Source organism: Carlito syrichta, unplaced genomic scaffold, assembly GCF_000164805.1.
Source record: "Carlito syrichta isolate Samal-C Ts95f unplaced genomic scaffold, Tarsius_syrichta-2.0.1 Scaffold308235, whole genome shotgun sequence".
NCBI classification, from domain to species: domain Eukaryota; kingdom Metazoa; phylum Chordata; class Mammalia; order Primates; family Tarsiidae; genus Carlito; species Carlito syrichta.
In genome coordinates, this window is record NW_007252331.1 from 37,109 (window position 1) to 181,287 (window position 144,179).

Sequence of the window (144,179 nt, forward strand, 5' to 3'; positions counted from 1 at the left end):
AAATCTCAATTGCTAATTTTATAACTAGAAAATATATTCTTCAAAAATGAATATAAAACTAAGATTTTCATGGATAAACAAAAGCAGAGGGAATACATTACCAGTAGACCAGTTCTACAAGAAATGTTAAAGAAAGTCTTCCAAGTTTAAACAAAAGGACAGTAGACAGTGATTTTAAGATGTATAAAAAATATTTCCAGTACAAAAGTAAGTATACAAGTAAAGTTTTAAAACATGTATTATACATTTTTGGCATGCAACTTTGTTTTTTATGTCCTAAATAATTTCAGAAACAAACTCATATAATTATAAATCTATGCTACACACAATTTATATTGATGTAATCTGTGACTATAACATCATAAAGAATTAGAATGAAACTTTGTAGGAGAAAAGTTTTTGTATAATACTGAAGTTAAGTTGGTAATAATTTAAGTAAAGATTAGACCCAAAACAAGTCTGAATAAATTTAAAACGCTCAAATCATACAAAAGACATCCCCAACCTCAATGAAATGAACCTCAAAATCAATAACTGCAGAAAAACTGAAAAATTCTAAAAAAATGTAAAAATCAAATAGCATATGATAAAATAACCAATGAAAGAAAAGAAAAATGACAAAGCTGACTAGAAATTACTTAAAAGTAATAAAAAAGTCAATCTGCATACCACAACATATGCAATGCAGCAAAGGTAGTGCTCAGATGAAAATATAGACCAAATAACTACATTTTAAAACATGGGAGATTTCAAATCAACTACCTAATATTACACCTTAAGAAACTAGTAAAGAGCAAACTAAATGCAAGGCAAGTAGAGAAAAAGAAATAATAAAGTCAAGTAGAGATAAATAAAATAAAAATTTAAAAACAGTACAGAGAATCAATAAAACTATGATTTATTTTCAATATGGTTTTTTGAAAGTTCAATGAAATTGACAAATCTTTAGCTAAATAGCAAAAAGCAAAAACAAAAATGTCAGACACATAAGTAAAATCAGAGGTAAAAGTGGAGACATTACTACTGGCCTTAAATAAATAAAAAGGATTATAAGAGCATATTATGGGTGTATACATCAACAAATTAGATAAGTTAAATGAAATTGACTAGTTCTTAATTCAAATGGAAAACCTTATCAGACCTATAACAAGTAAAGTGATCAAATCTTTAACAAACAACTTTCTGAATAAGGAAAATCTAGGACCAGATGGCTTCACTGGTAAGTTCTACTAAGCATTTAAAGAAAAATTAATATCAATACATGCCAAACTTTTCTAAAAGATAGGATAAACTTTCTGACTCATTTTATGAGGATAACATTACCATAATAAAGTCAGATAGAAATATAATATGAAAAAAAATTACAAGCCAATATTCATTATTAATATAGAAACATAATCCTCAACAAAAGACTAGCATATTGAATCCGATAACATGCTAAAAGGATCATACAACATGACAAGTGAGAGCTATTCCAAGAATGGAAGGATGTTTCAAGATCAGAAAATAAGTGAAGTAAATACACCACATTAGTAGAATAGACTTTTTAAAAATATGATTATGTCAATTGATAAAAACTTCAAAATTCAATACTCTTTCATGATAAAAGCACTCAGAAAATTAGTAATAAAAATGAACTTGCAAGTCACCAGGGCTCTCCTGGTGAAGTGGCTGGTGCTGCAGTTGCTCTGCTTGGACCCTAGTACTTCCCAAAATACAGAAACTGAGCACCATTCTAAAAAAATAAACAAAGTTCTTCCCAGGAAGAAGCTGCTGAGAGTGACTGCCAGCTCCAATCTCTGCCTCATCACCACAGCAGCTGACCAGACACTGGCAGTGAGGACCATGGAGGGAGTGCAGTGAGGGAGCCCAAGGCAGAGTCCCACTGCAGAAGACGAAACAGGCCCCATCTTGAAAACTGGGCAGAAAAGTGTTCCAGTGCTCCCATCAAGAAGAAGCAGACACACTCTCTGAGCAATGGGCAACTCCTCTGGAGTCAATCATGATCCAGAGGTAATATTCTGAAAAACACAAACGTTGTAGGGAAAGTATGAGTGCAGATTATCAGGTGCCTTACCCCTACCCTAATTCAGCCATGGGACAAAGGGTGCCACCAGAAAAGGATGAAGTAGACTCCCTAAGATTTCAGCATCCTGTTTCAAAAATAGAACAAATTCAGAGCACTGATCAGGGATGAATAGATAACTAAGCAAACATCAGAAATGAAAGCCACAGCCACTGAATAACAGAACTAAGGAGAAAAGAAAAAGATCTATCACAAAGGAGGAAACATCAATGGGAAAATACAGGTAATTCCCAGTGTGCCAAAGAGAAAATTCCTGAAAAATCAGACCTCAGAGCCCAAACAATGGAAATCACCAATGACTGACCCCAGAATACAATAAGGATTAAGAAATAGATGGAAAGAGTGAATAAGACTCAAGAGAAACAAGATGCAACACTGAAAGAACTTGCAAGATCGATTTTGGCCATAAAAAAAACTTTATCTAGGAAATAAATAGCAAAATGACAAGTACGGAAAGAAAAATTAATCAAGCAGAAAAAAGACTCTCAGAGTTTGAAGACCAAAACATGGAATTACTCTGATCTGTAAAAAACATAGAAAACTCAGAAAAAAAGAACAATGCCTCCAAGAGATGTGTAATTATATCAAGAGGTCAAACTTATACTTGATTAGTATCCCAGAAGAAGAAAGGGAAGCAGACAACAGCTTTGAATAAGTATTCCCAAAGATGTCCAAGAAAACTTTCCCCATCTCTGCAAAGTCATGACCATTTAAAACAAGAGATACAAAGAAGCCCTGGATACAAATGAGAAGACATACCTCTAGACACATAGAAATTTACTTACACAAAGTAGGTACAATAGACAAAATCCAAAAGGCAACAAGAGGGAAAGGTCAGACTACCCACCAGAGAAGACTAATCAGAATAGCAGTAGAAACAGTATGAGCTAGAAGGGCTGGAGACAATTTTCAAATCCTCAAAAGTAAACAATTTCAACCACGAAATTCCTACCCAGTCAAGCTCAGCTTTATCAACAAAGGAGAATTAAAATCCTTCCAAGATATCTAATCCCTAAGAGAATATGCAGCTTCCAACCAGCTCTACTGGAGACACTTAAAAAGATAATAAGCACAGAAGAAAGAAAAAAAAGATTGTGCACTTTCCAAAAGAACAGGAGAACACAGAATCAAAAGAGAAAACATCACGACTGCAAACTTGAAAACACACATATACATCAACTCAAAAGTTAAAATAAAACAAAGAAAAAAACTATAAGAACCTCATGACAGGGATAAACACTCATATTTCAGTAATAAGCCTGAACATGAGTGGACTAAATGCACCACTGAAAAGACATAGAATGGCAAACTGGATAAAAACCACAATTCAATAATTTGCTGTATCCATAAAACATATCTTCACATAAGGGATGCCCACAGACTCAAAGTTAGAGGATGGAAAATAAATTTCCATGCAAATGGATCACAAAAGAAGGCAGGAGTCATGATCTTAGTATGAGAAAAAACAACCTTTAAGCTATCAAAAAATTTAAAAAGATATGGAAGGACATTACATAATGATATTAGGTTCAACCCATAAAAAAAAAAAACCTATCTATCCTAAACATATATGCACCCAACACAGGAGCACCAGTGTTTATAAAACATTTACTAAGTAAGCTAGGAAATGATACTGACTCTAACACTATCATAGGTGGGCACTTCAATACCCTACTAACAACCCTAGATAGATCATCCAGGCGCAAATCAACAAAGAGATCTGGAACCAAAACTTGACACTTGCCAAATGGGCTTAATACATACTTACAGAACACTCCACCCAACAATCACAAGATATACATTCTACTCATCACCTCATGAAACTTACTCCAAGATAAATCACATCCTTGGCCATAAACAAGCATAAACAAATTTCATAAGATTGAAATGTTTTAGTACACCTTCTCAGACCACAGTGGAACAAAAATGAATATCAACACCAACAAAATACCCCCCAAGCCCACAAAGACATGGAAACAAAACAGCATGGAGCTGAACAACTCCTAGGACAACACAGAAATCAAAACAGAAATTAAAGGATTCCTGGAAGTAAATGAAAACAAAGAAACATCTAACCAAAACCTCTGAGATGCCATGAAAATTTATATCTCTATGAACACAAAACAAGAAACTAGAAAGATCACATGTTAATACCTGACAAATCCTCTAAGGGAGCTGGAAAGGAAAGACCACCAAAACCCTAACTACAGCAGAATAATCCAGATCATCAAAGTGATCTATGGCCCAAATACAGCACAGAGAAGACAAACATATAGAAAACCTCAACAAAATAAAAAGCTGGTTCTTTGAAAGGGTAAAGAAGATTGATACACTCCTAGCCAGAGTGACCAAGAAAAAAGAGAGAAAAGGCTTAAATAAACATAATCATAAAAATAAAAAGTCAAATGACAACTGACCCTGAGGAAAAACAAAAGATGATCAGAGATTACTATGCACACTTGTATTGAAACAAACTCGATAACTTAAATGAAATAGAAAACTTTCAGACATCACAAATCTCCCAATGTTGAAACAAGAAGGCATTGAGACACTAAATAGGCCAGGAACAACCCAGAATATTGACTTTATCATGAGAAAACTACCTACAAATAAAAACCCCTGAGATGGCTTCCCAGTGAAATTCTATAAAACATACAAGGAGAAGCTGATACCAATCCTACTGAAAGTACCCCAGACAATTAAAAAAGTAGAATTCTTCCCAAATCATTTTATGAAACCAATATCACATTGATACCCCAGATGAGTAAAGATCCAACAACAACAAAAAAGAGATCTGCAGGTCAATATTCTTGCTGAACGTTGATGCAAAAATTCTCAACAAGAGTCTAACAAATCAGATTCAACAATACATCTCAAAAATAATCCACATGACCAAGCAGGCTTCATCCTCAGGATACAGAAGTGGTTCTATATCTGCAAGGCCATAAATGTAATTAAATACATCAATAGATGTAAACACAAGAACCATATGAATATATTGTTAGATACAGAAAAAGTTTTGAAATCCAACATCCCTTCATGATACAAAACCTTGAATACTTGCGCAGAGAAGGAACATACCTCAAAATAGTAAGAACCATCTCTGATAAATGCACTGCCAACATATTGCTAAATTGATGAAAATTGAAAGTATTTCCTCTGAAAACCGCAAGGCTGTCCACTGTTGCCCCACCTGTTCAACATAGTGTTGGAAGTCCTAGCTAGAGAAATCCCACAAAAGAAGAAAATCAAGGGCATCAAAATTGTCATCCCTCTTTGCTGACAATATGATCCTATACCCAAAAATCCAAGAGAATCTATCAAAACCTGCTTGAACTGATTAAAAAAAAAAAGTTGGTAAAGTCTCAAGGTACAAAATAAACATGCAAATGACATATACACCTACAAGAAACAGGCAGAGAACTCAATAGAAATCACAATTCCATTCACAATAGCCTCCAAAAAAATGAAAAACCTTGGCATCTTCCTAAACAGAGAAGTGAAAGACCTTTACAATGAAAACTACAAAACATTTTTCAAAGAAATCAAAGATGACTCAAGCAAATGGAAAAATGTTCCATGCTCATGGATAGAAAGAATCAACATTGTTAAGATGTTCATCCTAGGCCAGGCTCAGTGGCTCAGCCTGTAATCCCAGCGCTTTGGGAGGCTGAGGTGAGTGCATTACCTGAGCCCGTGGGTTCGAGACCCGCCTGGACAACTTGGCGAGACCTCATCTCTACAATAAATCAGAAAAATAGCCAGGTGTGGTAGCGCACGCCTGTAGTTCCAGCAACTTGGAAGGCTGAGTGGAAGGATCACCGGAGCACAGCAGGTAAGGCTGCAGTGGCCAAGAGTAGCCACTGCACTCCAGTCTGAGCAACAGAGTGAGACTCCAACTCAAAAAAAAAAAAGAAAAAGAAATTATCCTACCTAAGATAATCTATAGATTCAACACAATTCTCATTAAATTATCATCATCATTCTTCTCAGACTTGGAAATGACAATACAGAAACTTATGTGGGAACGTAAACGACAACATATAGCCAAAACAGTCTTCAGTAAAGTAACAAGGTGGGAGGTATCACACTTCCAGACATTAAACATTACTATCAGGCTATGATAATCAAAACAGCCTGGTATTTGTACAAGAACAAGCATATGGACCAATGGAACAGGATAGACTCCAGAGAAGCAAAACCTCAATTTCTCAACCAAATCATCTTTGACAAAGCCTCCAACAACAACCACTGGGTAGAGGAGAACCTATTCAGTAAATGGTGCTGGGAAAACTGGCTGACCACGTGCAGAAGAATGAAACAGGACCCCCACCTATCAGCATACACAAAAGTCAACTTAACTTGTGTCAAAGACCTATATGTAAAACCCCAAACTTTAAGAATCTTAGAAAATGCAGGAGACACCCTTACAGAAATCAGAATAGGCAACCAATTTCTGATCAAAACCCCAAAGCCCATGCCATAGAGATAAGATAGACAAGTGGGTCCTCATCAAACTGAAAAGTTTCTGCAAAGCAAAAGAAATCAAGAGAGCAGGGAGACAGCCCACAAAATGGGAACAAAAATTTGCTGGCTGTATATCTGACAAAGGCCTAACATCTAGGATCTATAAGTGACTCAAACCTGCCAAAAGGAAAAAAACAAAAACAAAAAAACCAAACAGCCTCATTAAAAAGTGGGCAAAAGACATGTGTAGACACTTCTCAGAAGAAGATATCTGGGCAGCCAACAGACACATGAAAAAGTGCTCATCCTCACTAATCATCAGAGAAATGCAAATCAAAACCACATTGAAATACCACCAAACCCCAGTAAGAATAATAAAGCAAAAAACAACAGATGCTGGAGAGGATGCAGAAAAAAGGGAATGCTTCTACACTGGAAATTGGAGTACAAACTTATGGAAAACAGTGTGGTGATGTCTAAAAGAACTAGCATTCCTTGTACTGGGAATAAACCTGGAGACACTCAAAGCATTCTACAAAAAAGATACCTGCACATGCATGTTTATTGACTTTTCCTATCCATGAGCATGGAACATTTTTCCATTTGCTTGAGTCATCTTTGATTTCTTTGAAAAATGTTCTGTAGTTTTCATTGTAAAGGTCTTTCACTTCTCTGCTTAGGAAGATGCCAAGGATTTTGATCAGAAACCAGAATAGTATACCTGCTTCTACCACTATTATTCAACATCATACAGAAATTCCCGCCAAAATTAATAATTTAAGCATTCAAATTGGAAAGGAAGAAATTAAACTATCTCTATTTACATTTGGTTCGATATAAGAAAATTGCTAATAATCCATATAAAAAGGCTACTAGAGCTTCTAAACAAAATCAGTACAGTTGCATGATATAAGGAAAACAGGCAATAGTCAATCATATTTCTATATATTAGCAAGAAACAATCTAAAAGGTAAATGAAAAAAATTCTATTTTTAATAGTTTTCAAAAGAATAAACTATACCTATTAATTAAAATATATCTATTAATTCAAATGTTAGAACAAAAGCAAATCTGAATACATTTAAAAGAACAAAATCATAAGAAATATATTGTCCAACTACAGTGGGATGAAGCTAGGTATGAAATACTGAGGACTAAATTCAATTAAAGAGGTGTAAGATTTGTATGCTGAAAATTATAAATCATTGCTAAAAGAAATTTAAAGATATCCAAACAAGTTGAAAGGTATTCCTTTTTCATAAACTGGGAGATTCAATATTGTTCAGATGGCAACACTAGTCAAGGTGATCAACAGATTCAATGAAAGCAAGTATCAAAATTCCAATGATCATTTTAAAAAGAAATGTAAAAGCTAATTCTCAAATTCATATGAAATGTAAATGGGCCCAAAGAACCAAAACAATATTTTTAAAAAAGAACTCATAGTTCCTGGTTTTAAACATTAGAAAACTGCAGTAATCAAAGTAGTATAGTTCAAGCACAAGAATAGACAGATACTAATAAAAGCAGAATTGAGAATCAGTCAATATGTCAATATATCTATGACTAGTTGATTTTTAAGAAGGTGAAGAAAGAAGAGTCTCTTCAACAGATGACGCTAGGACAACTGAATTCCATATACAAAAGAATAAAGCTGGTAAAATACTATTAAGCCATATGAAAAAAAAATCATGTACAACAACATGGATGAGCCTGGAAAACAGCGTTAAATGAAATAAACCAGGCACAAAAAGGTAAACAGTGCATGTTTTCACTTATGTAGGAGAACAAGAACAACAAAAATGAGTTCCTAAAGGTAGAGTAGAATAGAGGTTAGTATTGTTTGTAGACGCTAGGAAGGGAAGGGAGAAGGAAGAGTAGAAAGAGGTTGGTTAATAGATGCAAAGTTACAGCTAGATAAAAGATATACATTCTAGTATTCTGTAGCACTATTGGTTAAATATCACTAACAATAATTTTTTGTATATTTTTAAAAAGCTAGAAAAGAGGATTTTTCATGTTCAGAACACAAAGGAATAATAAATGTTTGTGATAATAGATGTGCAAATTATCCTGATTTGGTCATTTCACACTGTATGCATGTATTAAAATATCACTTTATATCTCAAAAATGTGTACAATTGTTGGATATCAACTAAAAATAAAAGAAAAAAAACTTTTAAAAAGTCAAGTAAATCAATTCTGAACACTTGCTTAAAAGTGTCAAAAATATTATATTTTATTAGTCATACAAATCTAAATAATTTTATATGCAACCTTAATGACAACTGCTCAATGCAATAAAACCTTATTTCTCACTAAAAAAAAAAAAATAAATAAAGACAAGAAAAAGAATGAAGTTTTTAGGGGTAATTTCCAAAGAATTTAAAACAGGCACTGAAATGGGTATATGCACATACTTGTTCATAGTAGCACTATTCACAATAGCCAAAAGGTGGAAACAGTCCAAATGTCCATCAATCCATGAGTAGATAAATGTATACATAGAGATAATGAAATATTACTGAACCTTAAAAAGGCATGAAGTACTGACAGAATGATTATGGAATGAAGGTTTTTGCAAAAATACATATATATTAAGCAAAAAAAAAAAAAAAGCCAGACACAGAAGGACAGATATTATATGATTATATTTACATGAACTCTCCAGAACAGATAAATTCATAGAGACAAAACACAGAGTGGTAGTTGCCAGAGGCAGAGGAATAGGTGTAAAGTAAGTGCTTCATGACTAAGAGAGTTGACAGAGAATGGAATGTTTTGGAACTAGATAGAGGTAGTTGAAAAACATTATGAATATACTAAATAACATTGAATTGTTCAATTTAGAATGTTCAATTTTATATTACGTGAATTTCACTGCAATAAAACATTTTTAAAATACATGGAGAAAAACATTGATAATATAAAAATCATATAAGGAAACTATAAAGAAATCAGCATTTGCAATAATTCATAGACTATTCCAAAAATCATTAAGGATAGAGATGTGAAAAAGTATATCAGCAGTAACAACAAACTTTCAACCAACTTGACTGAATTGACATTTAGAGAACATTGCACTCCTACACTGAAGAATACATATTAATTCCAAGTGAACATGCAACATTCATTAAGATAAACAATGTGCTGAACTTAATGAATAGTATATGGTCTAAATAAGCAAAGCATATTTTATGACCAAAATTATATTTAGTTAAGGATCAATAACAATAAGATCATGAAACAAATCTTCAAATATTGAGAAATTAAACAACACATTTTTAAATAACTCATGGGGAAAATGAAAATAAAAAGAGAAATTAGAAAATATTTCCAACTAAATGATACTGAAATCACAGACTATCAAAAGCTATAAAATGCAACTAAGCTTTAATTATAATAAATTATAAAGCTCTAAATGCCTATATTCTAAAATAAAGAAATTTTAAAATTAATAATCTAATATTCTAGTGTATAAAAGTACCAGATGGAGGATAAACTAAGTCCAAAGTAAAAAGACTGTAGTAATAACAAGTATAAAAGCGAAGAAGAATATAATAGTAAATGGACAAATTTTGTTTCTTCCTGTAGTTAATTGTTAAAAATCCAAGATGACTAAACAAGGAACAAAAGACCAAACTTAAATTATCAACATAGGAATGCAAGAATAAAACATCAATATAGATACTACAAACATTAATATGATAGCAAGAAGATATTAAAAGAAACTTTATGGTAATAAATCTCACACTTTATTTGAAATTAATGAATTGATTAAAAATAGCTTATGTAAATAGAAATTGAGAGTAATAACAACTATGAATAATTAAATCATAATGAGAAACACTGCCATAAAGATATCTCTTAGCATGGAAGATGTCACCCATACATTTTATCAAACATTTAAGGGAGGATAAGTCTGATGCTATACAAGACTTTTCAAGAAATAGCTGAGGAATTGGTTTTATAGGGCCAGCATAATTCTAACACTGAAAAGAAATTTTAAAAAATAATTACTGATGAACATCTCTTGTAATATAGATGCAACATTTTAAAATTAATATTAGCAAACTAAAACTAGGAATACATAATAAAACTAATATATTTTAACCAAGTAGGGCTTATCTAAAGAAGGTAAAATTGATTTAATTTTTAAAAAATGTAATGTGATCCACTACATATACTTACAGAATAATGGTGAAAACATATAATTATTCTAATAAAAGTAGAAAAAGTGTTTGACAAAATCCAACACCAATTTATAATTTTAAAAAATACTTTAGTAAACTAGAAATCTAGAAAAAATGAAAAAATTTTTCAATATTCATATAGTCTATCTATGAAAAATACACTTAACATCATACTTCATAATTCCAAATTGGTAGACTCTTTTAAGTGAAGAATGAGAAAAATACTGCATTCTCATCACTTCTATTAAATATGGTACTATAAAAGTGTTATGAAAGTTACAAATGTGATAAAGAATTAAAATTGTTATTCTTCAAAGATAACTTATTTTGTAGCATGAAACATGAAATCTATAAAAAAGATAATAGACTGAATAATTAATTTAGCAAGATAACAAGATGCAAGACCCGTGCACATAATTTTATTATATCGCCGTGTATAATCAACAAAAAATTAAAAAGATTATATATTGGCTACTATCTACAATATTATAAAAAAACACTTAAAAACCTAGCAATAAATCTAATGAAAGGTATATAAGACCTCTACATTGAAAACTACTAAACACTGGTGACAGAAGTAGAAAATCTAAATAAATTAAGAAATATGTCATGTTTATGGATCAAAAGATTGAGTATTGTCAAGATGTCAATTCTCATAAAATTTTGTTGGAATATCACAAAAATGCAATTAAAGCCCCACCAGATTTTTGTTGTTGTTGAAGAAATAGACAAGTTGATTATAAAATTCATATAAAAATGAATATTATCTATAATAATCAAAATTATCTTGACAGAAAAAATCAGAGGACGTATACAACCAGATTTCTAGATTTAATATAAATCTCTATTCATAAACACAGTGTGGCATTGATGTAAGATAAATGACAGAAAGTCCACAAATCACTCATAAATGCTAAGTTAATTGATTTTTGTGCAATGAAGACTCAATTAAACAGGAAAAACCCTTAGTAAAATGAGTGTTGGAATAACAATAATTTCATTTATAAAAAATAAAAGTTTAATTCTACTTCATGCCAAACACAAAAAATTAAGATGAATAGTAGATTGACAGAGTCTAAAAACATAAAGGCTGGTGGGGCGGGAAACAAAACATCTATAAGGGTACATGATCTTAACTCAGGCAAAGTGGAGACTAAAGGGAGGCCCAAACTTTACTTGTATGCTGTCCACTTGTATAACTAATCCTGAATTGTACCACATATCTCTAAAATAAAATATAAATAAAAAAGGAAAAAAACCCAAAAAAGCATAAATGCTAGAATAATAAAGCTATTGAAAAAAGTTCCAGAAAATATCTTCAAGACATTGTATAAGAAACATTTCTTAAACAGAAAACAAACCAGAAAAGCACAGAACATAAAAGAAAAAAAGAAAAAATAGAAATGTATTGAAATTAAAATTATTTTTCATCAAAGATAGCATTGAAAAAATAAAAAAATAAGCTACAACATATTGAAGCAAATATTTACAAATGTCTATTTTTAAAAATACCTTGTATATAAAGTGTTACATGTCAACAATAAAAGAAGATAATTCAATATAATTAAAAAAAAACAGGATATTTGAATAGATATTCCAGAAATGAAGACATAAAAATGGCCAATATGGCCAGGCATGGTGGCTCAGCCTATAGTCCCAGCACTTTGGGAGGCCAAGGCGAGTGGACTGCCTGAGCCCGGGGGTTTGAGATCAGGCTAGGCAACTTGGTGAGACCTCATCTCTACAATAAATCAAAAAATCAGCCGGGTGTGGTAGCACCCACCTGTAGTTTCAGTTACTTGGAAGACCGAGGCAGGAGGATCGCCTGAGCCCAGCAAGCCGAGGCTGTGGTGACTGTCAGCATACCACTGCACTTCAGTCTGGACAATAGAGTGAGTCTCCAACTCAAAAAAAAAAAAAAAAGGGCCAATAAACATGAAACGGGGATCAGTCATCAGGGAATGAAATTGCAGTCATCGTAAGATATTTTCCACATCCCAAAGAGAGGCTAAAATATGAGAAAGATAGGCAATATCAAATGTTGACAAGAATGTATAGCAACTGGAGACCCATCACCTTGCTTCCAGGTGTATAAAATGTTATAACCATTTTGGAAAACTGTATAGCAGATTCTCATAAAAACAAACATGCACATACCCTAACCCTATGCCCTAGGTTAGTCTAATCTTTGCTATTTCCCCAAGATACACAAAAGCATATGTGTATCTGTGTGTGCATGCACACATATACTCACGTGAATAAGGAAGAGTCATTCGTAGTCATATTCCAAATGGCTCATTACTAGAGACAATACAAATGGTAGGAAGTGTATAAACAAATGTGATATCCTCGTATAGAGATACTTGTCAGTAATGAAAAGGAATGAATTAGTGATTATTGCAACAACATGAATGATTAGAAAACATTATGCTGGGTCAAAGAAAAAGTTGATTAAAAGAAAGCAGAATGTGTCATGATGGACACATTTTAAATGTTGTTTTGGATGGTAGTTAATGCATGTATAAAATTGTCAAAAATTATAGAACTGAACTTTAAAGATCTACATATATTATTATTTAAAAATTATATTCAAGTAAAATATTACTCTATCAACAAAGAAAATGGCGTATGAAGATATGAAGATAAATATTAAGACGGTAGTCTGTCATCACTTACCTTGAACCTTTTGGCAAAATTGTTTCCTAAAGTGGGGAGGGAAGAGAGTAGAGATCACAAGGTCTTCTTTGACCAAAATTTCAGATAACATTTCAAATAACTACTATTGGTCATATATTATAATAGTAAATGGAATACTTCATTTAACATTTAACCTTTTCCTTTTTATATAGAAGAAAATTTAACAACCACAATAGAAGTTTAAATAACTTGCTGAATATTACATAGCTAGTAAATAAAGGATCCAGGAATTGAACCTCTGTGTGACTCCAGAATCTCTACCTTGACCATCATTCTAGTTTTTCTTCACTGAACATATTGTTCCTAACTTGAGAAAAATGGGCAACAACAACTCATAGAAATGTAAGCTAAAATACATGAAATTTCTCCAACAAATAAATAAAATTAAATTGAAAAAACACAATTAAACAACAATGAAACTTCAGGCAACACTCACCAGAATGGCAAAATTGGGAAGGCACTATGATACCAAGTATTGGTAAAGTTGTGTTCGGACAAGGACTCTAACACATTGATTAAGTCAATACCGTCAGCCATTTTGGAAACTATTTTGGTGGCACTTCATGTTATTAAGTGAGCATATGCCTTATAATTAATTGTTTCTATTCCTGAGCACATATCACAGATATGTTTTATAAGGGGACCTATACAGTTAGTTGAAGTGTGTGTGTATGTATGTGTATGTGTGTGTTTGGTATAAGCAATGAGTTAAAGTATAACCAGTAAGGGAATCGATAAGTAATATGCTATAAAGCTAGTGGAATATGTTATGGAAGAAAGAAACTAGATGTAAAAGGCTGCAACATGAATATATTTAAAATGTAATTCTGAAGATTAAAACAAGAAATAAAATGATTTTAAAGCATAATATGTATGCAAGTTCAAACTCTATATACCAAATAATACTAACTAGTATGTAAATATGTATATTGGTGGACAAATATACTTTTAGAGTAGAGATCTTGATGCGGAAGAGGCATACAAAGGAATATCCAGAACAGAAGGAAATGAAAAAATATTAAGCAAGGGCTTTCTCTGATCAATAATAATAGAGTTAACATATATCATATCATATATCATAAACTGGATTTCAGTTTTTGAGATACAAAAATAAATTACTTTTAGGATTAAGAAAAGTCATTGATCTCATTCTAGCAAACAACTTTTAAAAAATCTAATCTTGTGCAATTACATGAAGAGCAGCTTCAGAGAGTGAATCACAACTCAATAGAGTGACTTCTGGAGTTTGTATGTTTAGTATATATACGTGTGCTATGTATGTGCGTTTCTTGAGGAAGCTGTACTGTGAAGCAGAGTGGAAAGGAACATAGAAATACTTGCTGCTGGACTGGAATTTTTTTCTCACTTAGTCTCTGGGGACTTTAGTAACTAGAGTGTCCATATCTCTGCAGAGACGACAAGATTTCTTTTTACTTCTTTTTCTTTTTCTTTCGAGTCAGAGTCTCACTCTGTCACCCAGGCTGGAGTGCAGTAGGCTACTGCAGCCTCGATCTGCTGGACTCAGGTGATCCTTCGGCCTCAGCCAAGATTTCATTTAGTTTACTTGCTGAAGGTCATCAGTGATATTCCATGGAAATACCAATGTAGAGAAGGGAGTTAAGTGTAAGTCATACTTCCTTCATTACCTAAAATGTTGAAGTGCAAAAATCAGTTTCCCTAAAAGACCCTGGCCTGTGACTGAGAGAAGTGACTGTGCCTGCCTCCTGATCCCTCCCAAACTGATGAATGACCTGCAAATAACATTCTCAGCTTTTTACAACAAAAGAAGCAAAACCATCACACATTTAGAGCCCGGAATATCCTCCTCCAAATTAGATATGGCACTTCTCAATATTGACTGAACTTAAGCTTGAGGTTATTTCAGATTTCTGTTATAATTTGTGCCTTCTCGTGACCACTATCCATTTAAGGACAAATAAATGGCAGCCTATCAAATGAATGAATAAATGGTAACACACAATATGAATTGCATGCCCAAATTTATGACACATATAAAACACAACAGGTCCTTTTCGCTTACAGAACACCTAAAACAGTAGAAACTAGAAAGCACAAAAAAAAAGAAGCATCAGTAGAAGTTAGTAATCTAAAAACTGGGTAGATGAGAAAACAGTACCTCTGGCAAGTTTTGAAATAAGAAAGTGCTAAATCATTGCCTAAAAACTCCAACTGAAAGCAATGACAGGTTCTCATCAAGAGGAGTACTAACTACTTTGAAGTGGCATTAGAGAGATTGTTTCTCATGTGTTATCACTGTAGGTTCATATTGATTCACTCACTGTAGTTGAATTATCTTTAAAAAATTTATGGTGCATTTTTATGGCAGTAGCCAATCATGCATATCATTAGTGTGCATAGCAAGGAGTTTAAGACAAGAGGAGACTGATGGTTTCTCAATTATTGATGTAAATGAATTGCCAAGTGTAGTCAGTTTAAGAAATGCAATAAAGAGCAAAAGTCAAATCTTCTGGTTCTGTGCGCACACACACAACCACACTAAACAAACTCATTTTATCTTAGCAGTAAGTGAAGACAGCAATTGAGTTACTTAAAATTTCAGACACTACTGGAATTTTATATCAAGAAATAAAATATTTTTTAAAAACATTGGATTGGCATTTAGAGGAGAGATGCTCAGAATTTCAAGTTTAAAAGTGCTTCAAAGTGATCAAATTCAACCTTGCTCTTGGCAGAATCTTTGCCAATACCTTTAGACTGGTGTCACTGGTCTTTGCTTAGACACTGATTTTGACTAGAGATTGGTGGACTGTGCTGCTCACAAAATAGATGTAATATTATGAAGAAAGAAAGCTTAATAAACTTAAGAAATGGGTTATTTATCTAATATAATGTGGCCTCGTGGCTAACTTTGTGGGTTTTATCCACTGACTTTCCGAATTTCCCTGAACAAATTACTTATCCTCTCCCCAAATATAATTTTTTTCATTTCTGAAATGGAAATGATAGTAGTAGTGCTCAATTAGGGTGTTTTAGGTAGTTAAACAATAGCATATATTACAAAATCTTTGGGTTCAGGTTATAGCTCTTTGACACATTATGCTGTTTACATCACTATTTTAGTATCATGACTATAAACTGGGATAAATCATATCTGGGAAAAATATCACTTTCTATCATCCTAAAGCACCACATGAGTTCTTATTCTCCACGCTCAGTTCAGCCTTTCACAACAATTAACAACTCATTTTCTTGCCATTAATTGTTTTTCATTGCTTTAAGTGTCATTGTTTTCATTGCTTCTTTACGTGCTATTCCAAAATTCAGCACTGTCCTCATATCCAGTAGATACTATTATTTATTATACCATCAAAGAGTTGGTATGACCTATCCCAACTTCTCACATGTCCATTCACTGCAAATATATTTATATCCTTTACATGCTTGCCGTTTTTCCCCCCAGTCTTATTAGGACACCAATGATCTTATGTATGCTCTTTGTATCTCTTCCCCAAATCCAAAACCAAATCTTGAGTTCAAATATCCAGTGTGTTCTTCAGAACTATGTATCTAAATATTTACTGGGCATTCCCACATGAGTGTTGCACAGAAATCTCATATTCAGCATGTCTCAAATGGAAACTCAATTTCCATTTCCAATCAAGAGTTTTGTTTTTACATAGTGAATCTATCTAGTTACTCCAGTTGTATACCTTTATATCATTCTTTATGTCTCATTTTTCATATGCCTGGAATCTAATTGCAAGGTTACATCAGTTTTCCCTTTTAAACTATTTCTTGAATCCATTTGCTTACCTCCAACCTAACAGCTAACTCTTATTCAGTCCATTTCTCTCATAAGAACTACTATAATAGCCTTCTGGCTGGTCTTGACTCCTGTCTTGCTTTTCAAATTCTAATCTCCATGCCATCCTGAGAGTTACAGTTCTAAAATACTTATCTGACATCATTAAAAGTGTAAGCTTTTTATGATCTGGCCCTGCTTACCTCTTAAGTCACGTTTCTCTGCATTACCCTCTCATCCACTATGCTGCTGTCAGGCTAAGCTTCATGCAGTTTCACTCTGTTGTCATTGGTGATTTTGCACCATTAGTCTTCCTATTTCCTTGGCTGGCTCCTATTAGTCATCCCTGATATGTCAGCCCGGAGTCTTCCTGACACTCCAAACTGTGTTGGATACCCCTCTTCTGTCTTTTATATCATTCTGAACTATAGTTTTCTCTTTATTTCTGTACTGAAGTATGCAATTGGAGATAAACTCATAGCATTTTCTAAAAAGGATAGGTCTACAAATATATGATTATTTAAAATATAAGCATATTTATGTGTAATGAAGTATGGATCTGGATTCAATGCTCCACAGGATGACAAGACAGCAACAGACAGGACTCTACGGAACTGCTTACTACTTAGTTTCTTTTGTATGAGACAAAGGCCATAAAAAGAAAAAAAAAAGGAAGAAAAAGCCATTTCTAAGTGCGTTTGAGATTTCAAGACAATGGAAAAGTTACAAACACAAATGAAGATGGGGGCAAGGCAAAGGGATTTTAATGTCTGGAAGTACTCTTACATTTCTAAAACTATACCTAATCTATAAAGAGAATTATCTGCCTGCAGTTAATAAGGATGACAAAATTTGAGCAGCAAAATCAAGGACATTGAAGTTTACTGTGAAGTTCAGGCTACACAAATACAGAAGCATCCTATTAGGGTGAATTTGTATTGTGAAGAAAGTGACTGTAAAAAACAAAACAAAATTGCCCATTAAGACAAAGAAAGTAACATGTAATTAATAAGATTTACAAAATACACAAATGATGAAATTGACCCTTTTACAACACTTTTGTATCAGATAAAATTGGACTGAATAATCACAGTGTATAAAGTATAACTGTTACTTTTATTTATTTTTTATTGTCAGCTCCACCTCTTACCAAAGCCTTGATATTCTTTGATTCATTAATGCCATTGGGTTTATTCTTATACAGGTTGAATTACCTGTTGTTAGAATGTGGTTCTGGGTCATGAAACAGTGAATTTTAATAAATTAAACCTGCTGTCCTTTTCAAAAACAACACATGGGTCAACAACTATGATTAAGTTGTCTATATTAATAAGTAGTTATCTCTAGAATAATTACAGTTTCCTCTAAATGATTTGTATGAATGGAAAATGTTTTAAAATAGTTTTGAAACTATGTATAACCTCACCTTTCATATGTGCTGTATGTGCTCAGATATCTTTATATGGGATCCCAGGGGCTTTAATGTTAATTTCAATGTAATATCTTGAGTTACTTTTTTTTAATAAGGGAGAAGCATAGCATGCTAGTTAAGGACACTGTAAGTAGAATAATCTCTCTGGGTTGAAATCTCAGCTCTATAACTAGATCTTTTACCTTGGGCATGTTGTTAACCTTTCTATCAGTTGCTCATTTGTAAACAGGAGATAATGATAGTAACTACACATTAATATTATTCTAAATATTAAATGACAATACATTGATGAAGGGCTATAAAATATCTTATGAAGTGCTTAAAACAGGGTCTGGTACAGAATAAGCACTTAATAATTTATTACAATTTCAATTATTTTAGTCCTTTCTTTTTCATTGAACAGCATTGCTTGCTTTTTGTTCCACATATATTTCCTCCTTAACAAGAAGGTAACTAGGCAGTGAGGAGGAAGGTAAAATGGAAAATATAAAATACAGAAAAAAAGGTATAAACTGTAATATATAACATATAATGCAGTACTATAATACTAGTACTTATTATTTGCTTCAAATTCAGATGAAACATAGCCTTGCAACTGTGATAGTCTCTATTTCAATTTCTGAATTTTTATTTTTGATAAAGATACATTATCTTTTTAGTTGTTGATTCTGCAGGCAATCCAAAAAGTGTTGAGAAAATAGGGGAAAAATCTGTTTGACAGGCTCTGAAAGACAATGCCCAGTTGCAATGACTTAAGGAGATGTTCACTGCAGCCTGAGTCACATACTTTGGGCTTTGTGAAATATCACGTCCTCAAGAATGTTGCCATCTATAAGCTAGTGACAAAGCTGAATATTGTTCATATGATCTCTTTGGTGTATTTCCTAATGTGATACATGCCCACTTACTTTTCCAGATATATCTCAGTGCTGATAATTACCAAAAAGTTTCTAGATGATAAAATACAAAGATAATCAACAAGTGGATGTCTTTGCCCCCTTTTTTGTTTTTCCAATTACAGAAGAAAAGGACATAGAGCTACATGCAGAGTTGCGATGTATAAAAATACAATGCCAAAAGTAGACAAGATTGAGGGGCTTTGTGCAAAATGCTTTGAAAGCACACGAAGTGAATGATTAAATTTATTGTGTGAAGAGGGGTCACAAGAGGACAGAGAAGTGTATTAGTACAAAACTTCACCTATTTAGTGATAGCAGCATAAAAAACCATTAGGTCATATGAGGAGCATGCAGAGAGTGAGGTCTGAAGTTAGCAGAGATCAGAAGACACCTAGGCGCCCACTTCAAACCTGGTTGTTAAGTGTCCACACTAATAGGACTGAGAGAGATGTACTTTGTCCTGTAATACATGACTCCTAATACAATTGAGAATTGGAATAATGTGATACATTTTAATCTTAACGAAAAGAATATAAAAGGAAGCAAGAGGATGAATCTAGAAACTTTGAGAGAGGAAGACAGTTTCAGGGTCAAGGAAAACCTTTCTCTACACTCTTTGAAGATTTGCTGAAAGTCAACTGACAAAAGGCAGATTAATAGACTAAAAAGCATACACAATTTATTTTAACATGAATAGCACAGGAGTATCACAGGAGAATGATTACCTAAGAACTGAATGGAGTACACGGGTTTATATACATTTCCTCATTGGGCAAAGGAAAATGTGGCAATTTGAGAGAGATGATAAATGGTGTTTAGAGATAAATGAATGAACTTGGAGAATATACAATAGCCTAGGAATAAATCTGTTAGACCCGCAGAGCAGAAAATGGCTGGTACTTAATGGGACCCAAAGACAATGGTTTATGGATAGAGTCGTCCAGATGTGTTAATAGATTTCTATCTTCATTTGTATGATTTGCTTTAAGTTAATGAAAACTTAGGGAAGGGACCAGAGCTAATTTTTTTTTTTCCTGTGGTAGGTCTAGGTTTTAGGGAGTTAACTGAACTTTGGTGAACAGTGTCATCTTGTACGTTGGGAGACACAGAGGACTGAGAGACAGGGCTGGGGTGAGGAAGGCCAGAGAGAGCTTGAGGCTGCTTCTTTAGTTCAGCTTGTCAAAGTGCCATATTCTGATATATCATTACTAAGCCCCAACAAGAGCCTAAACCAGAGCAGTGTCAGCAGGAATGGTAAAAACGGGAAAATTGGGCAAATCTATAATTGGCAAAAATCAAGAAAATTCAGCAATCGATTCAATGAAAACTTTAAGCATAATGAAATCACTAGGATAACTGCATGGTTTCTAGTTGAATGGCTGAATTACATGTTTAGTGTAGAGGTAAAAGTTACAAGTATTTGAGGAATTAAAAAAAGATGATTTTGCTTGTGGTCCCAGTGCATATGAAGAGGGTGTGGAATATCTAAGGGCAGATGTTCATGGATTGTGGAAATGTTCTAAAATACAGAAAAATTGTGGGCTGCAGGTAGAGGCTCAGAACATGGGCATATAAGTGATACTTAAATCCGTTAAAAATATGTCAGTAGGGAAAAGAAGTGAGAACTTATGAAATCTAAAATTTAAGATATAAAAATAAGATACAAAGAGATGTATAAGGAAATTGAAAAGGAGTGGCCAAAGGGAGAAGAGGGATTGTTGACTCGTAAGCCAAGAAAGTCATTTAAAGACAGATTAGGCCTTGTTATGGTATCACATTGTCTAGAGAGGTCAAGTGAGATGAAGTTTGAAAAGAAGCCATTAGACTTAACATTTAATCAGTTTCAGTGAATTAATGTGTTGTGTTTAGATGTAAGTTAGAGGTTAAAAAATGGAGATGGGATTTAAATTAAAGATTTGGCTAAATCAAGGAAAAAGAGGGGTGTTTTGTTTAGAAGGAAGATATAAACTCATATGTGAAAGTGTGCAATAAATTATAAACACTCTACATAAATATAATGGACTATAAATATAAGCTCAGGACTATAGCAACTTTACTGAGCCCACTCACCCCTGTATATGGTAGCTGGTAAAAGACTCCAAAAAACATGCCTTTTATTCAACTTTATGTATGTCGTAATCTGCCCTCTAGTTTTTCAGATTTACCTCCATGTCCAGCTCCTCCATAACACTTCCCCTAAGTATATAAGCCTCTAAAGAGTCAGACAGCTCAGCTCTAGTATTTACAACTCTCCCTCCCCTCAGCATTTCTTTCCAATGGATAAAAGTCCCAAGGAAAGTTTCTAGCTTGTTTGTTTGTTTGTGTTCCACATGGGCTCCTGCTTAATAAGGACTGCTTTTCTTGTCTAAATTCTAAAGTTTGGATCTTGTTGAAAACAAAGGGAACAGAAAATAAGCAATACTGAGTGCTGGCAAATCCCTTGAGGCATGCAGTTCTCTTGTTCTTTAAAAGCTCTCAGTAGCCTTTGTGGAATTACCAAGGTTCATTCTAGAGACAAAAAGCATAGTTCTATAGTAACAATTCCATTCACCTTTAAAGAAAAAAAATCAAGAAAACAAGAATAACTTAAAAGTCTAAATGTTTGGTTCCAGGCAATATTTTACTTAACATTCCCTCCAATCAATCTTGAAAACCTATTTTAACTTTTAAAGTAAGATATCTAAAGAAACAACCCTCACCTAAAACATAGTCTAATCATTGAAAACACGGTCTTAGAATATTGAGAATTCTGTGCCTGTGGTTTGTACGAAAGAAAAAATCAATTTCATCGAGATTGCCTATTTTTATTGTTTGCATAATTCTGTTTGGATGCTATGCAAACTGATTTCTTATAAAGTGTCCTAGTTTTTATATTAAGAAAAAAATAGGAACTGATTTTATGTAATTTAGAGACAAACATATTCCCAACTAAAGCTTATGTAGGCATTCTGATCCCAAATTGACCAATGTACTGCGGATATGTCCCTGAGGCTTTCAGAGACAATTTTTATCCCCATCCTCTTCAGACAAATCAAGTTTCAGTTTTGTGGAGTATGTACAAATCTATCCTCAGCATTTAGTGTGCATATGACTCCAGAATTTTGTGCATATCTTGTTCAGCTGTGCCTCCCTTTCGCATTCTCTTTTGTTGGTTGGCTTACACATTGAAAATGTGTGTAAAGTTAACCATGCTGAATTGAATGCCTCAGCTGCTTATACTCCCAAAGGAATTTCTAAATTCAAATCTAAGGTAACAAAAACAACAACAAAAATGAGAAAAATACAAATGTATTTACAATATTCATTCATCGTCTTCAAAAATGTGAAATAGTTGTCTATTTATTTACCACCTCCCTTTCAGTTTCTTAATAGTTTTATTTACAACTCAAGCTTTTATAGGTATAATACTATCTAAATGTTTTAAGGTTTTGTCTACTATTCAAAAATGGCATTTCACTCGCTGATTGTCTATTGGAGTTTCAAAAAAGCTGTTAGTTTTAAAAATAAGTTTTTTATTTTAAACACATTTAGATTTACGGAAAAATTAAGGTAATACAGAGAATTTCCATATACTCTGCAACCAGTTTCCATTATTATTAGCATCATAAATTAGTATGGTACATTCGTTACAAATAATGGGTACTTAGATAGATTATTAACTAAAGTTGATAATTTACTGAGATTTTTAAATTTTTTACTTTATATCCTTTTTCTATTCCCAGTACTATCACATTACACTTAGTCGTCATGTCTTAAGTTCTTCTTGACTGTGACTATTTCTCAGACTTTCCTTGTGTTTGATGACCTTGACAGTTTGGAGGAATACAGATCATGTATTTTGTAGATTGTCCTTTGATTTACCACAATAAAGTGATGTTAACCTAGATTACCTGGCTAAGGCAGTGTTTTCCAGAATTCTCCCTCTTTCAATATTGTACTTTCTAGAAGAAAGTTACTATGCTGAGTTCATTCTTAAGAAATGTGGAGTTATATTTTACTTTTTTTGTTTTTTTTAAGTCAGAGTTCTGCTCTGTTGCCCAGGCTGGAGTGTGGTGGCATTCTCACAACCATCACAACCTCGACCTGCAGGGCTTAAGTGATCATTCTGCCTCAACCTTCCAAGTTGCTGGAACCACAGGTGCATGCCACTATGTCTGATTATTTTTTTAATTATTATTTTTATTGTAGAGACAAGGTCTTGCCAAGTTGTTCAGACTGACCTTGAACTCCTGGGCTCAGGCAATCCTCTCACCTCTGCCCCCCAAAATACTGAGATTACAGGCATGAGGCACCACACATGCTATATTTAGTTTCTTTAACAAAGAATATCTACAAATAATTTGGAAATTTTGTCACAGGTGATTTAACTCTTTTCACTTATTTTAATTTATTCAATTATTTATTTATATAATAAAGAATACTTATTTTATACTTTAGCTTGTAAGTCAATGCTGCTTCACTTATTTAGTTTTTTTTCTCCAGAATTTGTCATTGGAAACTCTTTAAGTTGCTCCGATGCCCCTTTGATATACTCCCATCACTTTTATTTTACTTACTTTTTTGTTTGCTTTTGAGCACTATTTTGTTTCTAGTTCTACATTTCTAGCTCTACATGATATATACACGTATGTTTCTAGTTCTACATGATGGCAGAGTACACACACACACACACACACACACACACACACACACAGACACATGTCTTGTCTCAGTACGAGAATCAGCCAATTCTCTAAGAATCTCTGATTTCTTTTATTGGAGAATGTTATAAGAAACCAAGATCTGGGCACTTACGTTGCTCTTGCCTATTGGGGTATCATTGGTTTTAGGTACTATCAGTGGCAAGAACAAAAACGTGTATATGTGTATATTATATTGTATTTACACATATCTATAAATACTGTTATATGAAATAATCTCTAAACATAAGTTTATATTGCCGTCTCCAATGCTAATTCATTACTACCTGGATTATTCTAGACTCCATTCTTGATTATCTGTAACTACCAATTCTAATAGTGAGAAATCTAGCTTCTACCTTCTGCATCTAGTTACTTAATTGTTAAATTCAAGTACACATGTATAGCAGTGCTCTAGTTGCTAACCTATACTCATGTGGGAAACTATTTAGTAACTAAAGTATAATGCTTAAGTGCAGTTTTTTTTCCTGTAGCCTTACAGATTTTATTCATTTTCAAAGCTTATGTCAGCACTTATTTCCTCTATCCTCTTCAGTTAAATTTTTTTATATTTGTAATACAACAACTACAGTTTGGATATGGTTGTTTTTTCCCACCGAAACTCATGTTGAAATCCGATCCCCAATGTGGTAGTGTTGGGAGATGGAGCCTAGCAGAAGGTGTTTAGTTCAAGCCTTATCAATGGCTTGGTGCCATTCTCATGACAGTGAGTGAGTTATTGCTCTTGCTAGACTGGATTAGTTATCATGGGAACGGATTAGTTCTGAGAGAGTAGGTTTTTAAAAAGCCAAAGATGCCCTTAGGTTTAGCCTCTTCACATCTATCCACTTCCCCTTAGACTTTTTCTGCTATTATGATGCAGTAAAAAAGCCTTCACCAGAAATCAGAGTCATGACCTTGCACTTTGCAACCTACTGATTCATGAGCTAAATAAACCTCTCTTCTTTATAAATTACCCAGTCACATGTATTCTAACAACACAAAACAGACTAAGACAACAGGTAAAATTTTTTTTACATTTATTATTCTGTTCTGAGGTCTTTTGACTTCATAAATATCTTTTTCAGTTTGCATACATTAAGGTTCATTATTTTTATGTAAAGTATTATGGGTTAGGAAATTCATGGTGGCATGTATCCAACACTAGAGTATTGTACAGGATAGGAACACTGCCCTAAAAAAACTGCCTTTCCTTCATCAACTTAAACTTCCACTATATGCACTAAAGCCCTACAATCACTGATATTCTAACTATATTATAGTTTTTCAATTTTCAGAAAAGATGAAATCCTACCACATGTAGCCATTTTAGACTAGCTACTTCAGAACTGAACAATTTTCATTTAAGATTCATCCATGTCTTTTCATGACTTGACAGTTCTTTTATTCTTATTATTGAATGATATTTTATTGAATGGATATACCATAATTTGCTTGTCTATTCACCTATTGCAGAGACCATCTGTTGCTTCTAGCTGATAATTTATGGATGAATTGCTATAAACACTTGCATGCAGGTTTTTGTGTGAATGTAAGTTTTCAACTCATATAAATACCTAAAATCAGAATTGCTGGGTGTTATAGTGAGACTATGTTTGGCTTTGTAAGAAACAGCCAGTGTCTTCCAAAGATGTTTTCCTGATTTGAATTCGCACCAGCAATCAGAGTTACTGTTGCTCTATATCTTTGCAAAATGATAGTCTGTCGGTTTGTTTGATTTTTACTAATTCTAATAAATATGCAGTAGAATCTCATTGTTCTAAATTTGAATTTGGTAATGAGTAATCACATTGAGTATCTTTTTATATTTTTGTATACCATTTGATTATCTATTTTGGTAACGTATCTTTACAGATGTTTACCCAGGTTTGTTTTCTGGTTGAGTTTTAAGAGTTTTTTGTATATTTTGAATACAAACCTTTTATCAGATATGTGTCTTGGAAATATTTTCTCTCAGTTTGTTGCTTGTCTTTTCATTCGTTTAACATTACATTTTGCCCAAGAGTTTTTAATTTTAATACAGTCCAACTTATTAATATTTTTATAGTCATACTCTTGATGTTATATCTAAAATATATATATAACAACCCCAACGTATGCACATTTTATTATATGTTTTCTTCTACAGATTTTATGGTTTTTAATTTTATGGTTCGATCCAAAATCTATTTTGAATTATTTTTTGAGAAACTTGTGAAGTCTGAGACCAGATTCATCCTTTATTTACTTTTCCTCCCTCCCTTCCTCCTTCCCTCCCTTTCTCCCTCCCTTCCTCCCTCCATTCCTCCCTCCCTCCCTTCTTTCCTTCCTTCCTATTTTTTCTTCTTTTTTTAAATTTTAGAATCATGGGGTACATATGAGAATTTGTTACATATTGCGAGAAGGTGAAATTTGGGTTTCTGACTATCACCCCCTCAGTGGTGAGTATAATACACAGTGGGTACTTTTGTATCCCTTATCTTCCCCCCACACCTACCTTCCTTTAGCAGTTCCCAGTGTCTGTAGTTCTCATTCGTATGCTCTTATGTCCCCAGTGTTTAGTACCCACTAATGAATGAGAACATGAGATAATCAGTTTTTTTTTGTTTCTGTGATAATTCACTTAGAGTGATGGTCACCGAATGCATCCATGCTGCTGCAAAGGACATGGTATTGTTCTTTTTTGATGGTTGTGTAGTATTACATAGTATATATGTACCAAATTCTCTCTATACCATTGATGGGCATATGGGTTGGTTCCATGTGTGCCAAAAGTGAATAATACTGCAATAAACGTACAAGTGCAGATGTCTTTTTGGTAGAATACTTTATATTCCTTCGGGTATATTCCCAAAAGTGGAAATGCAGGGTAGAATGGTAACTCTATTATTAATTATTTGAAAAATATCCAAACTGCTTTTCACAGGGGTTGAACTAGTTTATATTCCCACCAAGAATACAAGCATTCCCTTTTCTTTGCAACTTTGACAATATCTGTTGTTTTTGTGATGTTCTAATTACAGCCAACCTGATCATTGTGAAATGGTATCTCATTGTAGTTTTGATTTGTTTTTCTCATGATTAGTGATGCTGAGCAATTTTTTTTTTGTATGTTTCTTGGGTGCTTGTGTGTCTTCATTTGAGAAGTGTCTGTTCATGTCTTTTGCCTACTTTTTAATGAGGTTATTTGCTTTTTCCTGTAAATTTTTTTGAGTTCCTTAATTCTAGATATTAGACCTTTGCCAGATGTATAGTTTGCAAAAATTTTCACTTATTCTTTTGGTTGTTTCTTTACTCCCTGGGTGATTTCTTTTTCTATACAGAAACTTTAAAGCCCAATAAAGTCTCATCAGCTAATTTTAGTTTTTGCTGCATTTGCTTTTGAGGACTTGGCCATGAGTTCAATGTCTAGGCTGATGTCCAGGAAGGTGTTCCCTAGGTTTTCTTCTAAGATTTTTATAGTTTGATGTTTCATGCTTAAGACCTTGATCCACTCTGAGCTAATTTTTGTATATGGTGACAGGTAGGGGTCCAGTTTCATTCTTCTGCATGTGATTAGCTAATATTCCCAGAACTATTTGCTAAATAGGATTTCCTTTCCTCGGTGTATTTTTTCTTTTTGTCAAAGATGATTTGGTAAGTCTGTGGTTTTATTTCTGGATTCTATAACCTCTTCCATTCATCTATGTGTCTATTTTTGTGCTAGTACCCTTCTGTTTTGGTTATCATAACCTTAGAGTAAAGTTTGAAGTTTGGGATTGTGGTGCCACAATCTATGTTCTTTTTGCTGAGGATTACTTTAGCTACTCAGGCTCTTTTTTGCTTCCATGTGAATTTAAGTATTATCTTTTCTAGTTCTGTGAAAAATGTTACTGGTTGATTTATAGGGATTGTGTTAAATCTGTAGATTGCCTCAGGTAGAATGGACATCTTAACTATATTGACTCTTCCAATCCATATGAGCATGGAATGTTCTTCCATTTGTTTGTGTCACCTTTGATTTCTTTGCGCAGTGTTTTGTGGTTCTAATTGTAAAGATTGTTTACCTCTTTGGTTAGATGAATATCCATGTATTTTATTATTATTATTTGAGGTTATTGTGAATGGGGTTTTGTTTTTGATTTGGTTTTCAACCTGCTTGCTATTTGTGTATAGAAATGCAGTTGATATTTTGTATCCTGAGACTTTACCAAAGTCATTTATCAATGCTAAGATTTTTTTTGATGAAATCAATAAGGTTTTTTAAATATAAAATCATATTATCTATGAAGAGATAAAGTTTGACTCCTTTTCCTATTTGGGTTCCAGTAATTTATTTATTTTGCCTGGTTGCTTTAGCTAGGACTTCCAGTAATATGGTAAATGGTAGTGGTGGGAGTGGCCTTTCTTTTCTTGTTTCAGTGATTTGTGGAACTACATTCAGCTTCTACATATTAAATATGCTAGCTGAGGGTTTGTCATAGATAGCTCTTATTATTTTTTGTTTACTAGAAATCTTTTTATTTCTGTCTTGATTTTCGTGTTAACCCAAAAGTCAGGAACATGTTATTTAATTACCATGTATTTTGATTATAATTATACTGCTTCTAAGTTCATGTTGAGAAAAACTGAAATAATAAAAAATATTGTGTTTTTCAATCCATAAACATAAAATGTTTCTGTATTTATTTAGATCTTATTTGATTTTTTTTGAGTAGTGTAGTTTTCAGCATACATGTATATATGTATATTTCAGCATACATGTATATATTTTGTAAGAGTAATACCTAAGTTTTTTCTTTTTTTTTGTTTCTATTGTAAATGGTATTTATTTTATTTTAAATTCCAATTTCCACTGATAGTACATAGGAAAACAATTGTCTTTTGTACATTAAACTTGTATGCAGTGATCTTGCTATACTCATTTAATATATCCAGTCTATTCTTTGAGATTTTCTACATAGACAATCATGTCATCTGCAAACACACAAGCCTGTGTTTCTTCTTTGACAATCTGCTTACCTTTTATATATTTCTCTCCTCTTATTGAACTACCTAGGATTAAATTCAATGGAATTCAAGTATAGATTAGTTTACTGTATTACCTAGGAAAGTACAGTGTTGAAAAAAATATCCCCTTGCCGTTTCTCAATATTAGGGGAAATTGACTTTTTTAAGCCATTAAGTATAATATTGGCTGTAGGATTTTGTAGATGTCCTTTATCAATTTGGGAAGATTCTCCATTGTTACAAGTTGCTGAGAATTGTATCATATAAATGTGTTAAATTGTGTCTAATAATTTTTCTGTATCCATTGATATAATCATGTAATTTTGTTGTTGTTGTTCTTCAGCCTTTGATATAGTGGATTATATTGCTTGACTTTCAACAAAATCAAAAACTGGTTCTTTAGAATGATCAATACAATTACAAAACCCTAACCAGGCTAAAAACAAACAAGCAAACAAGAGCGAAGACACAGTTTACTAATATCTGATAAGGAAGTGGCAACATTGCTAGTCATCACTTGGACATTGAAAGGATAATAAAATAATACTTTTTAAAAAACTATGCTTACAACTGTGATAACCTATATAAAATGGTTCAACTTATTGAAAGACACAAACTATCAAACTCACACAGAAGTATAAAAGAGATGGAATACAATATAAACAAACTTTCCATAAAAGCAACAGATCTAAAAGATTTCAATAGTAAATTCTCTCAAACATGGAAAAAAATAAATGCTACTAATTCTTTACCATTTTTTTCAGAATATGGAAACAGAACAGCGAAATTCACTGTACAAGGCCAACATTACCCTAATTCTATAGACAAATAAAAATTAAATTACAATAAAGGAAAACTATAAGCCAATGTCCGTGTGAGCATAGATACAAATATTCTCAACAAAATATTACAAAATCATATCCAAAATGTATTAAAAAGTACACACTGGGAAACCCTCAAGTCCCCTCCTGCTCTGGGAGCTTGTCTGTCCTCTTAATAAATCCCTATTTCTCAACTAAAACAAACAAACAAAAAACAAAACAAAACAAAACAAAAATACAGCCATATGGAGTCTATTTCAGATACGCAAGATTTGTTCAATATTTGAGAATATGATACCATTTATTTTTTTAAATTATAAAAGTCATGTTATCTTTTTGCCTGGAAGCACTACAAATTTTTCCTTTATTATTGAAGGCTAAATATTTTACATGCAAAGCAGTAATGAAACAGGATTTTGTTAGAAACTTGTAGCAAGAATAATAATTTTAACTACTGGATTTAGGGATAGGCTATTAATGGATAATAGGTCTTTGATGTATGCAATATTGTTGGTCATACTCTGAGTAAGTCCTAACTTTTCATTTGCTTACAAAAAGAGAGCTGTATGATAATCAGAGATACTATGGTTGGCTATTAAAGAGATATATTGAGATCAATGATAGCCTTTTAGTTTCTGAGTTCTATGGAACTGGTGCTCCAATATTTGATTTAGTAAGATAAAAAAGAGGCCTTATAGTTCAGATATGTTTGGTACGCACTTTTATAATGTATATGTGGTCTACCTTAAATAATTTTAGAGAATATGTGATCTTTCTTTACTCTTCTGTAAATGAAATACGCTTCTGTGAATGAAATAAGACTGAGCTGATAAGCTGTACTATAATATAATTGGAGTTTTTTTTAAAAAAATTAAAAGATCCATTAGACAATAAAAACACATTATATCTGTCAATTTTCTTTAATTTAAAAAAGAAACTCTGTGCCCCATATCAGTGAGTAGATAGATCAATACTAAATTGTCCAAATCAATGAAACGTTTTAAAAATTCATCAATATTTTATATCAGAGCATTTAAAGGTTTAGTATAAGACTTGAGAGAAATAGGATAGAACTTTGTAAATTCCAGGAACATACAGGTGCAGGTAAGAAGTTGACTTTTCTTCCAAGGGAAAATAAATAATTATTGCTTATACTTATCAACAGAAACCTTAACAAAAGTTTAGCATAAATCTATTGTAGTAAAGAATTTGGCCACATATGGAACCAAAATCTATGTTTAGGTTTGAAGAAGCAAATTATACAAATTTGTTAGTTGTTCTGCATATCTTTGATAGATCTATAACCTTGAACATTTGATTATTCTTATATTTAATATAATTTAGCATATTGCAGGGTCTGGTGCAAGGAATATATAGATTTTTTTTTCTTGTACATTCCTAGATTTTTCTTCTGGTTATGTTATAATGGTAAGTCCCCTACATATGAACAAGTTCTGATCAAACAACATGTTCAAAAGTCCAATTTATTTGTAAATCCAACAAAGTTAGTTTAGGTATCCAACTAACAAAATTGGCTATATAATACTGTACTGTAATACAGAGATCTCCAGCCCCTGGTACTAGTCCATGGTCCATGTTAGAAACCAGGCTACACCTGGTGCGTGGCAGGTGGGCAAGCAAACGAAGCTTCTTCTGTATTTCCAGCTGTTCCCCATTCCTTGTATTACCACCTGAGTTGTACCTCCTGTTAGATTCTCATAGCAATGTGAAGTCTAGTGTGAACTGCACATGCGAAGGATCTGGTTTGCGTGCTCCTTTTGAGAATCTAATACCTGATGATCTGAGGTGGTGACGCTAGCACTGGGGAGCAGCTGCAAATACAGATTAACATTAGCGGTGAGGTTTGACTGCACAAAGATCATAATAAATCAACTGCTTGCAGACATATATCAAAGTCCTAACAGAGAATGGCAAGTGAGTTGAAGTATTTCAATTCTACAGTTGCATCTGGTGGCAGGTTTTACATCTGACAACTATTTTAGTCCACATGTGGCCCACCTGTGATTTTATTTACCACTTACATCTGCACCTCCTTTTTGTATGTTGAGTGGCATAATTATTTCATTAAATATTATATATTACAATGTAATAATACTAGAAATAAAGTGTACAATAAATGTTGTGTGCTTTACTCATCCCAAAATCATCCTCCCACCCCATACCTCACCCCCATCTGCAGAAAAATAATCTTTCACAAAACTGGTCCCTGATGCCAAAAAGGTTGAAGACCACTGCTGTAATAGCTTTATAATACTTTTCACACAAATAACACATTAAAAAAATGAAGCCATTTTTAACCTTTAGTACAATACCTTCAAAAGCACAGCAATAGAGTACAGTTCAGCAGCCAGTATACAGAGGTTGGCATCCAGCAAACAGGCAAGAAAAGTTACTGACTGAAGGAGGGAGGGAAGGTGGGAAATGGCAGAGCAGATGGATTGTCAGCAATAGGAGACAGAGGGCAAGCTTCAATTTCTCTCATGCCTGACATTGATGGCACAGGTTCTGGTTCCTTGCTGAATTCAATTCTACCTACCCTCTTGAAAAAACAGTTCAGTGCTGTCTGGGTAGTAGCTCTTTTTTTCTTATCATAGATGACATGGCAGCACTGGATTGCATTCTGAATGGCTGCTGCAACCTTCATGTACCATTCTATGTTTGAGTCTTGTGCCTCAAAAACCCACAGTATCTCCTTAAATAGAGAGAATTCCCTTGCCATTTTCTGTGTTGTAAATCTCTTCAGTTTTTCGGTTACTTCCTCTTGTCTCTCTTTGTCCTTTTCTTAGGGTCTCCAGTTCCATGAAGGTCTTCATTAGCAAGCTCCTTGCGTTCCACAGCCAGAAATTCAGTGACATCTTCCTCTTGCAGATCTAGCTACAGCTTCTCATTGAGGGTCACTAAGTTGTGGAAGACCTCTTTGGACGCCTCATCTACCTTCTCAAATCCACAAACATCATGAACATACTGCAGGCAAAGGCTCTTCCAAACTCCATTCATGATGCCAGCTGCAATCTCACGCCAAGCAATGTCAATTTTTTTTATGGTCTTGTACATGTTATAGTTCTTCTAAAATTGTTGTAAAGGCATTCCAGATTCATCCCTTGCGTTTACTGCCTAATGAAAAGTGTGATGTAAATGATATTACTTGAAATACCTCTCTGATCTATAGGTTGGATGAACAAAGTAGTATTTGATGACAAATGCACAGCTTTGACATTGGCATGGAAGTTGTCCATGAATGGGGCATGTCCCTGAGCATTATCAAGCAGCAAAAGAATGTTAAATGCAATGTTCTTCTTCAAGCAATATTTCTCTACTTCCAGGAAAATGTGGTGGAAAAATCAGTCCTTGAAAATGGCCTGTGTAACCCAGGCTTTAGGATTACCCTTCCACGCAACAAGAAGAGAGTCCTTTTCTATGTTTGTAAGGGCTCTTGGATTCTCTGAATGATAAATTAAGAGAGGTTTCAGCTTCATATCACCAGAAGCATTGCCACAAAACAACAGCATTAGCCTATCCTTTGCTATTTTGCTATTTTGTAGCCTGACATCAACGTTTTGTCCTTACTGTTGTAACTTAAGTCTAACATCTTCTTCCAGTACAGTCCTGTCTCATTCACATTAAAAACCTGCCAGGGTAAATACATACCCTTATCAATAATTTCTCAAGTTGTTTCAGGAAATTCTTGGCAGCTACCATATCTGCACTCGCTTCTTCACCAATTACTTTTACATTGTGAAGGTTGACTCTAGTCTTGAACTGATAAAAACAGACATGGCTGGCATTAAAAGTTGTGCCCTCTGATTCTTTTTTTGGTTTTTTGGGTTTTTTTTTTTTTTCTGAGTTGGAGTCTTACTCTGTCACCCAGACTGGAGTGCAGTGACCGCTCCCGGCCACCGCAGCTTCGACCTGCTGGGCTCCGGTGATCCTTCCGCCTCAACCTTCCAAGTAGCTAGAACTACAGGTGTGCGCTACCATGCCCAGCTAATTTTTGTTTTTGATTTAATTATAGAGAAGAGGTCTCGCCAAGTTGCCCAGGTGGGTCTCAAACCCTCAGGCTCAGTCAATCCACTCACCTCAGCCTCTCAAAGGCGCAGGATTACAGGCTGAGCCACCGAGCCCTCTGATTCTTCACTGTGTTTCTTCAGGTCCTCATAAAGGTTTTTAGCTTTCTCTTGATCTGTTTAATCTTTCTGTTGAATAAACTGAGTGGTACTGGACTCTGATGTTGATCCTACATCCACACATTGAGAACTTTTTCTATGTCCCATAAATTCTCCATGTTTCTTCAATATTATTGTCAATATCATTGGCACAGCAGACTTCACATATTCCATGATCGTATTCTTGTTCTTTAGAATCATGTCAATGGTTGACAATTCGTGTTCTAAGAATGAGTGACATCTATCACCTTTTTGCCTCACTCCACTCTCTCAATTATTTTCACTTTTGTTTCCATTGTTAAAGCTTGGGACGTCTTAGCAGTACCAGTTACATCACTGCTGCTTTTATGCTTGCTTCTGGACATCCTGGACTTGAAATAAAGATACTGTACTACTGTACTATACAGTAAAGCACAAAAATACTCAACCACTTGTAGAAGAGGCATTCACGTGACAATATGTGCCAGATATATGAACTAACCTACGTGAGTGGATGTGCAAATGCATGTTCACATCTTTGAAAGTTTGCAACTTGAAGGTTCATAGGTAGGGGATTGACAGTAATCATCTGAATACCTTACTTGGTTTCAGTTTTAAAATAATTTTAATAAAATTTATCTAGAAGCTTAAAATATTAAATTGGGCTCATAAGGGCTCACACTCCAATTATTTTGCCTATGTCTTAGACTGTTTTGCTTGCAGGAATTCTGGGACCATAGCTAATTCTTTTATTATTTCTCAAATTACATATAGTATAGGTCTACTGACTTCCAGATCAGCTATAACTTGATCATATGCTGAAACATTTTTTGGGACTTATGAAAATAGTTCTTCTTCAGTACATTTTTATCTGGCAGTTCCATTTGCAAAGAAGTTCTTTATCTATTGAATTTGCCAGTTTTGTTGTTGTTTTTTTTGTTTTTTTTTAATCTAAAAGAACTGTTTTCCAATAAAAGTCCCAAAGTAAAAGTCTCAGGTTGAGACATGGAAAAGTGTTTAGGATAGTTAGGATTCTCCTTACTTGAATACTTGAATGAATTTAAAAATCACAGAGGTATGCTGTTCTGTTAGTGGGTTTGGTGGTGGATACAGCAAATATCCATTTAAAGTAAGAAAAGTGTTTTGTTAGATTCTCATAAAAACGATATATCTGTCTTTTCTTTGTGGAATGCTCTCATAATTTTGAATGAACACAAGAAGAAAAAACATTCAAAATCAAAACAAAAATTACTTAAAAGCAAAGAAAACAACAGATAAACATATTAGTTGCAATAACATTCATCCTCATGGCAAATCTCTAAATAAATTGATCTGATTATAATTTAATTATAATAAAATTATACTTTTATAACAACTTATATGTATATATTTTAGAGTATTGAATTGATTGTTCCAGAAAACTGACACTTTTATTTATGTTTCCAAAATAAGTGATAAACTAGTCTGTGAGTATCTGAATAGTGAAACTATGAAAATGATTTGATTAAAATGGCATAAAAATAAAATACATAGGAATAAATTTAATAAATAATAAAATAAATAATAAATAAATGTGCAAAAGACAATTGCGTTTCTATACACCAATAATAAGCAAACAGAAACCCTAATTAAAAGCACAATTCCATCCACAGTAACCACAAAAATAATAAAATCCCTTGGCATCTTCCTAACCAGAGATGTGAAAGACCTTTACAATGAAAACTACAAAACACTGCTCAAAGAAATCAAAGACGACACAAACAAGTGGAAAGATATTCCATGCTCATAGCTTGGAAGAGTCAACATTGTTAAACCGTCCATTCTACCTAAGGCAATCTACAGATTTAATGCAATGCCCATCAAATTACCAGCAACAGTCTTCTCAGACCTAGAAACAACAATACAGGAATCCATATGGAAACATATTCATGACCATGAATAGCCAAAACAATCCTCAGTCAAAAAAACAAAGCAGGAGGTCTCACACACCCAGCCTTGAAACTTTATTATAAAGCTACAATAATCAAAACAGCCTGATATTGGTACAAGAACAAGCATATAGACCAATGGAATAGAATTGAGATTTCAGAAGCAAAAATCTCAATTTCTCAACCAACTCATCTTCAACAAAGCCTCCACCACCTACCACTGGGGAGACGAGAGCATATTCAGTAAATGATGCTGAGAAAACTGGCTAACCACCTATCCCCATACACAAAAATTAACTCTATATGGATCAGAGACCTAAACGTGAAACCTCAAACTATAAGAACCTTAGAAAATGCAGGAGACACTCTTACAGAATTTGGAACTGGCAACAAATTCCTGATCAAAGCCCGAAGTGCCCAAGCTGTAAGAGATAAGATAGACAGGTGGGACCTAATCAAACTGACAAGCTTCTGCAAGACCAAAAAACCATCAAGAGAGCAGGGAAAATGGGAAAAAAATATTTGTCAACTACATGTCTGACAAAGACCTAACATCTAGGATCTACAAGCAACTCAAACATGCTGAAAACAAAACAAAACAAAAAACCAGCTCTATCATAAAGTGGGCAAAATATATGAATAGATGGTTCTCAAAAGAAGACAAACTAGCAGCCAACAGATACTTGAAAAAATGTTCAGGCAGACTAGTCATCAAGGAGATGTAAATTGAAACTACACTGAGATACCACCTAACTCCAGTCAGAATGACCATCATCAATAACTCAAAAAATAACAGATGCTGGAGAGGGTGTGACAAAAATGGAACACTTCTATACTGTTGGTGGGAGTGTAAACTAGTACTGTCTTTGTGGAAAACAGTGTGGCAATTCCTAAAAGTTCTAAAAATCGACCTTCCATATGACTCCACAATCCACCTACTTGGAATATACCTGGAAAAACTCAAATAACTCTACAAAAAAGATTCCTGCACATGAATGTTTACCAAGCATTGTTCACATTAGCAAGAACATGGAACCAACCATGCTGCCCATCAAAAGAGGACTGGATAAAAAAAATTGTGGTACATATATACAATGAAATGTTACACAGCCATAAAGAATATCAAAATCATGAACTTTGCAGCAACCTGGATGGAATGAGAGTCTATAATATTGAGTGATTTTTCACAGAAACAAAGAACTAAGTATCACATGTTCTCACTCATAAGTGGACCTTGAACAACTGCTGTAATACTATAAGAAAAGGATTGACAGTAGTGGAAAATTGCAGGAGGAGTGGGGTAGAGGGGTAGGATTGACAGTATTTAAAATCTGCCTGGGGAAGGGGGGGGCACACCTCATCAACAAGGGTATTTATATACCTAACCCTCAATTGTACCCCACAATTAAAAAAAAAACCAGATAAACATATTATTTGCAACAGCATTCACCCTCATGGTGCATCTCTAAATAAACTGGTCTAATTATAATTTAATTATATAAAATTATACTTTTATAACAACCTATATGTATACATTTCAGAGTATTGAATTTTTTGTTCCAGAAAATTGACAGTTTTATTTATGTGTCCAAAATAAGTGATAACTAGTCTGTGTAATCTGAATAGTGAACCTATGAAAATGATTTGATTAAAATGGCACAAAAATAAAATACATAGGAATAAATTTAATAAAGGAAATATAAGATTTATAAACTAAAATCTATAAGATAACAAAAAATGGAATTATGGAAGATCTAAGTAAATAGACAGACTTTTTATTTTCATGAATTATAGGAACTACTATAATAAAAGGAGCAATTATTTTCACATTGTTTATAGATTTTATAACATTTTATTCTAAATCTTAGCAGCATTTTCTGCCATATTTGACAGGTTAATTTTAAAATTTATATAGAAGTGCAAAGGACTCAGAGTAGTCAAAAAAAATCTTTAAAAAGAATATAACTGTTGTATGACTTATACTACCTATTATAATACTTAGTCTAAACCCATAGTAATTAAAATAATATGACATTGGCCTATAAGTGGTCATACAGATGAATAGAACTAAATTGACAGTCTACAAATGAACTCTTAAATTTATGGTGAGTTAATTTTTTAAACAAAGTTTCCAAGATTACTTAATGGGAAAAAATAATTTTTTCAATCATGGTTCTGGAACAAATAGCTACCCATCTGCAAAACAACAACAACAAAAATACCTTACCTTACAATATACACAAGCATTAACTTGAAGTAGATCATAGCTATAAATAGTAGACACTATTAGTAAATACCCAAACTATAAACTTCTAAAAATAAAGTATAGGAGAACATTTTCTTGACCTTGAATTAGGCAAATAATTTTTAGATGCAACACCCAAAGAAAGAAGCATAAAATAATTTTAAAGTGATATATTGGGCTTCATTAAAATACAAATAAAATTGTACTTAAAATGACACTATTAGGAAAATGAAAATATAATTCATAGACTGAGGACTGAGAGAAAATATTTTGAAGTTGTATAACTGTTATAACTACAAAATATTATTCAAAAATAGTATTACTATTATCGAGTTGCAATACTGACTACTCAATTGAAAAAGGATAAAAATGTGAATGAATAGACCGGTCACAGTGACTCAGGCCTGTAGTCCCAGCACTTTGGGAGGCTGAGGCAAGAGGATTGCCTGTGTCCACAGGTTCGAGACCAGCCTTGGCAACTTGGGAAGACCTCATCTCTATAATATATCAAAAAATTAGTCAGGCATGGTAAGTGTTTGCCTGTTATTCTGGCTACTTGGACTGAGGCAGAAGGATCGCCTGAGTTCAGTGGGTCAATGCTGGGTTGGCCGTGAGCATGCCATACTCCAGCCTGGGTGACAGAGTGAGACTCTGACTCAAAAAAAATTTTTTGAATGAATTATACATGTAATAAGATGGAGATATGACTTATAAGTATGTAAAAGAGTACTTGCAATTATGAGATATTAGGGAAATGCAACTTATAGCCACAATGAGATGCTCCTGTAGTAAAATGACATTTTGACAGTTCTTACAAAGTTGTACATAAGTACACAGGAAAGCCAGCAATTTTACTTCTGATAACCTAATAAAGAATCTAACAAAAAGGAAAACATATATCCACACAAAGGCTTGTATGTAAATGCTCACAGCAACATTATCAATTGAAGCCAAAATTGAAAGCAATTCAAACATTTAGCAACTGGAAAACGCATAAAGAAAATGTGGTATACTGCCAGACGTAGTGGCACATCCTGTAGTCTCAGTCACTCGGTAAGCTGAGGCATGAGAATTGATTGAGCCCAAGAGTTCGAGACTGAAGTGAGCCATGAAATTCCAGAAAAGGCCCATTTATAATATGCAGAAAGCAGGTAATCAGTTGCTGGGGCTGAGCGGTTAGTAAGAATTGACTACCAATGAACTCACTGGAATTTGGGGAAGGGCAATGAAAATGTTCTAAAACTGAATTGTGTTAAGACAGTTTACTAAAACTCATTGAGCTATACTCATAAAATAGGTGGGTCAGTTTCATGTTATATAATTTTTCCCATAAAAATGTAAAATAACATTTTAAATATAATACTTCTTTCTTTTAATATAAACTATTTGTAGTTAGGTTACTTTCTTGATAACTAAGAAAGGAAAATGTATCACTTCTATATTCCAGATCAGTCTTGCCAAAATTTTCTCATTTTATTAGTATGTTCGAATAATAAATTTGGTTTTCTAAATTATCTCTATTGTGTTAGCTTGTATTTTATTTCATTTCATTAACTTAAAAATACCTATATGGAGATATTCACATGTCATAAAATTCACCTTTGTAATATACAGTTCAGTGTGTTTTAAGTATTAACACAATAATACAACCATCATTGTGATTTAAGTTTAAAACATTTTATCATCCCCCATTATTAGTCACTCTGCATTCTCTCCCTCTCCCTCTGAGGTCTAATTTACATTGTGTCTACAGATTTGCTTATTCTGTATAATTTGTGTAAATGGAGTTATACATTGTCATCTATTTTGACTGGCTTCTATCATTTAGCATGATGTATTAAGTTAAATCCAAGTTGCAATATGTATCAGTGGTTTTTTCTTATTTGTGGATAGTAACATTCACTTGTATGAGTATACACATTTTGCCTTCTTCTCATCAGTGGATGTAAATTTGGATTGTTTATGCATTTTAGCTATTATGGATAATACTGCTATGAACATTCATGTACAAGTTTTTGTAATAATTATGTTTTTTATTTCTCTTGGCTCTACACCTAAGAGTGAAATTGCTAGGTCAAATGGTAACTCTATGTTTAACTTTATGAGAAAGTGTCAAACTGTTTTTTTAAAGGAGACACACCATTTTCTATGCCCCAGCAATGTTTGAGGGTTTAAATCTTAACATCTTTGCCAACATTTGTTATAGGCCTATATTTTTATAGTAATCAACTTTAGGAATGTGAAGGGGTATCTTACTACGGCTTTGATTTGCATGCCCTTATTGACTAATGACTGAATGATTTTTATGTGATTATTAGCCATTTCTATTTGCTGTTTAAATAAATTTGTATTCAAATACTTTAGCCATTTTAAAAATTGAGTCTTTTGCTCTTGTTGAGTTTAAAAGTTCTCTATATATTCCACATACAAGTGTCTTATCAGTTATATAATTTATAGATTTTCTCACATTTTGCTAATTGTCTTTCACCTTATTATCTCCTTTCAAGCACAAGATTTTCTCACTTTGGTGTAATTCCATTTATCTATTCTTTTCTTATCACAATTGTGATTTTAGTGTCATATCTTTATTTTAAAAAGTAGTCTAAATCAATGTCATGAAGATGATATCTGCTTTTTTCTAACAGTTGTATTGTTTTATCTTTTATACTTAGGTCATTGGTCCTTTTAAAGCTAATTACTGTACATAGAATCCATGTTCTCAAATTCTGCATGTGGATATCTAATTGTCTCAACACCATTTGTTTTAAAAGATAATTCTTTCCCTTATTTAATTGCCTTTGCAGTCCTATTTAAGAATCAATTGATGATAAATGGGTGAGGCTATTTCTAGACTCTTCAGTTCTATTGAATTGATCTATATGTCTATCTCCATTCTATTTTAAGTATTTTAAACTTATTTTATTTCTCTTACTTTTAAACATTTATTCTATTGATTTTTTTTTCTAGCTTTTGGAGTACAATAGTTGCCTAATGCATTTTCAAATATGCATTTACTGCTATTAGTTTACTTCTAATTACCATTCTTACTAAATCTGAATAAATAAAAAGATTTTTTAAAAAGCTAAAATAAAACAAAACTTTTTTTCTTTTTTTCTTCTATTTTAACGATGTGGGATACAATTCAGGGTTAGGTATACAAATGTTCACTATGCAGGTACCCTCATTGATGAGATGTGTCCCTCCCTCCCTGGAAGTTTCCATCAACTGCCAATTCCACCCCCACTTCCCTGGCAGTTTCTCACTACTGCCAATCCCTTTCTTATAGTATTATGATAATTGTTCTAGGTCCACTTATGAGTGAGAACATATGGTGCTCTGTTCTTTGTTTCTGTTATAGATCACTGAGTGTGATAGACTCTAAATTCATCCAAGTTGCTGTGAAGTTCATATGTTTGTCCTTCTTTATGGCTGCATAATATTCCACTGTGTATATGTACCACATTTTTTTAATCCAGTCCATCTTCGATGGCAGCACGGTTGGTTCCATGGTTTTGCTATTGTGAACAGAGCTGCAACAACATGCATGTGTAGGTATCTTTTTTTGTAGAATGATTTGACAATATGGTGGTTTCTGAAAGAACTAGAAATTGACCTTCCATATGACTCAGCAATCCCCCTCTTGGGAATATACTTGAGGAACACAAATCATTCTATAAAGCAAACATTTTTACAATTTTTACTTTGATTTCTGTTTTAACCCATGAACTATGTAGAAGCCTGTTTTTATCATATTAACACATTTTTTAAAATTAGTTTATTGGGTTCGCAGGTTATTTCACTTTTACTGTTTGTTGATCATTGCTTTTATTTCATTCTGGTCTGAGATGTGTTATATAAAATCTTAATTAATTGGAATTTGTTGGAAGTACCTGTTACTTATAAAAGTGGTCTACCCTAAGAGTGAGTTTCTGATTACCTCTATGAAGGCCTTCTGAGGAACACTTACTCTGAAACAAATTGTAAAGTCTTTAGTTACTAAATTATCTTGCCATGTCTTCAAAAAATATTCCCAATACCAGAACCAAGTAATATTTTCCTAGGCACATGCTGAGGCTGGGCCCAACCTGATGTTCCTTAAGTGGATCCAGAGTTCTAGCATCCTACTGCACATGGGTATTCTGTTGATGATCCTTCGACATTTACTCTCCTGCTTCTAATGCTGGTGGCAGAATCCCCAGTGCAAAGCAGCTTTATCTTCCATTCCCCACTAAGTGCGTTCTTTCCATTTTTTTCATTCTAATTCTAAATGCTCATGTATTTTTTAATGTGTGTGTTTATACATTTTATATAACATTACTATGCATTTAGGAATGAAGGGGAGATTTAGGTCTGTGTTCAAACTGACCTTTTAACACAGAAAGCTACTGGATTATTTGTAAAATACATTACATTATTTGTAAAATACATTATGCAGATTGATCGACTAGGATTTTATAACTTTGCATGAAAATAGGTCTATGGTTCTGTTATCAAAGTGTTTAATAAAATTATATTTTGTACCTTAGAAAAAACATAATTCAGAATCTACTTAATGAATCCTCAATGTAATAATTAAAATTGATACAAATATTCACCATTGAACAAGCATACTGAAGCTTGAGGTATCTCCCTAATTGCAACCCAAAATGGATTTAGTTTTACATACCAGCACATGAAATAATTATTTATGATAATGTAAAACTTATAACAATATTATCTTTCTCATATTTCTGCAACTATACACCTCACTACACCTACTAGGGTCAACAAAAACTTTGAAATATTTTCTTTTCAGCTGAAAACAAGGGGAAAAAAATACATGCAGGTACATATATGTGCTGAAAGTAGGAATTAGAGGGATGTAATATTTAAATAATAATAATAATAAAAGCTTTCTCTCAGGTAGATAGATAGAAACAATCTTTATAGTATCATGTAAACTGAACAACATTTACTATTTAACTGGTCAGAATGTAAGCATAAATTGGTTTACAATATGTGCAAGATTACACAGCCTATTTGATTCAAATTTGATCTTACTTCATTTTTTTCATTATGCCAACTGCATTACCAATAAGAAATAACTAATTCCCTGGCTTCATAGTGTGATTAATCACTGTCACTACTGGCACTGTGACATCAATGAATGTGGGATTCCTTTGCTCCTTAATATAATCAATCTCTATGGTGACTAGATATTTGCTTTTCCTATCACTTCTAGAACCTTTAAGATGTACTGCTTAGTACTCTTATTGTGGGCTTGGTATATTAAGTTATTGTTCACCAAGTATTCATTACATTCTTTTTGACCTACATGGAAATAATATATCTCTGTGCTTCTTTGATATTGCTGAGAGACAAGTAATTATCTTTGACCAATGTGATACTAGTGATATAATGTAGACCAGAGTTTTGGAAAGGGTCTGTACAGATGTGTTTTTTTTCTTGGGCTTCTGTTATTGCCATAACAAGATAATGACATGATAGATCATTTAATGAACTTAAGTAGGCTATAACTAAATGGATGAGAAAATCATATCTCCTCAAAAATTGCAAGAGCAGCCTAAGTATATGGAATTGGTTTATATCAAATACATGGAACATTTACAGACATTTTGAAAAAGCTGCATTTGCAAATGCACCACCAACCTGAGCTAAAGAGTGCATGAACATTATAATCATGACACTATCTCTCAGCTTTCAACAGACAAGAAGGAGACTGAGAAATCTGCTAAACCACCAAGAAATGAATACTCTTCACTGTCTCTTCAACAAAGACCCAGTAGGATAATGGCAAAGAAGAATGTTCCTAACTAGTAGATTAAAGAGCCATAAAAATTTTTCAAAAGTAGACTGGTGAATTTCTCCCAAGAAACAGAAAGTAGAGTCAGTCAAATAAATTTTCTTACCCTTGAGGTAATGTACCTAACAAATATGCCAGTGAGATTTCAGAATTTTATGGATTAGTGCCTGCTATAAGTCTCAAATCTTTTTCTTTTCTAATGTGAGTGTTTATTGAGGTTACACTCTCCATATATCTCTATAATTTGATTTATATTAGATAACTATGAGTCAGATCTGGCACTAGAACTTAAATCTTTTGACATTATATATTTTAGAAACAACAGATACATACTGATTATAATAGCCATAGAAAAAACTTTACAGTGAATGATAAAGCACCTTTTTTATTACCAATTCAACTAGGAAACACACCTTTGCCACAGGGTTGGCTTGCCTTATTTAAATTTTCATAATACATATAATGTTCATTCCATTTTATTTGCATGACCTTAATTTACCCACTTAAATATAGTAAAAATGTTTAATTAGGTATTGATTTCTTAACCTTGTATCCCTTATGGTATAAGTCAGTGAACTATAGTTGCATAGATAGAATAAAGACAGAATATAAAAATTCAGTTAAATTTTCACTTTTCTAATTTTCAAACAATTTTAGATTTAGCTGTTTAAAAATCAGAACTAACATATTAAAAATCAAATAACAATCAAGTCACCAAAAGCTGTTTCACTTTTGTGAACTCTTGTCTCAGGAAAACAATTTTTAAGTACTGCTAATTTCTCATATTTAATCAATTTGCTTCACACCTAATGGTGTCAACCAGAGTGAAGCTATCTCTCCAGGATATAGTTTAATTCTGCAGGGTAATATATGAAGGAAACCCCTAAATATAATTCATTCACAAATAATTATGTGCTTATTCTCACGCTTAAACTTCAGTCAACTTTAAAATACTCTCCATTTGATGCAATATACCTATTAAGATGCTTTTTCCACTGCCCAAAAGAAATTTTTAACTTGTCCATTCTAATGCCTTTTAGTGCTTCTGCCATTTTTTCTTTCCCCTCTTCCACATCAGCAAAACGTTTCCCTTTGAGGACTTTGTTCACCTGGGAAAACAAATAAAAAGGTTGTTTAGGGTGATATAAGGTGAATAGGAAGCGTGGGGTACGGGGATCATACCATTTTGTGTCAAAAACTGCTGAACACTCAGCATGGTGTCAGCAGATGCATTGTCATGGTGGAAGAATCGGTCCCCTGTTTCCTACAACTCAGGATGTTTCTTCCACAAATCATGGTGTGACCTTCTCAAAACTTCTGAACAAAAACTTTGGTTGATTGATCCAAAGGAACAAATTCTGAGGGTACTACAAGGGGCCCAACCTCCAAAATGTAATTCCATTTTGGGGAGGGGTCTTCCCTTGTAAACATGCTTTTGAGGTAAGAGTTCTGACATACTTAGATTATCTATATTTTAAGTGTCAGGCAGGCAATGTTAGCACTCACAGAGATGGCTAAACATAGGCAGTTCTGCCAGGGACACCCTACAGCTTCTCCACAACCACAAAGGGTGAACAGGAGGACAGATTTAAAATTCAGAAGCTCCTCCCTTCCAAAAAACCTTCCCTTCTGTTGCCAGCTAAGAGAAGCAGCTCTTGGGTCACTCCTACAAGAAACTTGAAGTTTTGCAACTGCTGGAAGAGGGAACTCAAGAATTACATAGGTTTTGTTGTTGTTTTGTTTTTGTTTTTAATTTTTGTATCTGTGTGACTCTACCTATTTTCTTCTTCATATAGCTTGTTGGGAGTGGGCATTTTGTTCTGTTTTATCCCTTCTCCTACTTCTTTCTGTCCAATAAGGCTATATATGAATGCAAATATTTCTTCATATTATCAATTTTAGTTTCCTTGGTGTTTTGTTTGTTTTGTTATGTGCCGTTTGTTTTTTTCTTTTTTCTTTTTTTCATTTTGTTTTGGTTTTTTTTTTTACTGTTTTAGTTTGGTTTTCTCTCCCTCTTTATTTTTCTCTCTCTCTCTGCTTGTCTCCCTGTTTGCCAGTTTGTATCTTTTTCCATCTCTCCTTTGTTCTCTCTTTTGTCATCCCCTCCACATTCTTTCTTTATTAACTCCTTTCCCCTCCTTCATGTTATTTTGTGCCCAAGGGAGATACATACACTCCCACTGTATGGACATACTGTAAGGTAGTGGGAAGAAGACCCATGAGGGCCAACACACCAAATCAGCAAACACTGTAACCATCAGACAGCTTTTGAATCTTTAGCAGCCCCTAACATACCTCATTCAAATCTCAAATCTGCAAGGGAGTAACATAGCTCCCCTGTTCCAATTTGGCTCCCCAAATTGAACTAGTCCAGAGGCTTTACTCAAGGGAGAAGAGGAGGTTGAGTAAAAAGAAGTGAGAATTACTCCCTTTCTCACTGAGCAATGGAAGTAAAGAAAAAGAAAAAATCCACCACAAATGAAAAAAAAAAAATCAAAGAAACACAGGCAACATACAAAGTACAAAGAGGAGAATCCACAAGTATACAGACTTCAGAACTCAAACAATTGAAGAACATCCAGATTGACTGGTCTCAGACTACAAATGCAGAGATCAAGGAATGGATGGAAAAGATGATCAAGAGCCAAGAAAAGCAAGATGAAAACATGAAAGAACTAATGACTGAGATGCAAACTATAAAGAATACAGCAAATGAAATAAATAATAAGCTGACAAGCATGGAAAACAGAATTAACCAGGCAGAGAAAGAATCTCAGAACTAGAAGACCAAAATCTAGAAGTAACCCAATCTGTTAAAAACATAGAAAGGAAAATTTAAAAGACAGAACAAAGCCTTCAGGAGATGTGCAATTACATTAAGAGACTGAACCTAAGACTGATAGGTATCCCTGAAGCAGGTAAGGAGATTGAGAGCAGCCTGCCACAAACATTCCAAGAGATCATTCAAGATAACTTTCTGCATCTCATCAGAAAGATAGCAATCCTAATCCAAGTGATACAGAGAACCCCTTCAAGGCATCAAATAAGAAGACCAACTCCTAGACACATAGTAATTTGCTTACACAAAGTAAGTATAAAAGAAAAATCCTAAAGGCAGCAAGACAGAAAGGTCAGACAACCTACTGTTGAAAACCAATCAAAATAGCAGCAGACTTATCTACAGAAATACTGCAGGCTAGAAGAAAATGAAGCCCGATCTTCAAAACACTTAAAGATAAATAAATCTATCCAAAAATTTCCTTCCCAGCTAAGTTAAGCTTCATCTGTGATGGAGAATTAAAATCCTTCCCAGACATTCAATCCTTAAGAGTGTATGCTGCCTCCACACCAGTTCTTAAGAAGGTATTAAGCACCAAGAAAAGAAAAAAATGAACAATCACATTCCTTTCAAGAATGCAGGAAAACAAAGAACCAATAAAGTATGCATCATGACTGCAAGATTGAAAACACACACATAAAATAAACCCCCAAAATAAAAAGCAAACCAACAAAAAATTAGTAAACAAACAATAGCAAGTCTATAAAAGCCACATGACAGGGATAAACTCTCACATCTCAATATTCAGCCTGAATGTAAATGGACTAAATGCACCACTGAAAGGCATAAAATGGAAACATGGATAAAGAAACATACAGGCACTCAGCATTGGCCACTGTGCAGACCAGAATTTGCTCACCGGAAAGCCTCTCTCTGCTCCCTCCGAGACCATGTCTGACACACCCAATATGGCTGAGATCAAGAAATTCAATAAGTCGAAATTGAAGAAGACAGAAATGCAAGAGAAAAACCCACTGCCTTCCAAATAGATGGAGAAGCAAGCAGATGAATAGTAATGAGACCAGTGCTGCCAGTGTGCACTGTACATTCCACAAGCATTGCCTTCTTATTTACTTATTTTAGTTATTTAACTTTGTAAGATGCAAAGAGGTTGGATCAAGTTTAAATAACTGTGCTACCCCTTTTTACATCAAAGAACTACTGACAATGAAGGCTGTATCTGCCTCTCTCATTTGCCTGTCTGCCTGGCAGGGAAGAAAAAGAGCTTGCATGATGGTGAAGGAAGAAGTAGGGTGGGACAACAGTGAAATCTAGAGTAAATCAAGCTGGCCCAAGGTGTCCTGCAGGCTGTAAAATGCAGTATAATCAGAGTACCATTTTTTGTTCAAATGATTTTAATTATTGAAATGCACAATTTTTAAATATGCAAATAAAATGTTTTAAAACCAAAAAAAAAAAAAAAAGGAAACAAGAAACATGATGCAACAATGTACTGTCTTCAGGAGACACATCTCATCAGAAGAGATACTCATAGACTCAAAGTTAGAGGAAGGAAAACAAATTTTCAGATGAATGGAACAAAAAATAAAGCAGGACTAGCAATCTTAATAGCAGACAAAATAACCTTTAAGCTATCAAAAATTTAGAAAGAAGAAAAGGACACTACATAATGATAAAACATTCAATTCACCAATAAGAAATATCCATCCTAAACATATATGCACCAAACATAGGAGCACCAGCTTTTATAAAGCAGCCATTGAGTAAACTTTAAAAGGATATTGACTCTGACACTACCATAGCTGAGGACTTTAATATCCCACAATCTACCCTAGATAGATCAAGAAGCAAAAAATTAACAAGGAGATTCAGAATCTCAACCTGATGCTTGACCAAATGGACCTATTAGATACCTACAAAACACTCCATTCAACGTGGATTATACATACTACTCATCACCTCATGGCACATACTCCAAGATCAAACACATCCTTGGCCATAAATCAAGCATAAAAAAGTTCATAAGATTGAAATATTGCCATGCACCTTCTCAGATCACAGTGGAAAAAAATAAATATCAACACCAACAAAGTTCCCCCCAAGCCCACAAAGACATGGACACTAAACAGCATGATGCTGAACAACTCCTGGATCAACCTGGAGATCAAAGAAAAAATTAAAAGATCCCTGGAAACAAATGGAAATGAATAAACATCTTACCACAACCTCTGGGATGCCAAGAAAGCTGTACTCATAGGGGAATTCATATATCTACAAACATATATGAAGAAAATGGTAAGACCACAAGATTACAGTCTAATAAGTCACCTAAGGGAGCTGGAAAAACAAGACCACTAAAACCAAAATTTCATCAGAAGAATCCAGATTACCAAAATAAAAACCCAAATATGGGGCATAGAAGACAAAAATATCTTAGAAAAAAATCAATGAAACAAAAAGCTGGTTCTTTGAAAGGATAAACAAGATTGATGGACCCTTAGCAAGACTGACCAAGAAAAAAAGAGAAAAAGCCCAAATAAACCCAATTGGAAATGCAAAAAATGAAGTCACAACTGAACCTGAAGAAATTAAAAAAAAAAAAAAATCACAGAATACTATGAAAATTTGTACAAAACAAACTCAGAATCCTAAGTGAAATGGAGGAGCTTCTGATAGCACACAGCCTCCCAAGGTTGAAACAAGATGAAATTGAGATCCTAAATAGACCAATAACAGCCCAGGAAATTGATTTTGTTATAAGAAAGCTATCCACACAAAAGAAATCCTGGACCAGATGGTTTTCCATCAGAATTCTACAAAACATACAAAGAGGAGGTGAAACCAATCCTATTGAAAGCATTCCAGGCAATTGAAAAAGACAGAACTCTCCCCAAATCATTTTATGAAGTTAACATCACATTGAAACCAAAGCCAGGTAAAGATCCAACAAAGAAAGAAAACAACAGGCCAATATCCTTGATGAAAATAGATGCAAAAATTCTTAACAAGATTCTAGCAAACTGGATCCAACAACACATCTCAAAAATCATCAACAATGACCAAGTAGGCTTCATCCTCAGGATGCAGGGCTGGTTCAATATCCGCAAGACCATAAATGTAATTAAAAACACCAACAGATGTAAAAACAAGAATTGTATGATTACATTATTAGATACAGAAAAAACTTCTGATAGAATCCTGTATCCCTTCTTGACAAAAACCCTGGAGCACCTAGGCATAGATGGAACATACCTCAAAATAGTAAGAGTCATCTATGATAAACCCCCACCAACATACTGCTAAGTGGACAGAAATTGAAAACATTTCCCCTGAAAACTGGAACAAGACAAGACCTGCCCACTTTCACCTCTCCTGTCAACATTGCATTGGAAGTCCTAGCTGGAACAATTAGACAAGAGAAATAAATCAAGGGTATCAAAATAGGACAAGAGGAAGTTATGTTATCCCTCTTTGCGGTTGACATGATTCTATACCTAGAAAACCCAAAAGAATCTGTCAAAAACCTCCTTTATGCATTGATAAAGGACTTTGGCAAAGTTTCAGAGTATGAAATAAATGTGCAAAAGACAGTTGCATTCCTATGCACCAACAATAAACAGACAGAAATTCCAATAAATAGTGCAATCCCATTCACAATAACCACACACACACACACACACACACAAATGAAATGCCTTGGCATCTTCCTAACCAAAGAAGTGAAAGAGCTTCAATGAAAAATACAAACCACTGCTCAAAGAAATCCAAAAAGACATAAACAAATGGAAAAATAAACCATGCTCAAGGATTGGATAATTAACATTATTAAGATGTCCATCCTACCAAAGGCAATCTACAGATTTAACATAATACCTATTAAATTACCAGAATAATTCTTCTCTGACCTGGAAACGACAATACAGAAATTCATATGGAAACATAAAAAACTACAAATAGCCAAATCAACCCTTAGCAAATGAAACAAAGTGGGAGGTATTGCACTTCCAGACTTCAACCTCTACTATAAAGCTACAATAATCAATACAGCCTGGTATTAGTACTAGAACAGGCATATAGACCAATATAACAGAGTAGAGATTCCGGAAGCAAAACCTAAATTCCTCAACCAAATCATCTTCGACAAATATTCCACCAACAACCAATGGGGAGAGGAGAACCTATTCAGTAAATGGTGCTGGGACAACTGGCTGACTACATGCAGAAGACTAAAACAAGATCCCTACCTATCATCACACACAAAAATCAACTCTAAATGGATCAAAGACCTAAATGTAAAACCACAAACAAGAATCCTAGATGAAAATGTAGGAAATACTCTTACAGAAATTGGAATAGGCAACCAAGTTCTGATCAGCTCTCCAAAGGCAAATGCCATAAAAGATCAGATAGACAAGTGGGACTTCATCTAACCGAAAATCTGCAAAGCAAAAGAAATCATCAAGAGGCTATCTATCAGGAGACAGCCCATGGAATGAGAAAAAATATTTGTCAACTGTATATCTGACAAGGGCCTAACATCTAGGATATACAAGGAACTCAAACATGCCAAAAGGAAAAAAAACCAAACAATCCTATTAAAAAATGGGCAAAAGATATGAATAGACACTTCTCAGAAGAAGACATATAAGCAGTCAACAGATACATGAAAAAATGCTCAGCCTCACTAATCATCAGAGAAGTGCAAATTTAAACCACAGGGAGATACCACTTAACTCCAGTCAAGTTGGCCATCATCAATAACTCAAAAATTAACAGATGCTGGCAAGGATGTGGGGAAAAGGGAGCATTTTTACATTGTTGGTGGGAATGTAAACTAGTACAGCCTCTATGGTAAACAGTGTGGTGATTTCTAAAAAATCTGAAAATTGACCTTCCATATGACCCAACAATCCCCTTTCTGGGAATATACCCAGAGGAACTCAAATCACTCTATGAAAAAGATACCTGCACACACACATTTATTGCAGCATTAGTCACAATAGCAGAAACATGGAACCAACTATGCTGCCCATCGACAGTGAACTGGATAAAGAAAATGTGGTACATTTACACGACATAATATTATACAACCATACAGAAAAACTAATTATGAACTTTGCAGCAACCTGGATAGAATGAGATTCTATAATACTCAGTGATTTATCACAGAAACAAAGATCTGAGTACTACATGTACTCACTCATAAGTTTACCTTAAACATTTATCATAATACCATAAGAAAGGGATTGGCAGTAGTGGGACACTGCCAGGAGAGGTGAGGGCACACAACATCAATAAGGGTACCCTCACTTTACCTGATGATGACACATATGTGCCAAACCCTCATCTGTACCCCACATTTTTAAAATAAAATAAATTTTTAAAAAGTGCCTGAAGTTTACATATTTAAGAATAAATATACAATTTTTATAAATAAATTCTGGTTTTGGGGTGTCCCCCCCTTGTATATATACTTGTATATGCATGCATATATGCATACACAAATATATATGAAAATAAAAAATTAAAGTGTAGAAGTTAAAGAACAAATACTGTAATATATTGAAATAAAAGATAAGATGGATTTTTAGGATTAAAAAAACCACCTCATCATATTTTGGATGGGAAGATGTCATGTCACAAAATTGTCAATTACTCAAAAATTACCATGTACATATTTTTTCCAAGTAGGGTGAGTTTTAACTTAACATGAAAAAATAGGTTTAGAGATCACTCGATGAAAAGTTAAAAAAAAAAATCAACCTGTCAGTAATTGCTTTACCTTCATAGACACTATTCTAAACCAATACACTCATTTTGTATTGATGTAGAAGTAGATCAGGCTTCTCAGCTTCAGCACTATTTACATTTGGAAATAGAAAATTATTTTGGGTAGGGGCTACCTTGTTCATTATAAGATATTTAGCTGCAACTCAACTCTAGTAACTAGACACCACTAGTACCCACTCATTTGTAAAAAAAAAAAAAACTAAATTAAACCAAATTAAATTAAATTTCTCCAACATTGCCAAATATCTCCTGGAGGGAAAATCACCCCTTATTGATAATTATTAATCTAGATTTTTTAAAAAACATCTCACTCCTCAAAATTTATAAATAATTTATCAACACACTTCAAATCCAATGTCCTTACCATGTCTGCCATAAACCTACACAATCTAAATGCCAGGTACCTTTCCAACCTCACCTGCAATGACACTTCTCCATAATCATGGCCCTTCAGCCATCTTAGTCTTTACTGTTCTTGGAAAAGGTCAAATAAATCACCACTTGAAATCTTTAAACTTTATGTTTCCTTTCTCTGGAATGTTTTTTTTCCCCCAAGAAATTGATAGAACTTTTATTCTCACTTTGAGTTTTACCTCTTCACTCTATTAGTTTCTGTCACTCCAGTAGGATATTAACTTTTAAGACTATCTTTTTTTGCTGCTGTAAACTTATAACCTAAAACAGCGATATGCTTTGCACAGAGGAGGCATTCTATGCATTTCTTAAATACATTACTGGAAGAATAAATTTTTATAAATAAACTAAAAGTATGTACAAAGACAACTAATATATAAACAAATTATATGTACAATATACATAAGTAGACATTTACCTCAAAAATAATCAGAAAAGTAAAACTTTAAGGAAGCATATGTCATATTAAATCTATAAACTTGGCAAAAAAATCCAAAATAATTTTTTTTTAGATTGGGATAGCTTATTTAAAAAGTAGACACTAGAGAGATGAGATGAATTGACCTCTCCAAGATGGAGAAGGGGCCAGAGCTTAAAGAAAGCATGGCCCCCCCAATAATTTTTATAGACAAGAATAAATTTAAAGAAAAGAATCTTACTACATACAGGTATTATTGGTGTTCTATATTTTGAAATGTAATAATATAAAAATCTATTATTGAAAATGTAAATGCTTTATGACCTAACAATTCAGTGGAGATTTAGCTAGTTTAATTTACAGGTACATTATTCAGAGAAAATTTTGCACATAAAGATGTATTTAATAAGAAGCATTACTTAAATTTTGTAATTAAAAAAATCTAGAAAATGTAACAAAATTTGATCAATAAGAGAATGCGTGAATTAAATTAATAAATTTTATATTCAAATATCATTTGTCTCAAAATTGTTAAAGTAATTTATAGGATAATTTTCATTCTGTATATCTTACTATCTTATAACTAGGTAAAAATGATAAAAATAATATATGATGTTTATAAATACACACATATGTAGTATAACAGGAGCATTTATAAAAAAGGAATACTCATCACATCCTTGATAATAGTTGCATCTGAGAAAAATAAGAGATTATAACTGTGGATGGGAACATGAAGGACTTTAGTAATCTTACTTTCTTGCTCTTAAAAAACATGAAAACTTCTGAAGCAAATATCACTGTATCCATATCTATTACTTTGAATTAGGATATAAAGGTGTTGTACCATTTCATAACTTATTTTTATTTATATTTTGCATGAAAATAAAATAAATGCCACAAGTTTAGTTCAATGTTTATTAAACAATTATTTGCCAAGCAATGTGCTAGATGCTGAATCCTAGAAAGTAGCACCATCATTTTGCACAGAAAGAAAATTTGAGCTAGATATGAATAAGAGTTTATCATTAAAAAAATTAAGGTAACAAAAATAGAGAAAATATTACTAAGAGCAAAAACACGAAAATAAGATTTGAAGTGCTAAAGGATGAATACTGTCTTAGAATAGATAAAATATATTGCTGTATTGAGATTTGTTCAAAGAACTGTGAGAAATTCAGGTGACTTCAGATGGAAAGTCCTCAGCATCCCAGTTAACTTCATCACCACTTTGAATGTGATTTAAAAATATTGTAATATACAGTAAATAACTCATCCAAGTTCAGAATTTTGTTAAGTTGTATCTCTGGATGCACCAATGTGACACATTTCTTGCCAAAAAAGAAAGAACAAAGATTAGATGTACCCAGTGTTCTTCCATTCAAAGGGACTTTAGAAGGATGTCAAAAAGATCAAATTTGTTAAGGATAGGCAATAATTTTATAAATAAAAGCATTTAAAAATGTTCGTAAACACAATGCACAAAACAATTGATTCATTAATTGGATTTTATGGAGAAATGTTTCTGCAAATTATTATCTACATCCATTTGAAAATTATCTTTCTTTGATGCCAAATAGGGAAAGATGATTTACTTATTCTTCTAAATATTTCCATTGGTGTGCGATTAAAAAATGTAATGCAAAATAACATAGCAAATTGACATTCATTGTGAATTTTGTTGAGCACATAGCTGAATTGTTGTCACTGTTATTTTTCCTTGGCTATGGTATCCTTGTGTTTACCTCCTAGCTTAATTAATAGTAAAATATTTATCTCTGTTTTGCCAGAGTTGGTGAGTGAACTAGGGCAAATAACTTTAACTCTAACCTCTAAAACAAATATAATAGCATTTAAAAACTGGTTATTATTTCAATCTTCTAGAATGGACATGTTGGGATTCATTTTACTTACTATCACTTATTAGTATGGTGGATCGGCACTTTTTACTTAAGTGAATAAATGAATCTTATTGGAATCTGAATGGTGTAACAGAAGTACTCTATTCTAAGCATGTGTAGTATATAAGGCATGCAGTTTGTGAAAATTGATTAAATATTGTAATACTGATATCTAGTGCTTCACTGACCAGAATGTTAACTACTGAGGAATCAAAAGTTGGCAACCTTCAGAAAGAACTGCTGCCAAGAAAGAGTGAGACAACTGAAAAACATAAAGCATCAGTTGGAAGCAGGATATGAAAGAAAAAGAAAAGAGGAAGAAAATGGACAATTTTTTAAAAAAGAAAATTAGAAGGGATATCACCATCTCCCATTTCAAAGAGAAGTACCATCCAGTGAAGAAATAATTTCACTTTACTTAACAAACAAGAATGGACTGCATGAAAGAAATATGGTAAAGGAACAAAGTTCACTACCCTAGTTGGCATAGAGACATTTCCTAGAAAATGACATCATTACAAAGAAGAAAACAGAATATGAAAATTAAAACATTTCAGATCAAGAAAATATTACCTGAAGACACAACAAAGTAAAATAAAAATTAAAATTAAAAAGTAAGTGAAGACAAATGAGTATTCTTAGTCAAATCATTTAAAAATAAAAATAAATCAATAAGCTTATCAATAAGGAAAGAAATGAAAAAAGATGTCATATGACAATTTTATACACTCTGAAAGAAAGAGAAAAAATCAACAAGTAGTAAACTATACATTACAAGTTGACCAAATGAGAGTAGATTTCATAAAAATAAAAATCTACTCAGAGATTTTAAGAAGAATCATGACATGAATCAAGAAATAAAAGTAAAATAATACAAGAGGTAATATACATTAGGAAGTGATAGATATAAATAAAATTGCCCCAAAATTACCGAATCTGTCGAATTAAATGCACATCTAAGTTCATGGATCTTTTAAAAGTTCCGAATAGAGTAAATCCAAAGATATATACACAGAGATATAATCAAATTGTAAGAAGTTAAAGAAATAGATGAAGCACAGTGGCTCAAGCCTGTCATCCCAGCAATTTGGGAGGACGAAGTGGGGTATTGCCAGAGCCCACAGTTCTGAGAACAGCCTGGGCACTTGGTAAGACCTCATCTCTACAATAAATTTTTTTAAAAAAGAAAAAAATAAATAAACCAGGCGTGATAGTGCATGCATGTAATTCCGGCTATTTGGAAGGCTGAGGCGGAAAGATCCCCTGAGTCCAACAGGTCAACGCTGGGGTGGGCATGAGCGTGCCACTGCACTCCAGCCTGAGCAGCAGAGTGATACTCTGACTCAAAAAAAAAAAAAAAAAAAAAAAGAAAGAAAAAGAAAAAAAAGATGATGTTTAAAACAGTGAGAAAAGAGCAGTTTTACAAGTACAATGGAGCCCCCATAAGACTGCTGGTGAATTCTTACCAAAAATCTTTCAGGCCAGAATGGAGTCAGATGAAAAAAAAAAAAAGTGCTGGGAGAAAAAAACCAAAACCAAAACAAACAAACAACAAAAAAAAAAACATGCCAACTAAAATACTAAAGCTGGCAACCTGTTTCTCAAAAAGTAAGAAGTCATAAGACTTTCCAACCTAACTAAAATTGAGGAAATCTATTATCAATAGATCTGCATCACAACCAAAGCTTACAATATACTTCATGTTGAAATAAAAGGACACTAAATTGCAACATAAAGCTTATGGAAGTATATACCTCATTGGTAAAGGTAAAAACATAAACAATTCAAAATATTGTAAACCTATAATAATGGTGGGAAAATTACTTTAAATTTCGATGTAAAAGTAAAAAGACAAAAATATTAAGGATAACTTTAACTGTGCAAATGTGTTAATGGATTAAAAAATGAAAGTTATGCTGAGCTCAGTGACTCAGCCTGTAATCCCACGCCTTTGGGAGGCTGAGGTGAGTGGATTACCTGAGCCCACGGGTTTGAGACCCACCTGGGCAGCGAGATCTCATCTCTACAATAAATCAAAAAATCAGCTGGGTGTGATAGCGCATGCCTGTAATTCCGGCTACTCGGAAGGCTGAGGCAGAAGGATCGCCGGAGCCCAGCAGGTTGAGGCTGTGGTGGCCAGGAGCGGCCACTGCACTCCAGTCTGGGCGACAGAGTGAGACTCCAACTCAAAAAAAAAAAAAAAGTAATAATAAAAGGGTCAGTTAATTTTCAAGATGTAACAGTTATATATACAACCAACATCAACACACATAAATATAGAAATCAAACATTAAGAGAATTTTAAAAAGAAGTAGAAAGTAATACATTAAAGGTAGTTTACTTAATATCCCACTTTCAATAACAAATAAATCCTCCAGACAGCAAATCAACAAGGAAACACCACATGTATATATTATAGACCAAATGGACCTAACTGACATGTACAGATCACTCTAGCTAATAGCAGAATACACATTTTTCTCAAGTATACATGGGAAATTATCCAGAATAGATGAAATGTTAGATCACAAAACAAGTGTTAACACATTTTACGAAGATTTTGGTTATACCAACTATCTTTTCAGATCACAAATGTATAAAATTATAAATCAGTAATAGAAGGAACTAGAAAATTCATGGATATGTGAAAATAAAACAACACATTCCTAAACAGTCAATGGATCACACAAATCAAAAGGGAAATCATAAAATATCATTTTTTTAGATTTTAAAGATGTGGGAGTACAATTAAGAGTTAGTTATACAAATGGTCATTGTGTAGATAAAATTTGGGTCTCACATTGGTCCCCAGTTCATCTGATTTGAGATCAGGTACCCTTACTGAAGAGGTGTACCTCATTTCCTCCTCATAAAATGTCTTTTTTAAATTTTTTTGAGTTAGAGTCTCACTCTGTCGCCCAGACTGGAGTGCAGTGGCCGCTACCGGCCACCGCAGCCTCGACCTGCTGGGCTCCGGCGATCCTTCTGCCTCAGCCTTCCCAGTAGCCGGAATTATAGGCATGTTCTACCACGTCCAGCTGATTTTTTGATTTATTGTAGAGATGAGGTCTCGCTGCCCAGGCGGGTCCATAAAATGTCTTTATACAAATAAAAATTAGAACACAGTACACCAAATCATATGGGTTGCAGCAAAAGCAGTATTTAAAGGCACATATAGAATTAAATGCTGATATTAAAAAAAGAAGAAAGATTCCAAATAAATAACGTACATTTTTACTTTAGGGAACTAAAAAAAAAAACAAACAAAGCCTGAAAATAGCAGAGTGAAGGAAGTCATAAAGATTAGATCAGAAATAAATGAAATATAAACTAGAAAAACATAGAAAAAATCAACAAAACTAGTAACTGGTGTTTTGAAAAGATAAGCAAAATTGCCAATTCATAGCTAGAATAACTAAGAAAAAATACTCAAGTTTAGTAAAATACTATGCAAGAGGAGATATAATAACTGATACCACTGAAAAATAAAAAGATTATGTGACATTACTATGAATAAGTTTGTATCAACAAATGGAATAACCTAGATAAAAACTAGAAATATATAAAATTCTAAAAAATACAGTATATCAAGACTGACTCACAAAGAAACAGAAAATCTGAACAGACTAATAATGAGTAAAAATAACAAATCAGTACTAACTCCCAACAAAGAAAAGTCTAGGACCATATAGATTCATTAGTGAATTCTATGAAACATTTGAATAATTAATGCCAATTTTTCTTAAACTATTCTAAAAATTTGAACAAAAGGAAAACCTTTCAAACTTGTTTTATGAGGTCAGGATTACCCTGACACCAAAGGTAGACAAAGACAATTTAAAAAAATACAGGTTGCTATCTCTTTGGAACATTGATATGAAAATTGTCAGTAAAATACTGACACACCAAATTCAAAGCATATTAAAAGAACCATTCAATATAATTAGGTGGAATTTATCACTGAAATGCAAGGTTAGTTCAACATACACACATCAATAAGAATGATACACATTAATAACAGAATGGAGGCTTAAAAATTACATGGTCCAGCCGGGCTCGGTGGCTCAGCCTGTAATCCTGCGCCTTTGGGAGGTGTGGTGAGTGGATTGCCTGAGCCTGCGGGTTCGAGACCTCATCTCTACAATAAATAAAAAAAAATTAGCCGGACGTGGTAGCGTGCACCTGTAGTTCCAGATACTTGGAAGGCTGAGGCCGAAGTATTGCAGGAGCCCAGCAGGTCGAGGTTGCGGTGGCCAGGAGCAGCCACTACACTCCAGTCTGGGTGACAGAGTGAGACTACAACTCAAAAAAAAAAAGAAGAAAAAAAACATTACATGGTCGACCAGACTCGGTGGCTCAGCCTGTAATCCTAGCACATTGGGAGGCTGAGACCAGTGGATTGCCTGAGCCTGCAGGTTTGAGACCAGCCCAGACAACTTGGAAAGATCTCATTTCTATGATAAATCAAAACAATTAGCCAGGTATGGCAGTGCATGCCTGGCTACTTGGAAGACTTGAGGTGGAAGGATTGCCAGTCCCAGAATGTTAATGCTGGGGTGGCCATGAGCATGCCACTGCCCCCAGTTTGGGTGATGGAGTAAGAATCCAACTCACAAAAAAGAAAAAAAAAAAAAAGGTCATCTCAATAGATGCAGCGTCTGACACAATTTTATATACATTCATGATTGAAACAGTCAGCAAAGTAAATACAGAGAAAATGTACCCCAACACAATAAAGGCCGTATTTGACAAGCACACATATAACATCATATTCAACAGTGAAAACTGAAAATTTTTTCTACAATATCAGAGAAAAGGAATGACTGCTCATTTTCTCCATTTCTATTTAATATAGTACACTCAGCCCTCTGTATTCATGTGTTCTGCATCCACAGATTCAACCATCTGTGGATCAAAAATATTTGGAAGAAAAACAATAGAAATAGCAACACAATAATTAAAAATAATACAACATTTAAAAACATGGTATAACAGCTATTTACATAACATTTACATTGTTTTAGGTGTGATAAATAAGCTAGATGTAACTTAAAGGACATATACTTTAAGATGTATTTACATTATATGTAAATACTATACCATTTTACATAAGAAACTTGAACATTGTTGCTCAAAATACTCATATTCAGTATCTGTGGGAGCTCCTGGAACCAATAACCCAAACATACAAATGAATGACTCTACTGGAAATCATAGCCAGAGCAATTAGGTAAGAAAACAAAGAAACAGAATCCACATGAAATTGGAAGAAGTAAAATTATCTCTGCATATCGCACGATTCTACATGTATTAAACCATAAAGATTACACAGACAGAGACACACACACACAAATCCTGTCAGAACTTATAAATGAATTCAAAAAAGTTGCAGGAAATAAAATCAACAAACAAAATTAAGTTGTGTTTCTATACATTAATAATGAAACATCCAAAATAGATAGCAAGAAATCAGTTCCATTTACAATAACATCAAAAAATAAGATAGGATAAATGTTACCAAGGACATGAAAGATCTGTACACTGAAAACTGAAAAATATTGATAAACGATATTAAAAGATACACCAATAATTGTAAAGACATCATGTTTTAATGAATTGGAAGACTTAATATTACTAAAATGTGTGTACTACCAAAAGTGATCTACTATCCCCATCGAAATCTTAAAGATATATTTTTATTGAACTTAAAAAATATCCTACAGTTGATATGGAGTCACAAGGTCTATAATAGCCAACGCAATCTTAAGTAAGAAGAAAAACTCTGGAGGTGTCATACTACCTGATTTCAAATGATATTCCAAAGGTATTGAAATTAAAGCAGTATTTTTTTTCCAAGATGGCAGACAAGAGACTTTCAGTGTGCCTCATCCTCCTGAACATGGCAAAATAGTGCAGAAAGTTCAACTCAGTGAGCTTCAGTTCAAGAAGGAAAAGGTTATTCACAGGAACGGCAAAAGGCACCCCAGAATCCCAGGAAGAAGATGGGCAAATTGCCTCCATGAGGGTGCTCTGCTGGGAAAAGTGAGTGTAGTCCCCTAATGTGAGACATCGCAGAAAGTTTTCTTCTGAGATTTACCTGTCAACTAGGAATCTGCTAACCCAGAACATGGGAGAACAACTTGTTCTTCCAAACCCTGGAGCTGACTCGCAGTGAAGCCGTTAGTCAATGAGAAGGAAAGACACCTGGTAAAGCTGCAAGTATTCTCCTAAACCAGGGCCCATGAGGAGAATGTCATTTTTAATCCAGGATTAAACAAAGCCAGTCATTTACCGATGACTTGGCAACAGTGACCACCGCAGACACCTTAATTTCAGCCCAGAAAGTAGAGCTCTTGTTGTGGAGCATGGGAAGGACCCTCACAGCCAGAATAGGGCAGGGATTGTGGAAAGTACCGAGAATAAAAATTATCATATGCTTGGTTTTAAAGCAAGTTTCAATAAGTTCAAATTATTATTACTAAATTATTATTAAAATTATATCAAGCATCTTCTTAGACCACAGTGAAATCAAATTAGAAATTAATAATAGAATGAACCCTTAAAATTGCACTACTACCTGGAAACCAATCACTTTGCTCTTAAATGACCCTTAAAACAACATAATTAAGGCAGAAATTTTAAACAAACTGGAAAATCTAGAGGGCATAAATAAATTTCTAAAAACATACAACCTCTCAAGACTGAAACAAGAAGATATAGAAATCTTGAACAGACAAATAATGAAAGCTACAAAACAGTGATAAAAGAAATTGTAGATGTTACAAACAAAAAAACTCTTGTGCATTGTTGGTGGGAATACAACATGGTTCAGCAATTACGGAAAGCAGTATGGAAGTTACAAAAAAATTAAAATAGAATGACCATATAATCTGATAACCCACTTGTGGCTATATATTCCAAAGAATTGTGTCAGGATCTTGAAGAGATAATTGCGCACCATGGTCACTGCAGCTATTCAAATAGCCAAAATATGAAAAAAACTTGTGCCCATCAATAGATGAATGGATAAATAAAATGAGGTATGTATAGCCAATTGAATATTATTCAGCCTTAAATAAGAGGGAATCCTGCAATTTGTGACAAAATGTATGATCCTAGAGGGCATTATATTAAGTGAAATAAGTCAGTCACAGAAGGACATGACATGCATAATTCTGCATATATGAGGTACCTGTAATAGACTGTCTAGAAACAGAGATACAATAGTGATTGCCAGTAACTGGGGCATTAGGGAAATGAGAGTAGTTGATCAGTAGGTATACATTTCAATTATGGTAAATAAATAACTACGAGACATCTGCATTACAATAGGGTGTCTATAGCTAATAATACAATATTGTTAAAATTTCAAAAATATTAAGAGGGTAAATCTCATGTAATTTCTCTCACAGCATAAAAAAGTTAAAAATAAAAATATGCAAAAAGGAATACAATGACAATTTGGGAGTTATTGGATATGTTTATTATTTCAATGGTCATGTTTTCTTATGTCCAAAAACAAATTATAAACACTAAATACGTGCATTTTTTTGTATATCAAGCTAAAAATAAAGGTGTTTATTCACACAGAAAGTATAACACACAGAAAAACAGTGTAAAAGAATAAGATATAATTGAGACTGCCCATATCAAATATATCAACAAAGTTTCTTCTAAAATAAAAAAAAAATAAGAAATTCAGACTGGTTATAAAAATGATAAGAAAAAAATCACATAATACAATGTGATTCAAAGAAGTTAAAAGCAAACAAATGCGAAAAAGTCAAGTAAATATATAAAATGAAACAAGAGAAAAGAAAACCAGGCCAAATGTATTGAATTAGACCATAAAGGAACACATTGTAAAGGCCAGTATTTGAAATGTAGTTACCACTACTCTAAGTAAATCAACACTAAACAGCATAAATCTGAAATTACTAAGGTGCAAGGAAAAATGAGAACAAACCAGTAAGATATCGTAACATATTTTTTCCTAGTTCAAATAAACTTTATTGGACAATAAACAAATGAATAAGAATGCATGAAACAAAATTATAATAAATAAAATTGCACATATGCATCAAAATGTACTGTTAATACACCAAGTATATATGATTACAATGTACTATTTATTATGCTACAAAGAAAGCATTATCAATAAGTTCCAAAAATTATAATATACTTAACCAACTTAATCTTTGAAGTCAATGCAATAAAACTAAAAACCAGTAACAAAATAGTTAACATTGTTACTACATAGGTATGTTAAAATTATCATTATTCAATCTATTTGTTGAAAGTGGAAATAGAAATAATATTATAGAATTTAAGACCGGGCTCGGTGGTTCAGGCTGCAATCCCAGCATTTTGGGAGGCTGAGGCTAGTGGATTACCTGAGCCCACATGTTTGAGACCAGCCCGGGCAACTTGACAAGACCTCGTCTCTACAATAAGTCAAAAATTAGTCAGGTGTGGTAGCATGCACCTGTAGTTCCGGCTGCTTGGAAGACTGAGGCAGATGGATTGCTAGAGCCCAGCAGGTCGATACTGGGGTGACTGTAAGCATGCCACTGCACTCTAGTCTGGACAACAGAGTGAGACTCCGACTCTAAAAGAAAAAAAGAATTCAAAAATGGTGATGACATCTTATATATATAGGATACAAATTTTAAAATGTCTTACATTAACACATGAAAAATCAGGTCATATAAATTAAACTTTTAAAATAAAGGTATAGGAAAAGGACAGCATTAGGCAACAGCAAAGAGAGAACCTGAAATTCATTAGGTTAAAAAACAAATAAAAAAACAGTAAATATATTGAATTAACCAAAATACCTATTCTAGGATTTAAAAAGATAAAGTATGCATTTAGGGGAAAATGCAGTGTCCTTTGTTAGATCATTGTTGCCACTCTACAAAATCAATTGGGTCATTTTTGTTAAAAATAATATATTTTAAATACATCAAAATTATGAGAGCAATGAGAAAATGGTAAACTAGATTCTAGCGGAGAATAAATTTTCCAGTTTGAGCTGATAAAAATAAGGTATATTGCTCATCCACCACCTCCTAGAGTATTTGCAGACACAAGATAAAGCAAATAAAAAAATTATATCATTTCCGTAGATTCAGAACAAAGCATTGGACAAAATTAAAGACCTATTAAAATAAAAACAACAGCAATTTTTTTTTATCAAGCTAGAAGCAAAATTAGAAGTAAAAAAGAAAAACTTTAAAAATGTCTAATGAAGAATATTGTAAAAATCCTAAGGTAGACTCTACAGGCAAGGTTGCAATACTGGACATTTTCTTTCTGAAATTGCTAATAATGCCAGGAATTCTGTTTGTACCACTTGTATTTAGCATTGAGTTGGATGTTCTAGGTGGTGGAATAAAGAAAGAAAAATTAGCAATAAGAATTAAACAAATATTTCTCATTAGCGTGTATCTGAAAATGCAAAAATATAATCAAAATTAATAAACAATTTTGAAAAACTTACTCTATTGAGACCAACATAAAAATCAATTACAGTTTTATATTCCAAGAAAAATTTTAAAAATCACAAAGCATCAGAATCATGACAGATCTTGGAGTAATATCACCTGAAGTAGACATAGATAAATGAAAAATATGATAAGGCTCATGAATTAGAGGATTCAATACTTTAAATGTGTCAATGATCCAAATATGAATCTATAGAAGCAATGCAACACTAATACAAATTTTATTCCTTTAACAAAAAACATATTATCAGAGTGAAAAAAAATTAGAATAAGAATAGCCAGAGTTTATTGAAGGGATAAAAACAATCTGGAGGGCTCGCACCACTAGACATAAAGAACAAGTATAAAGCTATGATAATCAAGAAAATATGACATTTGCATAAAGATAGACACATAACAGTGTCATGTTTCCTCAAAAAGCTAAACATAAATGAATATATGACCTCACAAGTTAGACAAAAGTGTTGAGATGATTCATTGTCAGTAGACAAAAACCACATGAAAGATTAAACAATTCTCTTCAGACAAGGTAAATGAAAACACATGCTAATTTAGATCTTTGCCAAAACAATGTAAAAAGTAGTAAATAAATGGGGAAAACAAAGAATTATTCACATTTTAAAATTCATTATATCAAAATATATAAAGTAAAAATAATATGCTTTGGGATTTTTGAACATGTATAGAAGCAAAATGGCTGAAAATAATAGCAAAAGTTAGAAGAAAAAAATGAAAGTAGAGTTCTTTATGGTTCTTACACTATACATGGAGGAATATAAAATCATTTAGCTTAGAATGTGATAAGTGAAATATGCATATTGTAAACCATAGAATACTGAGTAAAACAGGTATAATTAATAATCTTAATAGTAGAAAAACCATCATAAAAATAAATAACTAACATTAATAAATGATCAGAAAAGATAAGCAATATTTCCAAGAAAAGAACTAGGGCTTATGAAAAAAATAGCTAATTCTAGGGTTGGGGCAGAAATTATACAAGATGAGCATAGATTACCAGAAAGTAAGAAAATTCTTAAAAATCAAAATCACAGACTTACGTAAAAATGCTAAGAAAACATCTGAAAGAGCTCCCAAATCTGAAAGAACTTGGGCAATTGAATAATATGCACTATTTTATTATAACTTGAAGAAAAAAATAAACATGTATAAGTCCACACTGACAATGTTGATGAAATAGAGAACAAGAGACAAATAGATTGTATGGAAAAATTCAAAAATACATAAATACTCCCTTGACAAAAAGATGGAGCATTACATTACACTCATAAGTGAAGGCTACTCTCAATGACTAGTTTATAAATAGCACTATATAGAATTGAGACAGAGTGAGTTTACAATGGGAAACTTGGCAAACACTACTTTACCTTGCTTGTATCAAGGTTAACATCATTAGTGATAAACCATATTGATAGCATGCACTTTTGATACATTGAGAATGGTATGCTATCTCTCCTGACCTTCTCCAAGAATTAATAAGCACAACTTTACCATGAGAAAAACATCAGATAAATACCAGTTAAGGGATATTCTAAAAAAACAGTTGATTACTACCTCAAAACTCAAGGACAACAAAGCATAGTCTGAGAAACTATTACAGCCCAGATGAGTCTAAAAAGACATGATAACTAAATATATTATGGTATTTCAGATGAAACCCTGGAATAGAAAAAGAACATGAAGAAAAAACTAGGGAAATCAGAATAAAGTACGGATTTTATTTAATAATAATATGTCAAAATTTGTTCATTATATATTGTAGTAATAAAATATATTAACAATATGAGAAATAGTACATGGTATACAAGAACTGTCTATACTATCTTTGCAACTTTTCTTCAAAGGTAAGACTATTGAAAAGGTTGATTTAAAATTAAAAGGACAAAAAGATTATATTATAAAAAATGTCCCTATAAATGCATTACATCATTTAAAATGAACACTTGCCTTGAAATATACAAACTTCCAGAAATCACTCAAGAATAAACTAACTAAATAAAAATATCTATTACTTTAATTGAATTCGTGATCAAAAACCTTCATCAAAAAAAAAAAAAAAATTAAGTCCAGTACCTTCATTGATGAATTCTACTAAATATTTAAGGCAAAATATAACTTATTCCTTTTTAAAAATTGCATAAAATAAAATAGGAGGAAACACATTATTACTCATTTTGTGAGTACAATATTAATGTAATATTAAACCAGACAAAGAAATTGAAAGAACATAAAACTACAAAATCAATGCTTCTCATGAACATAGCTGAATAAATTCTTTTAAAATTTTAGCAAATAATATGCCAAAATATATAAAAGATATTTTGTTATGACCAAGACGGAGTCATATAATGAATGCAAGGTTGTTTTGACATTCAAAAAAATCAGTATACATAATTCACTATGTTAACAGAAATAATAAATTAAATAATGATATTTATATATAGAAAAAGCATTTGCTAGATCTCAACACCCATTCATAATAAAGCTCTCAGTAAACAAGGAGTAGAAGGGAACTTCATTAAGCTGACAAAATGCCTATTTATTGGTACTTATGGATGAAAGATTATATATTTTGTTTAATATTAGAAACATGGCAAAGATGTCCTGTCTCATTATTTTCTGTTCAATATTGGCTAGAGGTCTTAGACACTGCAGCAAGGCAGAAGCAAAAACAACTGCTCTAACATCTCCTTGGTTTTTCTCTAATTTATATCTTTATAGAGTAAGTAAAGGACATAGTGAAGCATAGAAACACAGAGACAGAGAGGAAGGAAGGAAGGAAGGAAGGGAGGGAGGGAGGGAGGAGGGAGGGAGGGAGGAGAAAGGAAAGGAAAGAGGAAAGAATGGGGAGAGAGGGAAGAAATAAAGAATAGAGGAAGGAAATGAAGAAGGGAGGAAAGAAGGAGAAAGAAAAGAAAGCCAGCTATATTGTCTCACTTAGCACTACTATTTTGTCTTTTTTCTAAATACACTGCAATAGCTAACACCACGCAAGCCCTTTTTGAGAGATATAATTGTAGCACTTTTCAGAAGTATTTTTTCAAAGGCATTTCTTTTTATTTGATGAATTCAAATGACTATTACAATAATACTTTTAGTTTTCAGAGATGATGGACATTTATTGAGGAATTCAGGTTAATCTCTCCTTTTCACAAGGCTGTTACATCATTTTAAAAAAAAAATGAAATAGAGAGAAACATATGAGAATATATAGTATCAGTGAGGTAGTTCATGTATAGAAGTAGTAATAATTATATTCTGAAAACTTTGGTTTGAAGATTTTATATATATTTATACATATGGACATTAACATATAATAGTTTTACATTACAATACTTAATCTTCTATTCCAGTTAAAATTAAAATGTTCTAAGTAAACCACATCAGGTGTTTATTTTAAAAGAATGTAGGTTTCCTCCACCAATATCTAAATGCTTACTTTGTAATCAAATTGAAAGCTTATACAATTTAAATTCTTTTTATTCCTATCATTGAGAGGTTTCACTATGTTTCTCTTGCTTTAATAGAATATTTTCTTAAATTTGTATGTGTGTAGTTGTATTTTACCCACTGAACTGAAATGTATGTCCATTGTGGATACATATTACATAGTATAAACTATAACATAGCCATCATGAAACTTCACATATTCCGAAAAGTTAAAACAGCATTTCACAGGAAAAGTTATCTGTGCAGCCAAAACAGTTATCACAAATGCAAGAACTAAAATATATTTATACTATTCTTAGAACTTTTCGTTCTCATGTGTGCAGAAATTAACTATTCTTATTACATACACAGGTATTTGGCAAAATAATTTCCAAATATACTCTCTAGTAGAATATGTGTTTTTAACAACGGTTAAATATTTTGGAGAGAGTTGAAGTAGTAGAGATGCTTTCAACACTTTCTATTTTATTTTAACTATAAAAACCAATAAGAAGTTCCCATTTTAGAAAACATAAAACTAAATATACGCATTTCGTTCGAACTTTGTGTAAGTTAGTTTAGATTGAACTGCAAACTAAAAAAAAATTGGGGAGCAAAAATATAATATCCAATATCCCATTTTAACCATTTTAAGCTGTACAATTCAGTATCATTAATTACAGTCTCAGTATTATTAAATCACTATCCTTATTTCCAGAATTCCCAGACACTCTTGTACCCCTTAAGCAATAACTCCCCATTTTTCCCTGCCCTTAGAACCTGATAATTTTAACCAACTTTTTGTTTCCATAAATTTACATAAGGTAATTATTTTATAAAAGTGGTATTATAAAATATTTGCCATTTCATGTTTGACACGTCATTTAGCACAATGTTTTCAAAGTTTATGAAAATTGTAGCATGTGTCAGAACATCACTCAGTTTTATGAATAAATAGTATTCAAGTACATACCACATTTTGATTATCCATTCATTTGCTGATGGACCCTTAGATTATTTCTACCTTTTAAATCTTTTCAGTAATGTTTCTGGCAACACTGGTTTACATGTTTCTGTTTCTGTTCTTGTTTTTGGGTCTATGGTGTTTATATTGGAGATAATTTTCTGGATCATGTGAAAATTATTTTTAGCTTTTTGAGGAATTTAAACATTTCCACAGTGACTAAGCTAGTTTATATCTTCTCCAATAATGTCAAATTTCTCCATATCCTCACCAGTTCTTGTTATTTTCATTATTACTATCATCATTGCCATCTTAGGGAAGGCAAAAAGGTACCTCATTGTGGATTTAACTTGTATCTTCCTAATGATTAATGATGTTGAATATCTTTTCATGTTCTTGTTGGTCATTTGAATACATTTTTTGTAGAAATGTCTATTCATGTCCTTGGCCCATATTCAATTGGGTTGTTTGACTTGTTGGTTCAGAGTTACAGAAGTTCTTTATATAATCTGAATAGTAAAACTTTAAGAAATATATGATTTGCAAACATTTTCTCCCAATCTGTGATTTTTTAAAAACTCTCTTGATAATTGCCTTTGATATACCAAAGATTTTAATTTTTGCAAAGTCCAACTTGCTGTTTTTACTTTTGTTGATTATGCTTTTTGTGTCATATTTATAAAACTATTGCCAAATCCAAGCATAAAAATTTCTTTTGTTTTCTCCTGAAAGTTTTGTACTAGCTCTTAAGTTTAGCTTTTTAACCCATTTTGAGTAAGTTTTCTTTGAGGTACAATGTAAGGATCTCACTTAATTCTTTTGCATGCAAATGTGAAGTTTTACCTCTTACTATTTGTTTAAGAAAGATTTTTGCCTCATTGAATGATTTCAGCTCTCTTGTTGAAAATCAGTTGACTTGACACATTAATATGTATTCTTATAGTAATAAAAGCAAAAAACAAAATTTGTTATACTATATCTCACATTTAGGAATCAGAAAGTGAAGTTGGAGGTTAAAAAAAAAAAGCTAGCCTAAGTATTCAGCATTGATAACTGTAAGAAATATTTAGGGTAGGGACAAACAATCCCACAATTCCATGATTCAGTAAACTTACAACATGAACACTGGCAAGTCCTCCTCCCTTTCTCTAAAATGTAAAGACATTTTAAACAAATACCTGAAAACCAAGCCTAGGTTATAAATGTGGCTTTGGATGATAGAGGTTGAATAAATTAGAAACATCCAGAAAGGCAATGGCAGCTCTTAAAAAAAAAAATCATTAAAATCAGCAATTACAGAGAATGTCTGTTTTATTTCCTCTTCTATATAAAACTTTCTTTCCAGAAAACTTAGAAGTCTGTCATCACATAAAATATTGGTTTGACAAATACATTAGAATTTGGGTCAGGTTGATAAATTATACTGGAAATGGCATAACTGTAAAATGGTATGTCTCAAATAGCTACATCAAATGACTATGTGTAGAAATCATGCCTCATCCACTTAAAATTGGATTTACTTTTTTCTGATTTTGCTGAACAGCATTTACCATTAGAGTGGACATTGGGAGACCTTGATTTTTTTTTCTTATTCTGCCACGGTTTTCTTTGAAACCTTGAAAAGTAATTTAAACTCAATAAAATGAAGTAATTGCACTTACCTCACAGAGATGTGAGAGTGTTAATGAGATCATGTCTGCAAAATGATTCAAAGTCTTTAGTTTGTCATATAAATAGCAAGCATAACTATATTTTTCCAGATGTCTAATAATGATAACTATAAATATGATGAACTGAAAAGTTAAAAGGCTGCCAGTAAAAGAAAAATGCTTTCATTTTAATTGTTAGGCATTTAAATGTTCCCTCTCGCATGTTTGGATTACAGGAAATGCACAGAACCATTAGTTATGAGTTTTATTTTTAATAAGGACATGTACCCCAAGTTTAAGCTCGAGTACTTAACTTCTAGCCAAATAGGGAAAAACTAATCCACCTCTATTTTGCAATTATGTTTAATAAATCACTGTAGAAGTGTAATACAATAAATCACATCATAAATTTTAATGAAACCTATACATTATTTCTTCAATTGTTTCTTAATAAGAAATAAAAGATCACGGCTTCAGTTCCAAATCTCATTAGTCAATTGTTATACCTTCAGTGTGTCTTTATTCTTGAACTGATAAAGCCAAATGGTAATATCCTCTATTCTATTTAGTTGTTATTCTGTTAAATATATTTCAGTGCAAAATTTCTTGCAATCAGACCCAAACTATTTTTAAGTTTAGAACCTACACTATAATCCTACTGCTGTCAACCATTTGTGAATTAGAGTACTTATCCTTGAAACTGAATTGCATTTTACATTAAATGAGCCAGAAAAAGCAATGTTGATTCTAACGGGAACAGGCATGATAATCTCCTGGCAAAGATGCTCTTCAAAGTACTGATTTTTGGCAGCTGTGGTGGTTCACTGCCTACTGTACTTGGCCTTGGGATAGACATTGCAGACAGGGACTTTGAAATGAGACCAGACATTAGGTCTGGATTCAGTAATTACCAGAGTAAAAGAGGTCACTCTCTACAGCAACCAGCAGGGTAATTGCATCCTAAAGGACAGCAGAACTTCTTGTCATGTCTCATGAGGGCTGTCTGATTTGCATTGATCTGATTGGTTATCGCTGGACCACATCCAATACGCTGTGAAGATTCAATAGTACTTCACATTTTACACACACACATACACACAATTTTTTTTTAAATGTAGACTGAAGGAGAAAAATTTCAGTAGCTTCTTGTAACAGAGAAACAAGTGTCATTTTGATTTTAATTTTCCTCTGTAATCCATCAAAATTAATGAGTTCACTGCTGTATATTAAAATGAACATTCTTCATTTATGCACTTAGACATTGTTTAAAGAACCTTTGTTTCACAGTAAAACTGATTCAGAAAATGCCTCTTTTCTCAGTTACCCATATCTTTGGACACTACTGAAAAATTTGGTTAGGATTTCAGATTGACAGTTCTTATTAATATTCAAATAAAAAGTATTAATGTTTATATAAATGCACGTGCATATGCACACATACACAACCCACTCCAAACCACTATCATCTCCCATTTCCATCTCCATGACTATTATCAGCAACTGTAGAAATAAGGGTTTCTGTTTGCCTCAGGTCAGAAGACGATAGGAAATACTTATTTGAAATGTAAAACTTCTTGTATAACATGAAATTAATCTTCTTGCCAGAATTAATGAGACAATGGTGGGTAAAACCTTTCTAGTAAGAACATGAGCCAGGAATGCTATAATATTAAGTATTTGTCTTTCATATTAGGACACAATTTTAAAAATAGTTTATAAGCTGGGCTTGGTGGCTCAGCCTATAATCCTGCACCTTTGGGAGGCTGAGGTGAGTGGATTGCCTGAGGCTGTGGGTTCGAGACCCGCCTGGGCAGTGAGAACTCATCTCTATAATAAATCAAAAAATCAGCCAGGCATGGTAGCGCATGCCTGTAATTCCGGCTACTCAGAAGGCTGAGGCGGAAGGATCGTGGAGCCCAGCCGGTCGAGGTTGCGGTGGCCGGGAGCGGCCACTGCACTCCAGTCTGGGAGACAGAGTGAGACTCCAACTCAAAAAAAAAAAAAGTTTATAAATGTAATTAGATACAAGTTTTATCTAAAAGCTAAGGGAAAAGAGAAGCTTCCTTCTTAGTTTCTAGTAATTAACTATTGATTTAAAAGACACTCAAGTAAAAATCAACTGTATTTCTATACAGAAGTAATTTACAATTAAAAATGAAATTAAGAAAACCAATCAATTTATAATAGCATCAAAAGGGAAAGTATCTATAAATAAATTTAACAAAAAGAGTGTAAGATTGATACATTAAAAACCAGAAAACATGTTGGAAGCAATCAAAGACCTCAATAAATAGAAAAATATCCTGTGTTAATTGGAAGAAAATATTGCAAGGAAGCAACACTCCTCACACCGATCTACAAATTCAGTGCAACTTTCCATCAATAGCCTGGCTGGACTTATTGCAAAAATTGACAGGGTGATCCTAAAATTCATATGGAAATTCAAGGTTCCCAGAACCGGTAAAGCAGTCTTAGAAAAGAAGAAAGTTAAAGGACTCACACTTCTTGATTATGAAACTTGCTACAAAGCTATAGTAATCAGGATGGTGTGTACTGGCTTCAGGATAGACACAAAGATCAATCAAACAGAATTGAGTGTCGAGAAACAAATATATACCTTGTAGTCATTTCACTTTTGCAAAGTGTACCAAGACAACTCAATAGAGAAATAATGGTCTTTTTTCAACAACTGGTGCTGAAATAACAAAATATTTGTATGTAAGAAGTCTTTCCTTACAGAATATACAAGAATTAACCCAAAGTACTTCAAAAATGTAACAACTAAAATTATAGAAATATTAGAAGAAAATGGTGAAACCTTTGAGACCTTGAATATGACAATGGTTTCTTAGATATGACATGTAAAGCAAAAACAATCAAATTAAAAAGAAATAAATTTGGCTTCATGAAAATTAAAACCCTTTGTATTTCCTTTTTTTAAAATCAGAAAATATAGTTTATTTAGAAAATAAACGAGAGAGAGAGAGAGGAGATTCACATCCTCAAGGTAAGGGAGGGGGGAAAGCTAAGAAACATGGCAGCCATAGTTCAAAGAGTCATGTGGAGTTTAACACACCAGAGTTTAACAAAGCAATGGTGAACCCTTTGTATTTCAAATAATACTATCGAGAAAGTGAAAGAACAAGTCACCAAATGGAATAAAGCATTAAATGGAATAAAACATATCATGTATTTAATTAGGACTAATATCTAGTATCCAAAATATGTATATTATTATTACTTGATAAAAACAACTCAATTTTTAAAAAATGCAAATCAAATTATTTGAAATAACATTTCCCCAAAATAGATATACAAATGACCACTTATTATGAGAAAGAATGTTCAATATCATTTGTCATAAAAAAATACAATAAAAAGTATTTCACAACATTCAGTTGACTAAAATAAAAAAGACAGACAATGACAAGTGAAAATAATAGATAAACAGAAATCTTCATACAAGGCTGGTGGAAACATAAGTGATGCAGACACTTGGGAAAACAGTTTGCCAGTTCCTTAAAAAGTTAAATACAGATTTTCCAGACAACCAAACATTCCCAAATCTACTTATATACCCAAGATGAATGAGAACATATGTTCGCACACAAAAAAATTACACACGTATTTATTGCTCTTCAGACCTGTACCCCTAATCACACAGTTGCACAACAAATTAGAAACAAATAAAAAAAATCCATCAACTAATCAATGAGTTAATAAACTGGAATGCTATTCATTCATTAAAAAAGAGTAAGTAATAATACATGCAACAACATGGACAAAACTTGAAAAACATTAAGTCAACTAAGTCAGACATAAAAGATTACATGTAATATGATTCTATTTATATGAAATATTCAGCATAGGCAAACCCATAGAGATAAAAAGAAAATTTAGTGGTTACTAGGGTCTGGAAATTGAAAGAACAGAAGAATAAGGGAGGTTTGTAGCTCCTAATGTATACAGTGTTTCTTTTGGGAATGAGAAAAAAATGCCCTGTGATTAGTTATAATGACTGCACAACCTTGTAAATATGTTAAAAATCACTGAATGGTACATTTAAATGGTGAACTTTATCATATAAATTATATTTCAATAAAACAAAATCATTGGAGGATTATATCAAATTAAATGTTAGTGAAGCAATGGTGTACAAGAGCTCATAGCAATCATGTTCAAAATAAATATAAATAATTTTCTAATCTGTTTATTTTTTCCCTCTATCCATAATCAAAAATTATGGAAAAGAAATGTTCTAGGAATTATAAACTTGATATGAAAAGTAGACACTAGCAATGTTTTCTGCTATCAAAAACATACTTTCTTTGTGTAATGGTGACTATGAAATTTTATCCTAGTCTTGTATGCTTTTCTCTTATAAACATCAGGGAAATTGTGTTATGATTCATAATGAAAATCAGTTGTAGTCATGAGATAAGAAGTGCCATCATCTTATGTATCAGCCGTATTTTCCCTATTAATTACTTTTTTCTTGATACATTTTCTTCAACTGGCTTTGAGGAAACCTACTTTGCTCTCCTCCATTATTATTGGCTATTTATTCCCAGTACCTTAATGTAGATTCCTTTTTTCCTTCTTGATCACCTTATGTTGAGCTGCTCAAGGCTCAATTATTCCACTTACAGATTTTGTCCACATTTACTCTACATTCATTCTGTTAGGAAATGCAATGTTGACTTTAGCTTTAAAATAAATTCAACCAATAGCCACAAAAAAAATGAAATACCTTGGCATCTTCCTAACCAGAGACGTGAAAGACCTTCACAATGAAATTTACAAAACACTGCTCAAAGAAATCAAAGCTGACACGAACAAGTGGAAAAATATCCCATGCTCATGGATCGGAAGAATCAACATTGTGAAGATGTCCATCTTACCTACAAATTCAATGCAATACCCATTAAATTACCAACAACATTCTTCTCAGACCTAGAAAAAACAACACAGGAATTCATATGGAAACACAAACGTCCAAGAATAGCCAGAACAATCCTCATAAAAATAAAAAAAAACAAAGCAGATGGTATCACAATACCAGACTTTAAACTTTACTATAAAGCTACAATAATCAAAACAGCTTGGTATTGGTACAGGAACAGGCATATAGATCAATGGAACAGAATTGAGATTCCAGAAGCGAAACCTCAATTTCTCAACCAACTCATCTTCGACAAAGCCTCCACCACCTACCACTGGGGAGAGGAGAACCTATTCAGTAAATGGTGCTGGGAAAATTGGCTGGTCTCATGCATATGATTGACACAGGACATCTATCTATCCCCATGCACAAAGGTTAACTCCAAATGGATCAGAGACCTAGATGTAAAACCTCAAACCATAAGAAACTTAGAAAAGGAAGGAAATGCCCTCATGGAAATCGGAACTGGCATCCCATTCCTGTACAAAACCCGAAACCCACAGATCATAAGAGAGAAGATAAACAAGTGGGACCTTATTAAACTGACAAGTTTCTGCAAAGCCAAAGAAACCATCAAGAGAGCAGGGAGACAGCCTACAGACTGGGAAAAAGCATTTGCCAACTCTAGGTCTGACACAGGCTTAACATCCTGGATCTACAAGGAACTGAAACGTACTGAAAAGAAGAAAACAAACAACCCCTATTATAAAATGGGCAATAGATATGAACAGACACTTCACAAAAGAAGACATCCGAGCAGCCAACAAACACATGAAGAAATGCTCAACCTCACTAATCATCAGGGAGATGCAAATCAAAACCACACTGAGATACCACCTAATTCCATTCAGAATGACAATTATCAACAACTCAAAAAATAACAGCTGCTGGAGAGGGTGTGGTGAAAAGGGAATACTTCTACACTGTTGGTGGGAATGTAAACTGGTACAACCTCTGTGGAAAGCAGTGTGGCAATTCCTAAAAGCTCTAAAAATCGACCTTCCATATGATCTCGCAATCCCCCTACTGGGAATATACCATGAAGAACACAAATCACTCTATAAAAAAGATACCTGCACACGTATGTTTATCGCAGCGTTGTTCACAATAGCAAGAACCTGGAAACAACCATGCTGCCCACCAAAAGAGGACTGGATTAAAAAAATGTGGTACATATACACGATGGAATACTACGCAGCCATAAAAAAGAACGAAATCATGAACTTTGCAGCAACCTGGATGGAACTAGAGTCTATAATACTGAGTGACCTCTCACAGAAACAAAGATCCAGGTATCACATGTTCTCACTCATATAATGGACCTTGAACATCCAATGTAATACTATAAGAAAATGATTGATGGTACTGGGAAACTATGGGGGGATGGGATTAACAGTAGCAAATATCTGTCTGGGGATGGGAAAACACCTCTTATCAACAGGGTGCCTGAATGAAATGTAATTGTACACCTAACCCTTAACTGTACCCCACAAAATCATAATTAAAAATATTGATTAATAAAAAAATAAAAAAATAAAATAAATTCACCATGTGTCCATTTCTCACCACAATGACTGCTTCCTCTCTGATCCAAGTCACTACTAACTCTTAACTAACTCACTGTAATAACTTTCTAAAATCATCCTTTACTGCAACATATTCGTACCTAAAAATTAAGGTAATCCTTTTAATTGTTATTTATTCATTCATTCATTTATTTATTCTTTGAGTTGGAGTCTCACTCTGTCACCCATACTGAAGTGCAGTGGCACACTCCCGGCCACCGCAGCCTCGACCTGATGGGCTCCGGTGATCCTTCCGCCTAGCCTTCCAAGTAGCTGGAACTACAGGCGCGCCCTGCCATGCCTGGCTAATTTTTTGATTTATTGTAGAGATGAGGTCTCGCCAAGTTGCCTGAGCGGGTCTCGAACCCGCGGGCTCAGGCAATCCACTCACCTTAGCCTCCCAAAGCGCGGGATTACAGTCTGAGCCACAGAGCCCGGCTAAGGTAATCCTTTTAAAATATAAATGACTTTATGTCACTTTTCTGCTTACAACCGCTAAATGCCTACTCATTTTACTCAAAAAGCATTAAAGTCTACAAGACACTGCATGATATGGTCCCCATTATTTCTCTGATCTCCCCTTTATTACATTTTATTAGCTCATTTGGTTTTAACGTGTTGCTTACTGAGGTACCCAAAGTTCCTAAAATTATGTCTATCACATAGTAGGTTCCCATTACAAATTTGTTTAATTTATTAAAACAGTGGAATTTGTGGTAAAGATAGTGAGATTATAAATCCTGATTGCCATCAATCACTTGTACAATATTAAGAAAACTATTGTTCTCTTCTGTGTCTAAATTATCCATATGTAAATTCAAGTGGGAGACCACAGAATCACTAAAGTCTTTTTCTATGATAATTTTTTCTCCTTTATTTTATTTTTCATTTTTTCTTCTTTGTTTATGCTGTAGCCAGAAGAATTGGGCAAGAGAAAGAAATAAAAGGGATAGAACTGGAAAGGAAGAAATTAAATTTTTCCTGTTCTTATACAACATGATCTTGTATGTAGAAAATCCTAAAGACCCATCCACCATATACAAAATAAACTGTCAGACTATTATATGGATTCAGTAAATTTACATGATGTATGTCATCATAAAAAGACAGCAATGTTTATAAAGCCTAATAATTAACTACTCCCAACATAATCAAGGGAAAAAAATCCCATTTACATTTGGTACAAAAATTAAAAAACTTAAAAACAAATTTAATAAAGGAGGTTAAAAAAACCTTAAATGTTGAAACTATAAGAAACTAATAAAAGAAAGTGAAGAAAACACAAATAAGTGAGAAGGCGTCCTGTGTCCCTGAGTTGAAAAAAAATAGTATTGTTGAAATGTCCATACAACTTAAATTATTCTACTGATTCAATGAAATTCATGACAAAATTACAATTTTTATAGAACCCAAAAATCCTTGATTAGTCCGTGGAATCCTGAACTAAAAGAACAGAGCTGCAGGCATCACACTAGCAGACTTCCAAATATGCAATAAAGCTGTATTAATCAAAACACCATGGTACTGGCATAAAAATCAACCACTTAGCTTAATGAAATAGAATAGAGAACCAAGAAGTAAACCAACACATTGTCAGTCAATTGAGTTTTGGAAAATGTGCCAAAAAGACCCAATGGGAAAAGGACAGGTTCTTAAATAAATAGTGTTAGAAAACTGAATATCCATATACAAAAAAATAAATTTAGAACCTTAATTCATATCATATACAAAAATCAACTGCACTCACACTGAAATGTATTAACATCACATGATGGCTTAAAGGAATACATGCCATATTTGAACTCATCACAATATCAACAGGAGGTGCTAAAAAATTATCATAGTATGCATTATTCTTCACAGCTAAATTCATACAGTTATGATTTAATACTACATCTTTGTGTTTAGTTACATTTCTATCCACTGTGAAAGAAACCATGTATATTCTATAATTGTGTGAATATGGTTTGATAAATTATAACTTTACTCAATAGTTTTGTGTATATTTTATAGTACTAGTAATAAACTAGATGAGTGTTTATCTATCTATCTATAATACATTCATGACATACTTAATATTTTCTTAATTTTAAAAATATTTATGGACTATGTAGTTAGTCTAGAATTGTTTTCAAATTGTTACAAATCTCCAAAACTTTTTAAAAAATATTTATTTCTAAAAGTTCATATATATCTGTACCTATAGAGTCCTAATTGTGCTGTTCAAGGGTCAATATATACAAATTTTGTCAATTAAAAATAAATAAATATTTTAAATTATTAAATTACATAGCCAGATTCAAAGAAAAATTTGAAAGAAGCAAAAATGAATCAAATAAAATATCTGAAAACTGTCCAGATGTATTTTGTTTGTTTTTATTCATTAATTTAGGGTCAGAGAGATTATGCAATATTTAATACTTTAAAATTTGCTGAGACTTATTTTATGGGCCAGCATGTAATTTATTTTGGCTAAAATTCTCTGTGAACTTGAAAACAATTTATTATGCAATCATTGTGTTTAAATTAGTGTTTTATCATTGCCAATTATGTCAGGTTGATTGTAATGCTGTTTGAGTCTTTACTAACATTGCTTTTTTTCTGCCTTTTAAAACAATTACTGAGAAATGAGTAGTTAATTTGTGGGCAATAATTGTGAATTTATCTATTTCCCTTCAGTTTTTGATTTGTTAATATTTACTTCACGTAATATATTATGTTTCTTTGATAATCTGACCTTTTATCATTTGGACATTTCACTCTTTTTCTCTGGAAATAGGTGTTGTTATAAGCTTATTTTTTTTCCAACATTAAAATAAACACCCAGGTTTCTTATAACCTAATATTTCCGTGGCAAATACTTTATCATTCTTTTACATTTAACAAAATTTTAACAATGTTAAATGTGTTTCTTTTGTAAATAGCATATAATTGGGTTGGAATTTTCTTCTACACTTTGACAACTTCATTCCTTTATTTAAACTTTATTTGTTCCAATACATTTTAGCAATTACTGTTAAAAATGAGGTATTTAAAAAAAATTTTTGCAGTATTCATTTCTATTTCTAGTACATCATCATCTTGGCCATTGTCTTATTAGTCAATGTTCTGTCTAGTGTCTGTTCTATTAGCCTTTATTCTATGTCTGGTGCTTGTTCTAGGGTTGAAAAATGAGTCTTTACTTAGTATCATTTATATTTTTATTTGATATAAGAATCTTGAAATAGAAGACTTCTATATCTTATCATCCTTCTAGAATGTTACATTTTGCATCTATAAATTTTATACTTCAGTATATATATATATATATATTGCTTTACAGCCAACTTTTAAAGAAAAAAATCAGAAAATTCATTTTAAAAATTATGTATATATTGATGTCTTCTAGTTCCTGTAATTCCATCTCATAGAATTGAGTTATTATTCAGTATCATTTTGCACAGCCAGAAGAACACTCTTTAAACAGTTTTGAGGTAGAGGACTACTGATAACCAATTTTCTTACAACACTAAAAACTACTTTTAGATAAATTTTATATTTAAAGTTTAGTTTCAATAGATAGGTAATTCTGAAAGAAAAGATTCACCTCTCCTTTATACACTTTCAAGGTGACATTACTTTGTATTCTAGCTTGAATTGTTTGATCAGAAATGTGGCTTATTTCTCAAATTACTTATAAAAGTCTCTTTGAATTTTTGATTCATCAACTTGGATGCATCTTGGTATAGTTTTCTTTCTGCTTATCATTCTTTGGATTCTTTGAACTTCTTGAATCTTTGTATTTATTTATTTATTGAATTGGAGTCTCACTCTGTCGCCTGTACTGGAGTGCAGTGGCACACTCCGAGCCACTGCAGCCTTGACCTGCTGGGCTCCAGCAATCCTTCCACCTCAGCCTTCCAAGTAGCCAGAACTACAGGCGCGCACTACCATGCCTGGCTAGTTTTTTGATTTATTGTAGGGATGAGGTCTCACCAAATTGCCCAGGTGGGTCTCGAACCCGTGGGCTCAGACAATCTGCTCACCCCGGCCTCCCAAAGCACTGGGATTATAGGCTACCCCTAAGCCTGGTCTTTGTGTTTATAAGCACCATAAAATTGAAGAATATTTTGCCATTGTTTTATCAAATATATTTTTTTACCCAGATGACTTTTTCTTTTTATATGACATACTTTTGACACATATGTTAAACCTTTTTGTATTGTTCATGAGACATTGAAGCATTAAGGTTTTTTTTATTAGCTTTTTATTTTTGTGCTGTAGTTGTAAATTTCTATTGCTCTTTCCTCAAAGTAATGATTTTCTTTGTGGGTCTAATCTGTTGCAATGCTCAGCCAATGTTTTTTGTTTGTTTGTTTGTTTGTTTGTTTGAGAGTTTGTATTTTTTACTTGTAAAATTCACATTTGGTTTTGTTATGCAGTTTCAAAGGCATTATTGAGAGTATATTTGTGACCTTCTTTGGCCAAAAAATTGCAAAAATATTGAATTATCACTAATAACTATTTAGAAATAAAATGAAAATATTTTGAATTCACACTGACAAATATTAACAAAAACATAAAATTATTATTACAAAGAAACAAAGGTTTTGATTTAATCTCATTGATTAAAAAATTAATTTACTAATGCAGATATGTTCTTATGGTTTATTTACTTAATAATTATCATTATCTGATCTTATGTAAAAATTATTGACTACTGTGCTAAGTTTTATATTGTGAAGAAAATGCATGACCAGAAGTTGAGTTATAATTATGAATATATTCTTGGTTTGCAAAGAATCTCTCTACAGGGTTATTGTTGATTGATGTTCCCAGATAAAGCTACACTTCAAAGACTGGGATAAGTACCCACTTTTTATATAGGCATTGATGCACAATCACAATGCACACAAAACAAACAAAACAAACATGACATCATCCAATGAACAAAAACAACAATGAACAAAAAGATGGCATTGACTGATTTTAAAGAAATTGAGGTGTATAAAGTGTCTAACAAAAGAATTCAGAATAACTTTTATAAAAAAGCTTAACAAACTTCAAGAAAACACAGAAACATGATTTAGAAATTTGTTAGAGAAATTCAACAATGAGGTTGAAAATAAAAATCAAGTAGAAATTCTGGAGCTGAAAAATATAATCAACAAAATAAAAAGTTCAATAGAAAGCATTGGCAGCAGAATTAGTTAAGCAGAAGAAAAAACTGAGAATTGAAGGCATACTATTTGAAAAAATGCAGTAAGTGGAGAAAAAATAATTTAACAAATTAAAAAAGTGTATAAATCTTTTGAGATAGCATCAGAAGAGTAGGTTGTCATCATCAGTGTTCAAGAAGGAGGAAGGAAGAGTAAAGGGGTAGAAAGCATAGTTAAGAAATAATAGAAAACTTTTCAAGTTCAGAGAACTATATAAATATTTAGGTATAGGAAGTTTATAGTTTTTAAATCGGCTTTAATTCAAGTAGAATACTTGACATAATATAATCAAATTTTCAAACATTGATGACAAATAGAGAATCTTAAAATCAATAAGAGAAGTAATAAAAATATAAGGAAGTCTCAGTATGCCTAGCAGCAGACTTATCAGCATAAGCTTTACACAAGCTTTACATAAGACTATACCAGAAGATAAGTGAATTATGCTTTCAAAGTACTCAGAGGAAAAAGATGCCATCCAGTAATACTGTATTCTGCCAATTTTTTTCAAAAATAAGCAATATATAGAACCAAAAGCTGATGGACTGTATCACCTCTAGAACTCTCTTACAAGAATTGTCAAAGAAAAATTTTTAACCTGAAAATAAAGGATGCTGATGAGAAGCACTAAATCTCTGGAAGTATATAACTAACTGGTAAAACTAAACTGTAAAATTCAGAATAATCTAATAATAACGTTGGTATATAAATGAATGGTGTATAAATGAATTTGTATAAATGAATTTGTAAAGTTCCTTTACTATGAAGAATAAAAGACAAAGATATTAAAAACAATGCCTCCAATAATTTGTCAAGAAATAAAATGTGCAACATAAAAAGATAAAAATTTTTTATCAAAATATAAAAACATAGAAAGTGAAGAGTTAAGAGATAAAGTTATCTGCTTATTTAGTTTTTAGATCAAAATTAAGTTGTTAAATTTTGATTTAAGCTTAAAATAAATGGTTATAACTAAAAGTTTTTTTTGGTAAGCCTTATGGTAACTACAAAGTAAAATGTGAAATAGATAAAATAAAAAGCAAAAACAAAAGCATACTTTTAGAGAAAACTGCTTAACAACAGAGAAATATAGTAAAGGAGGAAGAAAAGAAGAAAGTATTTAGAAAACAACTAACAAAATGACAGTAGTAAATCATTAAGTATCAATAATTACCTTAAATAAAATTGAAAAAAAATATTAAATTAAAGTACACAGAGTTGGTGGAAATAAACTGTTTACAACAAACATTTTACCTGTAAGAACATACACCATACATAACCTGAAAGGAATAGAAAAGATATACCATTCAACTGGAAACCAAAAGACTTCAGAAATTCTCTTTTATCTATAGTTTTTGACTTAAAATTTATTTAATTACTTATATATGCATGTATACATATGTGTGTGCATATATATATGATTAAATAAGATTTAAGTCAAAAACTATAAATAAAAGAGACAAGGTCATTGTATAATGATAAAAGAGTCAATGCAGCAAAACTATACCAATTAAAGTATATATGTACTCAATATTGGAGCATCTAAATATATAAAATAAATATTAATAAATCTAAAGGGAGAAATAGACTATAATAAAATAATACTAGAAAACTTCCAAACCCCACTTTTAGGGATAGACAGATTACCCAGATATAAAGTCAACAAAGAAACTTTGAATTTAAATTGCATTCTAGCTCTTTAGTGCCTTACAAATATTTAGCTGCAGAATATACAATCTTTTCAACTGCATATGAAACATTCTTCAGGATAAATCATATGTAAGGCCACAAAACACTTACTAACATACTTAAGTATATTGAAGTTTTACAAAATGAATTTTCTGACCTCAATAAGATAAAACTAAAAATGAATAATTGAAGGAATATTTGGAAACTTTATGAATTTATGGAAATAAACATCATGCTTTTGAATAATCAATGAATTAATAGATAATAAAAGGCAAACTTAAAAATTTCTACGTGCAAACAAAAATGAAAGCACTATATGCCAAATTATATGGAATACAGTAAAAGCAGTTCTAAATATGAAGTTTATAAGAATAAATGTCTCCATTAAAAATAGTGAAAGATTTCAAATAAACAGCCTAACATTTCACCTCAAGAAAAAAAAAGAAACTCAACCCAACATTTGTGAAGGAATAAAATGAATAGTGAAGGTCAGGAAAGAAAAAATAATAATAAATATAGAAAAAACTAATACAAACAACCAAAAAAATTTCAGAAAAGATGAAAAACATTGACAAATTGTTAGACTGAGAAATACAAAAAGAGAGAGAAGATTCAAAATCAGAGATTAAAAAAAGACACTGATACCACAGAAATACAGATGATTATAAGAGACTATTATGAAGAGTAAAATGACAGTATATTGGATAACCTTAAAAAAGGACATATTTCTGAACATATACGGTCTACAAAAATTGCATTGCAAACAAACAGAAAATTTGACCTGAACTTGCCCATAACATGTAGGAAAATCCAATAAGTAAAAAAAATAGTTTTTCAACAAAGGAAAGCCCAGTACTAAATTCACTGCTAAATTTTATAAAACATGTACAAAAAAGCTAATATCAGGTTTTTTTCAAGTTTTTCCTAAATATTTAAGAGGAAAGAATACTTCTAAACTCATTCTACATGACCAGTACTACTCAATACCAAATTGTAAGATACAACAACAATAAAAGAAAACTATAGGCTAATATCCCTGATGAAAATGCAAGCAAAAGTCCTCAGCAAAATAATAGCAAAAAAAATTCAACAGCACAATAAAAAGATGACTCATCAAAATCAAATAGGATTCATCCATGTTTCCAAGAACAGTTCAATATAGGCAAATCAATAAATGTAGCATATCACTTTTACAGAATGAATGACAAAATCCATATTATTATTGCAATAGATACAGAAAAATAATTTGCCAAAATTTAACATCCCTACATGATAAAAACCCTGAATAAATTAGGTTCAGAAAGACTGTAGCTTGTCACAAAAAAGGATGTACATAACAAAAAAAAAAACTAACATTATACAGAATGGGGAAAAGTTGAAACTTTTATTCTCTGAGATCAGAAAAAGACAAGGATAAAAAAAGAGAAAGAGACAAAAAATAACAAGTGTTGGTGAATATGTAGACAAGTGTTGGTGGCAACGTAAATTAGTACAATACTACAAAAAACAGTATGAAGTTTCTTCAAATTATTAACAATCGAACCACCATATGATCCAGCAAACTCACCATTGGGTATATATATTCAAAGAAAATAAAATCAGCATGCCATAAAGATATCTGCTTTCCCATGTTTATTGTAGCAATATGCACAGTAGTCATTATATGGAATTACCCTAAGTGTCCATCAACAGATGAACAAATAAAATAAAATGTTATATATACACAATAAAAAACTATTCAGCTACAAAAAAAAAAAAAAAGAATTCCATCATTTGTTACAACATGGATGGTCCTGGGGACATTTTGTTAAGTGAATAAACCAGACACAAAAAGAAAAATACCACATGGTCTGACTCATATGCAGAATCTAAAAAAGACCTCATAGAAGTAAAAAACAGAATGGCAATTATCAGAGAATGGGGTGATTGGCTGAGGAAGGAGAAATGTCGGTCAAAGGATATATAATTACAATTAGGTAGGAGTAATAATTTCAATAGCATTGTAACTATAATTAATGACCTTATAATGTACTCTTGAAAAATGCAAAGAGAGATGATAGTATTTGTTCTCACTACAAAAAATAATAACTACGTGAAGTAATGCATTTGCAAATTAACTAGAGTTAACTATTTAACAATATATATACCATTGCCCCTTCAGACTTCTGGGTTACATATCTGTGGATTCAAACAACTGAAGACTGATTTTTTTTTTTAATGGATGAATGACTCTTTACTAAATGTGTACCAGCTTTTCTTGTCACTATTTTTTAAACAATAGACTACAATAACTATTTACATAGCATTTACATTATATTAGGTATAAAAAATCTAGTGGTGAGCTAAAGTAATGGAAGAATGTGCATAGATTAAATACAAGCACTATGCCATTTTATATGAAGAACTTGATCAAGGATAGATTTTGATATCTGTAAAGGTTCTGGAACAAATGCTTCATAGATACTGAGGTAAAACTGTATGTGTCAAAGAATCATGTTATACATAGTAAGTATACATACTTTTATCTGTTAATTTTAAACAGATAAACATATTTTTCTTAGAAATGAGTATAATGAAGAAAAATGAATTTTAAGGTACTAGAAACTAGTTCATGTAAATTTTTCAAATCATCAGATATTTAAAATTATAAAAATTGGTTCTATAGTGCTTGATTTAGAAACAAGTCAGTACAACTTCATGATTCAAATACAAATCAGGGATTGGGGCAAGATGGCATCAGATCCAGACAGAGTGTGAGGGTCTCTGCATGGATGAACGCACAAAAAAGCTCATCATCAACAAAGGTACCTGCATAATGAACATTTGTATACCTAACCCTGAATTGTACCCCACATCTTTAAAATAAAAAATGTAAAACTTAAAAAAAACTGAATTTGTGTCTATTTCTGTGTGCAATTTTCTTTGTCCCATTTTCTCTGTCCTGAGACCAGGCAGAGACCTGCTTTATCTCACCTAATTCTGAGCTGCTTGCATCCCAACTAACCTGCATCCTGACACTGAGGAGTGATCTCTACATTCCTCTGAAATCAACCATTGTTTGTCCAAGTGCACAATACTGGGGCGATAGATGCCTCACCCCCCATACTGGACGAAATATAGGCACATGCAATTGGAGCAGGAGAACATAGCAGTAAACAGATTGAGAGATTTTCCCAGGAAGATCTGCTGGAGTGAGCTGAATGCTGGAAGTGAGGACCTTGAAGGGAACACAGAGTGGGAGCCTGGGGCAGACTCCCAAGGAAGCACCCCGAGCCTGGACAGAACTCCAGAAGCTTATCACCAGGTCCCGAGATCTGGAGACTGTTAACTGCTGGGAAGAGAGCTATAACTCCCAACAGAGAAACTGAGCAGACTCTCTAATGCCTGGGAAGATAAATGTTACAGGGTGGTCTCTGTGGAATAGCAAAAGTGCATCTTGAGACCTTCCAGTGATCTCTACATTGCATGGGACTGTGCTTTGTGACCTCAGATAACATTGGCCCAGTGCACAAGCCCTAACAGGTTGTGGCAGATGTGGAACCCCAGACAACCACCCTCTACACTGAGCCAGCTACTGGGTGCTAGATGAAGACAGCAGAACTGACCAAGAAAGAGGTTGTTGGTGGTGTTGGTTTGTTTGTTTGATTATCCCAGTTGGTTTTTTAATCTGTTGGTTGGTTTTCTCTTTTCTTTCCTTCTTCTATTTCTCTTTCTTTGTTCTTTCTCTGGGTTTTGTGTGTGTGTTTTTTCCTTTTTCTTTTTTTATATTTTTCTTTCTTCTTTTCCTTTCTCCTTCTTTCCCTTTTTTTCCTTCCCTCTCTTTACTCCCTTATACTCTGACTTGAATTCTGGTGCTATGGAAGCATACCTACTGTAAGGTCATATTGTGCAGAGACAGAGAGCAAGTTCCAGCTGTCTCATTCACCAGACAGCAAATGTTATGACCTGCCAATAGGTTCAGAATCCTTGCAACTCCCCCCAATCCTTAGTAAGTGCTCAAAATTGTAAGGAAACAGCACAACACTCAATCCCCAGCACTACTTCATAACTGAACAAACCCAGAGTCCCGACTCAAAGAAGGGCAAAAGTTAAAGCAAGTATCAGAAGTGTCTGCTCCTCCATTTTTCACTGAGCAATGAATTTAAAGAGAAAGATAGGAGAACTCCTACAAATGAAGAAAAACCAATGAATAACTTCTGGTTACCACCGGAGTCCCAGCAAGGAGTCAAAGCTAGAAAGAACAGCTACTAGGGCACAAAAAATTACTATCTCCCAGAGTAACAGTACCCAGAAGGTACATACAGAGATCAGAGAATCATTGAACAGAATGAATAAAAATCAAGAGATGCAAGGGCTAAAGCTAAGAGAAATTGCATCAGAGCTGGACAAACTCAAGAAAGTATACTCAGGTATAAAAGAAAGAAATAACTCCATCCAAGAAATAAATAAACTGGCAAGTATGGTAAGTAGAACCGACCAAGCAGAAGAAAGAATCTCAGAGCTGAAAGAGAAAAATATGGAATTAACCCAATCTATTAAAAATATAGAAAAAAACTTAAGAAGATAGAAAAAACTCTCCAAGAGATGTGTGATGTTACCAAAAAATCAAACCTATGTCTGATCATAATACCCTGGAACAAACATTCCATGAGGTCATCCAAGAAAACTTTCCTCACCTGGTCAGAGAGAATTATACAAACATGAGAGATTCAGAGAATCCCTGTGAGACATCTTATGAGAAGATCAACCCCTAGACACATATTAATTCACTTACACAAAATAGGTATAAAAGAAAAAAATTCTAAAAGCAGCAAGAGAAAAAGGCCAGACTACCTACCGGGGAGACCAATCAGAATTGCTGCAGACTTATCTGCAGAAACACTACAGGTCAGATGGAATTGGACCCCAAACTTTAATATTCATAGAGATAAACAATTTCAACCAAGAATTTCCTACCAAACCAGGCTAAGCTTCATCAATGAGGGAGAATTAAAATCCTTCACAGACATCCAATTCCTAAGAGAATATGCTGCTTCAAGACCAGCTCTACAGAAGATATTTAAAAAGGTGCTGTGCGCAGAAAAAAAAGAAACAAAAAAAGACCATATATTTCACAAGATCACAAACAGACTAGCACCAGAACACACAGCATACCTGCAAAAATAAAAACACGTACATATTTGAACACAAAAGCTAAACAAAAGCAAAACAGTCTTATAAGAGCATTATGACAGGGACAAACTCTCATATTTCAATAATCAGACTGAAAGAAAATGGACTAAATTCACCACTGAAAAGACATAGAATGGAAAACGGTATTAAAAACATGACTCAGAAATTTGCTGTCTCCAGGAAACTAATCTCACCACAAAGGATGTCCTCAGACTCAATGTTAGAGGATGGAAAATGAATTTCCAGGTGAATGGATCACAAAAGAAGGTAGGAGTCATGCTCTTAATATCAGACAAAGCAGCCTTTAAGCTATCAAAAATAAAAAAGAATAGAAGGACACTACATAATGAAAAAAGGTTCAATTCATCAAAAATAACTATCTATCTAAACATTTCGCAGCCAACACAGGAGCACTGGCTTTTACAAAGCTGCTTCTCAGAAAACTAAGAAAAGATATTGACTCTAACACTATCATAGCTGGGGACTTAAATACCCACTAATAACACTAGATAGATCATCAAGGCAAAAAAATAAACAAAGAGATTTGGAACCTCAACTGGACACTTGACCAAATGGACTTAGTAGATACCTACAGAATACTTCACCCAACAACCACAGAATATACAGTCTACTCATCATCACATGGAATGTACTCTAAAATCGACTACATTCTCAGCCATAAATCAAGAATAATTAAATTTCACAAGATTGAAATACTGCCATGCACCTTCTCAGACCACAGTGGAATAAAATAAGTATCGCCACCAACAAAATTTTCCCAAAACCCACAAAGATATGGACACTAAACATCATGATTCTGAACAACTCCTGGGTCAACACAGAAATCAAAACAGAAATTAAGATTCCTGGAAACAAATGAAAATGAAGAAATGTCTTACTAAAACCTCTGGGATGCCATGAAATCAGTACTGAGAGGGGAATTTATATCTCTATGAAAAAAACATCGAGGAAATAGAAAGAGCATAACAAATCAACTAAGGGAGCTGCAAAGGCAAGACCACCAAAACTCCAACTTCAGCAGAAGAATTCAGATCACCAAAGTAAAAGCCCAAATAGACATAGAAGAGAAAAATACCATAGAAAACAGCAATGAAATAAAAGCTGGTTCTTTGAAAGGATAAACAAGATTGAGGGACCAGTAGTCAGAAAACCAAAATAAAAGAGACAACGCTCAAATAAACTCAATCAGACATGCAAAAGATCAAGACACAACTGACCCCAAAGAAATACAAATGATTATCAGAAATTACTATGCACACCTGTATGGAAAAAATTGATAACCTAAATGAAATGGAGGACTTTCTGACATCACACAACCTCCCAAGTTTGAAACAAGAAGAAATTGAGACACTAAATAGATCAATAACAACCCAGGAAATTGACTCCATCATAAGAAGACTACTTACAAAAAACAAAAGCAAAACAAAAAACAAAAACTCTGGATGAGATGGATTTCCAGCAGAATTCTACAAAACACACATGGAGGAGCTATCCTATTGAAAGTTTTCCAGGCAATTGAGGAAAATGGAACACTCCCCAAATCATTTTATAAAGCTAACATCACACTGATACTCAAATAGGATAAAGATCCAATTAAGAAAGAGAACTACAGGCCAATATTCCTGATGAACATAGATGCAAAAATACTCAGCCAGATTCTTGCAAATTGGATTCAACAGCACATCGCAAAAATCATCCACCCTGACCAAGTTGGCTTCATCCCCAGGATGCAAGGCTGGTTCAACATCCACAAGATCATAAACGCATTTAAATACAGCAACAGATGTAAAAACAAGATCCACATGATTATATCATTAGATACAGAATAAGATTTTGATAAAATACAACGTCCCTTCTTGATAAAAACCCTTGAACATCTAGCCATACAAAATAGTAAGAGCTATCTCTCACAGTCAACATATTGCTAAATGGACAGAAATTGGAAGCATTTCCCCTGAAAACTGGAGCAAGACAAAGCTACTGACTTTCATCCCTCCTGTTCAACATAGTGTTGGAAGTCCTAGGTAGAGGACCAATCAACAAGAGAGAGAAATCAGGGGTATCCAAATAGGAAAAGAAAAAGTCAAATTATCCCTCTTTGCTGACAATATGATCTTATACCTCAAAAATCCAAAAGAATCAGTCAAAAACCTCCTGGCACTGATAAAGGACATTGGAAAAGTCTTAGGGTATAAAATAAATGTGCAAAAGACTGTTATATTCCTATTCATCAACAACAAACAGGCAGATAACCAAATAAAAGGCATAATTCCATTCACAATAGTCACACACACACACACACACACACACACACACACACACACACAAAATGAAATACCTTGACATCTTCCTAACCAGATAAGTGAAAAGACCTTGCCAAAGAAAATTACAAAACAGTGCTAAAAGGAGTTAAAGATGACACAAACAAATGGAAAAATATTCCATGCTCATGGATTGGAAGAATCAACATTGTTAAGACGTCCATCCTACCAAAGGGAATCTACAGATTTGACACTATACCCATTAAATTACCAACATCATTCTTCTCAGACCTGGAAACAACAATACAAAAATTCATATGGAAACATAAACAATCACAAATAGACAAAACCATCCTCAGCAAAAAAAAAACAAAGTGGGAGGTGTTACGCTTCCAGTTTTTTATAAGGCTACAATAATCAAAACAACCTGATGTTGGTACAATAACAGGCATATAGACCAATGGAACAGGATAGAGATTCTGGAAGCAAAATCTCAATTTCTCAGCCAATTTACCTTCGACAAAGCCTCCAACAAAAACCACTGGGGAGAAGAGAACCTATTCAGTAAGCAATGCTGAGAAAACTGGCTGATCACATGCAGAAGAATGAAACAGGACCACTACCTATCAACATATACAAAAATCAACTAATTCTATCAAAGACCTAAATGTAAAACCTCAAACACTAAGAATCTTAGAAAACACAGGAGACACCTTAGAGAAATTGGAGTAGGCAACCAATTCCTCATCAAAACCCCAGCTGCCCATTCCATAAGAGATAAGATAGACAAGTGAGAACTCATTAAACTTAAATGCTTCTGCAAAGCAAAGGAAATATCAAGAGAATGGGGACGCAGCCCATAGAATGGGGAAAAAAATTTGCCAATTGCATATCTGACAAAGGCCTAACATCCAGGATCTACAAGGAACTCAAACGTGCCAAAAGGGGGGAAAAAAGCCCCATTAAAAAGTGGGTCAAAGACATGTGTAGATACTTCTCAAAAGAAGACATACAAGCCATCAACAGACACATGCAAATTTCTCAGTCTCACTAATCATTAGAGAAATGCAAATCAAAACCACAGTGAGATACCACCTAACTCCAATAAGAATGGCTGTCATTAATAAAACAAAAAACAATAGATACTGGCGAGGATTTGGAGAAAAGCGAAGCCTTCTATACTGTTGGTGGGAATACAAACTAGATCAACCGTTATGAAAAAGTGTGGTGATTCCTAAAAGAACTCGAAATTGACCTTCCATATGACCTGGCAATCCCTCTTCTGGTAATATACTCGGAAGAATTTAAATCGCTCTATAAAAAAGATACCTGCACACGTATGTTCTTTGCAGCACTATTTACAATAGCAAAAACATGGAACCAACGGTGCTGCCCACCCAAACTGAACTGGATTTAAAAACTTTGGTACATATACATGATGGATTATTATGCAGCCATAAAGAAGAACAAAATTATGGACTTTTCAGTAATTTGGATGGATTTAGATTCTATAATACTCAGTGATTTACCACAGAAACAAAGAACTGAGTACCACATGTTCTCACTCATAAGCAGATCCTGAACATTTATCATAACACAATAAGAAAGGGATTGGCAGTCACCAGAAACTGCCTGGTGAAGGAGGTGGAGGGAGCATACAACATCGATAATGGTACCTGATCTCAAACCAGACCAAGTGGGGACCAAAGTGAGACCCAAATTTACCTGTACAATGACCACTTGTATACCTAATCCTGAATTGTATCCCACATCTTTAAAATAAAAAAATAAGGAAAAAAACATAAAAATTATAAAAGGAGAACTTAGTTTCCAAAGCAGTCTGGCCAAAAGAATTTTTCAGCTAAAAAATATATACACACATATTATATATTCAATAATAGTCTAAATTTTCATATCTCATAAAAAATTGGCATTTTCCAATATTTGGCCATATTTTTTAAATGTGAGAATATACCCAGAAGAACTTAAAATGACATTGCAATGGCACATTATCATGCTGAAGTATATTTTTCCCAAAATATATATTACTCATGAAAATTAATTTATATCACTAGAGAAAAGACTAAATTGACTTTCTATTCTGGAATTTGGATTATTTTATAGTTTTATTGAGATATAATATACATATCATATAGTTTACTCATTTAAAGCATGTAGTTCAATGGCTTTTGTTCACAGAGGTATGTGACCATCACCAAAATCAATTTTAAAATACTGTTAATGTTCAATAAAGCAGCTCCACAACTATTAGTATCTATTCATCATCTACCCTAACCCTCCTATTCTTTTCCTGCTCCCCTCTCCACCAAACCATCTAGCCTCAGGCACTCGCTTGTTTAGCTTCTGTTTCTATTTACTTTAGAAATTGATCATGCATAATTACTTTCACATAAAGGGACAATTAAAGAAAACATAGTTAAAATATAAGTATTTACATTATAAATATATATGTAACATTACATAAGAAACTATAAATAAACATCGTATTCAGGATTTTCTCATGATTGTGACATTTATTGTAATTTGTTTCTTCAGTATGAATAAATACTTATTTTACTAATTTTATGCTCTTTTCTTTAAAGAAATGTTTGTCAATATCATATATACTTCAGGTCACAATAAAGAGAGAGAAACCTCATTAAATTAAGCACAAGCGTAGATAAAAGCATAATTCATAATAAAAATAAGAACATTTAGCAAAAAATAAAACTTATTTAACTCAATAGTGATATAGTAAATAACAGCTGAAAGCTTCTAATACATAGATAAAATTAACAAAAATTTTATAAATATGTATAAATGCTAGCAGTACTCATACATGTCTAGAATGACTAATAATTGGTACAGAATGTTCTGAAAAGGAATATTCCATATATATAAAAAGACATATTCTTACTCGTTGATACAATAATTGCACTTATGTGAATGTTTCCTACCTAAAAAATACCATGTATTACTTTATTACTGTATGATTATAATAATTACAAATACTCAACACAGGGAAATTGGGATATGTATTTCTTTTAAATACTTGATGGAAAATGTAAATATGAAAGACTTTGGCAACTTGTAAAGCTTCTGGTTTTGTCAAGTTAAGTGGTAACATCAAGATGTGGATAGTATGATCATACACTTTATAAAACAAAATGCAGAGAGAATATAATATAAATGGAAGTGCTAAGAGTGTTTGTCTTTGGTTAATTTTGTTTTTGCTTAACATTTTCTCCTTCTTTTCTTCCTGGTCCCTTTCCTCCTATTCTTCTCTGTCTTGCTTATGTTTCTCTTTATCTCCTCTTCCCTCTTTCTGCTTCCTATCTCCTCTTCCCTCTTTCTGCTTCCTCTCCATCATTTTTTTCTGTTCTTCAGAACTCTTGGTTGCATTACATTATTCACTTCAGTTTTTAGAATTTTATACCTAGGACATACTGTCTAATGAGGATCAAAATACCAATCACAGCGAACTGCAGCAGTGCTTTCAGTATCTGGAAAAACGTGATAGACAAGAGCTTTAAACCCACCTTCGTCTCCATTTAGTTGTGTCACTTCGTTCAAGTTATTTGAACTACTAAGTTCCCTTCTTTATAAAATGGGGCTATAAAACCTTGGGATGCGTGTGTTTTTTTAAGCTCATATCAAGTAATGCATTTGAAAGTGCAGGGATGAAAGGAATATTTCTTGCTTTTTGTTACTTACTTTGTGTCTTAATAAAGTCTTTGTATGAAAAATAAATAAATATTAGCAAACACCAAAGGAGGAAAAAAAAAAGACAGGATACAAAGATAGAATATTTTAAGACACGTTGAAATAAAGATGATACCTCACAGATAAAAGTTTCCAGATAAGAGGGGGAATTTTTCTAGAGGAAAACATGCTAAATAGATGGATACTTTTTGATAACCCTAGAGAACATTATGTGAATGAAGCCAAGAGAAAGTTACTTCTTCTGGTGTCCCAGGAGCACATGGTTAGCATGTACCTGCTGGGTCCACAGCTAACCCTGAGGCCTGAGACGGATCAACAAACACACTAGGAAATGGAAAACATGGGATATAGTGATGAGGGTAAGATTTGTATTCAATATTTGGCATCAATTTTCCAGTCACTTGACACTTCCCCAAAGACGTCAGCAGAGCATCTGCTCTGTGACAGCATGGGCAGCTTGACATTTCTTCTGAGGAGTGAACTATCAGGGCTCTTGGAAGGTATGACAGAGCCCAGCTGGAAGTCCCATAGCTTCGGGCCCCCTCTGCAATTGCCTCCAAAACGTCACAGAGACTATTTCGTTCAAATTTTTATTTTTATAATTACCTGAAGGAGTAAGCCACAGCCTATTTCTGATATTAAATCTGCTAGAGGCATGGTTCCTAGAATTCCACATGTATAATGAGCAAAGAACAAAAACTCTCGTTACAAAGCATGCACATTTGGTGCAGACCTCAGGGTGGACATGATCCAGACAGAGCTAATCATCTGTTTTTATCATATTTTTATTCTTAATAAATGTTTAAATGTGCATGACAAGTATTTTAAAAAACAGGCATCAATGTAGTATAATGTAAAATAAATCTACCTTTGACTTCCTATTTCCAGGAAACAGTGCAATATTAATCAGTGCCACTAGGTTTTTATGCACCTTTAATCAGCACCTACAGGTTTATAGCATTGTTTTCTTAATGACTGCTTCATAGTCTATCATATGAAATGATATTAAAAATTGCATATTATTTGGTATTTATGTTATATCTAATACTGCATTGATAAAGCTACTGCAACAGACACCCTCAAGCACTCATAGAAAGGCAATCAAATTTGGTTAGGAGACTGGAGTCTGGACTCAGACAATGTTAAATTTCAGACTTTTATAAAAAGTAGTTTTGATCTTGGCCAAGTTACTTTACCAATGTTTGTTTTATTTACCTCATAAGTAAAATAAGATAATAAAAGTATTGACTTAGGATTTTTATGAAAATAAATTGAGTTTATAAGTTGAGTACATGTGGAATAGCTAGGTCATTGTAGATATGCATTTTTTTAAAAAAAATCACATTTCTACTCCTGCCAGCAGAATACCAAAGAGCTTATTTTTATTTACCCACAGTAACAGAATATTCTAGCACCTAAATAATCTTTGCTGTTCTAATATGATGAACATTATGTACCATTCTTTTTAAATTTCCTTTTTATTATGAAAAGATACATGTATTTATATGTCTACGCACCATTTTATTTATTTTCTGATGAACTCTCTATACCTATTTTTCTTTCCAGATTTTTTCTGTGTTGAATATTTTCATGCTGATTTATAGAAGTGCTCTGTTTGTTAAAGAATAAACCTATGTTTAATACTATACAGTATTTTATGAGCATATTTCTCTCAGTTAGTTGCTTATATGTTATCTGGCCAAGACTTTAAAAATTATCTATTTTGTATAATATCAAGATAAAATATGTCAATTTTTAAATGACTTCTGAATTTCCCATTTGCTTTCGTAAGGCCTTTCAACCTGCTTCAGTAGAATGGAACCAAGAGCCAGGGAGGAAAATCACCTATATTGACATTACATTTGTTTTAGAGGTGGTTCTGTGGATTAGTGGCAAAAGTAACCATTTTTCTACAGAGGTAACTGGATATTCATATTTTTTAAAAAATGTTTTTCTGTTCCTTTGTTACAACACACACAAAATCATCTTGCCTGATTTAGTATCTGTGAGTAAAAGCCAAATATTTCAGAAAATCATATAGGGGAATATCCTCATGGAAATTCCCCAACATTGGAGTTGGAAAAAAATTAAAGAAAACTACAAACCAATAACTATAAATGAAGGTTTGATTAATTGGACTACCAAGAAGAAATACAATTAAGAAAATAAACAAAAAAATCAAGCCACTAAGTAGGAATCAACTTACATAAGTCAAAAATTTTTATTTCCAGATTATATTAAAATGGTTTAAAATCAATTAAATAAAAGACTATTGAAATGTATGTGAAAAGTTTAAATAGGAATGCCACAAAATGAGATATCCAAATGACTAATATGAAAATGTGTGAAGACTCATTAGTAATCAAAGAAATGCAAATTAAGTCAAAATAAAATGTCACTGCATATCTACCACAAAAGACTGACAATACCAAATGTGGTGAGAATGTGGAACACATTGCTGGTGGAAATGTACCACACTGACAAACTGGCATTATCAAGTAAAAGATGATAGTAGCTTGGACTAGAGTGGGCAGTGGGGGCGTAAAAAGCAGTCAGATTCTGAATGCATTTTGAGAGGAAAGAGAATAGATTTTCTGTTGAATTATATGTGGTAAGGGAGAGGAATAGTGGAGACAATAATAATCTGACGGATGGGTAGGTGGATGGATGGATGGATGGATGGATGGATGGATGGATGGATGGAAGTTGGTTTGAATGAATAAATGGATGAGGTTGTCACTAATTCATACAAGTAAGCCTGAAAAAAAAAACAGTTTTTATGCAGAAGAGGATGGTCCAGTAGTTCAGTTTTTTGCCATGTTCATTTAAAATACCACTTGTAAATCCAAGTGCTGATGTCAGTTAGGCAGTTGCATATACAAGGCTGCAGTCCAGAGAACATGTACAGGTTGAGAAAATACACTTGAGAGTCATCAATGAAGATAAAGTATTCAAAATTAGGTGCCTGGAAGGCAACAAATATAGAGAACAAAGAGAATTGATCAAAAGACTGACCATTGGTATCAAAATGTTTGTGAAAGTGAGGAAGAACCACCCAAGAAGACTTAAGTAGTAGCAGGAGACTGTAGTGGCCTGAAAACCAAAATGCAGTAAAATGTATTTCTAGGAGGAGACAGTAATCAACTGTTATGCTACGGACAGATCAGGTAAGCTGAGGCATGGTAATTTACTATTGGATTTAACAAAGTGGAGGTCATTGTTGACCTTGAAACAAACATTTTCAGGACAGTCATAGAGATGAAACTCTACTTAAAGTGGGTTTAACATAGGCAGAAAGGGGAGAAATCAGTAATAGTGAATATAGGCAACATTATTGAAGAGTTTGCTCTAAAGAAAGGGAAAGGAAAGGAAAGAAAAGAAAAGGGCAATAGCAAGATATGGAAGTAGGGTAGAAAGAATAGGATATGCATGTGCTAATGGCAGAGATTCAGTAGAGAGACAAACATTAGTGGTACAAAAGACAGCAGAGATAATTATTGGCACAATATTCTATACTAGAAAAAAAGGATGAAACCTCATGTGCAAATCGACAAACCTCTGTTAAAAGCAGAAGTAATTAATTTATAACAAGAGAGAAGAAATATCACTGTAGGCACTGCTGTGGATAAGTGGTCAGATGAAATTATAGAAGCTCATGAAATGTCTTTTCTAATCACTTCTATTTTCCCAGTAAAATAGGAAAGAAAGGAAACCTCTGTAACTGGATAAAGGGGAGAAAGTTATGGGGTTTAAGGGACAGAAAATGATATGAAATAATCTTGAAGAGCAGGGAGTAAAAGGGCATGGGGGTTGTTATAAGAATGCCAGGAAGCATTAAGATACTAATTAACATAGATTTTTATGTATGTATGTTACAATGTAACTTTTAAAATTACAAAAGTTTCTTTATATATTCCAAAATCATGTATTATGTTCTGAGAATACTTGATGAGTCAGATAAAAGTGGTTATTTTCAGCAAGCTTACAAAACTCTGACTCCTCTGAGGTAGTTCTTTTGAGAAGCTAAGCAATAATTTTCATTGTTTCACTATAGATAACAATAGGTTTGATTTATCCTTTAGATATTCTTCAGAACATGCAAATATAACACTTTGGAAAAAATAATTTTTATATAGTACATGTAAAAAGTATGTATTCATGTTATTTCAATCTAAATAATCTATTCATTGTTTATTTCCTGTCTGTCCTCTGGATTTTAAGGGCAAAGAGGGCAAAAATGTTATCTTCAATACTATTCAATCTTCAGGTCCTTATGATCTAGGTACATGGTAAGATCTCAAAAAGTATTTTGTTGTACATATAAATTAATGGAATGAACACAGTAAATAAGGATATACTTCTTGAAGTACACTTGAATTCCACAACTTTTCTTTTTCTGTATCTTACATCACTTTGTCAAAGAGGAAACTTAATAAAATTTAGATACATTTGAATAATCTACTTAAAATATTTTGATTACAAGATATGTGTACCTTTAGAATATCGTAGGAATACAATATAATGAAACTTACTCCGAATTTTAATAGATATTTAAAAAGATTAAGAAAAGTTTTCAGCTCATTGAATTTCAGTCTTCAACAAATAAAGAAAATGTCATTAATTATTAATGAAAGCCTTTTCACTTATTAATCTATGAGTTGTATGCATAGAGATGAATCGTTTGTTAATAGCAAAATGTGAATATAAAAGATAACACATCCAACCATCAAGTTTGCTGAACAAAGTTCTTGCCTCTTCTGAAAATACATTTCTTTATGAAAAATGAATTGAATATTGTTGAGGATGGAGAATAATTAGATATGGATGAGAAAGTTATGACATTGACACATATGCTTCTATAAATACTGAGATTTATTCTTTGCATCTTTCAATAAATATTTGTTAAAAATTGAGTTAAAGAATCTCATATCAGTGATCTGCAGAACATAATGCGAGAAACATGATAAATTAAATGATTGATTGTTCATGTTTTAATGGCTGAAAAAAATGGTTTATTTCTTTAAACCATTAATTATAAACTTGGAAACCATTAAAGGATTAAAAACAACTTGCAAGTTAATTTTTTGTTATCAGTTTTGAATAAATTACTGAAGAAAAATGGTAAGCTTATTAACTATGGTACCAAATATTTCAAGTATTCATGTTGACTTCAATATGAGGGCTTATTTTTTATTTATTAAATACAAGTTGTTATGTTGACCTATTTATCTATTAAATACAAGCTGGTATATCATTTTAAAACTGAAAATATCTGTAAAATATGTATGACTTTTATTAAATTAAATAATTAAAGTAGATATTTTTATACTGTTAAAAATCAGATTTCTATGTAACTGCAATGAATTTTTGAAAAGTTTTCTAAAAAATTGTTAACATGGCTAAGTCTATTTTATTGATCATTTAATAACTTAAAATAATGGAAACATAATTTACTTTATTTTGATGCTAATTTAGAGAATACTTTGGAATAAGCATGCAGTTCTCTGTAGATGATAGCTCTCCCTGATAGTGTGAAAAGATAGCTGCTAAGCACATTAAAATACTCTTCTCTAAAAACAGTGTGGATTTCAATAGTCAATGAAACTCACTGTCTTTTCTTGACTTTTGGTGGCAGGCAGCCTCACATCACCCGACTCTCATGGGACATACAATTTAGGGGAAACTGGCCTTCTCTTTAATAGTCTATTTTCTGTAAGTGGGAATTTTCAAGAATGGGTTATACATTCAAGGTCTTCCAAGGCTTTCTTTTTAGGTAGAATGCTTGACGTTATTCAGCTATATGTTTAATATGCCCACCATTTCTAAATGGATATTGTCTTGGTCATAATTTACGGGTTATTTCACGAATTTTTGAATGCCTGCCCTGTCATAGAGCTGGCATCTGTTTCCATGTGAATTAGTTTCCTGATTTTAGGTCTTGTTTTTAAGTTTATGGAATTAGTAGCACAGCTTACATCTATATCATGGAATCTGCACTGTTTTCCCACAATATCATCACTTTGTTGATTAGTTAGAGTTTATCATAATTCTCCTACATGGGTAGAGATACTCTTCAAGGAGAATTTGACCTCTCTATTACTTCTAGGTGTTGAAAATTCCCTAAACTGAACTTATTCAAAACAACTGCTATATCATCCCCCACCCTCATGAGATAGAGCCAGCTTTTCTGTGCTGTATGCACAGCCAACAGCTATAAAATATATGTGTGTTCTGTGGTCAGTACATCCCTCAGTAAGAGAATAAAGGGTGCTGGCTAACAGATTCTAGGTCATCTCTCACACTTACCAATGTGATAACTTAATCCACCTCTGTATGGGAATAGCAAAGGAAAGGGGCCAGATTTGCTATAATACTGGGTCATTAAACCGTGTAAGAAAACAGTTGGGAGGAAGTATCCTTCCCCCAATTATTCTATGTCTTTCCATATCTTAACTCAGTGGGTTTAGCCATTGAATTTATGGTCAACCAAGGATATGGTTACTTTGAAGGAAAGTGGCAGCCGGGCTTGGTGGCTCAGCCTGTAATCCCAGTGCTTTGAGAGGCTGAGGTGAGTGAATTGCCTGAGCCTGTGAGTTCGAGACCCGCCTGGGCAACTTGGTGAGACCTCACCTCTACAATAAATCAAAAATTAGCCGGGAGCTGTAGCACGTGCCTGTAGTTCCAGCTACTTGGAAGGCTGAGGTGGAAGGATCACCGGAGCCCAGCAGGTCGAGGCTGCAGTGGCCGGGAGCGGCCACTACACTCCAGTCTGGGTGACAGAGTGAGACTCCAACTCAAAAAAACCCCAAAAAGTGGCATTTATAGTCTGCTTTGATAAAGCCACTTCCTCAAAAACAAAACTATTCTTTTTTATTATCTTCTTGAAATACCATTGGATAATATAGATCTCTCCCCAAAAAGTATAAAATAGATTAGAGCAGTTCATTAATCATATATACTATAGATCCATACTGTAGCCAGTGTTAGAATTGTTCTTGCCTATTTCCCTTTCTAAATTATTTTAAACCACTTCACCCAAAGCAGTCTATCAGAGACTCTGTAATGGGATCAAATGACAACATCAAGATTGATGTAAATGCCAATAAAGATATGGCCCAATTTGAATACAAATTGCTTTCTATTATCAGATTTTACAAAATAAAATTATGTGCAAGTCCTAAGATAATTAAATGAAAATATGCAATTTTCAGTGAATCTTAAAATGAAAATGTTGAATAAAAACCCTCTGTCATCATTTCTCATTATAATTCTTCCTGAAAACATGAAGTTATACATTTTTGTGTTCTTTTAAAAGCAGAAAAGAAAGAGAGGAGAGATAAGTAGGAGGGAATGTAGAAGACAGAAGAAAAGAGGAGAAGGAGAAGGAAAAGGAAAGAGGAGAAGGGGGAATAGGGAGAGGAAGAGAAGAATAATAAGAGAAAGAAAATGAAGATGAACATGCCCCCATGTCTCATTCTCCAGAAGAGTATGTATTAACCCACAACTGGACACAGTTTCAAAAGTTAATTTATATTCTTTTAGTTGCCCATAGTCTGACCCCAGCAAAATACCAGAAAGAAAAATAATGAGCCATTCTATCATTGGACTTACTTGTGTCCAAGTGTCTAATTTTTCTTTTCTTTTCTTTCTTTCTTTCTTTTCTTTTTTCTTTTCTTTTTTTTTTTTGAGTCAGATTCTCACTCTGTTAACCAGGCTGGAGTGCAGTGGCATACTAATGGCCACCGCAGCCTTGACCTGCTGGGCTCATGCAATTCTTCCTTAGCCTACCAAGTAGTTGGAACTACAGGTGTGTGACACCACGCCCAGATAATTTTTCGACTTATTGTAGAGGGGAGGGTCTTGTCAACTTGTCCAGGTCAGTCTTGAACCCGTGGGCTTAGGTAATTCTCTCACCTCGGCCTCTCAAAGTGCTAGGATTATCACATTTTCTTTGTCTACTCTGGGTCTAGCATTTCTACTGACGTTGGTTTCTCCTGACAGTGGGATGTTTATACTGATGACAGGCAATCCTACTGGCAAAATACATTGCTTCATAATTTGGACAACTTCAGTTATTTGCTCTCCAAATAGTGCTTGACCTCATTCAGTCATATTTTGGTGTCTTCAATTTCCTGATATCCCTAAACATCTATCAACCTAATTCTGTCTGTTCTTCCAACTTGAATGTTGCCCTCACACTATTCCTTGGGGTACTTTTTGATGTGTAAATATGTTCATTGTTTAGATTGTTTGTAAAACAACTATGTTTAATTTTCTATGCTGCATGGTCCTTTACATTTTTCTTTACAGTATGTGCCTCAAGCTTTAGTGGGATTTTCGATATTAAGAATTGTGTTGTCTTTTGTTTCTTTTCTGTCATTACATTTCTGATTCTAATTCTGTCAAAATATTTCTGCCTAGGGTAACTTCATCTAAAAGTTTTTCTCTCTCCTAAATCTAACCCAGTCTTGATTCCACTTATTGATATCTGCCTGCTTCTCCGTAGTTCATATCATCCACCCTTTTTCTTGCCTTAAAATATTTATTCCATAAATATTTCATAGCATATTGTTTGAGAAAACAGTCAATGCCTGTGTCTCTACTTATAATAATCAATTTACCTTGAAACTCACTCAACAAGAATTTGAACATTTTATACTGGTGTTCCTAGTCTTCTCCTATCACATTTTTTCAAATAGTGTATAAACTGTTATTATAATTATCACAATATTCAAGGAGGAAGTTTTCTATTAGCCTTTACTATGTACTCTATACTCTACCTCTTGCTTTGAGATGGCGTTTTTATGTAACTTCCTGATTCTTAGATCTATCCAGGGGAATCATTTCAGTCTGATCCCTGTCATTTTCACTACATTCATTTGTTAGGTTCTCTTAAGCCCAGATCACTTTTTCTCGACCTCTTATCAATAAACACCCTTCCCCTTTGTCCAGTCAAAGCCTTAAAAGCAGTTAAATCTTGGCATAAGTGTATGTAATATATATTTCTCTTTTTACTTATTCTCCTAAATTGACCTCGGTCATTTTCAAAGGTAAACTTTTATTAAAATACCTTCTCGCCGGGCTCCGTGGCTCAGCCTGTAATCCCGCGCCTTTGGGAGGCTGAGGTGAGTGGATTGCCTGAGCCCGCGGGTTCGAGACCCGCCTGGAAGCGAGACCTTATCTCTACAATAAATCAAAAAATCAGCCGGGCGTGGTAGTGCCTGCCTGTAATTCCGGCTACTCAGAAGGCTGAGGAGGAAGGATCGCCGGAGCCCAGCAGGTTGAGGCTGAGGTGGCCGGAAGCGGCCACTGCACTCCACTCTGGGCGACAGAGTGAGACTCCAACTCAAAAAAAAAACCAAACAAAATACCTTCTCATATTCATCTGAAGCATTATTCAACTTTTCAACAACTTCCCTAGGCCCTGACACTGTTCTTAAACCAGGCTAATTCCTGGGACTAAGTTACTCAAGGTATTAACTTTCTTGAAAAATTATAATTGAAGAGGTGTGAAGTAATGAAGTATTTATGATCAGCTCTCCTCTACTTCTATTCAAGTGAAGGTTATACATCCAAACCTAGTGTGTATGGGGAGGGGTCCTCAATTATAATTTTATTTCATTAACAAAATCAACAAATTATTATGACTAGGGCTGTTATTTGGATCTCCTGTATTCACAGGCATAATATTAACTGATTAAGAATACAATCTTAAAGGTATGTTAATAAAAAATCAAAACAAAACAAAACATGTAATTTTCTAGCTGATTTTGCCTCAACCCTGGTTGAAGGATGGTAGTTTAAAATTTCAAAGCTTTGTTAAAAAAAATCTGAGTGTCCTACACACCTGGCTGAGAAACAAAACAGTTTTCTAAGTACACAGAAGTTCTGTTAAACTGAGAATTGGCAAATATTAAATAAAGCTATGAAGATATCACACATTCCAGATTCCTTAAAGTATCTTCACTTGTAACTTTAGGTGTCACCATTTTTTTCTCAAGGTTTACTGTTCAGTGAATCAATTGTGGGGATATGAAGAAATAATACAAAACTTCAAGCCTCACCAATGAAGAAAGCAGGAGCTATCCCTATAAACCAAATTCTGAGAAATAGGAGAGAAAATGATTGTAAAACTTATATAATCAATATCCTCTTTCCAAACTCATTAATGAGGCAAACACTCTTTTCCTCATGGAGGGATAAGTTATATAGGGGCAGAAGAATAGCTAGGTGTGCTGTTGTTAGTGAGAATTCTCCTACACAGATGGAAATAATAGGATGGGCCCAGGGACAGGGGATGGGCAACTGCTCTGATTCTAAAACTTGTAAACCCTCTTGGTTGAGTTCTACAAAAGAAGGCTTTGGCCAATGGGAAAAAATTCACATTAAGCTCCATTACGTCTTCAACTCCTTGTAAGAAAACTCATTTGGGCCTTCAACCATTAAAAGGGAGAGAGAGAGAGAGAGAGACTAAAAGCACAATTATAATTAGAAGACCTGTGGTCATCGAATCCTGTTGTCTTATTAGTATGACCCAGAATAAGTTCTTCTTGCCGATGTGGACTCTTTTCTGAATTTCTATAATCCACAATGAGATAACATCATGAGTTTTATCTACTGTACCCAGCTGTGGATCTCTGCTGCTCTTGAAACTGTCTACAGTGGTGAATACAGATAAAAGTATTCTTTAATCTACTCTATGCTGCTCATTGTTGGGTAATATCTCTAGTTGCAAGCAAGCAAACAAGCAAAAAATAATTTTAAAAAATTATACTGAACATATGGACAATTTTCTGTTCTAGGTTGGAAGTATGGTATGGGATTTATATAAACTGAACTTAATAGCAACTTCCTTTATTTTGACTAGTTGGTATGTTATGTAATTTTTGTGATTTCATTAGCTTTCACTGACTTTCCAGAAATAAAAGATAGAGGCTAAAAGAAAGATCTTTACATAGAGATTATCTTTCCAGGTGAAGAACTAGAATATCTGCTCTCCACATTAAAAGTATAGCATGGTCTTAATAAGAAACATGTATAAGCTCTGTATATTATAAAAAGGAAACCACACATAGTTATTATCTTAGAAAATATTAATGGGAAGAACACATTGGCATGTTCTGTGTGACGGTCATCACTCAGTATAGAGCTCTATTTCAATGCCTTGAGAATTACTGCCAGCTGGTTTGATGTCTGATGTTTTCTAGAATCTGATGTGGGACTTGTCACTTCAGAGTCTATACTTAGAAACTAGTCTCTAGACCACACTGGGAAGAGTAAAATTTGTACTCTCTGGGACAGTAACCTTGAGATACGGAGTTATCTTCTTAGATAAGTTCATACATAGCATATATCCACCACATGCACACTCCCTACCCATACCTGCCCCCCAACATACACATATATACACATATATTCTATATTCTATATATATATATATATATGGAACTGGATTAAAGTTGCATTTTTAATAATATCTTTCCTAAATATTTCTGACCCAAAATAACAGCAACAATAATAGTAATAGTAATAGCTATCATTTAACTTATTTTCCTACTCATGGTTAACATTTATCCATTATTAGTTATCAGTTAAAATTAAACTGGTTTTTAGTCTTTACTTAAAAGCCACCCATATACTCTTTCACTTATTCCTCCCAACAATCTGAAAATGGGACAAGTTATTATTCCTGTTTTAAAGATAAAACAACTAAATCTTACTGAGAAATAAGCAATCGGTCCAAGAATACTCAGTAAATAAAAGGCTAAGTAGAAACTTGAAGCCCGGTTTACACCTTTCCTAAATCTGCATTCTTATCTGTTTCACTAAAATTTCTATACAGAGTAGAGCACTCCCTTATAGAAGCAGGTAAAGCTCCTTTTCGTAGGACCCTGGCAGCCTAGTTCACACAGCCCTTGGTCAGAAATACAAGTAGCTCTGAACAACAACCACAACAAAATGTCTGAACCTCAGAACTTAAGAGATGACCACCAGAGCCTGCCTGATGATGAGGGTGTTTGGATAGGTCTGAAACCTCAGCAGACACTGAAGCCAAGGTTACTTTCTTCCTGCACAACTCTTCTTTTTATATTTGTATACACACTCTGTAGCTACATTGTGGAATACCTCAAAGGCCTGATAAATCGAGAGTCCTGGATGAGAGGGGAAAAAAAAATAATCACGTAAACTGTTAGAGAGCTAAGGAGTATTCACCAAATATGTGAAACAAAATGTAAAATCTGAATAAAGACGTGAGAAAAATAATGAGTAGGATGTTATGAATGCAACCACTACAAACATATTAATACAACTCAAAGAAGTTTTTATCCTTGAGAAATTTCATCACCAGCTTGGAAACAGCCTTTGATATCAGAAAATGGCCATTCACCAGGTTATACATTCTTAGTCAGACTTAAAATCCGAAGAGAGAAGGAGCAACAAACAATGTGAATTTATTCTTTGGACAGATGTGGAGAGGTCAGGAGCAATAAAAACCATCCTGGGTGTCCCTTATCAGATCATTACAATAGCTCCTTCTTATACATGGGAGATAAGCTCCAAGATCCACCCCCGCAACCAGTGGATATCTGAAACTTCTAATACTACCCACTTCTATATATACTGTTTTTTCCTCTACACCCATGATAAAGTTTAATGTATTAATTAGGCACAGTACTTTTATGATTTGGGACCCTTATGAAGAAAAATAAGATTTACACAAGTCCTGCTGTACTGTGACAGTTAATCTAATCACCAAGAAGGCTACTAAATGACTAACAGGGAGCTTAGACAATGTGGGGATGTTGGACAAAGGGAGGATTCACTTTCCAGAGAGAATGTAACAAGACTGTGTCAGGTTTCGTTCCTCTGCACATGATGGCATGCAATTTAAAACTTATGCGTGAGAACAAGTTCTCACGCATAAGCAGATCCCAACAATTATCATAATACTACAAGAAAGGAACTAGTAGTAGCAGGACACTGCCGGGGAGGGGGCACACTTCATCACTAAGGGTACTTGATCGCAAACCAGGTGAAGAGGGGACTAAAGTCAGACCCAGATTTTACCTGTGCAATGACCATTCGTATACCTAATCCTGAATTTTACCCTGCATCTTTAAATTTTTTAATAAATAAATACATGAATACATACATTTATGAATTGTTTATTTCTGGAAATTTTATTTTTAACATGACCAGATCACAATTGACCTTTGTAGAGAACAAAAACATGGACAAGGGGCACTACTGTTTTTGACAACAATGTCGTTCTTTCATGGACCGACATCTAGGAACCTAGAGAAAAACTCTGAACTTTTAATTTTAAAAAATTGACTTTACACAAAACAACAGATAATAGAATGATAATTTTTTTCTTGTCCAGTCAAATACTTGGCATCAGAAAAGGCAGGAAAAAAAATCCTATCCTAAGCTTTTTCAGTAATTATCTAAAATTATCTAGATTAAACTTGAATATATCTACTGTACCTCATTAAGCACACTGTTCCACTGCCTGCCCTTTTTATCTGAAAATGTTCTCTCATTTCAAATTGAATTTCTCCCCCATTAACTTACTGCTTAGGTATATTTTAATGACTTTCCTTTCAATGTAAGCCCACTTGTTTTGGTCGGGAAATTATCTCATTTTATTGTATAAAGCCTAGCTTCATTTCTAATTTTTAGTAATTGTGTCCATTTCTAGGTGAAAAATGTATGCCCAAACAAAAGGCCTCTTCAAACTGGCCTGTCATTTTCAATTCTTTCTCTCCCAGACACTGGTTGTTAATTTTCCTTACAATAATGCATGCCTGCTCTTCCTCTCCAGTGTACTGCTATCACTAATACAGTGAAGTATCTGCACCTTGTTGTGTGAGGTCATCTCCTGATAGGAATCTGACAGCTTCGCACAGCAATGGGCAGTGCAGTTGTAGTGGCTTTCAGGAACCCATCATCCATTAGCCTTATGAGCAAAAGCCTAAGGAGAACCACAGTCCTGTCCTTATTTTGCCATTAACTAGAAATTCACTGGCTGCAAGTTTTATAGAAATTCACTGGCTGAAAGTCATGTAGAAACTCTGAAAAAAAGCACACACTTTATTTGCATCCTGAATATATATCTACTACAGATCCTTTCTTATACAGACACTCACAAGTAGAAACACGGGTGCTCGTGTGCTCATTCATGCATGAGCACTCTGAAAAATCACATCTATTAGAATATTATTATACACTCCATAAACACACACACACACACACACACACACACACACACACAGTCTTTTAAAATTTATCTGGAAGATAATTTGCCAATACCTTTCAATCTATGATATGTGTCAATGTGTCGAGGAGTAGAGGGAAATTGTAGATGACATTCCAAGTAGAGGAACAAGCTTGTAGAAAGACACCATGTGCTAAAAAGACCTTGAAATTTTGGGGGAAAGAAAAACACAAAATGAGATTGTAACTGTAAATTGGAGTGAAACTGAGAAGAACCTTATGTGCCAAGTCTGAGATCCTGGACATGATCCAATCACACAGTGTATGAATCAAGCATCTGAAATGTATCCAAGTGATATAAAGAGCATAAAATCGTTTCACATAAAACAAAACTTTTCCATCATTTTTACACACACACACAATATTAAGAGCTAAAATGCATTTACTTATCTTTTATTCTTTAATCGTCTTAAAACACATAGACAAATTTAAAAAGCAAACAAACTAGAAACCTGTGCAGCAATAGGATAGGTAGTAGGGTAATCACTGAGGAACTAAATAAAGGTTCAAGTTCACGCACTTCCACTGAATTGATGACTCCAGATCCAATAGCTTACATGCTTCTACCCCAAACTGGAGAAGGTCTCTAAGAATTGGCAAAGAGGAGAATCTCAGTGAAAGTGAACCAAAAGATTGCTAAATTCCCATTGAAGGCCAAGCTCCAGAGCAAAGGATCATAGGAGTGATTAATATAATATTAAGATTCAGGCAAATATTTTGACATAAATAATTGCTAGGAAATTTTTTTATAATTTTAAAGTGGAAATGATGTATGTTACTGAGTATAAAAGCTAAATAAATTGCACTTTTATTGTGCATTGCATATTTGAATATTATGTGGTCATTGGGAACAATTTTTAATTAAATGGATAAAGGTTCCTTGGATAATTTTGAGAAAAACAAAGCAAACACAAAAATGAATAAACAAAAAACTATACACATAATCACACTCTGCATGCTTTTAACCTACCAATTGTTTTCCATTTCTCTAGTTCTACATCATGTATTGATCTCTGGAACTGACTATACTTCCATCCTGTCTATCTACCAGATAAGTATGGGAGATTGGAGAAAACACACCAATTAGATACTGGATGTTTTTCTCTTCTTAAATTGTTTGACTTTTCTCAGAATACTTTCCAGTGTGGTAGAGACATTTGGTAAAGAAACACATACTCAGCAGGGTTCGGTGGCTCAGCCTGTAATCCCGTGCCTTTGGGAGGCTGAGGTGAGTAGATTGCCTGAACCCGCAGGTTTGAGACCCGCCTGGGCAGCAAGACCTCATCTCTACAATAAATCAAAAAATTAGCCGGGCGGGGTAGCGCGCGCTTGTGGTTCCGGCTACTGGGAAGGCTGAGGCGGAAGGATCGCCGGAGCCCAGCCGGTCGAGGCTGCGGTGGCCGGGAACGGCCACTGCACTCCAGTCTGGGCGACAGAGTGAGACTCCAACTCAAAAGAAAAAAAAGAAAAAAAGAAACACATACTCCACAAATTTCTAAGATAATTAGATTGCCTTCTCCATTACATGAGCATAGTTACTTGGTGGCTTGTGTTCAGATTGCAGGGGAGAAATCTAGGCATAAAAAACTAGCAAGATGATAAGAAGTAAATAAATATTTGTCCTGTGTCTACTAGTTCTAAAAGTGCCTAGAAGCAAATAAAGCAACTCAAGATATAGCTCCAGAGCAGTGAGAGAGCATTGAACATTTTCAAGATTTTAATGAAACTGTTAAGAAGTAGGGGTGGTAAGATTAGCATCTCGGTATTTGTTCAAGCTGTGTTGTAGAGTGTTGTTTGGTTGTTGATTGTCAACTGGATTGGATGGAGAGATATCTGTTCAGAAGTCTGCTTCAGTAGGTTCAGAAAGAGATGATAGATGTCTTAATAAGTGTAGGAAAAACATAAATGGAAAGAAGAAAATAGAATAATCTTATTATGGAACTTGGATACAATTATATGAATAAAGAAGTGAGAACCCAATTGTAACTGAATTATTTTCTTGAGACAGTTGGGATGAGGAGTGAGTGGCAAAACATGAAGAAAAAAAAAAGATGCATCCTATTAAAATTTTATTATTTTAAATAATCCAGTTATGGATAGTAGTGCTCACCTGATACAATTTATAGAAACATTATCCCAGAGAGGCTCCAAGGCAACTTTTGAGTGTGTGTTTATGTGTGTGTGTGTCAGAGTGTGTATGCATATGGGAGGAGTTAGATCATCTGGAAATCTGAGGGACGAATAAGAGAAGATGAAGACCAGAAAAATCTTTGTAGGGCAATAGAAAGCACCACTTTAGAAATTGCCAGAGAAAATGAGGGGAGAATACTTGGAGGTCTATGTTCTTGCTTATGCTAGGGAGAACACTCTAGGAAGTAAAAGTGTAAGTGCTTTAAAAGATGTAATTGTGACCTAGATGCAATTCATACCCACTTCTAAGTGACATTTGGGTACATCTGTATTTTTCAAGTTTTCTACAATAAGCAGATATCATAAGACCCTTGACATTTACAAGGGATAAATCCCAAGACCTTTGCAAATTTCTAGCTTTGCAAATATAGAAAAGTTTGTATAGTCTCTTGACTTTCTCAAAAATTATATTTCCTTCAAGAGAAATAAGTTTCCAGTGCATTCCCTTACATGAGCAGCAAGTCTTACTAATTTCATTCCACCTACAAAATATATGTAGAATCCATCTTGACCTTTTCATCTGCACTACTACCACTATAGTCTAAACAACATCATCTTTTTCTTGAAGTACTATAATAGCTACAAACATTGTTCTTCCTGTTTCTATTTTGACCTGTCCATAGCTTGGAATACTTATAAAATATATATCACATAATGCCTATGATGAATATTATTCAATGCCTTTCTATCACTTTTAGAAAAATAAATTCAAATCCATTGTTATGATTTTGAAAACTCTATATTCTAAACTTTCTAAATTTACAATTTTTCCTGAACTACCCCTTTGTATGTTTAATACGTTGTACCACACTTACATTTGGGAGGAACACACATTAACTATAACCAGAACTTTGTCTCACTGAGGAAAAGACTCAAATTCATCCTTACTCAATGATCTATCACAGGAACAAAAAACTGAGTATTGCATGTTCTCACTCATAAGCAGATCCTAAACCATTATCATAATACTATAAAAAAGGGATTGGCAGTAGCAGGACACTGCAGGGGATGGAGAGAATGAGAGAAAAAGACACAGTTCATTAATAAGTGTATCTGATCTCAAACCACAAGTCGGGACCAAAGTCAGGCCCAAACTTTACTTGTACAATGACCACTTGCATAACTAGTCCTGAATTTTACTCCACATCTTCAAAATAAATAAATATATATATATAATTTTATGTATTTATTTATTTTGATTGACAAATAAAAAATATATATATTTATCATGGGCAGCATGATATCTTGAAGTATATATATACATTGCAGATAGTTAAACTGAGCTAATCAGCATATACAGTACCCAGCATAATTTTTTTGTGACAAAAGCACAAAATCTTTCTCCACTATTTTCTATTATTTTTGTGGGGGTGGAGAGAAATATATTTCAATGTTGACTCCTTTTATTGATACAACAAAGCTTTAACCAAGGCTTTTGGCTCCAGAGACTTCGCTATTTTCAAGAATGAAATATATTGTTATTAACTGCAGTTATCATGTTATGCAAGAGAGATCTTGAGTTACTGATTTTTCCTAAAATATCTAACTGAAATTTTATATCCTTTGACCAACATCTCCCTCAACCTGTTCCCCTTCCCTTGGTCTCTGATCGCTGCCATTATTTTCTCTGGTTCTATGATGTCAACTTTTGTAGATTCCACATGTAAGTAAAATCATGTGGTGTTTGTATTTTTGACCTTGGCTTATTTCACTTAACATGGTGTCCTCCAGGTCCATCTGTATTGTCAGAAATGACAGAATTTCTTTCTTTTTTAAGACTGAATAGTATTCAACTATGGATACACACACACACACACACACACACACACACACACTCACACACCTCACATTTTATTTATCCATTTATCTGTTGGTTAACACTTAGATTGATTCCATATTTTGTCTATTGGGAATACTGCTGCAATGAAGATGGAAGTGCAGATATCTCTTCAACATACTGATTTCATTTTCTCTGGATGTATACTTGGAAGTGGGATCTTGCAACTCAACTGTTCCTCAAGATATGCTGCACATGATAAATATATATAATTTTCTTGTTAATCAAAATAAATAAATGCATTAGATATTGCTTTTTTAAATTATTATTTATTTATTTTAAAGCTGTGGGGTACAATTCATGGTTAGGTATACAAATGGTCATTATACCGGTAAAGTTTGGACCTGACTTTGGTTTTTCACTTTATCTGATTTGAGATCAGCTACCCTTATTGATGAGGTGTATCTCCCCCACCCAGCATCATCCTGCTACTCCTAAACCCTTTCTAATTTCTTGAGGCGCCTCCATACTGTACTTTTTTATGATTGCTATACTAATTTACATTCTCAGTAACAGTGTACAAATCCCTACTTCTTCGCAACCTCGTCAACACTTTTGTCTTTTATAAAATAGGCCTTCTGGCATGTGAGATAATATCTCACTGAGATTTTAATGTGTATGTTAGCCATTTTTATGTTTCTTTTGAAAAGTCTCTTTTCTGTTTTCCCCCCATTTGTAATGTTTATTTCCTTACTATTGAGTTGTCTGAGTTACTTACATAGTTTGCATATTAACTTCTTGTCAGATACATAGCTTGCAAATATCCTTTTTATTACATAAGTTATCTATTCACTCTGTTTATTGTTGTATCTGAACAAAGATATTGTGCAAAACTTTTTAGTTTAAGATAACCTCATTTGTTTATTTTTGCTTTTGTTGCCTGTACTTTTGAGGTCTTTTTAAAAAAATTATTGCCCAGATCAATGTCCTGGAGATTTTGCCCTCTTTTTTCTAAGACTTGTATAATTTTAGGTCTTACAATTAAGTATTTAATCTATTTTTTGTTGAATCTTGTATTTGGTGAATGATAAGTATCTAATTTTATTCTTCTGCATGTGGATATCCATTTTTACCTACATCATTCATTGAAGAGATTGTCCTTTCATCATTGTGTGTTCTTGACAACTTTGTTTAACAATGACTTAAGATTCATAGATTTATTTCTGGGTTCTCTATTCTGTTTCATTGGTCTATGCATTCAATTTTATACTGGTACCAAGTTATTTTAATTACTATAGTTTTGTAGTCTATTTGGAACTCGGGTAGTGTGATGCTTCCAGCTTTATTCTTTTTTGCTCAAGATTGCTTTGTAGGTTTGGGGTCATTTGTGGTTCTATACTAATTTTAAGATTTTTTTTTATTTCTGTGAAAATGCCATAGAAACTTTGATAGGAACTGCATTAAATCTGTAGATCTCTTTGGTTAGCATGGATATTTTAACAGTATTTATTCCTTCAATCCATAAACTTGGGGTATTTTCTATCTTTGTCTTCTTTAATTTCTTTTTAATGTTTTATAGTTTTCACTGTGCGGGTGTTTTAACTCCTTGTTTAAATTTATTTCTAAGTACACTTGTTTCTCAGTACATAAGAGATTGGTTCTGAGACCTCCTATGGATACCATAGTCTGGGAATGCTCATATCTCTGATACAAAATGGCATAGTATGTGGATATTTTCTAGGTGCAGCCTTCCATATTCTCTAAACATCTTTAGATTACTTATAATACATAATACAATGTAAATAATATATCAATAGTTGCTATACTATATTACTTAGCGAATAATGACAAATATAAATCTACACACCTTCATTACAGATGATTTTTCCCGAGTATACTCAATTCATGGTTGCTTGAATCCATGGATATGAAACTAATGGATATGTAGGACTAACTATATTTTAATTTTTTGTAATTATTTTGTAGTTATTGTGAGTGAGATTGTTTTCTTGACTTTAGGGGTAGTTCATGTATAAAAACTCTACTCATTTTTGTATGTTTATTTTTATCTTTTTCTGTTTAAGGAAGATTTAAAAAAATTTTTTAGTTTAAACAGGTGGGGTACAATTCAGGATTAGGTATACAAATGTTCATTATGCAGGCACCCTTGTTGATGAGGTGTGCCCCTCCGAGCAGTTTCCCACTACAGCCAATCCCTTTCTCATAGTATCATGACAGTTGTTCAAGGTCAACTTATGAGTGAGATCATGTGATACTCATTCTTTGTTTCTGTGATAGATCACTCAGTAGTATAGCCTTTAAGTCCATCCAAGTTGCTGTGAAGTTCATAATTTTGCTTTTCTTTATGACTATGTAATATTCCATCATGTTTGTGTCACATTTTTTTTTTTATCTAATTTTCTTTCTGTGGGCAGTACGATTGGTTCCATGTTTTTGCTATTGGGAATAATGCCATAGAGTGATTTGAGTTCCTCTGGGTATATTTCCAGTAGGGAAATTGCAGAGTTGTATGGGAGGTCAATTATTAGATCTTTTAGGAATCGCTGCATTGTTTTCCACAGAGGCTGTACTAGTTTACACTTACACCAACAATGTAGAATTGTACCCTTTCTGCCACATCCTTTCCAGCATCTGTTGTTTTTTGAGTTATTGATGATGGCCATCCTGTCTGGAGTTAGGTATTATCTCAGTGTGGTTTTAATTTGCACTTCTTTGATGACTAGTGAGGCTGAGGAGTTTTTCATGTATCTCTTGGCTGCTCATATGTCTTCTTTTGATAAGTGTCTATTTGTATCTTTTGCCCACTTTGCAATGGGGCTGTTTGATTTTTTTTCTTTTCAGCACATTTAAGTTCCTTGTAGATCCTAGATGTTAGACCTTTGTCAGATATACAGTTGGGAAATATTTTTTCCCAGTCTATGGGCTGTCTCCCTGCTCTCTTTATGGTTTCTTTGACTTTGCAGAAGCATGTCAGTTTGATGAGTTCCCACTTGTCTATCTTATCTCTTATAGCATGAGCACTCTGGGTTTTGATCAGGAATTGGTTGTCTGTTCCAATTTCCATAAGAGTGTCTCCTGCATTTTCTAAGGTTCTTATAGTTTGAGGTTCTATGTTTAGGTCTTTGATCCATTTAGAGTTGATTTTTGTGTATGGTGATAGGTAAGAATCTTGTTTTAATCTTCTGTATATGGTCAGCCAGCTTTCCCAGCACCATTTACTGAATAAGTTCTCCTCTCCTGAGTGGTTGATGGCAGAGGCTTGATTGAAGGTAAGTTGGTTAAGAAATTGATGTTTTACTTCTGGAATCTCTATCCTGTTTCATTGGTCTATATGCATTTCTTGTACCAATACTAGGCTGTTTTGATTATTGTAGTTTTATAATAAAGTTTAAAGACTGGGAGCATAATGTAACTTTACTGAATTTGTATATTTGCTCTAGTATTTTTTTTTTGGTACAGTTTTTAAGGTTTTTTATTAAGATCATGTGACCTGAAGACAGGAACAATTTAGAGTCTTCATTTCTAAATTGGATGCTTTTAAATTATTTCTCTTGCCTTATTTCTCTGGTTAGGACTTCTAGTTCTATATTGAAGAGAAGTGATAAGAGTTGGAGCCCTCATCTTATTTCTTATAGAGTAAAAATTGTCAACTTTTTACTGTTGAGCATGATGTTAGCTACGGATCTATTATATATGGCCTTTTCATGCTGAGGTTCATCCCTTCTATACCTAATTTGTTCAGAGATTTTTTCATGAAAGCGTGTTAAATTTTGTTAAATAATATTCCTGCGTCTATTGAAATAATCATATATATTTTCTTTTATTATGTTATTGTGGTATATTCCATCTACTGATTCATATATGTTGATCATATCCGTGATGAATATCATCAGATTATGGTGAATGATCCTTTTAATGTGCTGTCAAGTTATTTTGTTACCAACTTGCTGAGGATTTTTTTTTTTTCTGTGTTTATCAGATATATTGGTCTGTCATTTTCTTTTCTGATAGTGTCTTTGTCTGTTTTTTGTAGCAATGTGATGCTGGTCTCATAAAAGGGATCTAGAAGTATCCCCTATTCTACAATTTCTTCTTAGAACTATTGAAACTATTTTAAGTCACAGGTTTGCAAAAGTGCTTACAATTTTAGTCAGTATGCGCTAAGTTATAATGCTTTAACATATAACTACAAATCCCTTTGGCTTCATACAAAATTGTTCATTTCTTATTTATAAAACATAAAAGAAATCCACTCTGAATCTAGGAAACTCTCAGTGGCAGCTCTCTTTCATCCAGCCTGCTGTATTTGGTATTTGGCCATCTTAAATGGAGATTTCTTCATAATAGTTGTAGAAGTGGGATGAGAGATTTAAAAATTAGCAGGGTCTTCTTACTGCCTCCACTTGAAAAATGGTGCATTGTATTAGTAACATGGCCTGATCTAATTGTAAGGACATTGGGAAGTGCAGTTCCTGTAAGCCAAGGCAGAAACGAGGAATTAAATAATGTGAGCACTAGTAAAGTTTGCCACAGTTTATTCTTTCAGTTCTTATACGTTAAGTTTAATTTTCTTGCAAAACACACACTCCTCATTTCCAAGGAGGACCTCCAAATCTTATCCAATAATAGCCCTATAGTTTAGGTGTACAACAGTTTCCCTACCAGATTTGAACATGGCTACTCTTAAACCAGAACCTATGAGCCGTAAAGACAACCACTTGCTTCCTCCTATATCTACATTTAGTATATAATGGTGGGAAAAGGTTAGAATAATACAATAAGCACCCTTACTCTGAAAGGAGAAGAATGAGAGGTACATAGAGATCCTTGGTATGTAGACATTTTGAAATCCCACTGGGCAGACATTTGTGAGCTGCCTAGCATGAAGGTAGAGACTATTCCTTTTGGGGGCTCTTATTCTACTCTCTGACAGTAAGTTCCCTTTTCTGTAGCTCTCAGAAGCTTCCTAGTTTTGTCTTCTGAAAGTTGTTTTTCTTTCTCTCTCTTTCATTATTCTGTATGTTCATATTTGAAGTGTTTGGGGAATATGCCCTTCTTGGGCACTATAACAGTTTCTCAAATCACTACCCTCCTGTAGAAGCATGGAAACCCAAAAATAATTTTGACACTAAATGTTAACATTTATTGGATGCTTTCTATGTGGCAGAAATTATACTAAGCAATTACATGCATTTAATCCTCACAATGGTCTTTTGAAATGGCATTATAATTATTCCCATTTAAATTGCCCAATGTTCCATACCCAGTCCCTAATGGAGCCTTGGATTCAAACTCTACTCTGTCTGATACCAATCTGCAAAGTTTCCTGTATAGTTCTTTATAGTCCTGAGTTAAAGGAATTGTTTCAGGAACTGTTAAAAGTGATTCTTGGAGTAGATGAACATAATCAATATTTTCGACAAATGCAAAGATCATTTTTTAGAATCAAAGAATCACAAGTTTTTTCAGTCCAGTCTCCAAGTTTCTTTAGCAAAACAATACAATTTTAAGACAATAATAACAAAAAACACTGGAGGGCTCTTATATGCCTGGATTGATTCAGATCCACAAACCAGAAGCCATACATGCAATTGCTTCAAAGGCATCTTCTACACATTTTCAGGTACAGTAGATTTATTTGACATTATTTTTTTGTCCCATTTAAACTGTCAACTTACTGAGTCTATTTTGAATAACAGATGAAAAGCGTACACTATAAATATGATATTTACCTGAAGATATTGTAAATATTGCTAGTAATCTATTGGGCATTTATTTTTTTATCTGATTTTTGTTTGAAAGTACTTACATCTTTTGAGTTTTTTTAACAAAGGGTGGAAAGTATGTTAATTTAATCATTATTTCATGATAAGTTTTTTACAGGATTTTGACTTTCAAGGTCTTTTTTGTATTAACCTTTTATAGTTTGAAATTCAAAAGCAGGCTGAGGTTCTATTATTGCAAAATCAGGAATGACTATGATTCCTTCATTCTGTTAAATAACTAATTCTTTGCTGAGCTCATCACTTTCTCAAAATTCTCCAAATGTGATCAGTTACATTCAAAACACAATTCTGAAATGTGTTTCCCAATCTTTTCCGCTAGACTCCCAGGCCTACAGGATAAGTTTATTATTTAAATGCTTTAATTCTCTGCTGGGTGAGGTGGAATACACCTGTAATACCAGTACTTTGGGAGGCCAGGGCAGGAAAATTTCTTGAACCCAGGAGTTAGAGACCAACCTGAGCAAAAAAGGGAGACCATGACTCTAAAAGAAATTTTTTAAAATAGCCAATGTGGTGGCATACCTTTGTAGACCCAGGTACTTGGGAGGCTGAGGCAGAAAGATTGTGCCCAGGAGGTCAAGGCAATGGCAAACCCATGATCCTATCACTGCACTCCAGCCTGGGCAACCAAGTGAGACCCCCAATTCGACAGACAAATAAATAAATACATACATATGTAACTAAATAGGTAAATCAAGAAAAAATTTAATTCTCAAATTAACCTAAACGAGTGTTTATTCTATCACATATGACAAATATTCTGCAATACAAATGTCCAGCATTCTAAGTCCTCATAACAGCATTGACACATATTTTGGGGTTTTGTTATGTTGTTATGATAGTCTCCCACATTTCCAGTATGAATTTTCTGTACTGGTTAGGGAAATATCTTTGTGGTTTCCTAGATCATCCCAGGCTTAATAATTCACTAAAAGGACACACAGAACTCGGAGCCACTTTTGGTCAGAATTTAGCATAGTGAAAGCTTGCAAAATAAAACCAGCAACTGGTATATCAGACAAAATCTGGAGAAAACCAGGAGTACATTTCTAAATGTTTTCTACCAGAGCAGTCACTCAAAACACATTTATTTCTTTCTGCTATAAACTGCAGCAACACGACTATAGTGTGTAACTTGCTTGAACCCAAAAGTCTGGTGTTTTTTATTGGAAGCTGATCACGTAAGCACACCATGACTTCATGACTGACCACAGTTACTTCAACTACAAACCTCTGAAAGGAAACAGGAGTTTACTCTAAACGACATCATCTGTTCAAACTATCTGGATATTGGTATAGCTTTTTTCAAGAGCTCAAGCGTGCAAAACACTTGTCAGACCATTCCAAGTATTCAGTTATGAGGAACCCAACAAAGGCCAGTGAACATAAAAATAATAATAATGATAATAACAAAATCCTTCCAGAAATGTGAAAGTGCTATACAGCTCAAGTATGATGAATTGACTGTTTTCTGCATATCCTTGCTAGGTTCTACTATGATATCACGCAAACCCCTACTAGCACTGACTTATTACAATGGAAGAATCTCCCTCATCATATAGGGGGATCATTTTGTTTCGCCATACTGACACAGGCCTTGTCTGCCAATGTTGTGACAGAAGAAGAAGAAACTGAAACCCTGCAAGGCCCTTCACTGCATCAGCCAAAACACAAGGTGTTTTTGTTTATTTTTCACTGGTTCTCACATGTCTTCATGTAACTGAAACGGGGTGAGAAGTTTAGATTTGTGTACATGCAAGAAGGAACAAAGATCTAGTTATGGTGAATACTAATGGTGTCTATCAAATTTATAAATTACCAGTGCTGTGGTTGTTAATCTGTGAATATAGAAAAGTCATGCATATAGTTTATAATTTTTAAAAAGTAATTGAAAAGCTGCATAGAAGTATAAGCCTCAAGCCAATAGTACAAATGGTAACAAAAGAATTTCTTGAAACAAAATTTTTAAAAAATTTTTACTCATGTTGGTATAAAATCTTTTGAAAAAGAATAATGTACTATTTCCTTAAGTAGAAAGGTACCACCTAGTAATAAAAATTCACAAACATTTTAATGGCTTTGAGAGACTTTGGAGAAATTTTACAGTCTTCAAAGAGAAAAGGGAATATATCCACACCCTCCAACAAGCAAGGGGTGACAAGTTTTGAACAGTGCAGCTGTTCAATGCTTTCTATGATCCTGACACCTAGGTAAGAAGTGAACATGTATTAGTTTTCTTATCTCTTACAACAATTTCTTGAAATAGTCATTTTAATCATTTTAGAGATAGAGAGTAGGATTACACAGGTAAATTAAGTGGGTCACCAGCTAGGAAGATTCAGAGACAGAATGTGAATCCAGGTCTGACTTGCTCTAAAACATATGCTTGTAATTACTATACAAATTGTTGCTCAAAGGAAAATGACCGCAGAGATTTGAATGTGGCTGTGTTCACCCAAAATGGACAAATAAAGTAATTAAGACTATCACTCATTCTAGATAACTGTGCTGTCTTCTTCATTCTTTCAGCCATTATCATAAAAATGATGAACATGAATGTGGAACTAAGAAAAGCCTATTTACTATACTTTCTTCTATTTCTACACTGAGCTGTTCTCAAGCTTTTCTTAATGTGTAGAGATTTGTGCTCCAAGTTAGGGCAGGGGACATAAGGATCAGGGGTTTAATAGGGCAGTGGGCACAGAGGGCAGGAAACAGCAGGGCAGATGGTACAGGGGTCAGGGGAGAGAAGTTAGGAATATGGGAAGGGAGTTCATAGGAAAAGCAGGGTACATAGCAGGACAGAGGGTGGATGGGGTGGTGTAACCAAGGCAGGCAAAGATGATTTTCACCCTAAAAGGCCTCATTGTTTAGTCAGATAAATAGAATAAATACGTAAAACTGATAGCCACCATCTCAAGCCTATATATCTTTTTCATAAGAGTCTAACTGATGATCATAATAGAATACTACTCGAAGAAGCAGGTCATTATAGTCTGCTTCACAGAGAATTAAAATCAGCTGATTAGGGAAGAAAATCATCAGCACAAAGAAGGGCTAGTATGATGAAATGGATAGACTATAGAAATCCAAATCAGATTTGAAATCAAGTTATTCTTAGTAGTTAGATGACTTTGTTTAAATCATATCATTGTGGTTAGACACAAATGCTGACTGTAAAGTGAAAATGATAACTATCTTTAGTTTGGTGTGAGGATTCAATGAAAAGTAATGCATGTTGATACCTAGAACCTTTTTTTGGTATAATGTTAGCCTCAGTATGTATTTGTTCTTCCTCATCCTTGCTTCAAGGTTGGAATGATAACTGGTCTGACAAGAATAATTTTTTAATTAAAACTATTTACTGAAGTCCTACTATAGAGTAGTCACTCTTCCAGTTGCTTGCAATTAAGTGATGAACACCTCAGATTTCAGGAGTTTATACTCTTATTAAAGAACATGCCCAATCATTATACAAGCTTATTTCAAAAGTTGACAAGTTTTATGAGGTTGTTAAGAGTGTGATGTGATAGTAAAGCCTGGAGAGATATAGTCAAGGAAAACCTCATTGTGAAGTTGACACAAGAATAAAGGGAACCAGAGAAAAAATTTCCAGCAATAATCACATGTACAAAGATTATGAATTTGATGGATGAACTTCAAGTTTTGGTGGAATGAAATAGTGGTCAGAGCTTAGCAGACAAAGGAGAATGATGAGATAGAGGCTGGTAAGAAAGCACGACCCAGATGATACAGTTCCTTTTAAATCTCAGTATCTCAAGGCAGCTGCGACAACAGAGCGCTATGCTGAGGGACATGAGAAGAGAAGTTGTGGGAGGAAGTCTGCAGACAGATGCTGAGGTTGCTAAGGGCCATGCTTAGGAATTTAAACAGTCACAGTGTATCACTTCAAAAACCAGATCCACTCTTCCCAAGCATCTCAGCACCCTTTTTCTTGCTTGACCAAATGTGATCATTAGCAGATTCATTTTTCTCAACCAAATTTTTCCAGGTCATTGATCCATGTAGCCTGGTCCCGCCATGGTGAATTTTCATTCCAATGAATAAACTTTCTTTCACTGCCTCTCTGACTGTCCCTTGTGCAATTTCCCAGGGTGTTTCTTCCATTTGGTTCCTAGTCATGCCTCTGTTACTGTTTTCATTATTTTAAAAATGGAGAGGATGTGTTTCTGCTGAAGTTGCCCAATTTTGTTTTCACTCTGTTGGACTCCAATGTGTGCTGTCTGGGTGCAGGCAGATGGATGAGGCAGAAAAGCCACTGATTTGATTTTCTCTTTCAATTTTCAGATCTTTCAATGCTTGCCTGACTTTGTTTTCTCTTCTAACAGAGCATTAAATATGTGTTGTTGTTGTTGTTTTCTCTTTTTCTCTTGAGGTAATCTTTTTTTATTGCTTTTACGTGTAACATTTGTCTCTGATGGTTTCTGAATATGTGCTAGGATCAAATCCAAGTTGTTCTGTTCCGTGCTTAGTTATCATACCTGTGCTTTAACTTAGTTTTGTGTGTGTGTGTACTGTGGATTTTTTTTTTTTTTTTGGTCTTATTTTTCAGCTCTTTCTTCTTAGAAGTTTATTTGGTTTAGAGTGTCAAATGTGCTTTTAATAAACTTTTTGGCCTCCAGTACTTTTAATGTATCAGATGGTATTCTACTGGTGATGTTTGGAAAGAGAAAGACTGCCTCAGAAAAATTCAACCCTCCTGCAAAGGTTATGTGTTTTTATTCTTTTTAAATACTTAACAATCAATTAATTGGTATATAATCCCTAAATTAAGTCTTCACCCAGACCAAAAGAAAGCTACTCATCTATCTTTTAATGATCAGTAAATCTAAGATGCCAACTCAAATTTGTGTCTTCAGGAAATCTAAAATTATTTATTAATGATTATTTTTTTCTTACTTTCCAGAAATCACACAACTTCAGGGATTTGAAATTATGTTGTGTGTCTATGGTGGGGGCAGGATACTCACACACTGCGTGATTATGAAAGGAAATATTCCTAGCTAGATATCTGCAATATCTACAATTGTTTAATGTCACTCTATTATTTCCTTCCTTGGTTTTTAATTTTTAGAACAGCTAGCTTTACTTATTAACTGAGTGGCTTTAACCTCAGTTGTAGACACATTTTTGTGACAATCCTTATAGCTTTGGTTTGACAAAGTTTGCAGTTTTCATGATTTAATATGCTTTCCAGTGACATTAGAGTTGACTTCTATGAACAAGCACAATTGTTTAATGCAAATTTTCTTCAGTTTTGACCTCAGATTTTACATAAATATTTAAGTGCTTTCATGAAATATTTAATAATTATCTCTGTAGGTTGTTCTAAAATTTGCTGGTTGATAAGTGATATTGACACAATTAAAGGTAAACCTTAGTGAGTGTTGGCTTCATACTTCACTTTATTTGAATACATATATTCTGATCATTATAGAAACAATACAACCACAGTATAAAATTATGGGAAACTGATAAGAAGGAAGCCAATAATTGTACTATCTTAATAAAAACACAGGTTTCACTTTGGATTATATAGGTTCAGTTCCTGAGAAACGTATAATGCTTTCTGCATGCCTAGAACTTGCTAGGTCTTGAGAATATAAAGAACTAGAACAACAGTCTCTGAGCTCACAAGAGTCCCAGTGCATGCAGCAGTCCTAGAAGGAAATCCTTTTAGAATAAAGTGTTACAGTTTAATATAGAAAGATTAGGAAAACCCTGGATGTACAAAGGTACATGCCACAGCTTTATTTGGGGCACTAGTTGAAATTTGCTGTTGCAAGAATTTAAGGCATGTAGTGAGGAATGTAAGAAATTAAAATTTTTGTTCACTTGTATTTTAGTATATGCATCATTATTTGATCATAGTTTTAATAAGGACATGTAAATATATAGTTATATTTATTATTATTCACACATATCTACATGCATATACACATATATGGTACATGTGCATAGCATATTGAATTTAATATGAAGTCATATGTCCCCATTTTATTTTAACAATCTTTCTAAATTATTATTATGGCTACTGCTTGCATTAATATCATCTATCACGTTTTTTTTTTCTGTGACTTTGTCTTAGTGTATTTTCCATTGCTTATAACAAAATACCTGAAACTGGATAATTTATAATGAAAATTAATTTATTTTCTATAATTATGGAGGCTGAGACGTTCAAGATCAAGGAGCCACATCAGGTGAGAGAGACTTCTTGTTGGTGAGGACTCTGTGAAGAGTTTGGAAGCTGGCCACCAGGTCCCCTCCCATGATAAGCCATTAATCTACTAACCCAGTAATTTAACTATCCATGAATGGATTAATTCATTCTGGAGGGCAGAGCTCTCATGATCTAATAACCTCCTAAGGCCCTGTCTCTCAACACTGCCACATTAAAGATGAAGTTTCAACATGAGTTATGGAGGGAATATTGAAGCCATAGCAAGCTCGGATTATTCCTTTAGAGTATGTTTTTAGACTTACATATAGTCTACCAAAATATAAACCAGCTTCATGGCTTTTGATGCATATTGGAAATTACTTAATTAAATAGTTTTTTGTCAATTAAAGTACCCATCTATAATGCAAGTTTGAATTTATATATATATATATATATATATATATATATAATCTCCTAATACCCATTGCCAACACTGGATGACTATTTCCCCCCCTTAAGTTTTGCAAATTTATTCAGCAGAATATTTCTTCGTCTTTAGTATCATATCCTTGTGATACAATGAGAATTATACTTATGTCTTAATGGTGTTATAAGGATTAATTTAAGTAATGAATGAAAATTGCTTAGCACACTGGCACATATAAGTGTTCGATAAATTATAGCTATCATGTTATTATTATCTCTCCTACTAATAAAGAATTTCTTGATCTATTTTTTCATTTTAGATTTATTGGAGAATTAATCACATAATGAATAGTTAATGTTCATGTTAGAAAGGATTTTTATTTTATACTAGTGATTGACCACCAGCATACAAAACCTACAGCTAAGATGAGGTAAAAAAAGTAATGTGATAATTCCAAATCTCTCTTCAAAAATCAATCCATGTAGACACTATAGCTGTAATACACTTAGTCAAATTTGTATGGTTCAAAATAAGGGAAAAAATTGGTAATGTAGCCCAAGGGACTCATCTAATCCTAGGCAAGGAAAATGACTCTTAGTTCTATTTCTTATATTCAAAATTTCTCTTGAATGTACTAGAACCCATCCAAAAGTGACAGTGAATTGCCTTAAATAAAAGATTTGTAAAAGTAGAATAGTGAAGACCAAAAAGTGAAAATGAATGTGTACTTTCTAAATATTGAGATCCTGAAATCCAGGTATCATCATATAATCTGAGTGTTGTACAAAAATATTGTGCTCAAATATAAAAACACAACAATTAAATAAAAACAACATACAAAAAATATATGGTGTTGATAATAGCCATACTACATTTTGTTCTCTTTCCTGAATAGATGAATCTCTGTTTGTAAGGCTGGTTTTATTAAAATGTAGTTTCCATATAATAAAATTTACTCTTTATAGGTGTATCTCTCAAATCATTTGTCCTTTTAACCTAAGCTATCAAATTTATAGTCATAATGTTGCTCATAATGGTCCCTTATAATTTTAACTTCCGTATGATGTGAAGTTATAGTCCCTCTTTTATTCTTGTGTCTTCTTTCTTTTGCTAATCAGTCTGACCAGAGGCTTGTAAATTTTATTAATGATCTTTTCAGTAGAACAGTTTCCATGTTATTTTCTCTGTTTTTCTGATATTTTAAATTTTCCTGATTTCTCATCTTATCTTTATTATTTCCTTACTTCATCTTGCTTTTTCTTTGAGTTGAATTTGTTCTTTTTCTAGCTTCTTCAGTTGACTTTCTAAAATTGACTTCGAATATTCCCTTTTTTCCTAATGCTTTAATTTTTTCTAAGCACTACTTAAGCTGTATCGTATAAATACATATATGTTCTCTTTTCACTTTTACTTAATTCAATTTTTTTTTAATGTTTTGCTTCTACATTGACACTGGGTCTGTTTGGAAGTGTGTGTTTTTTGTTTTGTTTTGTTTTTTGCTGTTGTTTTTCCTTTCACTTATTGTTACTCTCTTTTTAAAATTTTATTTATTTTTTAATTTTAGAGACAGGTTCCTCCTCTTTTGCCCTTGCTGGAGTCCAATGGCATGATCAGTCTACTTCAGCCTTGAACTCCTAGGCACACGTGATCCTCCTACCTTAGCCTCCTGAGTAGCTGGGACGACAAGCTCAAGCCATCACAAATTCTGTAGAGACAGGGTCTCATTATGTTGCCAGGCTGGTCTCAAACTCCTGGCCTCAAGCAATTCTCCACCTTGACCTCCCAAAGCACTGTGATTATAGGCTGTGAATCATCATGCCTGGCCAGAAATATGTTGTTAAATTTCCAAATATTTGGGGTTTTTTTCAACTATCTTCTATTAATTTCTATACATTTCATTCCATTGTGGTCTGAAGACATGTATTACAAAATTTCATTCTTCTAAGTATTTTTGAAAAGTTGTATGTCATAGAATAGGGTCTATCTTGGTGAATAATATATGTTCACTAAAAATAGTGTCATTTTTGCAATTTTTGGCTTTTTGCCCTCTATCCTATAAATGCCAATTAGGTCAATTTAGTTGGTACTGTAACTCAAGTCTTCTATTCCCTTGCTAATTTTCACTTTAATCATTCTATCAATTACTGAGAATTCTCCAACTATAATTGTGGATTTGAGACTAGTTATTTTTAAAACACCATGTGTAATGGCACAGATTCTTAATGTCTAATACATTAGAATTTTTTTCATTAGTTTAAAGCCGCATAATTAGCCAAAATGTGTCTGCTGATGCTTAAAAGTAATTTGAGCTTGAGTCAAAATAAGAAACATCAGATAGTTCTCATAGAGCAGTGCATAATAACAACTATTTACATGTTCATGCATAATTTAATCAAAGACACATTTTGATATTTGGGGAGCTATTCCTGTTTAAGATACTTTCTAAATATCACTAATCAAAAGGCAAGACACTAGAATTCCTTTGGCATTAGAATTCCAGGTAATGATTTTTTTTTAAATTTCTATTTTAATACTCAATTGCATTGACTGTAAAGGGAAAATGTTAGCCTAAATGAGATTTAAAAATATTTCCTTCCCATGACATAATTCTCATCATCGGTTTGGGGCAAAATCAGCATACTTATTTATTTATGATTTGTTTGATTTAATATTTTAGGAGGGTGCTCTTACTTTTCCTCTATGGAATAACTTACTGAAATGAGCTTCACTTTGTTGATTATAAAATGTACAGTAATCCTAGTCCTACCTATATTTGAGGAAGTCTAAATGAAATTATATATATATATACATATATATATATTTAGTGAGAGTAAAGAACTGTTACAACCAAGTTGATATTGCTATAGTTATTGTTAAATTAAAATACTGATATAGTATTGAAAGCTACTTTTTGCTCTGAACTACAAAAAAAACACATCTTCCCCAGAAACTTCTTATACCTGTACTATCACATTGTTTAAGCCTTTGAATAACCTTTATTGTTTCTAACTCAACATTTCATGATCTTTCTTTCTCTAGGTAGATAATTAAATCAATGACTGAACTCTTCAATTCATACCAAAGCAATCAAGAATTTCTATTTCTTCCAACTAGTTGCTGCACATAATTGCACGTTTCTTTTCTTTTTTTAATCTGAAAGAAAGGAGATTTTAAGTACTTAAATGGGTTACTTTAAGAACTACAAGAAAGACTGACTTTTAAAGACTGAATCCAACTAATATCTATCTGCATGAAGGATGGATTAACTAGTCAAAAATGACCTGTTCAGTGAACTAGTGTGACTTTTGATTAATCCATTCCAATGATGAATTTATGCTATCTACTTGCAAAAGAAATCTAACTTATAAAAAATGCTTTCTTATTTTTCATCCAGGGCAAATTGGTGTATAGAAAATTAAGTTCCCTCCTCTATGTAAGTACCTCAGGGAACTATTCACCTATTAAGTATGGGAGAGTTTCAGCTTGTAACTTACCCAATTTCATTAGCATTAATGGGAATTGTGTGTGGAACCCTGTGTGAATCATTGGTTTAGGAGATGTGTAAGAGGTTGTTGATTACTTTTATTTTGTAATGGCTCTGTTTCCAGCTTATACTTTTAACGCTTTTGGCTTGCAATAGAAGCTAAATGTTGGAAGAAATCAAGCTTGACCGTTGAAGGTAATTAATTCAGAAAAGTATCACATACAATAATTCACCACTGTGAATGTTAGATGCATGTTAGGTGCTCAGATATTCTACTGGTTCACTGACTTTCGAATGTGTAGAAGACTCAGGTTTGAATTTTAAGCATTCACCAATTATGTTATGTTATGTTATATTAATGTGTAATCATGTATGGATATTCTTACTCATGCTCCTCTGTTCCCACTTCCCTGCCCCACATTGTTGGGCCATGAATTTTGCACCCACTTGGGTAATCCAATCCTAGGCAATTTTAGAAATGAAAGGTAGAATTGACAGTCATAGAGGGCCCTGACTGCATATGTGCACTGGTACAATGGACCTTGACTGCTTGTGTGCCCCCCCACCCTTGAGGGGAGAGGAATGCACTGGGGCATGTGTAGCTGAAAGGAAGATCCAGCAAGACATCAAGCTTGATCTGACCTAAGACCTGCTGCTATCTCCGCCAAGAGTCTCAGTCTTCTCCAAACCTACTGAATGTGAGCACCACAGTGGTCAGGGTCTCAGATTGGAGGGGTTGCCACTGAGGCCCCAGGCCTGGGTCCTGTGTGCTGGGTAAAGGAATTGGGGGGCCTAGAGGGTATCCTGCATGTAAAATGTGGGATATCAACAGGTTTGTGTCAACTCAAGGTGTGGTAAGTATCTCCCAAATTATAGTTTAGGAGCAACAAACTGTGATTAGCCAGAGCCACTGCTTTTAAATTGTTCAATCTGTATATTTTTCCAGTGATCTAGGGGACTGGTTTGGCATGCCAACCTTCTCAGCGAAAGAGCACAGGAAAATATACACAGTGATCTACAGAAACTTGGGTAGTGAATATTCAGGAGGAACAATTGGATCAGGTCTATCTATGAGTGAAAACAGGAGTCAGTTTAAAAATGAGAGTGGTCAAAGTAACCTTGTGTAAGAGCTAAAGGAACAGAAATCTTCATGTTCATAATTAATTTTCAGACAATCTACCTCATCTAGAAGGATAACAGTTATTGAGACAAGGAATATAAGCAAGGACTTTAATGCAATAACTTGTAATCTAGTTGTGAACATAAACACAGAAACGCAGAATAGGACATAAGTGGGTTTTGGAAATTCAGAGAAAGGAGAGATTACTTCTGGCTAGATAAAACATTCAGTGAATTACCTAGTGAATGACAAAGTGTTTTAGATTTGGGAATTTTTTTTTTTTTTGGGAGGGGGCAGGATTTTAGAATATTCACATATCAGTTTAACCTTCCTAATGTGAAAATCCAAAATCTGAAATTCTCCAGTGAACATTTTATTTGAGTGCCAATTGGCACATAAAAAATTGGGGGTTTGGAGCATTTCAGATTTACTCAACCTATAAGGGAAATGTGTTGTAAAAGAAGCAGTTAGCAGTGAATTGACAGGGACTCTTCAAGTTCAGATCTTAGTGCTGGTGTAAGTGAACATTCAAGTGATGGGTTGGAGCCAGATTCAGTTTCAGATCAATTCATTGTAGAATTTTGAATTTGAGTCTCTCAGATTGTATAGCCTTAGTGAAGAAGGACAAGAACTCTCAGATGAATATGAGATGCATCAGGTTACTAAATATTAGGCAGGGGAGAATAGTACAGATATACTTGAAAAATTTCTTAACTGATTATTGGGAAAGTACTTCATGAAGTGAAGGGAATCATCCCTCTTCTAGACCATTGCAACAGGTATGGAGCTCTTTGTGAGAACTGGCTTCCCAAAGACGAAAGGAAAGATAAAGGACAAATAAGTTCAAGATAAGTATAAGAGGGCTGTGATGTTCCTAACTGTAAAACAAACAAATAAAAAACCCACAGTAAATTGTTCCAGAGAATCATGAGTGAAAAAAAATAATGAGAAAAATCACATCAGCTTTCCAATCTCAAGAGAATGAGCACTATTGTCAGCCATCAATGTCTAATAGCATCATTTGAAACAGCCAAGAAAATGTGCAAAGAAGACAAATGAAAAAGAAGAAGAAAGAGGGGAACCTAGTTTTGCTGGTAATGCCATTGAATTCTGTGTGCTTTCTTAAGGTCAACCTAAAAATGATTGCATTATCCGTAACAATACAGGCATCTACTAAGATGTTTTACATGTGCATAAAACATTTTTTAAAAGAGCAACAAGACTCAGTACAAAGAAAACCAATTCAAATGACTATGGTAACTTACATTCCCTAGTTGAACTGTCCATAAAAGTAGAGTAACTACTTTTAGACACGTATGAAATGTAATTTCTTATGCATGTCAAAGCAAGAAAATATCTCAGCCCATGTGTATTTATTCTCTTTCATATAATTTGAAAGGAGAGAATAATAATATTTAACTTATTTTAGCAAAATTAAACGTCTGTTTATATTTTTTTACACTTGGGGTTTAATATAACTGAAATTGAATAGCTCATCCTTTATCTCTAAACCCTTATTTTTTAAATCACCTCTGTTTTCTCTTAAATAAGAAGTATTTGATTTTTAAAATATATATGTGGGGGGTACATTTAAATATAACTTATTTAATGCTTTTCATGTAAGAAGAAAACGTTTCTGTGAAATATTTAAATTTTAGTTACTCTTAAATCTTCTGATCTTTAGTTTCTCTACTCTTTCAGAGTCTCTTAATTTACTCTTTCTAGATAAAAAATAAGTTAATAGTTATATTTGGTACTATGTAAGTAAAAATGTACTTATTGTTTCAGTCACTTTGGTATATATAAAGAGATAGGTGGTCATGATGCTGTTAATAGAGATTTATTTGAGAATAGCCATCACTTACCCATAAGGCAAAAATTTGTAAGACTCCCTAAGAGAATATGAAATTGTCTTGAGGGCCCAACCTGGCATACCTGGCCTTTTTTCACACCTGATTTCAGGAGTTAGTGGAATCTATTGCTTCCTTTAAATTGAAAAACAATAATAAGATATTTGAAATTTTGGGGGCTGAGTTCCATAACTTTTAGTAGTTGCCTAGGTTTCTTTGAACTTTGCTTAAAGCAAATTTAGAAACCAATGAATTCAGAAAAATTGATTTTGAAATTTGATAAACAGAAGATCTGTTCATTTTAAAACTAGCCAGAAAGGTCATAGCTTCTAAGTTATTTAGAAATTATGCATCCGTTTTTTTTTAAAGAGTGACAAAGTCAGAACACAGGATTCTAAAATATCTCTCAAACTCTGTAAATCAATATTTTGACATATTAAATAGAATCTTCAGCAAAATAGTGTAAATTACCTCTGTGATTTAGGGTTCCCAGTGTTTGTTCCCCATGTATGACCATTGTACATATTCAGGTTCTGAAAAGAAAATCAACTGAGTTATAAGTTTATAATATAACTGAAGGATAATTTTTCCACAAAAGTTTTACACCATTTACTAACAAATGCATTGCTATTATAAACTTCAAAAATGAAAATCACACACACAGCCTGACTTTTACATACATAAGTATGCAGGAGACAAATGACTGAAGGAATCAATACTTTAACCAAAGAGTGACCCTCAACTACGGTAAAGTTTTATTAATTTGAAGTGTATAATACTTCAACTAGAAATAAGTAGAATTTATCCTGTGGAGAATTGGTAGCATAAATGAGATTATAAACAATGTACATCCAGGCTATATGTATGCAGTGATTTTGCTGTTGAACATTCCAAACTGTGCGCAAATGGAATCTATTCCACATGCTTATAAATTACTAATGCAATATTGATTGTGTACAATTTATAGGTTTAATGCACATATATATTAGTTATTGAATTACAGATGAGCAATTTATAAAATGTTTGATTAAGAAAAGATGCAAGGGGAGCTATTAATGGTTATGTAAGAATGGCACACATAAAATAGGTTACCTTACTATTGACTCTAACTTTCTGGTTCTTTTTTTTTTTTTTTTTTGAGTTGTAGTCTCACTCTGTCACCCAGACTGGAGTGCAATGGCCGCTCCCGGCCACCGCAGCCTCGACCTACTGGGCTCTGGCAATCCTTCCGCCTCAGCCTTCCAAGTAGCTGGAATTACAGGCATGCGCTACCACACTCGGCTGATTTTTTTTTTTTTTTTTTATTGTAGAGATGAGGTCTTGCTGCCCAGGCAGGTCTCGAACCCGTGGGCTCAGGCAATCCACTCACCTCAGCCTCCCAAAGGCGCGGGATTACAGACTGAGCCACCGAGCCCGGCTTCCCTGGTTCTTATAACCTGTATAAGCTCCACTTATAACATACAACCACACCAATCTTTTACCACAGATTTCAGCTCTTCTGTTAGTTTCATTTCAAACTGCTTTTGCTTTCTGATGAAGATCTCCATATTTCTGTCTTTATCCTTTTTCATTATTTATCTATATCATATTTTACTTGCACCCACATCCTTGTCAATTTTGAATAGATTTCAAGCTGGCCATTTGCTAATATGTTTCTTTCTACTTGGTCTATTACTATTCTCTTGAATCCATCTTGCAGAATATTAATTCTAGATCAAGACCATTGTCAGCCTTCCATAATCAAAGTACCAAACTAGGTACATTGTTTAAAGTAGAAAAAAAAAGAGCCTCACAAAGTATTGTTACATCAAATTTATTTTCTTTAGCATCAGATAGACACTCAGGACTGTCGGATAATCCTGTTTCTTCAGTATACTTTCTCTCACAGTCAGTACACTGACTAAATTAAATCTTGGCCATTTTCCTTAAATCTTCTACTCATTAACTCTGTAACCTATTTGAAACTTATCATGCTATTTCTTATTTTCAAGGCAACAGTGTTATTAAAATATGAAATTTGTCAATGCCAAACCCATAAAGGTAAATGTATCTAATTTGTTTTTTGTACTCACCACAATGTAAGAGAGTGCTCCTTCTTTTGAAAAATTACTTTATTCACCCAAATTTTAGCCTTCTATTTCCCAAGGGACCTTGCTATCTTGATTTTTTTCCCCACCCTTTTTGCAATGTCTCCAAAGAAAAACAATTAGCTAACATTGCTTAAGAGTATATTGACACGCATTTACAGATGAAGAAACTGAGATCTGTCTTAGAAATTTCCCAGACTGAGAAATTCCCAAAGTCCTGTTCTGCTTGAAAATGGGAAAGCTAGATATAAGTTTGAAATTTGTGACCCATAGATAAAGAAATTATTTGCCATCACATATTGATTGAATCACATACTCATTTAAACATCATCAAATCTTTCTTATTCTAAATAAAATTCTGCAAAATGATCTTGGAATAATTGTATCTACACATGTTCCAAACAATCTGGTTTTACCTACTCAGTTCACCTGACAGCTTGCTTTTGCTACACTGGTTGCAAGATCCTTGTCAGTATCTCTTCTTTTTAAATCAATATCTCACTTGATATTTGGCGTTTTTCATTACTCATAAAAGTGCTCTTTTGTTGAGTTCTGTGGCATCACATATTTTGACTTCCCTCTACCTCTTGACTGCTCCATCCTCATTTCCTTCACGTACTTCTATTTATTTCATTGGTTCTCAATTACTGAGTCTCAGTAGGATTTGGTGCTTGGGCACCTCATCTATTATGATGATCCTGGTTAGGACCTGCTTGTTGATGCTTCCCAGAAGTGCTGAGAAAGGTCTGTTTTAACTTTTACTCACCATGATCACCTTTCTCTCCCACCTACACCAATAGTTATCCAGCTGTTCTTTTCTTTCTTAACATCCCACAGGTGCAGAGTGAGGCAAACTTTTCAATTAGCAAATGGCCCTGCAGCTGAGAAACAACTTTGGTTGCCACTGCCATAAATGTGAATTATGTCAGCCCTTTGATTCTTCAGTGTATAGCTGGGCTTTCTGCATGATGCAACCTGATAAACACATTTTATGTAATATTTATAGTACTGTGATTACTACTTATTTTTTTGGTAAGGAGGTCTTTTTATTTATTATTATTATTATATTTTGAGTCAATATCAATATCTACAGTGGCAATGTACAATTATAGTACAAAGTAACATTAAACTCCTAAACTCAAGTGATCCTCTCACCTAACCCAAGTCTCTGGGATTTTGGGCATGAGCCACCATGCTATGCTGGACATTATTTTATTTGTCTAAATATACTACTGTGTTTAGCACTGTGTGTAGTCCAGAATAGTCATAGTTATAGAACTCATTAAATAAACCTTTGTAACCATAAAGAAAACCTCAATGGATTGTTTGTCTTCTCAGAAAATAACAGCAATGATTTTGGTCGTACTCTATTAAAGATTGTAGTTTTATTGTTACCTCTGGATGAATTTCATGTATGAATCTTTTCATGCAATGGTAAATTCTACTAACATTTTAGGTTTGTTTTTGTTTTTGCTTTTGTTTTTGCTCTATTGTTAAAAGTTTGTGAAAGAAACAGTGAACATAAGATACAGGTCAGGTCTATCATAGAAACTTAATATCCCATTCACCAAAAGTGTTAATTTCTGGTCTAGTCGAATGCTGCTATGTATCACTTGCCCTTGCATACCACTTTCAGCTCTATAGATGTAAGATAGGTCATGATTAAAATAGAGTTTTAAGTTTATCTCCCTCTTCCTACCCACTCAAGATGTGTGTGTGTGTGTGTGTGTGTGTGTGTGTGTGTGTGTGTGTGAGTGCACAGAGAGAGAAAGAGAGAGAGAGACACTTATGGATAATATAAGAAATCATCTTGACATAAATTTTAGTTTGGCAATATTCATCAAGACTTCTTTCAAATATACCCAAATTTTGACCCAAGAATTTTATGTCTCATGTCTAACCATTTGTCCCAGAGTTATTGAGAAATGCAGGCAAAACTTTATTTACAAGGATGTTTATATTGTATTACTTGCAATAGAAAGAAATTGTATGAAACCAACTTTAATAACCATATACTGCTTAATTAATTATAATGTAAATGTATTGTTTAATATGATTCAATTTTGCCTGAAAATCAGATTACAAAAGAATACTAAGTAATGCAATAACATTTCCATAAAGTATTTTTAAGTGAAAAAGAAGCATATAAAACTGTTAAAGTCATAATTGCCATGATGACAGCTTAGGTATTTTCTTTATGTTTTATCCTAGTTTTTAAAAGAATTATTCTCCAGTAAAAGTGTTTTTATTTATATAACCAGAAAAATTAAGTAGTTGTTAAAGGAAGACTAATTTTAGTTAAAGTCAGAAACAGCAGATAGAATGGAATATAACAGAGATAGATATAAAATGTCTATGTTTAGGTATAAATATTTGAGGGGACAAAAAAGATTTAATAACTGTACATAACTTTAGTAAGTCACAGTCAAGTTTGTCTTAATCTTAAGATCAACTTGATCCTAGTAAGTCAAGTTTTAGACAAAATTAATGCAGTCTGTGAATGTATTATAGTATTTACAATAGGAATATAGAAAGTGATTACCCCCCACCCCCCCGTACTCTTACTTGGTCTGGTCATATTTGGAGTATTGTGTTTCATTCTGAGAACCACATGTTAAAGAGGATAAATTATTTGTAAGCGAGTGTGACCAGAATTACAAATGGCTGCCACGTGGAAAACAGAATTACAAAGCCCTCTAGAGTAGTAGAGCAGGTGTTGGGGGGAGCATCCTCATTGTTTAAATATAAACTCATATTTTTTTCAAGATTAGAATTGTAAAAATACAGAACCAGTTTTTATATTACCTAATTATCTCTCTTTTTTTTTTTTTTAACAAAGCGAATGGAACAACATCCATGTGGCCCCTTGAACGTGAGCCCTGGTCCACAAATAAAGCAGATTAGCTTCACTTACCATCCCTTCAAATCCTTAGAATCCTGAAATCTGTAAGGCAAAACAGTCTGGATGTTTTCAAGATTCGATTCAGACACTTTCCTCATTATAAGGATTTCTTCCCCATTAATAAAACATGGAAAGATATCAGAGAAAAGAAGATGGTTACGAATCACATAACAGAATTACTTTTGCAATGTGGCATATTATAAGACTATTCAAGCAAATGTACATAGAAACAGTTTGCCAAAGTATTATACAATAATATTATAAAATATTTTTCTCAATGAAAGAATCTTATGGTTATCAACCTAAGAACATCCTGTTGGAGTGTACGTGTTCAAACCTGTCTTTAGACGCTACTTAATATGTTGATAATTACTTATGGGTGGATTTAATGTCTGGTTTTGAATTGCTTTTTCTGTGATTCACAAAAAAAGTACAAGTATTCCAGATGGCAGTACATAAGATGAGAATAATTTAGTGCTTTTACTTAACAGAGCACTGCATCTTGACTTACGTTGTGAAGGAAAATTTCATTTCATTTCTTAGGAAAAGTCGCTCTTCACATTTTAATGTATATATGTATGCGTGTGTGTGTATGTATATATATATATAATATATATATGAATCTATAAAGAATCTTTTTTTTGTGTCTCACCCAGTCGCCCAGACTGGAGTGCAGTGGCTGCTCCCGGCCACCGCAGCCTCGACCTAATGGGCTCCGGCGATCCTTCCGGCTCAGCCTTCCTAGTAGCTGGAACTAAGGCGTGCACTACCACGCCCGACTAAGTTTTGATTTATTGTAGAGATGAGGTCTCGCCAAGTTGCCCAGGCGGGTCTCGAACCCGCGAGCTCAGGCAATCCACTCACCTCAGCCTCCCATCTGTATTTTGTTGAGTTAGTATATTTATCAATGTAATTTAATAAGCACATACTTTGTGGTGAATTTTGTTTATGACATGCGTATTCATTTTCTACACACACATTACCAAATACAGTAGGGGAAAGAAGATAGGTCTGATTTTAAAAAAAACAGTAAAAGTAATCTGTATTGCTGAGTTTGGCGGCTCAGCCTGTAATCCCACCACTTTGGGAGGCCAAGGCAAAAGGATTGCCTACGCCCATGGGTTCGAGACCAGCCCAGGCAACTTGGCAAGACCTCGTCTCTACAATAAAAAAAAAAATTAGCCCGGCATGGTAGCGCACGCCTGTAGTTCCGGCTACTTGGAAACCTAAGGCAGAAGAATCGCTGGAGCCCAGCAGGTCAACGCTGGGTTGGCCATGAGCATGCCACTCCACTCTAACCTGGGCAACAGAGTGAGACTCCAACTCAAATAATAATAATAATAATAATAATAATAATCTTTATTAAGAGACTTACTGAGCAAATGCAAAGTGGCAATTAACCAAACCAAGATAGAGTAAATGAATAAGGACAAACATGTTCAAACATTTTCATTAAAACTATGTAGACTGCATAGTTATGAAGTAGATTTACTAACAAAGTGAAACCTGAGATTACACAACATGGAAACACTAAATAATTATGAGTCTGTTCAACAAAATATCTAACTTTGTTTATTCCTGTCAGTAATAGCCTCAATTAAGGTTAACATGCATTTTTAAAACAAATAAATTGATAACCTTAAATTATTGAACAAAATAAGAATTGTAATTAATAATCTGCTCTTTGTTATTTTTGGCTGAAGATAACATAACCGTATCTATTTAACTTTCAGTTAAAAGCAAGAATATGTCCTCAAAGTATCCTATACTTCCACTGCATTGCCACATGCTACTTTCTAATTTCACAAAAACAAACATAATCTCAGAAATGTATTTTCTCTTCAGTGCTTCTCCACAAAACCTGAATCTTCTCTATGAATATTACTGATTTCAGCTAAAATTACAAAAACAAAAGTTATCTTCCTTTCATTTCATGTCAAGCAAATTAAGCCATCCTCTTCTATTCTCATCTCCTTTCATTCATTTTAACTTCTTGCTGCCAGTTGGTGAACATCTGTCATTCTGAACCATACCAAATCACTTTTGCTTTTCACTGGATCTTCTTCTGTTCGGAATCAAGTACATATATTTTTAAAAATACTTTTTTTAAAGGGTTGAATATTTGCATACTGTAGGTAAAATCAAGGGCATCATTTATTTCTAGGATTCCACTACTTCTATAGGACATTCTTTGCTGCTTTACCTGTAGCTTGGTTGCCCTTCTCTAATGTTTCACTAGTTAGGTCCCTTCTAGTGACCTGTTCACAACTCAGATATATCTTTCTTTTAAATTCTAGTGCACAGAGCTGAACTTCCTTGATCTTCAATCAATGTCCGGTGGCTAATAAGCAGACAACTTGCCTAACATTTAAAAAGTCAGGGTAAGTCAAGAACCCAAATAACGTATATGAATGTTTTCAATTTACTGAATTAATGATTGTATAAAAATTGGCTACTAAACTGGGATTAATCTACCCAAGTGAACCAAAAACAATAAAGAATGCATCCCACATACCCTGAAGGCTGAGAGGTCAATGGCTCTGCTGCAAAATAAAGGCACCGAATGAGGGTACAACTGCCTACTTAATTATCCTTGCCTTCTTAGAATTCTGGAGTCACAATACAAAGAATAGGTATACTGACGCCTACTCGGTATTTGATGTCACAATGCCTATCTTGCAAGCAATATATAAATCCTGCCTGCAACTGCAAAAGGGCTCCTGTTTTTAGTACCCACTTCATTTATTTGAGAAGAAAGCAAAAACTTCACTCGATACTTTTTAAAGGTATAGTAACTGATGTTTCTGTAGTTGATTAAGCTCCATTTGTTTACATAATATTAAGGAATATTGCAGGCATCAATCTTTCAAGTTGCCAACACAAAAACACAGTTTCGTTGTTGTTGTTGTTGTTTTAACATAATTAATCTGTAGACTTCTGTGCTAGGTTAACTGAATTGATTTTTTTTCTGCCCCCTCCCCTTTTGTCACTTGACAGCTTGAAACTGGGCATGGAAAATCTTATTTGCATTCCTGCAGCAAGGCTGGAGAATAAACCGAACAAACGTATCTATTTGTATACTTCAATATATGACTGTGCTTGCTTCAATCAAGACTTATTTTCAGTATCATGGTCAACAAAAGCATTAAACGAGTTTTCTCCAACATGAGTGATAAGCTGCAGAATGTATTTCTTTAAAGAATTTTTCTCTGTGACTCTTATGGAATGCAATAAAAAAATAGAAGCAAGAGTGCATATCTTACTAGAAATTCTCAATGCTGCCTTGCCATTTGAACTTTTTCTCTTTGTTTCCTGACATGTTAAGTGCCTTCATTATAGTTTAGGTTGTACCTGATTATAAGTTTAAAAGGTTACAGTTATATTATAAAAGAAATTATTTTTTTTAAAAAAATCATTATTTCCCACTGAATTTCAAAGATTATATTCTCAACTAAAGATTGTCATTTTATATACTGATAAATTTTGGAAGTTGATACTGGTACTTACTTCTTAGAATAAAAAATATCCAAAGCATATTTTTAAGCCTTTAGTATTATCTCAGCATAATCCCATCTGGATATTTTTTTCTAATTCTTCCCTAATGAAAATACTTGGTACGTTTTCATTTAAATTATTTTACCTCTAACTATCCCCTCTCCCAGGAGTCAAACATTTAACTGAGTACAATTATTTTTCCAACTATAAACTTACATGCTTTCAACTAAAAAATCAAAATGTGTATGTGTGCATCTCTCTCTCTCTCTGTGTGTGTATGTGTGTGTGTGTGTGTGTGTGTGTGTGTGTGTGTGTGTGTGTGTGTGTTGTAACACGAGAGAGAGAGAGAGAGAGAGAGAGAGAGAGAATTGTGTTACTGGTAAAGTACTAGTGAAAGAGAAAGAAAATCACTTCCCGTGTGTTTTGTATAATGCTGTAGTATAAGGTTAATGACAGAGATGGTGTTCTCAGTAATTTCAGTCAACACATTCTTCTTTTCACAACTGAATCTCCTTCATCTGAAAGAGAAATATATTTTTAGCCAATTCTCTGGGACCAAGTCATTGATTTATGAATATAAGGTGAAGGACTTCATGAATTTTTTCCTGACCTCCATTTTTCATTTCCTTAGTCATATCTATTTTAAGAAATATAAAACAAATTGTCCTAATGGGGCACATTATCACCTTGATATATCACACAGGAAGGACTCCCTCTGATTCTTATCACATCCATAGAGAATAGCTTGACACTGTCTTAAGCTTTCTCTCGATTTTTTATTATTTTATACTGATGGTGACATATATTACTTAAATACTGATTCACTCTGAATATTTTCACAAAAGTTTGGAGCAAGTCTTCTGTAGATAAGGATAACCAGAAACAATTATTACTGACTCTGGGAGTTCCTGGGAAATTATCCCCCAAAGCTACTTATTATCTCATTTTACTGACTATTAACTTTTCCTTTACTATGTGTGAGTCCATATTCTTCCAAAACTATTAGTTATGTCTTGGACAGACATCACAACTCTTAAGGTTCAAGCCTCATTCAAAATAAGCATAAAAAATCACTTTTTTAAGAAAAGAAATTCAATTAACAAGAAACAAAATAAGTAAACTTTTAATGCGTTTTTGGGAGAAACTTCATGTAGTTTCATTTTAGAGTTGCTTGTAATTACAAGGTGGGAGTGTAAACTAGTGCAACCTCTGTGGAAAGCAGTATGGTGATTCCTAAAAGCTCTAAATACCAACTTCCCATATGACCCCGCAATCCCCCTACTGGGAATATATCCTGAAGAACTCAAATCACTCTATAAAAAAGATACCTGCACACGTATGTTTATCGCAGCATTGTTCACAATAGCAAGAACCTGGAAGCAACGATGCTGCCAATCAAAAGAGGACTAGATTAAAAAAATGTGGTACATATACACGATGGAATACTACGCAGCCATAAAAAAGAACAAAATCATGAATTTCACAGCAACCTGGATGGAACTAGAGTCTATAATACTGAGTGACCTCTCGCAAAAACAAAGATCCGAGTATCACATGTTCTCACTCATATAATGGACCTTGAACATCCAATGTAATAATACTATAAGAAAATGATTGACAATAGTGGGAAACTATGGGTGGGGTAGGGATATGGGATTAACGGTAGCAAATATTTGTCTGGGGATGCGGAAGCACCTCTTATCAATAGGGTGCCTGAATGAAACGTATTTGTATACCTAACCCTTAACTGTACCCCACAACATCATAATAAAAAGTATTGATTATTAAAAAAAAAAAGAAATTTTCTTCAGTCTACATTAGTACTTTCTCCTTCATTCGTTCTCACTCTCTCTCTCTCTCTCTCTCTCACACACACACACACACACACACACACACACACACACACATCCTATGGACTACTAAGAAAGTCTGGATGGTAGAAAATATGAGGACATTAATAGTGACAGTGCATTCACTTGGTTAGATACAGTATGGGGATAAGCCAATATTAAAGAAACAAATTAGAAGCAAACATAAAACAGTGACCATTTCAGGACAAGATATAATATGATTTATGCAAACATGTTAAAGTAATGCAGTTTCCTCCTAAATAATTGTGTGCCTTCCTGTATGGACTTGGAAACCCGACTAATACACTTCAGAAGTAAAAGTATCACCTTAACTCACATGCAGAAACTTGGAGGTCGGCAGCAGTTGCTACTGTCAGTTCTGCAGAAATAAGTGACAACTCATTGAGGGGACCTGATTTAAGGAAGCCTTGTTAATAAAGAAACTAGCAGCTAGGGATTTGTTAATAAAGTCAAGATGTACAATTTTTTTTTTAGCCATTAGCTGAGCATTTACTTTGTCTATTGTATTCCTGCATTTTAAGAATGTTGACAAGCTGAAGTTTTGTAAGAGTAAGGTAATTTAGAGGGTGACATATCTAAAATTCCAATTATAAATGAGGAAGAACTATTGGTAGAGTAACTACTTAGCTTAGATACATAGGAAAGACATTGTGACAGTTTTTCCACATCTGAGGAACTGCCATAAAGAAAAAATAATATTCTCATGCTATATAACTTTGTAGAATAAAACTAGGTTGAACGGGGTAAAATTGCAATAAGTTAGTCTCACTGTAAAGACAAACTTTGCAACGGTTAATGTCCTCTAACCACACAATGTGAAAGATGATGCTTTTGAAGTGCTGTTTTTGTAACCGGGGCATGCAAGTGGAATGGTCATCTGTGAGCAATGGCACCAAAAAGAAGTTTGCATTAGTAGAAGGTGGAAAATGAGACTTTAGATCTTTTTTTTTCTCTTTTTTTAATTTTTAATTTTAAAGATGTGAGGTACCCTGATATTTTAAAATTCTAATAATTTAGATACCATACCATGGTCATTTCAATTAACTTTTTGAAAAACTT